Here is a 134,393-nt window from a genome sequence, read left to right on the forward strand (position 1 = left end):
CCATATAAGTAGCCAGAGGGAGACGCGGCAAGCTGAGCAAGGCGCTATCTGCGCCCCTAGGGCAAAAGGTGCCCGAGGCGAGCACGCCGCAAACTGGAGCGCTAGCGCGGAAGCGCGCACATTCAACTCGCCCGGAGACGTCACGGGCTTCATTGAGACTTTCTCGCGATAGGTTAGTGGCTTTCCGGAAGTGATTCCCCGGAAGAAGCGTGGCTGCTTTCCTGCTCCTAACGCGGCGAGCTGATCCGCCGGCACCATGCAGTCGGACGATGTGAGTTCCCTCCTCTTGCTCTGGCGCCCCGGGGGTTTGTGCGGCTTTTCGCTCATTTAGGACTCAGACCTGCATATTCTGCTGGACCGTTTGTCTCCTGTTTCCTCGGATTGCGAGACTTCCAGAGCCCCGATTCTCGAAAGTGGGTTCCCACGCGAGTTTAAAAGGCCCGGGCACCCCAGGCTCAGTCCACCGGATCGGCTTCCGTGGTCTCTGGTGCTTAGCAGTAAAACCCCTTGTGCCAGTTGCCATCTGAACGGCAGTTGTCTCGGGACTTGCAGGGCGGGAGAGATGCGATGTTTAAATTTCATGTTTAAGGAACGCATCCATGAGCGTTATTACTTTTCCTGTGTTAGGCTTTTCTTTATATTTTGCTCTACTGTGTACCCAAATCGTAATTTCGGAAGTAAAACCACGTTTGTCTGTTTACAGGAGTTGTTAAGTACATAGCAGATATCTGACTGGTGTAGGCACTGTGGTACTTGGTTGTTAACAGTTGGACAGAAGACGGGGGAGGGTGTGTGTGTGTGTGTGGGGGGGGTGATCCCTCTGCTCCCAAGAGCCCTTTGGGGATGGAGGATCTATAGACAAGCATTTGCGTGGTAAACGGTACTATGAAAGAGTGATGGAGAAAGAGAGCGGTAAGGAGAGACGGTTACAGATAGACCAGTCGCATTGGACTAAAGACCCAAAAATTGGGAATGGGAGATAGGAACGGAGGAATACAGAAGGCACTAATGGGACTTGTTACTGTAATCAAACGGATGAGAGGGATTTGGTATGCTTGCCCGGGCAAAGTCTCTTGGAATCTTGAAGGAAATGATTCCAGGTCTTTTTAAATGGGAACTGGGGAGAATGTGGTTTTTTTTTAGAAGAGAGTGGAACTGAGAGTTGCATTTGGGTGTGTTTAACCCTAGGATCCTTTTAGAGATGCTAAGTGGGATGCACAGACGAATCGGGTGCCCAGGGAAGAGGTCTGACCAAATGATGTGTGAAAGCCACGAACCAGAACGATAGCCCCACTTCACTAATTGTTTCCTACCCCCACGATACCCCTCTTAAATCCCCAACATGTGTTTTATTCTTTGGCCCTTCGGTTTTTTTTCTCCTTAACTGCCCTAGAGTCTTTCTCAGCTCTTTGGTGCATCTCGAGACCTTTATGCTCTCACACACACCCATCACAGTGCGCTGCTTAAATGTGCTGCCCGCCTCACTAGGTACCATGTTTTAAGGACTACACTCATCCAGCAAACACCTGAGTGTTTGCGATGTCAGGGCTTGGAGATGACAGTGCCATTACTTTAGAATACAGAACACCTTAGTGAGAAGTAGTAAAAGGTAATAAAGTTGTGGAGATTGTGCTATGTATCTAAGTATCTAGTACTGTGCAGATTGGGGACAATGAATAATGAACACCTGTGGAAAAAGTTACAATGTAACTTTGTGATAGGGCTCATTTTGTTAGCACTATACATAAGGGCCTACTAAAAATGCTTTTATGCATGTATGTATTAAGAATTCTGGGAAAATAATCAACTATTTGTTTTGTTTTTTCTTTTCTTTTTTTTTTTTTTTTCGGAGCTGGGGACCGAACCCAGGGCCTTGTGCTTCCTAGGCAAGCGCTCTACCACTGAGCTAAATCCCCAACCCAATAATCAACTATTAATGAACTTCTATTGCTGAGTAACAGGGTATGGTTATTATATCTGCATGTAGTTGGTTTTTTTTGTTTTGTTTTGCTTACAAGAATATATGAATACATGTTATGGTTTAAAGGGAAGGAGTGAGGCCTATTAAAAGATAGCTACTTCTTTTCATTCCCTAAAGACCCTTTCCTCATCCAGGCATGGCGGCAGTGTGCTCTGTCCTGTCCTCCTCATCTTTTGTGTTTATTTTGGTGGTGGTGGTGCTGGAGACTAAAGTGAGGGCTTTGCACCTGCTGGGCAAGGAGTCAGCATGGAGCTGCAGCCCAGAGAGTACAGCCCCTTTCATAGTTAACAGCATCTTTTGGGGCCAGAGCAAAAGGGCTTTCATTTTTGTCTTGCAGGTTATCTGGAATACACTAGGAAACAAACAATTTTGTTCTTACAAAATAAGGTGAGTATATCGAAGTCTAGGCTAAACTGTACTTAGTTGCCCCCTCGGTTGTAAACGTTTTCTTTCCTTGCCTCCTAGAACCAAGACTCAGGGCTTTTGCAGAAATGAATATAGTCTGACAGGTCTGTGCAACCGGTCGTCCTGTCCCCTGGCAAATAGTCAGTATGCTACCATTAAAGAAGAGAAAGGTACGGACCCACACGACAGTTTCTAAAAGGATGTTCCCAGTCTCTGTAAATGATGACAACGCTGTTTAACTCCCCTCAGGGCAGTGCTACCTGTACATGAAGGTCATAGAGCGCGCAGCCTTCCCTCGGCGTCTCTGGGAGCGGGTAAGACTCGGGGACAACTGTAGTGACCATTGGTCAAAAGCAAAAGTGAATGCCACATAGGCCACCTCTATACTTCAAAGCCACCCTCATTGGTCCTGGGACGGACAGGGAGGACCTTGCTTGATTTGCCCTTCCGCTCATGTTTCCCTTTCTGTTCCACAGGTCCGGCTTAATAAAAACTATGAGAAAGCACTGGAACAAATAGATGAAAATTTGATTTACTGGCCCCGCTTTATCCGACACAAATGTAAGCAGAGGTTTACCAAGATAACCCAGTACCTGATTCGGATTAGAAAACTTACACTGAAGCGAAGGTAAGGCTACCTTGTTTTTTTGTTCACAGTCTGTCTGTCACTTTTTCTGGGCCATGTCACAAACCATGCTTCCTCCTAAGTTCAGCTGTGACTAATCTTTGATGGTTTACCAAGAAAAACTTTGGATTAAAGGCGTGTCCAGTGGTCCCGCAGGATTTTAAAACAGAATGTGTGATAATCCTGCCTACCTGGAAATTCCGTGTGGTTCCCTGAGAAAAGCTGAAATTAAAGATTTAAAATGTGATTACCAAGAGTATGAACTACACTCAGTAATTGAAAATAACCTTAATGATGTGAAACCCACAGGCCCAATAGACCGCCTTCTTAAGGAGTATAACGATGAAGGCTTTTATTGAGACTAGAGGGAGTATTAAAGATCACGTGAATCTTTTTCAGAGAATTCATTTTTCTTCATTGAAGCATTGATCTTACTATAGTGAATCGAAAGAAAACAAAAATGATCTTAAAATAACGTGTCAAGGGGGCTAGAGAGATGGCTCGGTGGTTAAGATCACCAGCTGCTCTTCCACAGGTTCTGAGTTCAGTTCCCAACAACTGACACAGATGATGCCTCACAAGCATTTGTAACTGGAATCTGATGCCCTATAAAATAAATAAGTCTTTAAAAAAATGTCAAAGTATCTGACTTTTGGCACAGGGTAAAGACAACATTTCACCCTGCAGTCAGGCTGGCCTGGAACTTAGTATGTAGCTTTCAACTCAGTGATCCCCCTGCCTCACCCTCCATGCTGAATTACTGATGTAAGCTGCTTCCTGGGCTGTATAAGAGAGTGTGTGCCGTCACGCACATGCACACGTACGATCAAACCTAGAGTCTTGCATGTTCCGGGCAAGCGTTGAGTCACTGAGCTGTACTTGGCAGCCTGAGTCCCTAGGAACTTACATGCTATATGGGTACTATATGGAGCTGAGCTGCAAACAATCAATTCTTAACGCCTTTATCGTTAAAATGAACTTGAAATTTCTAATAATATATTTGATTTCTGCTAGGAAGAAACTTGTTCCTTTGAGTAAGAAGGTTGAAAGAAGGGAAAAACGAAGAGAGGTAACATGCTGTTCTGATAGTTATGTGGCTTCTATATTTTTGTGTCAGACGGTTGTTTCTTACATGAGATTCATACTAACGAGTCAGTAATGGGACAGTCGGTCTCTTTGTATCTTCAGTTTTTAAGATTTTCACTGAAGGCTGAAAATAGGTACTCTAGGGTATGTGGGTATGATAAAAAGAATATCTTAGACAACATCTAAAAGTCTTCAAGTCAAAACATTTCATAATTTAGGTTTTCGACATTGTCTGTCTCGTTTACATTACCTTCAGCAGAGTTTAGACAATATTTTTAGCATTAGGGCTATTTTGGTTATATTATTTATAATATTGAAGAGCTTGACTGTCAGACTATTTTTGTTTTTTAAAACAAAAAGCCGGATACACTTTGATCTCTGATTAAGCTGCTCTGAAGTGAACTGTGTGGTTTGGGTCCTAACGGTATGGTGCCTGGTTACTCAAGGCAGTATGCATGAGGAAGATGGCCTGCTCTAGGATTTCCAGTTTTGCCCACAGTCTGTCAGTTCTTCTCACTAATACTTGACAGTTGGGCTGAACTGAGCTCCTTAGTCATCAGCACCTACACTTGGGAGTCAGCTATTCCAGCAAATCCACGTCCATTCATTCTCGGCATTCAATCTTTCTCCCTTTCACCAAACATCTTTGCCCCCTTGTCTGTCCTCTTAAGGACACCTTCAGTAACCACTGGCACTTCTACTCTCACTAATCACGTGGATCTTTGTATCCCAAATTTACTATTTCATTGATGTCCAAGACAGCATTTTGCTATGAGACCTAACCTGGCCTGGGATTACAGGTGTGTCACCACACACAGTTTATGTGACAGGGGACTCCGGTCATTGTGAATTTTTTAGTCTTCACTAATTATGCACCTTTTTAAAATTAGATATTTATTTACATAATCCACCTATTCTTATTCAAGTCCAGCTAGTAAGTTCCCATATTTCCTAACTTTCAAACGTTCTTGCAGACATTTCAGAGTAAATACATTTTTTCCATGTGAATTCAGAGGCGGCCTCCTCTGTCTCTTTGAAATTCTTTTTTAGCCACCTAATGTATTATATAGTGTGTATGCAGTACACACGTGCATAGCGTAGCATGCATGTGGAAATCAGAGGACAGCCTTGGGTGACAGTCCTCAGGTTCCTTCTACTTTTTGTTAGAAAGGAGATCTTTTATTGGCTTGAACTCTGTAGGTCAGGATCTTTTCCACAAGCTTCCAGGAATCTACCTACCACTGCCTCTCCTCCGGCTGCTGGCACGATTATAGGTGTATGCCATCCCGCCTGGTTTTCTACATGTATTCTGGGAGTTCAGACTCACGACCTCATTTTTGCAAGTTAAGCTCCCTCAGCCCCATCTGACATCCTTAAATGTATGTAAGATGTTATGTGTAGTATGTCTATCAAGGGTTTATTAGAAATTCAGAGGGCTGTTGCTAAAGTTGTAAGAATTACTTTGATGTTATGATACATGTATGCAAATTAGAGAAAGGAACTTCTAATTGAAAAGCTCCCAAGAGGCTTTGAGAAAGAAGTGTATCTGGCTAGAAAGGCAAAAGCCTCGCTAGTAGCGTAACTACATCATACCATTATTAAAAATAGATGACTATATGTATATAGGCTGGAAAATGAGCCCTGGTGGAGTGACGGCTTGGTCTTTTCTTACAGGAAAAGGCATTAATAGCCGCCCAGCTGGACAATGCCATTGAGAAGGAATTGCTGGAGAGACTGAAACAAGACACGGTGAGAAGCTAGTGGTGGTGGGACAAGTGTTTTCTTAGGTAATAGTATCTACTAGGAAATAGGGAAAGTGCATTATTTTTAAACATCACAAATAGCCTTCCCACCCCTTTGTCCATGGAATAAAGCAAGTCTGTGTAGGCCAATCTTCCTGATGCGACTTTCCCCCTTGGCCATTATCTGTAGCTGATGTTTCCAAGCCTAATGGTTCTGTATAAAACCATCATAACAGTCATAGGTTTTGGTTTGTTTTCCCCTGTCCTTGCATGGCCTCCAGGGACAGACCTGACTTGGAGCAACAAGGGGATTGAAAAGACAGGTAGAGAGCCGCGGTTAGATGAACTTGGAAGAGAATGAGTCTCTTGGAAGCTCGGCATTTTATCACACAGAGCTGACAACTCAGGGAGGCACGTTAGTGCATACAGCTGAAAAGGGAGTGGCTTATAGGTAAATAAGGAGGCAGGGCTTATGGATATGCTCATCAAAGCAGACAGGTTTAGCTAATCTCAGTAGCAGTATCTCTAGTGGGGATACTTCAGACCCTAAATACTGGGGGAGGCTGAACTATGACACATTTCTGCACAACTTGTCAACATTTGCACTCAAACCAGAGGGTGGCTCTGCCGTTCGGAGGCAGAGGCTTTGCTGTTCAGAGTCTGAGGCTCTGGGTCCTTGGTATAAACAGGCACTCAGCACCTCACACGTTTTGGAACCTCTCCCACTCCCTACAGTTTATACTTTATTTTGAGACCATATCTAAGGATAGCGCAGACTGGCCTCAGATTCACTATGTAGCAAAAGATGAGTTTGAGTTCTTGATCCTCCTGCTTCCAGCTGTGCTGGGTTATCAGTGTCACACGTCAGGGTATATGATACTGGGGTTGGACCTGAGAATTCATATGTGCTGATTTCCACCCCAGTCTCAATGCCTAGAACTTTTGCTTCTGTGTATTTCTCTAATCTTTTAAGAATCTTTAAAATATTTTTTTAAAATGTCACTATTGCTTCTCAGCTTAGATTGTTAATGTCAAAAACGTTCTGTAACTAGTCTGGAAAACTGTCTAGAAATATAGTTCATCACTGTTTCCTACGTGGCCCCTGGTGATAAATAACATGGTGGTAGAGCAGAGGAAGCAGGAAAGTGTGATGCCCAAGCACAGCTGAAGGTGGTCTCTGTGTTCTTCAGTATGGCGACATCTACAACTTCCCCATCCACGCCTTCGACAAGGCCCTGGAGAAACAGGAAGCAGAAAGTGACTCTGAAGATGAAGAAGATGAGGAGGAAGATGAAGAAGAGGTGGGTCTGATTTGCCTTGTTTTGAAACATAGTGGCCTGCAGGACAGCACGTTGTCATTCAGAGGCAACATTATTTCCACTGCCTTTCGTATCTTGTGATGACTAATTTGCTTTAGTAGGACTTAGCCAACAAATTCTGTGTTGACTTCTCATACATCCTTCTTTTTAACTTGTAAGTGTTAACCTTGAGAGTAATAGGTTTTGGTGACTGTGTGTGGACTGATTCACTTCTTTACGGAAAGAGGTAAAACTAGATGTTGACACCAGATCTTCATTGTCTTTTTTTCTAACCCAGTAACTTTCCTTCTAGGATGTGGGGAAAAGAGAGTTTGTAGAAGATGATGAGGTAGAGGAAAGTGACCTGAGTGACTTTGAGGTGAGCTCTGTGGGACAAAGAATGGCTTGTGGCCAGAGCAAGGGGGAGGGATCTGAACACAGGGGCAGATCAAGATGCATGGCTTGTTCTGAACCGGCAGCACCGTGAAGGGCATTAGAGAAGCCTTGCACTTTCCCGGCCTGACCTTCTGTTTCTACATGTAGGATATGGATAAGCTGAACACTGACAGTGAGGAAGATGATGAATCCTCCCGTGAAGAAGAGGCTCATAAGGCCAAACACAAAGGCAAAGCACCCTTGAAAGGACCTTTGCGGAAAAAACGGGCCTATGTGGAAATAGAGTATGAACAGGAGACAGAGCCCATGGCCAAAGCCAAAGCCACATGAGTTCGAGTCCCACCTTTATCCTGCAGTAGTCAACACTTGCGCTGTGCTCTTTTGTGCTCTATTTCCTAAAGTATTTATATTGTTAATATTTACACCGCTTCAGTGGAGCAGAAACCTGGAGTGAGTACGGAAGAGCCACGAGTTGTGAGGAGTATTTTTATAACATGTGCTATGACAGCTTGAGCCCAAGGAGCCGCACTGGCACTGGCTGTAAATATTTCTAAACTACAAGTGCTGAATCCTCTCCTCCCAATTTTTACTTAGAAACATCAGTATTTCAATTTTTTTCTTACGTGGACAAATTGGAGAAGATAAAATTTCAACTTATATTTTAATACAAAAATAGATTTTTTTTAAATGCCCATGAGTCCGTCCATATGAACGGGGTAAGAAGAGCAGTCTTTCCTGCTGGTTAGTCATCTCCAGGGTCCTCGCCGGGAGCCTCTGCAGAGCCCTGCACCTTCCTGATGCAGCTCACCACTGTGCTGTCGTCACAGGACAGGGCGATGTTAGCCAGAAGACCCTGAAACACAAGAGCAACCAGGCGCTGGTTTCCCCACAGCCTTTACTCTTTTATCACATACTGAAAAGGTGAGAGTGCATGGCCTAGGGGAGAGTGCCATCAGACAGCAGTTTCTCAGAACCGGCCCTCGCTTGTAGACGGCTGGCTCGGAAGAACCCCCTCCACTCTAGCCAAGGTGTCAGTTGGACCCTCAGCTGGAAAACTGCCCAAACCAGGGCTGCAGGGCAGTGGCCAAATAAACCGAAAACAGCTGGCCATGCTCTGGCTCTGCATGGATTTCTTCTCGTGCTCCTTTAATTGGAGATTTTCGGATTGTGGTAAAAATGAGAAATTATTCTTTGAATTACATGTAAATACACAAACTATGGTCTTGAGAATTTTGTGGAATATGAAATCAAGAATTTTACTAGTGAAGTATATAGAAAATGGGAGATAGCTCAGTGGGATGAGCATGAGGACCCGAGTTCAATCCCATGTTTAAAACTTAAGTCATCAGTGAAAAGCCTACCACCAGTAATCTCAATACAGGGGAGGAATAAACAAGCAGACCTGTAGGGTTTGCTTGGCCAGCCAAGCCTATGAAGAGTTACATGCCTGTGAAAGATGCTGCTAAGAGGAAAAGTGCAGACTGCCTGAGGAGCGACCCCTACATTATTAGCCTTACCTGTGTAAGCACTCACAAGAATATGAACAAGCTTCTAGGAGTGCCCCTCCCTCCCACCATGGGGACATCTCAATTTACAGCATTCCTCCTTGGTAGTGTATAGCTTCATTATTTCTTAGGGCTGTGTTAGTAGTGGTTTAATTCAGAGTCTAGAACAGAATTTGCTAACGTAGTGGGTGTCATGTCATCTTCAGAACTTAATTTTATAAAGTCTTTGTGGCTTTTGATTGTTTTTATTCTGAATACGAGTGGCATCTGATCCTCTTTTTACTCTGAATGGTTAAATAGCATTGAAAGAGCTCAGCCTTAGCACCAGACCTAGAGAGCACTAAGGCAAGGACCTAAACCCCCCCACCCCCACCCAAGTCATGTCCAGCGTAGTTGGGCACACAAGTAATAAATTACCTAGGACAATAAGGCCAACCGAAAGGGAGTTGCGGATGCCTGCCTTACCTTCACCTGCCCCTGAGAACAGTGGTCCAGGAGAATCAGGCAGTCTGTGGCTTCCTGGAGCACCGCACTCTTAGCAGCCTCAGTTGTGGGGATCGTGTCCCTGGCTATATCACATATCAGTTTCAGGAGAGCCTTCAGTAAGACCACAACTCTGCAGGGAATTCTGGAATTGGGAAGAAAAAATTCATATTCCAAACTGAACGATAGATAAACTTGGACAAAACTTGGTTCAGGCATGGGCAAGCTGAAGTCAAATGATATTTGTATCACCTTGCTGAAAACAAGACCTTCCTGTTAATTCTACCCCACTCTTCCTGCATACACACACTGGGATGTTGAAGAATACTGGAACGATCTGGAAGCAGGAACAGGTCGACCTCTGGCCAGATTTAGAGCAGCCAGGGCTACAGTAAGGCCCTACCAATAACCAACAAAACCAGAAAACCTGTTTTCTGCCGAGGCTTCATTCCCAGCATGAGCTGAGGGTGGGGGAGGGCAAATCTGCTTACCATACCCCCTTGTTTTTAATCAGAGATGAGGAGATACCCTGCAGTCACGGGACTTTAGGCCTGGGCTTAAAGTGATTTGCCTGCAGGTAGTGAGTGGCATGTGCTTATAATCCCAGCAGTTAGGACATGGAAGCAGGAGATCTACAACTTGAGCTTTACTACAGAGCAAAACTTAAGTGTCAATATTAACTCAGTCTTGGGCTCCTTGCTTGCTTTTAAGTCTAGCTTATTCTCTAAGTGCTAATTCTTCTGATGAACATGGACACAGTACATTATCTGACAACTTCATGCCATTAGGTCACAGCTTTAACTTGGTAAATTTTATATAAACTAAACTTTAATGAAAGATGGAAAATAACTGGCTAGAACTGACTAGCAAAAACATTTCCATCCTTCATCTCAGAATTGTCCAGGGTTTCCCTATGGCTTGTGTTTCTCTAACCTTTCATTACAGTCTGCTACATTTACTTCTATGCTCTGCCTTAACCTCCCCACACGTCCTTCTTAGAATCTTTACCCCATGAAGGCCCAATATAAAATTAGCTCCATTCAGTTTTACTTGTACATCTGTTCATTCTCCGAGTACTTATGTAAGAGGTACTGAGTGCTTCAGGGGTACATAGCAGATGTGGTTGTCTATCTTGTAGTTTAGTGGGGGACAAAAACAAGTGAAATGCAACAAGTGACTCCGATTGGCTCTTGGTGCCTGGTCTATTTCTAAGAATATAAGAATACACTCCAAAATGGACTCCAGTTCTCTGTATACTCCAAAATGCTAACCTTTCCATCTCATGCCAGAGAGCTGTTAGGTAACTAGACAGTTGATATCTTACTCCTGACACCTTCAAGCTACATATAGAATGTCTTCTAAAACAGCATATCCTATGTTAGCAGGCTAATCACTGCTCTGACAAATGTTGAATGTCTTGAGGCAACCATTCCTAGTTAGACTGAAGACATAGAAGATAAACACAGTTAAACATGCTTACTGAAGCACTTCTAAGTTGCCTTTTTAGGGAATAGCAGTGATAAGGATCAACCTATACCACTGTAAATACTAGGCGAGTGCTCTCCCATATAACTGTACTATCAGCCCTAATGTGCCGTAAGTGTTTTGGTAGAAATTATAATTGTGCTCTGGAAAGACAGACCACCTGTGTAGCATGTTGAGCATGTAGACCCCAGAGGCTCACATTTGAGTCCCTGGTCCTCAGATGGTGGAACTGTTTGGAGAAGTTTAGGAGGTGTGACACCAGGGGTGAGCACTGAAGTTCTAACTGCCATCCCAGTTCTCTGTTCTCAAGATGTGAGCTCTCAGCTACTGCTCCACAGCCATACCTGCCTGTCTGCTGCCATGAAGGTCAGGGATCGAACCCTCTGAATCCGTAAGCCCAAAACAAACTTTCTTCTGTAAACTGCCTTCATATAATACCTTAACCACTGCAGTAGAAAATGCAGTTTCCCAACTTACACAACCATAAGTTTGTTGTTTTGTGATTTCTTCCTTCCCCACCATGTGTCTGTTTCTCTGTGTGTCTGTCTTTGTCTTTCTTTTCTTGAAACAGGGTCTAGGTACCCCTGGGTGGCCTGAAATTGAACTACTAGCAATGAAAGGGGTTCAAATATAAACATCTGAAGTAGTTGAATATCCTAGAAATGAAAGGGAAAAGGATTCAGATACACTGAATGTCCTGAATACTTTATCTCCACAAGTTCTGAAGAGAACGTTAGCTGATGCACATCCGTCAGCCTGGATGCTATACCTGGGCCAAGTGTACTGCATGACAAGTTTCAGGGTTTCCAGTATCTTCAGCCTGCTTTCATCTTCCGGTTCATCATAAACCTCCAGGTAACCAAGGATAACTTGCTCCAGCCTCTTCAAGTGCCGGGCGGTTAGGATCCCCAACCTACAATAGAGAAGACGCCATGCTGAGCTGTTGAATGTGGGTATAGAGCAGAGCAGAAGCCCGGTCACTCACTTCTTCACAAAGGCCGGCAGGTTCCTGGCGTAAGTCCTACGGAGGAGAAGGCGGTGCTCTGACTCCATGTGCGTGAGGACCAGTTGTAGCACCTCGTGACAGTGTGTAGAGGCTCGAGCGGCTTCTCCCTGCCAGTGCAGCGCTTTCTCTAGGACAGGGAATAAATCTAAGAGACACAGGAGCACAGCCTATGAGAAAAGAATGAAAAGAAACCACAGTTCACTTACATTCACAAAACCCCTGGTTTTGCTTCGATCTCCCCAGGGCACGCCACAGAATCCTGGAAGATAACCATAGCTAACGTACAAGGTACAGAGTACTGCAAAATTTCTCTACACAAACATTTAATAAAAACGTGTACCCCAAGTGGCATGTAGCTTGCTGCACATAGGTAACACCAGGCTGCTCTGTGGCTGCTCAGGGAGGTGGATGTCTGCTTGACATTGAGATCCTTTCAGTCAGGCAGCAGCTTTCAGATGCCCTAACTTCCCAAGGGAAAACAGCTCTAACCTCTTCCTGCTTACATCGTACCACCTTGTGTTCCCACTGAGCCCAGTCAGCAGTAAGTCTCCCTTACCTGAATGAGGCGGTGCTCTGGCATGTACAGGTGATTGAAAAGAGCATGGTACAGGACCTGGGCTCTGTTGTACTGCAGCAGGTCAGCGGCTGGCTGCAAACACACAATTGGGCAGTTAAAAGTTTCCCCAAAGTGGCAAAATGCCCATCATTTTTAAACCACTCTCTATTTCTGCAAAGACTTTAAAAGTTACAAATTTGATAAGAGTCTCCAGTAACATTTTGTACATTTTGCTCTAAAATCTTTTGATTTTTTTTTTTTTACTTGAAGGTCACTAATTCCAGAGGTGTTTTTGCTTTTTTACTTTTCACATTTTAAAATAAAGCATGATCTTGTTTCTTCTATAATTACCCCCCTTTTTTTTATTATATTACCAGCACAATACTATTTCTACCAGGTTTGGAGAGAAAAAAATACATTTGGAGAAAAACTAGAAATAAGTGAATTACGTGACCTAAGATGAGGAGAAAACTACTTATGAAAACAAAAGTCTGCAGCAGAAACATGAGAAATGAGGAGCCGCCGTGGGTGAGTCGGCTGCCCACCAGTGCAGGCTGGAGCTGAGGCACTTACCACATTAATCACAATGTGATGGAGGCACTGGACACCCAGGACCTTATTGTCCGTCTGATAATCATCTGAGATGAGCAAAGATGGGGGAAGTATCTTTTCTAGATGCTGGCTCAGCCAGGGCTGAGTGACTTGTTGGAGAGTCCATGAGAAAACATGTTTGACAGCAGGATTCTTCTTCCAGGTTTCCCTGAAAGGACACACGAAAAGCAAGTGACAGGGAATTAGCAGAAAGAAACAGGTGAAGCTTAACACGTTCTTCTTCCTCCTCTTCTTGTCTTTAACAGATTTTACATACATACATACATACATACATACATACATACTACATACATACATATATATCCTATACAACTCTTGGTTTTTCCAAATACACTTTATGATTTGAATTAAAGTAACTTACATATCTTATACAATATACACTTAGCAGTTGCCCAAACATGGGGTAATACATGCTTATCCCATGAATAGCAGCTACATAAAAGACTTGTGGGGTCAGTGGTCATGTTGGTGGATGACGTGAAATGTGCTGAGAAGGAAGAGAGAATAGTAAAGGTATCATTCCTACAGTGTCACGTAGAGTTTATAAAAGGAGTTTGCACATCTGACTCAACCTCCTTAAAACAGTACCTGTATAATAGGCATATCACCTTTAATTACAAAGAATAAAACAAGATTCATGCTATCTGACCTGGTCCCACTCACAACAATACAAAGAGAACTAAACTGGGCATAGTGTTGCACCCCTGTAATCTGAGGTATATGTATTTGAGGAAGCTGAAGCAGGAGCATCTCTCACAGTTGAGACCAACATAGATTACATAGGAAATACAAAGCCAGCCTATAAAGAAGTATGTCTTAATAAGAAAAAGAAAGGCACTAGTGTAAAAGCCTTTTAACTCCAAGTTTATCTCACCTCATTGTTCTGTAGCCAGAGGATCAGGGACCTAGCTCAGTTGGTAAGGTGTGTGTCTAACATGCAAAGCCCTGGGCTCAGTCCACGCCAGTGCATACACCAGGCAGGCATGGTGAGGCTCTTGCCCGGAAGCCCAGCACTTGGAAGCAGGATCAGAAATTCAGGGCCAACATCCTTGGCCACATGAAACCCTGCCTGAAGAGGCCAGAAGTAAGCACAGCGGTCAAGAGCACTTGCTGTTTCTCCAAAGGATCCATATTTGGGTCCTAGCAACCATGTCAGGCTGTTCTATGAAGTCCAGCTCCAGGGGATCAGACGCCTCTGGCCTCCTCAGGCACTCTCCATGCTGACACACACATACACATAATTACGATTAATAAAAATCCTTTTTAAAAGAGACTGCCTGGGGCAGGTGTGGTGGCACTCGTAGAAATCAGAGGTAGAACCTGTTAGTTCCAGGCCAGCCTGGTCTACATAAAAGTTCCAGGCCAGCCAAGGGTACTCAGTGAGACCCTACCTCAAAAACAAGTAAATAAAATATAGAGAAAATTAAGACCTGGCTCGAAAAAACAAACAAACAAACAAACAAAAAAAAAACCCCAAAGCACTGAAAGCAGCACATACACTAGCTGATAGCAATCTAATTCAATCACTTATTAGAAACTGTTTTCACTATTTTATCCCAAGTATTACTTCCAAATAGAGTAATTTCCTTATCTAATAATTATGAACAAGTTAGAAATCCCTGTATCTAAATTAATGCTGAAAGACTGGGTCCTCCCCAAATACCCATGGGTACTTAGCATAAGATACTTGATTACATATAAATAGGACAGAATTTTCAATTTCCGTAACTATTACTGGCAGGATTTCCAATTTCTCAAGGCAGTTGTTCGGTGGAGAAAATGGAATTTGAAGACTTCAGTTCTAATCTTGAATTTGCTCCTATCTGATTACTTCGTCTCTAGGAAGCCACAACTGCTCTGGTCCTTAAGAAATCCACTATGTCAACACCTCTATCTGCCTGACAATAGTGAAAATGAGGTACTCACTTATTCAAGTGGGGCTTAAGAAGCCCCAAGACCACAGCGAATCTCCCCCGATCATCTTTGTTTTCTCCGCATAGGAATTCTGCCACAGAACTGCACTCAGTAACACGAAACAGTAAAGACAGCACCTCACCAGCAACATGCTGAGATTTCGGACTGGTCCATGGCTGCTTCAATCTGTGTGTGATGGCAAAAATATACGTGGGTCCTGACAAGTGGCGGAGGCCTGTCTTCCATGCAGGGCAGACGGGAGAACTCTTAGCAGTTTCAACCTTCCCCAACAGCTTAAGAAATAGTAACCCAACCTCAGTTGCCTTCTCGGGCACTTCGGGATGTTCTTCGCTTCCATCTGCCTTCTCCTTGGGTGCTGCGAACTTCTCCAGGGCTTTCGCCACCTGTCCCAGGATCTCGGGCATCTCCCGGGGGGATCCACCACCCCCAGTCCCCTCAAATAATTTGTCACATTCGGTGGCTTCTATTAAAGCACCGAGGTCTCTTAGAGCGGCATTTCCTGCGTTGCCTTGTCCTGATGACTCTTGGCGGCTGAGACCGTGCAGAATCTTGGAAAAGGCTTGTTGGAGGGCCGGGGGAGACACCTCTGTAGGCAGGGAGCAGCCGCCCCCCGACTTCTCTTCGGTGCTGCCAAGCTTCATTCCTAGTCTCACCCGATGGGCTGGGCTCTCCGCGGGGTCAGAGACCAAATAGGGGAGGTGTTCGGGGCCGGGAGTACCCCAACGAACAAATCTAAAATCATGCACAGTGAAAAGGCTTACTGTTATGACACAAGGATCGAGTGTCAATCCACTCGGTTAAGTGGGTGTAAGAAGGGGCCTCCTAACATGTGGCGAAATTTGTCTTTCTGGAGACTCAAAAACAAGTTAATTTTAAAGATAACCTACTGAACTGTGACACCAAAAAGGCTCCCGACACCTACAGCTTTTCCCGTACAGCATCCGTACCCAGCAACTTCCGGCCCTGGATAACATTGTTGCCGTAAAGCAAAACTAACTTCCGCCATTGGAGCCGCAACGCTTCTTTTTACGACTCATGGCCAAAAAGCAACAGTCCGTCCGAAAGGGACCGAGTAAAAGGTGGAGCTATGACGAATATATTTGCATAGTTAAGCGTCCGCTCACTAATTTTGATTCTGATTTCATTTGCTAGGGTAGAAACAAGAGAATTTTCGCGAAATCTCAGTAATGTTTAGAGTGTAGTAGATTTCGTGTGCAGAGCCTAGATAGAGCTGTATCATGTTAGTGACCCTCTTCCTAAACTGGTAGGGCTTACTTGATATTTCTCAAGGCAGAGACGCCTACCGATCCTTTCGGTTCATAAAGCGTGATGATTGGGTGTTCATGCCGCGTGCGTGATATGTGCCGCCCATTAAACCTTGTTACGACATGGGCACATTACCCGTCTGACGTGAACTTAGAAGGATCCACAAGTTATGTTTCATATTTAGATTAGATCACCGTCCCGCTTTTAACTTCTGTGTCTGGTTACTGGTGATAGGGTCGCTTAGGTGAGACCAAGGCTTCTACCTCCCTGTAACCATGCTTAAGAATGACAGGGTTTTAGTTCTTACAGATGGCTTTGGTGCATGCATTTCTAAGGAAGGTGATTTTAAGTTATTACTCCATTGTGTATGAATGCTTTGTCCACATGCACATCCGTGTACCCAGTGCTCTCCTGGTCCCCGCGGAAGCCGCAAAAGGGTCTCTAATTCTCTGAACTTGAATTTCTGAAGTTTCTTAGCTATGGTATGCTCTTAACTGAGCCATCCTTCAGCTCTGTGGCATGTACTCAGTGTTACACTATTTCCAACTACTCTACCAGTGATGCCTGTAAGACTTCTTTTCCCAGTGTGACCTCTTGCAAATGGCAATAGCTCAGATCTCAATGTCTTACTGTACTGGGGGAAAAATGTAGATAATAATAGTCCCCATCTCTTAGGACCATTTTTAATGTACATAAACGCTGAGAACAGTATCTGATCAGCATACAGTTCATACAGTGTTAGCTTCCATTGTTATGCAAAAGTACCCGCGTTAATTTACATTCCCTCGTTCCGAAGAAATTTGGTGATTAGAATTCTAACTCAGGACCTCTTTCTTTTGGCTTTCCCCACTCTGACCAATGGGTGGCACTCTGATCAATCACTGTTAACCACTTCCACCGGGAAACCTTCCCTTACAAAAGCAGCTTGAGGCCAGTCAATAAGAGGTTATTGTGTCCGTACTGTGTGGGACGTTTCTTCTCTGGAACATGTGCCTTTTGTGTCCAGTGGCTCCAGACGCCCTCTAGACTTGAGGAATGCTCTGTATTGTTGAGATCTCTTGCTGAGTTTCCCAAAGCCAGAGCCAGCCATGCCTTCACTTCTAGTGCCTGGCACAATTTAGTCAAGGCAACAAATGCGTCCTGAATGCCCATGTCCACACACAGAGGACAGGCTGAATTGACCATGATCCATCCACACAATGCAGCTCCGTAGAGCTGCGTCTGCACAATGAAACTGCAGTGAGGAGAAAAAGAGCAATCTCTGTGTAACACCGTGGAACTCTGGGATACATACATAGGTGGAAAGAGCGGAGGGGAGGTGGGGTAGAAGATGCTCTCTTTCTTGTAAGAAAGAAGGGAGAATAGACAGCAAGATAGATGCATGTCTTTGTGTGTTAACAAAATAGAAATGGAGGGTAGATAACAAATGAATAAAAATATTACATGTCAGGGAATAACAGGATGAAGGGATGGAAGCAAGACCTCCCTACATGTACTTCTATAGTTTTGACTTTGCGATCCCGTGAAACCCTTACATAATTATTTTTGAGAGAAAGTAAATCAGGTGTGATGGCACATGAATGTAATACCAACTTGAGGGAGGCTAAGGCAGGAAGATCCATGCCAGCCTGGGATAAATAGTAATACGTCTCAGTTGGGAGTGTGTTTGCCTAGCATGCAGAAGGCGATGGGCCAGAACCCCCGGCAGCACATGAGATTGGGGGCGGGGTGTAGGCCTGAACTCCTAGCAGTGGTGAGGTCGAGGCAGCAGGATCAGAAGTGCAAGGCTCGTCTGGGTCACATGAGACTCAAAATAAATAAAATAAATAAAGACTGAATAAGTGGATGAATTAGGAAGTCGAATTCACTAGACTGGCCAGAAAGAAAAAGCGCTGAAAATTTTTGGCAAGGATTTGGGGAAACAATACGAAATGCCCATATGGTGTTGCAGGAGGCGTTGTGGCTGCTGGTGCAGGACAGTTTGACAGTTTCTCTGAGAATTAAACAGGGTCAACACAGAGTTGAACAGGATTCAACCATTCTCTTTGTAGATGGACAGCCAAGAGAGTTAAATTCTTGTGCTGATATAAAAACTTCAACATGAGTGGGCACAGCCACAATCTTCTTAGGCAGTGGGATCAGTTCAACAAAAATAGATAAACACTGTAGCTTGCAAGTCGAACATTACGCTGAGGACCACATCAAAGGTTTGGTCCTGGAGTGGTCCTCCCGGGAGATAGTCAAAACTGTGAGCTACGCTGGTTTTGCCTACCGGTCATGTATTGCCGAGACAAATACTTGAGACTATCCTTAAAAAGAGGGAAAGGTGATTTTGGCTCATAGTCTCAGGTGTTCCCTGCCTTTGGGCGAGTGGTGACACAGTAGATCAAGTTGGGGGTGGGAGAGGCAGAAAATGCTGCATCTGAGAAGAACAAGAGTCAGAGACAGACAGAATCACACACACACACACACACACACACACACACACACACACACACACTCACACTCACACACACATGGCGGGAGGCAGAGGGATATGACTTAGGACCTGATTTATAATGTCTCCTTTGAAGGCAGCCCTCTGTTGATGTAAAGTTTCTCTTTTTCTTTACCTACTTTAGGCCTTGTTCTAAAGCTTCTTCTTGTGGTGTCACAAGTAGAGTCGCACGTGGGCCTTTGGGGTTAGAGTTCACATCCCAACAAGCCTATGACGTGAGTGACTGCTCCGAGGTAGAATCCCTGGGGGATGGGCCACAGGCCCAATGCTCTAGAACCTACAAGGCTGTGAAACAAACCCCTTGTCTTCACGTTAACTACCCCAGATAACTTGGTATGCTGACAACAGCTAGCACAGTGAGGGAAATGAGATAGAAATAAACACACGGTGGGGATTTACTTAGCCATCATCAGTGAAAGATCTTGGCTCCTTCTGTGCTGTTTGGTGAGAGTGCTTGGTGCTGGGAATCAAACCCGTGCTGACCTTACCCATGCCGAGCACATACCGAGCTATACCCTCAGCCACAAGTGAGTTTCTGAGGTGTACGACAAAATGGATGAACTTTCAAGACAAAGTAAATAAGCCCATGACACAGGCTCAGGCTATGGGCTTCCACTGATACGAAACACCAATCAAGTCACAACGTGGACCAGTGGTTGCTAGGAGATGGGAGGGGGAAATGGAGGGCGGCGGCTAACAGTTGAGGAGTTTATCTTTTAGGATGCTGAAAATGTCCTGGATGCGGCTAGAATAGTCATTGCCCTATCTTGCAAAAAAAAAAAAAAAAAAAAAAAAAAAAAAAAAAAATTTAGTGAGCTGTACACCCTAAAATGGAATACGATGGTTCGTATATTAAATTTTAGTTTAAAAAGTGGTAAGGGGGGGCTGGAGAGATGGCTCAGCGGTTAAGAGCACTGACTGCTCTTCCAGAGGTCCTGAGTTCGAATCCCAGCAACCACATGGTGGCTCACAACCATCTGTAATGGGATCTGGTGCCCTCTTCTGGCACACAGCCACATATACAGGCAGAATACTGTATACATAATAAATAAATCTTAAAAAAAAAAAAAGTGGTAAGGGCAGTTGAGACATCTTCGTAGGTGTGGAACATGCTGGGACCCATGCAATGGGGGAAAGAGAATCAAGTAGTTATGGTAACAGTATGAGCACAGAGGTAAATAAGTAGCTTGCAGTTCATACAGCAATAACCCAAGAACAAGCTCTTCGGGGGAACATTCTCCCGCCATTTTTTATTCCGGGAATATGTCGCTAAATCGAGTAACCTTGCTAAATGGTGCTTGGACGACGCACAAGGTAATATGGGGCCTCATGTGTAAGACAGTGGTTAAACAATTGGGCAGATTCATGCAAAGGGCAAAGGGCAAAGGTCCAGCCCAGACTGTGAGCACAGGTGGACCTGGAGGGGCAGAGTGGGTAGTGTTGATGTAAGGGAAGGAGGCCTGGGAAGAAGATGGAGACAAACGAGGCGGCCTCACATCTCACAAGTCATGTGTATGGTGAACTTAGGTATTTATCTGAAATACGTAGGAGTGCCGTCTTGTATAGAGGGATTAAATGTTAGGTATTTCCTTTGACAGGCACCAAGGCTACAGTCACTCGCAAGAAAGTGCCACCTAAGCATTCAGCAAGGCTTCACCTCCTTCCAAGAACAAACACAACAAGGCTGGGCAGTGGTGGAACCCATTTGTCATCTCAACCACTGAGAGGCTGGCGAACCACGGTCTGAAGTTCAAGGCCAAGCTCACTCCAGACTGCGTTCTTTCGTCAAACGCGTCTCCAAAATAAATAAATAAATAAATAAATAAATAAATAAATAAATGAATAAATAAATGAATAAATAAATAAATAAATATCTAAAACAAATGCTGAACTCATAAATGATCAGAGAAAATCTTCATAACGAAAAGCAAAGGTGAAAGAAAATCGAAAAGAACAATCTAGTTTCTTTGTTTCACTGAGAACAACCGCAGGGACCGAAGAATGAAATCGTTCCTGCTTTTAAGGCCTCCCCGGTCCAAACTTGGTTTGTAACAGATTTCAGAACACCGTACTGACCGCAGAATGAATCCTGCAGCTTCACTTGCTCTGAGTTACTCATCACTATCCCCAAGTTTAGGCCCCCGGTCTTGTACTGTTTGTGAAAAGGATAATCCATTAGCTTTGCTGTGCGCATAGCCTGACATGGGGGTTAGGATGGTGGCAATGGCTTTTGTTAGGAAATCAGAGGAAATTCACATAGGCTGACAACAGGGACCCTTGACTTGTGTAGACCCTTCAACCTGAGAGAGTTCATCCCACCCAGTTCCCAGCATGCATCCTGTGAAGAGAATACAGTGTAAGCATCTGTAAGCCGTTACCTTCACTCCTTCCTTCGCCTTGTAATGTGTTTCTCAGGCAGGCAAGCAGGATGCTTAAGCTTGCTGTCAGGCTGAAGCTTTTTTTTTTTTTTTTAATTAATCAGAACTGGCACTAGACCCATAGTGAAAACTGCAAGTTTGGGCCAATTCAGGACAAAAGGACCCCACTTCTATGTCAACTGTACATATTAGATCCCACTCTCGTTCCTCTGTTCCCTTAATCTTTGGACTACAAATCCTCTTTGTGAGAGAATTTTTATTTATGTATGTGTGAGTGTTCTGTGTGTATCTGTGATGCATGTCAGAAGAGGGCATCAGATCCCATTACAGAAGGCACCATGTCGTTGCTGGGAATTGAACTCAGGACCTCTGGAAAAGCAGAGGACCCTTTCTGGAAGAAATTCTCAACCACAGCCTGTTCCCACTCTTCAGATCATCCCATCTCTCTTGTAAGTACCCCTAAATCTTATCACCAGGGAGGGGTGCTTGAGTTTTGAGGCTCCACGGGCCAGCTTAGTTTCGGGACTGCTATGTGGTGTCGCTGGTGAAAAAAACCTGGTCTGGTAAGAGGACAAAACAACCCAGGTATCATTTTGCATACGGGACGGTAAACCCTTTAATGTTCTCAATTAGGGTTTCTACTGCTGTGAAGAGACACTGTGACCATGGCAACTGTTAAAAAAGAAAACGTTTATGACTGGCTTACGGTCCAGAGGTTTAGTCCATCATCATCCTGTTGGGAAGCATGGTAGGTAGTACAGAGGCAGGCATGGTGCTGGAGAGATTGCGGACAGTTCTTAGAAGGGCAGCAGGGAGACAGAGAGAGTGACATCGGAATCAGCTTGAGTATTTGAAACCTCAAAGCCCACCCACAGTGACACACTTCCTCCAACAAGGCACGCCTCCCAATAACGGCACCCCCTGAGACTATGGGGGCCAGTTTCATTCAAACCATCACAGACATTAATTGTGAAGATGGCTTTGGGCTCAATCATTTTGAAGAACGTGCTAGTGGGCAGGGGGATATGTTCTGTATATAGTGTATGTGGGGGTACATAGCAAAAACAGCAAATTGGACCCATACTTGTATTCGTGTGGCCCTCTATCTGTCTCTACAGTGCATTGAAATAGGTGAGATATTGCAGGACAAAGGTCTGAGTTCAAAAGGAAAGCTAAGGGTTAAAGTGGCAGGGTCTGGAGCCCCAAGGAAGATGTAGGTAAGAGGGCTTATAGCCCAAAATGATATGATAAGCAGGTAAGATGGACAGAGCTCTGGGCTACTGATGGTTGGCCCACAGGACCATTTGACGCTATTGAGGAAGGTGTACAAGGTACATTATCATAGTTTGCTTTTGAGACAGGTTTTCTCTGTGTAACAGCATTGGCTGCACTGGAACTCGGCTTTAATGACCAGGCAGGCGTCGAACTCACAGAGATTCATCAACTTCTGCCTCCCAGTGCTGGGATTAAAGACACTCGACCCACCATACCCAGATCATCTCCTGCCTGCTAATGCAGTTGATTGTAACAAAGTAAGTAAAGACAGCTTTCAAAATCTCCCTCCCCGTGTTTCCAGAAACACACCGCAGAGCATCCTGTAAATAGAGGGTTAACTAAGAATAACCATCATCACTTTCTGGTCACTATAAGGATCGAAGAGAACTTAAAATAATAAGCAGCATGGGGCAATAATACCCGCCAAGCGATAGTAAAGAACCAAGGTCAATAACAAGATCGGAGTCAACGATGGACAGAAGGAGACTTCCCCCACCCCTACCTTAGTGGACAGTGCATGAACACTGTATGATTATCTCCCTAGATGGGCCAGGATGTCATGCGGAGACTGTATGAGCCTACCATTGTCTCCATCCAGGATAGCCAGAGCTAATCAATCCTTATAGCAATTACCTCAGTGTCTGCTGTGACTCTATAAAGGTTCTAGGCAAGGTATGTCTTCTTCCTTTTTGGAAACTCTAGCCTCTGTTTGGAGTTTCCCTGATTTTCCCTTAATTTCTCATTTTTCCTCAATGCTTCCTATTTTTTTTTCTGGGATTCCCCTTAATAAGTTTTCATTTTGCATACACCCACAGCTTTAATCTTCATTGGTGAAAAAAAATCAAAATAAAACAAAACACACACACACACACACACACACACACACACACACACCCCAAACACAACAACAACAACAACACCCCTCCGAGTCACAATCCCTGGCTGTTCTTTGGTGGCTGTGCGTGCCTGGACCCCTAGATCCTTGGGCGATACAGAACCAGACTGACTGTTCTGCTGTACTCGAAAGCCCTTTATCACTAATCCCCTATATTTCATGTTTGGGAAGTGTGTAGAAGAAGCACATTAGAATCAGCGAAACAAAACCTGGGAAAGAGTGCTGCTAACAAGAAGTGGCTATCAAGCTAACCCAGGGGCCTCCATATTGAAGTCGAGTGAGCTAACTCGGCTTTCTTCATTTCCATGGAAGCCTCATTTCATCTCCCATGAACCTCTCAACCCCAAGGCTCCAGGACCTCTTGGATTCCTCTTGGCCCCAGGCACCATTTTTTATTTTCTGCATCAAATTTTTTTTTTTTTTTAGAGTAAGACGTAGTCTAGCCAAAAGCTTGTCCTTCCAAGAGGGGCAGCTCCTGCCATCTGCTTCGACTGAGTAGCCTACTGGGGTTGTCCTCTCTTTGCATCCTGATTACCAGACATTCCCTTTATTGTACCCAAATGCTCAGTTTCATCATGGACATGATCTCCCTGGTGCTACATTCCTCCCAGCAACTATGTTGTTTCTCTGCTCCACAAAAATGTCTTAAAAAAAAAAAAAAGAACCACAAACTTTCCCACGGAGCACAAGGCTGGTTTTCCACCACTCATTCCCTATGACTAGGGTTCTCTTTAATTAGAGAAAGTTGGCAGCGGGTTATGTCTCACAAATACTTAAAAATTTGCAATGAATTGTTTCGTCTTATTTTTCTAGCCCTATCTCCATGCTAGGCAAGTGATTTTCCACTTAGCCATGCCCACAGCCATAATAATAACTGTTTGATGCCATTTTGAGAGGTATACGTTACTGGTAGAGCTCAAGGTTAGCAGGCAAAAGGAAAATAACCATTTGTCCTATATTGTGTCCAAGAGCTACATTTAGCAGACCGCTTTGCTGGGGACAGAGTACCATGACAGGGACTGCCAGCAGTAGGCCGGGATGGAGACATCTCCATAGTCTGTGGCAGCTCTTTGTGAAAAGCAGTTGTTCCCATTTCTTCAAAGCTTAGCCCTGGACAACACCTGTATAGATTTCATTTGTGCATGACTGCTTTTCAGTTGGCCTTGGTGGGCGTAATTATTCTATTATAACTGACTTCCTTATTTCTTTCTCCTTCTGCTCTGGTGGATTCTGTGAAACTAGATGTTCCTTGATGTTATGATTCTTAAACCTAAAATTGGAAATTGAGGCATAGGGGCACAGCACAGCACAGCCCTAAGGGCCCAGGTGCATGCTGTGTGTTCTCATCTTGGAAACAATGTAATAACTGCACAACAGTAGTTCCAGATTAGTGTTTGACTTGCAAAGAAAATTGGAAGAAATTATTAGAAAATGAATTAGCACGAACATTGGGACCCCAAGAAAGAAAGAAATATATTGAAGTTATGAAATAAGTTTTGCACAACATTTGAGAGTGGTTCCTGAATAAGCAAGTCTAGAAAACATAAAATCTTATACTAGTAAAATAACACTTGGACTCTTAGGATAGTCATTGTGTGCAATGTGCAGATGCAGAAAGTCAGAGGAACTACTGAGTTAAGGGTTAACTTGATTCTTTCTGGCCACTGCCTGGCAGCTTTGCCCATGTCATTTATCATAGAGCTTCACGGGGAAATGCAAGTAGCTGACCTCAGAGCTTTGAGCTCTGAAGTATAATAAGTCAAAAGTTAAAGTTTAAATAGTGATAAGTTTGCAATTATTATTATTTTGGCCACAGGCCTGGGAATAGGGGAAGCCTGAAACTTTGGGGAGCAGTTGTAACTCTTAATTCTTTGTGGGATGTGGTTATTTTTTTTAATTTGATTTGGCAATGGTTATATAATGTCTTTTTTTTTTCTACCTGCTTTTGAAGTATCAATAAAAGACCGGGGCAAGAAAGAAACCTAGGGAACGAGTGTGAGCATGTGTGAGCATGTGTAAGGTGAATGTGGAGGCATGTGTGAGCATGTGCGAGCATGTGAAGAGCAAGTAGAGAGTGAGGTGTGCGTGAGGGGTGTGTGTGTGTGTGTGAGAGAGAGAGAGAGAGAGAGAGAGAGAGAGAGAGAGAGAGAGAGAGGAGCATGTGAAGAGTGAGTGAAGAAGAGGAGGTGTGTGGAGAAGTGTGTGTGAGTGAAAGGAGAGTGCATGTGGTGTGTGTGAGATGTGTGTGAGAGTGAAAGGGAATTGAATAGAGGTGTGTATGAGTGTGGGAGTTTGGAGTGGGGAAAAAGAAAGAGTGTGGGAGTTCAAGGAAAGAAAAGCGCACAGGAGAAAAGCAGAGTGTGCAGGAGAATGCAGAGTGGGTGCGGCCTCAAGCTTCAGGCAAGCGAGTGAGAGAAAGGAGAGAGAAACTTTAAATCTTGAAAAATTGCCTGTCAGTTTGTACCCGAAAAGTAGTCTGTGTGCGTTTATTATGCGCCTTCTAGATATCCCTGCTTCCGGCTGAGAACTCCAATCCTGTTTCGAGGCTGGACCTCCAACACTGCTTGTCCTTATTACTAGTGTAAGCTTTGGGGATCAATGCCAGGCCTCAGACATGCGCCCACTAAGATAAGTCCTCTATCCATCTCTATCATTTCGTATCATTTAATTCATTCCTCTACGTCCCCTTTTTCTGGGTTAGGGTGTAGCTTATGAAAGGTCAATTTGTTATAACTTATCCCATTTTTTTAGCACGTGACTTTAACAGAACCATCCATGGTCATTGCTTAATTTCATTATTTTATTAAGATTATGAAATGGCAATTTTCTAATTTTATGTTCTTTGGTGTTCTTCTCCTGGGAACGAACTGCTCTTTAAGTAGGATGTTGCATCTGCAGCTAGTTAGTTGATCACCCTGAATACAATTTGCACGGGGAAGACAGGAAAAATGCTCGATTCTTTCCCTTGTATTTACCAATGTTTACAGTAATGTGCGTAGTGCCCCAGTGGCCTTCAATCAACACCCAGCATTTGCTCACCGCTCTTCCTGTCAGTCTCATCTGGTCTTAAGGAACTCTGTAGCTGTCATGAGTTTTTCCCAAAAGTTACACTCAGATTGCCCAGACGATTGCCAGTGGGAATCTTTTCATTTTGGCTACTATGTCCCTGTCACGTATCTTGGAATGCTTCCTGGATTTCCAGCAATGGCTAGAATTACATCAGCTATTTCTTTTTTTTTTTTTTTTTAGATTTATTTATTTATTATATATAAGTACACTGTAGCTGTCTTCAGATACACCAGAAGAGGGCATCAGATTTCATTACAGATGGTTGTGATCCACCATATGGTTGCTGGGATTTGAACTCAGGACCTCTGGAGGAGCAGTCGGTGTTCTTAACCACTGAGCCATCTCTCCAGCCCCACATCAGCTATTTCTTAAAACAAGCCCTAGCACTTTCTGAGAGGAATGTTATTTCAAAGCTACAGCTGAATATTGAAATGCCGTTTCTATGAGACCCTCAGTTGATTTCTTTCTTCGGCCTCAGTAGCCATACTTGTGGACACACCTAGAAAATACACTCTTTTTAGAAAGTAAAAAATATGTATGAATCCATATTGACATTTTCACTGTGTGTGTGTGTGTGCATGCATGTATGTGCTTGTGTATGTATGTGTGTATGTTATGTGTCTGTGTATATGTGTATGTGTGTATGTGCATGTGTGCATGCATTTTTGTGTGTATATGTGTATGTATGTGTGCATGCATTTATGTGTGTATATGTGTGTGTATGTGTATGCATTTGTGATATGTGTTTATGTGTATGTTTGTGTGTGATGTGCTAGAAACTACCAGGACCTTGCTAATTGTACTACTAAATTAAAATTATGTTTCCAGGCTTATGAATCTTTATCATGAGACTTCTCTTGAGACAAGGTGTCACGTATCTTAGATGACTTTGAACTTACTGTGGTGTTGAAGATGACCTTGAACTCTTGATCCTCCTGTCTCTACCTCCTAAGTACTGGAACTGCGGGCATGGACCACCTGCAACTGGTCTTTTCAAAGTTACTCGTGTAAGGTATGGTAAGAACAACAGAAATTGAACTGACTGGTTCTAGTTGACATCAGGTTACATTAGTAAACCATGCTTACTTAAGGATTAAGGTGGCAAGACCTTTATTATCTTGTCTGTTTCAATTTACCTGCTGGGAATTTTTTTTTTCCTGATTTCTCCAATCCCGATGTTTCAAAAGATCAATACACAGTTCTGTTCTGTCTGGGTGAGGTACAACTTTAGCATCACTGACTCCATTTTGATACATGTGTTGGAGTTGGGGACCCTGTAGAAGCTTAGGGTCCCCCTCGAAGCCTCTATGACTTGCTCTGTGCTTCACAACTGTGTTTCTCTGGTGAACCCCAAAGAATATAGTCACTCCGGATTGAATTTAGGGCTTCCTCACACACACTAGGCAAGCGTTCTACCACAGAGCTATGACAATTTTCCCCAAACTACTGAAGACTGAATCCAGAGTCTGGTGATTGCCAGCATCTTTCATCAGCTAGTCACCAAACAACATTTGACCTCTGACCTTGCTCCTTAAACTGTCCCCTGTGCTTGTGAGGACAATCTCCTCTCCTTCATCACGGCTGCTCTTACAGCCCTCTGTTCCTGCCTGGTACTGACGGGACAGTTAGTTGCCACTTGGCCTTGCTCTCTCCCCTCACTGCCCAGACTTCCCTCTGAAGTGACTCCATGCGTCTACGTTTTCAGAGCTCGGTGACTACTGCAGTCTTCTAGCCCATCCATATTGCCAGTCTTCATCCATTTTGCAACCAAGTCCTACTGGCATCTCCTTCTGTACACCTCAGAAATGAACTCAGTTATCTCTGAACTGAAATCTCTTCTCCACCAAGCTTCTCATGCCTGCCAAACACTCCCTCTATTTATCAGAAACCAACCTGAGTTTAATTCCTTCCATCCCCACATGCAGCCTATCAGGAAATTCTATTCATTTTTACCTCTAAAATAATATACCTTAAAATCTCTCCTCTTCTCCCTCCTTTTCACCACCCTATCTTCTTTTCCTTCCTCCTCCTCCTTCCCTTCCTCCTTCCCCTCCTTATCTTCCTTCTCCTCCTCATCTTCCTTCTCCTCCCCCTCCTTATCGTCCTTCCCACCACTCCTGCTCCTCCTTCTCCTCCTTTTCTTCTTCCAGTGCTATAGACTGAGTCCAGGACCTCATCATACCGAATGACTCTTCTGCCATTAAGGTACAGCTCAGTCCCCTTTCCCGTTTGCTGCCGTCCTTCTCTCATGTCAAACCCATGTACCTGAACCATTTCAAGAGCCTTCAAATATATTTTTCCCACTCGTGCTCACAATTTCACTTCAGCTAAAAATTCAGACAGTACCATCTTTCTCTTAGAGTCTCATTGCCACACCTGAAACTCATCAGTATGACTGCTCAGAACCCTCGGGTCTTTCCTTGAACCCTCAGGTCTCGTCTTGTACCTTTCTTCTCCTTGCCTATTATGGTGCAGATACCTGGAGTTTGTTCTCCTCCACTCTAAGTCCTGCTTGGCCTCCAAATTCTTAGAGCTGCTTTGCTGCCTGGTCTCTATCTCCTTCCCTTCTTCCATTCTTGGCTGAAATGTTTCCTGCTCAGAACGGCATTGTCCCATCCCAAGCCCAGTTTAGTGGAGAGTCACTGCATAGCTGACCATGGTTGTACATATGGATGTGCACTTTTGCTTAATACCTATGTCTCTCAGGACCCAAGACTTTGGGGGCTAGGCATCATGAAGGTCTTGGTCACTAGGACAATATTTGTATCTAGACGGCTCATAGTTAATAGGTGCTAGCTGGTGAATGCATTTGAAAAATTTGACAGAGTAAGCTTACCCACGTCAAACTTCTCTACAAACGGCATATTCAGTGGATGCCAGCTTTTCCACTGAAGTCGGGAAAATCCTGACACAGCTAGGGTCAGCGAGGCAAACAACGGCTGCGTTCATTCAGATAGCTGTCTCGTTGTTCGTGTGACTGCTTTGTCTTTTCAGACTGGGCCTCGCTGCACGGTCCTGGCTGGCCTGGAACTCATTACGCAGACCAGGTTAGCCTCAAATGTGCAGCCATCCTCCTGTCTCCACCTCCTGACTGCTGGGCTTATACACCCACCTATGCTTTGTGCTTTCTTCCCCCCCCCCATGTGTGGGTGAATGTGTGTTTGTGGCTGTGTGTGCACTTGAGTGCATGCATGTGGAGGCGGATCTCATGAATTTTGCTAGTTTTCTAACTTATCTCCTAAGTATTGGGATTACACAGTATGGTGAGACACCACTCACACACACACAAACACACACACACTGGCATTTACATGGGTGTTGAGGATTGAAATTCTTGTCTTCACACATGTGTGTGTGACAAGTACTTTACCCATGGTGCTACCACCCAGTCCATTGTTAGCAAAATTAGCTCCTAACCGGTAGGGCTTTGAGACTCTCATGTGCATGCCTGCCCATGCTCAACCCGATTCTGGGACGTCTCCTATTACCACCATTTATAACTAAGGAAAGATGTGTCCAGCAGAGCTTAGGACTTGACCTGACTGGGGTGAAGAGGAAATAAAGGACAGACAGACACATGTCTAGAAGAGCTGGGATCAGGTGGGCCTTGCCCACGTCAACTGTACAGGGCCACTCTGGACGTCATTCTCTTCTTACACACTCACTTGGGCATCCCAGACTCCCCACAAGGGAAAATTGAACTTGGAAAGATGGAGGGACTAGCTGAGCATGAGGACACACATTTAAGGTCCACGCTGGATCTGAGGCGAGTTCAAGACTGGACTTGGTCCCGTAAGACACCGTTTCACACATCCATTCTTGAAAATATTTTTTTTTAAGAAAAAAAAAAAAAAAAAAACGAGGAGCTAGACTGGGAGCTCCCACTTAGTTCAAGGGAAGGCTGGCTTTAGACTCATTCTTTGGATTCCAGTTTGAGTTTTGTTTACTCCACTGCATCTCATAACGAGGAGAGAAGAGTATCTGTATTTCCCTCAAACACATCCACATGGCATCACTGATTCTTGGCAGTGGACTCTTTGTTTATAAAATATTGGGAACTCTCGGGTTGGAGAGATGGCTCAGCGGTTAAGAGAACTTGCTGTTCTTCTAGAAGGTCCCAAGTTCAGTTCCTAGCATAAACACACACACACAGACACACATACACACACACACACACACACACACACACACACACACACACACACACCCATAAATGAAATACTTTTTATTTTAAGCTTTACTATTAAAAATAAAATGTTACAAATAAGAAAAAACACACATGGAAATAAGCCAGACCGAGGGACTATACAACTCTATGAACTTCAATACAGTTGGAACAAAAATAAATAAAATACGGAGAACCAGCTGTCTTGTGTTTGCCAGTGAGGCAGAAGGGCTGCCAATTCAAGGTTCGTGTGGACCAAATACAGTGAGATTCTGTCTCTTACAAGCAAACAAAGTTCGTTTCTGCCTTGAGATCCCAGGAAATCAAGAAGAGCCCATGTACCCTAGGTTGTTTTTGCTTCTTGACAACCCCTTGCCCTAGGTGACAGGGAGGGAGGGCTGAGCTACTTATGGCTGGAGTGAAGTCATCACCTGCCTACAGGCGGCCAGCAGAGCGCCTTCTGTGGGAAAGGTTCATCCAAGATGACAGGCCCATGGAGTACACCAGGAGTCATGATGGTGTTTAGTTCTTAAATTCAAAGGCTCAACCTTGCTGGGAAGAGGTGGAGAGAGGGCAGCTGTGAGAAGGGTTCGCCACAGGAAGGGAAGCCGCTCTCCTTCCAAAGTGATAGCTGAGCAAACTAATATGGAACCGTCTGTGCTCTCTTCATGGTGGACACGGTAGCTTTCTTCTGAAAAGAAGAAGAGGGCATCAGATTCCATTATCAATAGTTATAAGCCACCATGTGGTTGCTGGGAATTGCACTCAGAACGTCTTGAAGAGCAATCAGTGATCTTAACCACCGAGCCATCTCTCTAACCCAATCCAAGCAGTCTTTGAATCTCACTTTAAAGAATGCTTTAGGGGCTGGAGAGATGGCTCAGCGGTTAAGAGCACTGTCTGCTCATCCAGAGGTCATGAGTTCAATTCCCAGCAACCACATGGTGGCTCACAACCATCTGTAATGAGATCTGGTGCCCTCTTCTGGTCTGCAGTCACATATGCAGTCAGAATGCTATATATAAAATAAATAAATAAATAAATCTTAAAAAAAAAAAAAAAGAATGCTTTAGGGCTAGGATGTAGGTCAGTGGTACGGTGTTTGCCCAGCATGGCCTCGGTCCTGGCTTTTACTCTCCAGCACTGTGTTTTAAAAATGATGCTTTAGCTGTCAAAAGACTTCACGGAAAATCACTTTAAATAATCAGTAAAACTCCCTGGCCCATGGACGGCCATTATTCAACTCTGTGCGCACAGCTTCCCAACTTGCAAAGCGTATAATCCATTGTCTGGTGGGTCAGCCCCATTTCTCATGTGTCTCAATCTGAATGTGTAAGTTTTGACTCTTATGAGCCAGGGATGGATTTTCTGGGTCTCTGGCTTTGCTGCATCATCAGCATATAATAAGACTCTGCTCCTTGACTGAATGATCAAGTTAGGGATTGCATTTTAAGCATGAGGAAACACAGATATTTTTCCTCTTGTCGGCATTCTTTTCAAAAGGTTGCTCAAAGTGGTGCTTAAAAGATAATTTCAGCTTGCTAAATTTAGGGTGTGGATCAAGTCCAAAGTGAGAATACTCCATTGGTAATTGTGCAAGGAACGCTAATGTGTGCAGGAAGGGAGGGTGTCTTAAAGGCCTAATGATCTCTCCCTCCCTGACACACAACATATAATTTAACAAGATTCAAAGTTAACCAAGTCAGTGACACGCTCTTTATCACCATGACTGAATTTTCGATATAAAATGAGGGGAGTTTTATATATAAAATTTGAATAAAATACATGCTTGGTATGTGCTAAGTCTTGGCCTCAATTCCTAGCACTATAAATAAAATAGAAAAATGATTTCATATTTGAGTTATTCTTTTAAAGGCACCTTTAAGTCAGGGATATTTTCCAAAATCAGCAAGTTATTGAGTTATTTTTGTGGTGCTAGGGGGTCAAGCGCAGGGCACTGGGCATGCCAGGGAAACACCTACAGCTCGTCTTGATTCTCAGCCTCTGTGGTTTTGGTCCAGGATCTCATGATGTAGCTCAGACTGGCCTTAAAATCCTGATCCTCCTGCATGAGTCTCCCAGGATGCTGGCTTTACAAATGTCTCTTACTGATTTGTTTACCTTCGTATTTAAGGTACCACAAGAAGTGTACCATTATCTGTAGTTTGCTTTGAAATGCATTAAAATCATTTTGATGGTGGAAAGATAACGTGATAAAGTAGATGTAGGGAAATGTTCCTGGAATAGATCAAGTGGTTCACTCTACAATCTTTCTGCCATAAAAGGATGAAGGTGGCAGGTACCACACATAGTTGAGCTGGCCTTTACTTTCCAGGAGAACTACAGAGCTGGTGCCAGACATGGCAGCTATGGGACCCAGAGGTGCTCAGCTTTGGACCTGTTATTCAACTCCACACCTTCAATCCTGTCCTCAAACGACAGGTTGGTGGTAGTAGCAAGGTTTTTGTAACTCCATCCCCCAAAATCATCCATGGTTAACAAGCACAGAAAGATGGAGTAGAGGATCAATGGTCCCTGAATGTTTCTGGAAGGGACATGTAGCTTCAAAGTGAAATGTCTCCTACAGGTTCATGTGTTGAACACTTATTCCCCAGCTGGTACTGCTGTTTGTAGAGGTTATAGGACCTTTAGATGGGGGTAGGGGACTCACTGGGTAGATGACGGAACTGGTAGGCGCTGAGCTTTTACAGCATGGACCTGTCTCATATCCGCTTCTTGACTGCCACCATAAGGTAGCCTTTCAGCACCATGCCTTCCCTATCAGGATGGACAACATATCCTCAAACCATGAGGCAGAATAAATCCTTCCTTTGTGAAGTGTCCTGTCAGGCATCTGGTCACAACAACGAGAAAGTGGTAGGAATGCACAGAATGTGCACCCACAACCTCAGGAAGGAAATGGACATGGCTTAAGCAAAGGCAGCTGGCTACAGGCCACCAGTGTCTTGTTCTGTTCTGTTCTTTGGCCTTTATCCCTCCTTGTACAGTCCTTTAGTTTCTTGCTCTCTGCAATGTTTTTTGTTTGTTTAGGAGGCTTTGGAGACAAACACTGGGGCCTTGTCCACATAAGCCCACCCACCACAGGAATTTTAAAGCTATCTCTGGCTTTTGGTTGACATAAAACCCGAGTCAAAAATAACCCAGCAGAGATTTAAATGTTGAAATTAGCAAAGAAAAAGATCCCCTGGCATGTTATAACTACTGCATTTTGGACTTGCGCCCCAACAGAGATTTCTTCTGGCCTCATTGGCTCCTTTATGCTGCATTGTTTCTTTAATGTTCCAGTCACCCCACATGGTATTCATGTCTTTGAGGATATCAGTACTCTCTTGAGACTCAATGTTTATTTACTGAACACTTAGAACTCAGAGCCCTCATTCATGATAACGGCAGCTCATCTGGAGAATTCTACAATAATATGGTATCTTAGTGATGTTAGAGAATAGGCATAGATGAAGAAAAATGGAGAAAAAGAGGAAAAAAAATATGCTTTGTAGGGGGTCATGACTGAGAACACTCAGTAGCCATTTAAAAAAAAAAGTATCTTCCAATGTATCTCCTGGTGCTGATGTCCCCCTAGCTATTCCTCTAGAGAGCACATGATGGTTTCTTGATGATCTGTCAAGAAACAGATCAAAGCACAAAGGTGACATTTGATGTCTCCTGATCAGAAGGGAAATGGGTATGGTTTCTATTTTCTTGAATTGGATCATTTGGAATCTAATGCTTATTAAGTGGGATAATAAATGGCTTAATATGCCCCGTAATTTTGTAAAAACAAAGGTTTTCGTCTCCAGTTAGATTATATTTTCCCCTCTGAACCCGTGCATGAGGCTTTGACTGAAGACTGAGCTTCCAGTGACACAGAAGGATTTAAGTCTGGTGCTCAAAGAGATGAGCAAGGTCATGGAATGGAGGGTCAACATGGATAAGAGACAATCGTGACAAAACTGAGGAATAGACTCTAGTGAAGACATAGGAAGTGTTGGTAGTGTAGAACTATCAGGAAGAAAGGTGACCTCACCCCCTCTCCGGCACCTCTCCTCCCCTCCATAACCCCATAATCCTCACTATGTAGACCAGACCAGGTGGGCCTCAAGTTCAGATCTCCACCTGCCTCTGCCTCCCAGGCGTCAGGATTAAAGTCATGCGTGACCCATTGTGGCACACTTTTAAATCCACCTATCACCCTTATCCCAATCTATCACTGAATTTCAAATTCTGCCTTAGGGGAGCTCTGAACTTCTCAGTTCATCTCCCCATCTTTAAAGGGTGGTTCTATTTAAGGCCTAAGTCATTGTGAAATTAAACACAAAAGACCCCAAATTAAACAAGTAATCGAACAGCAAAGACCATACATAAATCCCAAAACCCTGCCCTGTTCCTAATAACGGCCAGGGTGCAGATCACAGGGCAATAAGGCTTCTGACTTCCCAGGCTGCGCCAGGCTTCATAGCACCCAGTCCTTTGAAAGCCTTCAGCATCGTGCTTTCCAAACTGTGGGGCAAGGAAGGTGACATTGAACATGGATCCACACTTGCCTGGGCTGGGTTAGTTAGCCAACACTTAGTGTTTAATTATGTGAGCATAATTTTTGTTCATTTGAATAGCCATAGGTATATTGTAGCTGCCTGTGGCTATGTAGAATGCAGAGGGGAGAGTAATCAGCTTAGTTCTCAAATGGGTCTTAGGTTTTTGGTTTTCTTTAATTTTATGTATATAAACTTGAGGGTACTTTATCAAGTCCTGTTCTTGGCCTCCACACAGTACTTCCTCCCCCATATCCCAACCTACTGTCTTTCCCCAGCCTTGGTTCATACAGAATGCTCTGCACTCTCTGGTCCCCAACAGTCCGGTTAATCACAGTAAATGTTCACACTACTACTCTAGGATTGGGCATCATGTCCTGGCATACACTCGGACTGCTGCTGACGGCTGAGCAAAAGCCTCTGTTATAGGCATTTGCCTCCCCAAGCAGAGTGCTCACGGCCTTTCCCCAAGGTAAGGACTGGTCTGTCACATGGCCAAACCAGGTAGCAGGTGATCCAAAAGGGCGTAACTAAGTCACAAGACTTTTACTAGTGACGGTGTGAATCGGGGACATAGTGTCTAATTGTGCTTAGCTGCTGCCAATTGAGCTGATCAGCTCGACACTTTCCCTTCTGTGTACTCTGTAATATATACCACTGTAGTTGAATGTAACTGAACGGAGGCACTGGGACTAAGAGGTATTTTCTGCCCGTCATTCTGACCAGGCTAACATTTCCTCGGGATGTTAACACTGATGAACTCTCCTAACAGCAAGGAGAGATGGTGAGGCAGGAGATAATAGTTTGCATATGCTTGGCCCAGGGAGTGGCATGATCAGAATGTGTGGCCTTGTAGAAGTGTGTCACTGTGGGGATCCACTTGGAGACCCTCCTCCTAGCTGCCTGGGGCTATCAGTCTGTTCCTGGCTTCCTTTGGGTGAAGATGTAGAACTCAGTTCCTCCTGCACCATGCCGGCCTGGATGCTGCCATGCTCCAGGACTGAACCTCTGAACCTGTAAGCCAGCACCAATTAAATGTTGTCCTTTACAAAACTTACATTGGTCACGGTGTCTGTTCACAGCAGTAAGACCCTAACTAAGACAAATGCCTATCTAATTACGTTCTCCACAGTGCATCCACCACCAGCAGGAACTGGGGGGTAGGCTGAAATGGCCTGATAAAATACATCTTAATTCCTCAATACTTACAGACTAACAGTGCTAGAAGAGGATGTGATAACCCTGTGGAGAGATCTGTCCATCTATGGCTGGCAACAGCAAGCAGGGTTTATTTAATGTGAAGGTTAGGGGCACCTTCCTGTAGAGGAACCCAGTCCGGTGCCCAATGACACCTTGGTATTGTCCAAGACGCACAGGACAATGGTTGGGTAGGATGGCACCATACCTACTCTTTGGTATCTGGTACTTAATGGATAGCTTTTGCACAGCTGGTATCAATCCACCCAACCATGCTCAGCAAATGGCTTTCCTGAGCTCAGCACCCAAGGTGGGCTGCCTGCTTGACTAGCATTGATCTGTGCTACCAATCAGGGGGCAACCAGGGTCTAGTTACTTTATGCTTAGGAAAGGCGCCCAACACCATCCCATTCTGATTGCACTCCCTGTTGATAACAGCAGGCTCTTGGGAAACTGACCAAGCTAAGCCGGAGGCTGGAAGTAGAGGGCCTGGATGCTCACAGGGTCATACGTTGCTACCCCATGGAATTCTAGATGTGCGTAGGAGGCTAGGATGTGCCAGGGAGGGACTGTCACTAACACAGAATGAGCAAAGAGACAGGACACCAGGGTAGCTACGTGGGCCTCTGAGGTTGCCAGGTCACTGACAACCAACTGCCAGGTAGAAGTCAAGTCAGTTGAGTGACTGCTGCGCTTGAAATCACCAACTTCACAACACTTCTAGAACTTTCAATGACTGATCCTGGCTTCATCACATCTTATTTCACACTGGTGTTCAACAGTAATCCTCCCCCAACCCCCTGCCTATTTCTCATCGCCAGAAACCGATCCCAGGTCCTTGAGTAAGTTAACCAACCACTCTATTGTTGAGATATATGCCCAGGCCTCAGGTTTTCTTAAGCTTCACGTATGGTCTGACTTGGGAAGGCAGGTGAAGAACTCTATTCCCTTCTCCTAGCACAGGCCACAAGCACAAGCCAAGATTTGATTAGAGAAACATGTTATTAAATTTAATTTTCTTTAAATACATAACCTTTTCCCACTCTCAGCCGCCCTGCTCAGGCGAGGAGGAAGGGAACACTCCACCCCCTCCATCCTGCAGGGCCGCATGTGTAAGCCTGAGATGGTGAAGAAGTATAAAAATACTATTTACAGAGAGGAAGCAGACATCCGCATTACTGTACCCTCCCGACCATCCCCATCCCGAGGCCCGTTTTGCTTCTAAAAAAAAAGCCCCTGAAAGTGGACTTGAGGATTAGACCCCTTCCTATAGAGAGGAGTCTCTTCAAAACAAAACCAACCGTGACTAGACGGCTCTGAGATCAACCAGGGCCAGGGAGAGAATGAATAGCACCTCAGATCCTACCAGGGGAGGGTTGGTCCCATCACCCTGTAGTCGGCCAGGACGAGGCTGGCCTTTGTTTCCGACATCTCGTGTAAACATTGACTTTTCCCTTTTTTAGGTCCCTGCCTTCCTTTACTTTACACAGAGCCTTTCATCTTCGTGTCTTGATCTTTCTTTCCTTTCCCCTGGAAACCATCCCATGGAAGGCTCTGGCAGGAGTGAAGGACGTGGGTGGGACAGAGGGGTGACCCTTTCAAGGTCAGAGTTGCTCGTTCTCCAAAGGGAAGTGCCCATGTTCACAGTCACAGAGTTGACTCCTTCCCAGATGAGGCGGGTGGATGGATAGTCAGTCCAGTACCAGGATAGAGTAGTCTACCTGGATGAGGCCATTGGAAATGTATAACAGAGAGAAGCCCTGGGAGGCAGACACTGGACAAGTCTGGTACTGGTCCAGTGGTGATGGTAGAAGGGCAGCTCTGTCATCCCTGCCTATAGGTGAGTGTGAATCTTGTTCCTTGTGTAGCGGAACCCAGGTGCCCGCAAAGTCAGCAGTCTTCTCCAGTATCCGCACGCAAGGAGCGCTTACACCAATTCATCCAGCAGGATCCCAATGCTCTGTGAGGTCTCCGTGGGGCCAGCAATGGGCTTGTTGCACATGGGGCAGACGCAACGCACTTCTAGCCACTTCACCAGACACCTGTGAACAAGAGGGCTGTTATGTCCGAGGGGACACTCCAGATGGCGCCAGCTGTCTCTGAGCCCAGCTGCTTCTGAGAACAAAGTGCCCCTGTGTCTGCCCCAAGCTAACCCCTCTGGTGTGCTAAACGTAGGGCATCACTGTTGAACAGCACTGGGGGGGATGAGAAGGGTCTTGAAGACGCTCCCTAATTCATCCTCCTCAGGGCCACCCATCCCACCCCATCCCACCCCACCCCATCCCCACATACTTGCGGTGAAAGGCATGCTGGCACGGAAGCACACCTAGTTCATCCTTCCCCTTGAAGTCTTCCAGACAAACTGCACAGGTCTGCTGTGGGGGGGAAGGGAGAGGAAGGTCTATGTGAGCTGGGAGTCTGGAGGTGCTCTTCACCTACCCATCCTGAACATCCATCTACCACCTCATTCTCAGACAAGGAAAACAAGCTCCAGGCCCATCTCCTGTGCCAGACCCAAGTTCAGCCATATTTACAACGCTGCGCTGACAGGATAGCAGCCAAGATGGCCTCTTAAACTGAAATCAACCAAATGAAGAAAAGTATACGAGTATCCGCCTCCAGAAGCACTAGCCACGATTCTTTAAACGTTTATTCCACATATGAAAATGTGGGCTGGGGTAAGGGTCAGTGGTAGAGCTTATGTTCGTCATCTGTGAGACGCCGCATTGGATCCTCTGTACCACAATCAAAACGCATTGAAGAGTGTTGTGACGATGTTTGCTGTATACAGGGCCTCCACAGAGGGGGAAACACAATCTCTCTGCTCAATGTCCTGGCTTTATTTTTTGGAGGACAAACTCTCACATAGTCCAAGCAGGTCTCAAACTCACTCTATAACCAAGGCTGCCCTTGAATTTCTCATTTTCCAGCCTCTACCTCCCTAGAGTTGGGACTACAGATTTGTACTCCCACATCCAATTCATTGTTGATAAGATGCCAAGTCTCCCACGATGCTCTGTTTCTTCATGCTCTACCACCATCCCATCTGTCCTGGCATTCAGTTGCTGCCATCTTCTCACAAGCATGACAACTTACATGACCAAACCCCCACATCACTCTGTAGGCATAGATGCAATTGCTTCATGCCACTGGTAACTCCTCGGTATTCAAATTATAATTCTCTGGCTCAGGAGCCTGCTCATGGAGCCCACCCAGTGGAGGCAGGCTTCATTCAAATAAATGCTAGGCTGCTCTCACGTCCTGGATGTGGCTCTCCATGTGTCCAATGCTTAAGAGTTGCCTATGGCTGATGGTTATCAGGTTGTAGAGTACAAACTCAGAACACTTCTATTAACACACAGGTTAATTGACGGTCTCAAAAGTTTTCTCCTTTCTAGCCTACATCATGGGCTAAGGAGGGGGCACAGTAATAAAAATTAAGGCAGTAGGGTAGACGTGATATCTATTCCTGGTTGTCAAGTTGACTCTATCTGGAATTTATAACCCCAAATGACTGGGCTCACCCGAGAGAGATTTTTCCCTCTTTCTTTTGTTGTTTTCATTTGTTTGGTTTTTGTTGTTGTTGTATTTTTTTTTTTTTTTGAGACCGGTTTCTCTGTGTACCCCTGGCTGTCCTCAAACTCACTTTGTAGACCAGGCTGGGCTCTGACTCAGAGATGCACCCGCCTCTGCCTTCTGAGTGCTGGGATGAAAGGCACACACCAGTACCACCCTGCTACAATGAAGTTTTCTTAGACATCTGAAGTAGGAAGAACTACTTCTAATCTGGACCTTTGAGGTGAGAATCTACACCTTTAATCCAGGTTTCCTGAGGGGGGGGGAGACCCACGTTTAATCTGTGTCACAGCCTCTGCTGGCAGCCTACATAGAAGATGTGGAAGAAGGAAGCCCGCTCTTTGCCTGCTTGCACTCACTGACAAGTCTACTCTTTCACCCTCTTTAGAGATTACTTCTTTGGCATTTCAGTATATACTGAAGAACAGCTGAGTCATCTGGCCTTGTGAACTGAACTACTGGGGGTTCTTGGACCTTCTTTTGGTAGACAGCCATTGTTGGACTAGCTGGACCACAGCCTGTAAGAAATTCTAATATATATTCACTCATTTGCATTCTCTCTCTCTCTCTCTCTCTCTCTCTCTCTCTCTCTCTCTCTCTCTCTCTCCTATTCCTTTAAAGAACTCCTGGCTAATACAAATATGTGTTCTTAGTTAGTCATTCTATCCAGACTTGCATCCCTGTTTATGAAACTTCAAGGTGTCAGCCAAATTACTACAGAATGCATAGCATAGGAGTCTTTTGAGCTTATTTTTTGAGGCATAGCATAAAAAAAGAGTAAAATGAGGCCATGTCTATGAGTCTCCTGTTTAGCAATGGTGGGATCTTATTCATTTTCAGACAACCACAAATGGCTCGCTCTCTGGTTAGGAGTGTCTGTGGTTATGGATGGAAGCCTTTGGAGATGAGTTAGGTAACCTCAAAGGCTGGGGGGGAACTGATCAGGAAATGGCCCTGTACTGGCTGGTTTTGTGTCAACTAGACATGATCCAGAGTCAGGAAGGAGCCTCAGTTGAGGAAATGCCTTCATGAGATGCAGCTGTAAGGCTTGTTTTCAATTAGTGATCAATGTGGGAGGGCACAGTCCATTGTGGGTGGTGGATCCCTAGGCTGGTGGTCCTGGGTTCTATAAGAAAGCAGGCCAAGCAAGCCATGAGGAGCAAGCCAGTAAGCAGCACCCCTCCATGGCTTTTGCATCAGCTCCTGCCTCCAGGTTCCTGCCTTGTTTGAGTTCCTGTCCTGACTCCCTTCAGTGCTAAACAATGAGCAATGTGGAAGTGTAAGGTGAATAAACCCTTTCCTCCCCAGATTGCCTTTCTGATCATTGTGCTTTATCACAGCAATAGCCCTAAGACAAGGCCCATTAAAAGAGGGGGTAGAGAGAAAAAAGGGGAGGAAGAATGATATAATTATATTTTAGGTAAAATGAAAAGAACAAAGTTGAGATCCTATGGAACAGGCCTTATTGGGGATGGGGAGTGGAGGGGGAGGGGCAAGCTAGAACCACTACCAGAGATACAAGTCGCTAATCTGTTAGGTCAATGTACACGAGTAAATGGACCTCTTCTTTTCTTAGTCACAGACTAGAGCATGGGTACCAAATAGAAGGGAAGTTAACAGCACACTGCCTATGGCATAAAACCTGCAGCAACCCATATAAGATTCAATACAGCATACTGCCTATGGCATAGAGCCGGTGACTGCACTCACAGACTCTGCACAGCACACTGTCTACGGCAGCACAGAGCCATTCAGTCACACCCTGAACAGATTCTGCAGGATTTCTGTTCCCACTTCCCTTGACCCTTCTGTGTTCCTTTGTTTTCTGCCTGATCTGACTCTGTAGACAAGACCTGCAGGGATGAATTCCTTCGGTTTGGACACAGGTTCGCAGAAGGCAGAGACTAGAGTTTGGAAAAGGTCTGAGTGAATTGCTGGAGAAAGATGCTCTAAGCAGGGTCTTTCCAAACACTATCCCAAGACACTTACCCCATAGAGCTGTAACTTCTTAGCATCACCTTTAAGCACCACCTGAGGAGCAAAGAGAGAATTGATGTGTAAAGGTACCAATCAGAGGCCAGGGAGGATCAGCCAATGATGCGAGTCTCTCCCTCTCTGCCCCTCCCACCCTGCCCTGAAGATGAATGGCAAACCCAATTTGAATAAATGTTAGTGTGGTAGGTCTCTGGGATGCCCAGGAGTGCAGACTATGGGAGCTTGGGCTTGCTCTCCCTATCAGGGCAAACAGTGAAGGAGGAAGTTTTTAATGAAAAGAGATGGTACCTTACCTCCTTGTAGCCGTATCGCTCGCTCTGTGCCTGGTTCCGGAGTTTGCTAGGTGGAGAAAGAAAATAAAGAGGGCAGATTACCAGGGTGTTTTAGGTAAACGGGGCAATGACAGTATGTGAAGTCTGCTGACTGCTTGGACATTTTTCTGGAAGTGAGAAGGGATACTTGTTTCATGGAGACCAATGGGGCATGGCTCGGTTGTATGCAGGCCACCCAAAATTGATAAGGATTAAGGATCTATGACTAGATGTCAGTCATACTCTTGGCTGTTCTCTGAGACGGCATCCTATTATCCGCTTTCTTTGGCCTCTCCCAATAGGTAAATTCCTCCAGGTATCTAAAGAGCATAGATCAACTGTATGCTTACCATGTGCTGAGGGAGTTAGGCTGTTACAAGAGCATAGATCAACTGTATGCTTACCATGTGCTGAGGGAGTTAGGCTGTTACCTGTACAAAGCCACACCCCACAGCCAAAACACAGTGTGTTGTTACTCACAGCAGTGGCATAATAAACAGTTCATTCGGGCTTTGTTATGTGTCCCTTGGAGACTAACATTGTCTTGCTGACAACTCCAACAGGGACAACTCCAGGAGGGAGAAACTTACCATTTTATAGATGAGAAAGACAAACCCCCAAAGAAGTTAAACAATTTGCCCAAACCTTACAAAACTGATGGGTGGCAGGCAGTTCTTGGGTTAAAAGTCAAGTCTATGTGACTATAGATAGAGCTTGCCCTCTTCACCATAGAACATGATCCACATCCCCCCAACCCCCCACCACGCCCTAATAATTAGATTACTGAGCCTTTGACTTTGAGTGACCTATTGTGCAGATGGCTAGAACCATAATTATCCACTGATTCTGTGTCGTCTTACATCTGTGAGGGAAATCTTTATGGTGAATTCTACCCATAGCTTTTTGATCTTGCTATGTAGCCCAGCCTGACTTCAAATCCACAAATTTCATGAAGGATTGTGGGATCATAGGCACGCGCCTAGCTACAGGTTGATATAGGTACCTCCAATATATGGACATAGAATTTTCATCTTTCTGTGGTTTGAATGCTAGGAATTAACCCCAGTGCCACAAGCATGGTATCGTGACCAAGCCAATTTGATTATAAAAAAAAATGGTAGGTAGGTAAAGAACACCCCAGGGTATGTCTGTGATGGCATTTCCAGACACTGTCATCATGAGAGTTTGACCTGGTCTCTTAATGGATTCATGGTACAATGGCATTATGGAAGGTTGTAGTAAGAGCTCTTGCCCTGTCCCCAGCTTTTTCTCTCCCTTCTCTTGTCTAGTAAGAAGTGAGAATGGCTGAAACTCTCCAAACCCACAAATCAAAACAAATATGATAAAAGGAACTAATATACTTCTTCCTGCGTACATGCCTTGCCGCTGAGACACACATCCAGCACTTTCTAACATAAGTCTGAGTGTCCCCTACCTTTACTTACAGGGTAGACAGACTGAAAACTGCATTTGTTCTTCTTTGAGTAAAAATGGAAGTAAAATAATAATAATATCAACATAATAAACAAACTTCTAGTTCATGACCTGACACTCCGGGGCTGGGGTATAGCACTTACTTCCCATGCAGGAACCCTGGGTTTTATCCCCATCACCACAAAAGGGAAAAAACATTTTTGGAACTGGATACAATGGGACAATAGATTTGCCACATGGTCACGATGAAAGGGTTGTTGGTCTTAGTTACAAACACAGAATCCTTCATTTCAGTGGCTGAAGTTCCTGCCTGGGTGAAGAAACAGAGGGCACAACCATGCCTCAGAGGTGGGTCAGGCCAGACAAGATCTGGCTAGCAGCCTCCTCCATCCTTCCTGACAGGAAGTCACGTGGTCTGGCAAGGGTGAACGTTCCTGGAGCCTCTGGGAAAGTCCCAGCCAGGTGGATGCCTGCCAGGGTAGCACTGCCCTGGTCCCCTCCCCTTCTTTACATATGTTTCCTTTCTGCTCGCTCTTGGGACCTGGAGATTCCCAAGTGCCCCTGTCCTTAATGTGCAGAACTCTCTAGTCCCGAAAAAGGTTTTATATGTAAGTGTCCTTTCTCTGCTTCTAAAGGAGATGGGCAGGGAAGGGTATATACAAAGCACCAAATACCTGTGCATGGTTTTCCTTTACAAAAAACAAACAAGGGCTGGAGAGATGGCTCAGTAGTTAGAGCACTGACTGCTGCTCTTCCAGAGGTCCTGAGTTCAATTCCCAGCAACCACATGGTGGCTCACCATCTGTAAAGAGATCTGATGCCCTCTTCTAGTGTGTCTGAAGACAGCTACAGTGTACTCATATATAATAAATAAATAAATCTTTAAAAAAACAAACAAACAACAACTTTCATTTTCTTCCCTATTTATGAGAGGCTAGCCTCAAACTGGCCCTGTAGCCAAGGATGACCTCGACCTGCTCTTCTTTCCCGTCCTCTGAGACGCCAGGATTCTGAGAACTCCCTGCATGCCAGGCACTCAGCTAGAACCCCAGTCCATCTGCACTTCTGAGCTCATTCTGGCCCAGCTCTCTAAGGCTAAAACCTGAATGTCTCTGAGTTACATTCCAACCCCGTCTGGAGGTAGAAGTTTAAGCGGGAGAATGCCACGCATTTTTCCATTGCCTTCACCAACAATGTTGATATACTTGTACTTTGCTTTATGACCACTGGGCCCTCGTGCCCGTTGTCCACTCACCCACTGTTGATGGCAGGCTCCCTTTAATAGAGGGATCCAGAACCCTCACAGCTCCTCCTTTAGCCTGCATGAGTATTTGAGCTCAGGAAGGATTAGGTCATGAGATGGGGCTCGAGGGGTAGCCAAGAAAACGGCAGAAAAGCAGACTCTGGGCTGTTCCAGCTAGGGACGGGAGAGCCAAGAACTCTGGACAGGTGGCTTTCTCAGCTGTTGGCTGAGCAAAGCAACTAAAAATACCACTATTTCAATGTGACCATCGCAAGCCACTGCCAGCAGGCTCTCCCTTCTCTCTCTTCCCTTTTAGAACAAACAATGCAGCCCACTCCTGAAAATAATTGTTCCTTTCCTGTTTGTATTCCACCGGCCCCTCCATCCTGTGTAAGAAGAGGTCAGCTCTGAAGGGAAAGGGGAGAAACAAGGGGCAGCTGGCAGTTGAGGTGTCCTCGGCTCATGAGCTCACCAGGTCAGGAGTGGCAGCCATGAGCCTATTTTGGCTGAGGTGGAAACTGAGAAGCAGCGAGAGGAAGTGGCTTATGTGCGGGTGTCTTTCTATATATAGACACATACACCACATACCAGTGAACCTTTGGAAGCATGAGACCCAGGGGGCAGCCTGTTCTGGACCGGCTAAGGGACACAGGGTTGGGTGAGGGACCAGAATACTGCAGAAAGGACAGATGGCACTGTGCTACACCACAGGGGTGGACAGCTTTTAGCATCATGTGATTGCTACTCTTCCTGTTCTTCTGCTACAACCAAAACAAAACCAATCAGTAACAGTCACAGCCCGTCTTTCCCCTGTAGGTGACTGTGGGTGGCCATAGAGGTCACATGAAAGGTGGAGCTGTCAAGATTAACCCACCTCAGTATGTCCCCGGAGGTATGTGACCTTGAGCAAATCCTTTACTGTCCGGACATGACAGTCTTCATTTATGTAGTTTGATAACCCTTACATTGGAAGGTTTGTCATTGAATTAAGTGACCTAAATAGTTTAGCACAATGGGTGGCACAAAGAAAGCCCTTAGCAAAGGCTAGCCCCAAACCTAAAGTCATGCCTACTTGGGGCAAATCAGGTAACGAACCATCTACTAGGTCAGAGTGTTAGCATCCGGGTTGGTTTGTTTGTGTGTGTGTGTGTGTGTGTGTGTGTGTGTGTGTGTGTGTGTGTGTGTGTGTAAAAAGAAGCCAAACGGAGAAAGTTTTTTTTTTTTAAAGTTTTTTTTTTTTTTTTGGTTCTTTTTTTTCCGGAGCTGGGGACTGAACCCAGGGCCTTGTGGTTCCTAGGCAAGCGCTCTACCACTGAGCTAAATCCCCAACCCGAGAAATACAGTTTTATAAATTTCCAACTATATCCTAAATAAATCTGTGATATTTGAACCTGCATATCTTTACCCTTCAGGAGAATTGAGCTAATTGTTTGATAAAGGATCTGAGGGAAAAGATCAGTAAATACGAATAGTTTAGGGGAAGGAAATTATAGGGATCATAAGAGACTACATTCAGTCCCACTTAGTTAAATGTGAATTTTGTACTACTTATCAGAGGAAAAATAAAGCACTATTTTCTCTGCAGACTCAGGTGGAGAAATTCAAGCCTTAAAGACCTGTTTGAGAAGGTTCTGAAGAGCCCCATTACAGCCATTGGCTGTGGGAGCAACACTTATCTAAGGACACCCAAGTATCTGCCTCCCAGCAGAAGCCATCCTCCAGCAGGTAGTTGGAATAAGGTATCAAGATTCCTTTCTCCGGGGGCCTGGGGATTTAGCTCAGTGGTAGAGCGCTTGCCTAGGAAGCGCAAGGCCCTGGGTTCGGTCCCCAGCTCCGAAAAAAAGAACCAAAAAAAAAAAAAAAAAAAAAAAAAAAAAAAAGATTCCTTTCTCCGGGCTGGAGAAATGGCTCAGATGTTAAAAACACCGAGTGTCTTTCCAGAGGTGCTAAGTTCAATTCCCAGCAACCACATGGTGGTTCACAACCATCTGTGATGAGATCTGGTGCGTCTGACGACAGCTACAGTGTACTCATAAAATAAATAAATAAATCTTTAAGATTCCTTTCCCTTAATGTTCCAAAGGGACATGATTAGACCCCAGTTGCTGCCAATTTAGGCATTTAGTATGCACGTGGCAAGGAAGGGGCCAGCAGGACAGTGTTGGACATGGCCTTTAATTCCAGCACCTGGAAGACAGAGGCAGGTGGATCTCTGCAAGGTCAAGGCCAGCCTGGTCTACAGAGTAAGTTTCAGGACAACCAGGGCTACCTAAAAAGAAGTTTTGATTTATAAACAAAACAAAAACAAAAGACCAAAAACAAAGACTCCAAGAATTAACTTGTTCTATTGGCCAGAGATATACTTTCTCCTATGTACAGGGGCAGACCCATGGGACAGAGAACCAGCAGCACCAACAGAAAACCCCCATGAGATCTCGGATTTAAGTATCAAGCCTGCCCAATACTTTCTCCTCCGTGTATATGTGCACATATGATGCGTGCACATTCACTTTCCTATGTGTATAATAAGCACACAAAGTACATTTGTATCTAGGAGATGGCTACTGACAGCCTTCCTCGGTGGCGCTCTCTCTACCTTGTTCCCTGAGGCAGCTTCTTTCTCTTGAACTCAGCTCGCTGATCTGCTAATCTAGATAGCTAGCTCACCTCAGATATTCAATCAGCTTGACATTCCAAGGTTGGAACTCCCTCAGGCTGCCATGCTCACCACCCAGCATTAACAGGGTTAATCAGGACTTGCTATCCCAAGTCCACTCCTGAGATAGGCACGGTAAACACTGAATCATCTCCCCAGCTTTTTGGTAGGAAAAAAAAAGCCATAAGCTCCTATGCCCTTCACCATGAGGAGACACAGTTCCCAGAGCCTAGCTATCCCTGCCAAGTCCTTCCCTTTGGATTCCTAAAGAACTAAGAATAAGGGTCATCTTTTCCACTCTTAAAAATAAAACCTAGGGCTGGAGAGACAGCTCAGTGGTTAAGACTGCTCTTCCAGAGGTCCTGAGTCCAAATCCCAGCAACCACATGGTGGCTCATAACCATCTGTAATGAGATCCGATGCCCTCTTCTGATGTGTCTGAAGACAGCTACAGTGTACTTATATACATAAAATAAATAAATACATCTTTAAAAAAATAATAAAATCTTACACGACAGAGCAAACAAGGGGTTTTCTAGCACAAGCTTGCTATCAGCAGCATTAGGGGAAGACCAATTTCACAGGAGGGCAAAAGACTGATGTCTACCTACCTATCCCTACCTACCTATCCCTTACTGTGAACAGGAAAGAGGCAAGTGGGAAGGAAGCACAGGGCGGGTGAAAGAGTTCTCGCTTCATCGCTCAGCCAACAGTCATTCTAGACAAGTTCAGAAAAACTGGCTAAGACGTGGGATGCAAGCCAACCACAGAGTGACCTTACGTGCTCTGGAGATAACTTGATAGGTTGATATAGAAACACCAGACCTCAGAGGTCCAGAAGTGGGGGCTAAAGTACATCCTCTGATCAGAGGCTCTGTTGTATGTGGGGGTGTTGAGGCTGATGGGGGGAGGGGTTACCTCCTCGGTTCCCCCTCCCCCACCCCTTACACTCCCAGACCAGGTAGCAAGCAACTGACCTGATGAAGTAGCAGCAGAAGATGAGACTGAGCATAAAGACAAAGATGCCAGTGCCGAAGATGACCATGTAGATGTTGAGGGGAAGGTCCTGGAAACTGATTGGTGGCATTGAGCAGGACTTGTTGGTACTCACCAGCCCCAGGCCACAGAAACACCCTGCAAAGCAAGAGGTAAATAATACTAAAGTTAGACACTTAACCGCCGGGGCCCGTGGCGCATGGGTTAGCAGGACTGTTAGGATCTGGCTTAAGTTTATATCCTGGCACTAACTACAAGCTACGTGGTCCTGAGGGAACCTATCAGATGGACTGTTAGGCAAACTACTTAAATGGATTTGAGAGGTACCCTTGAACGTAGCCGTCCGTGCTAAAATATATTGAGTCCCAACCCACCTCCCCTAAGCTACGTGATCTTCAAGAAGGTATTGTTTGAGGGGCTGGGGATTTAGCTCAGTGGTAGAGCGCTTACCTAGGAAGCGCAAGGCCCTGGGTTCGGTCCCCAGCTCCGAAAAAAAAAGAACCAAAAAAAAAAAAAAAAAAAGAAGGTATTGTTTGCTCTGGAACTCATCTTGTCCTAGGAAAACTAGCAAACCAGAGGGACAGAAATGATAGCTTACGAGACAGGCTTCACAAACTGCAAACAATTGCAAAGGTCATCTGTCACTCCTTCCCCCCCCCCCCCCCCCCCGGAGCTGGGGACCGAACCCAGGACCTTGCGCTTCCTAGGTAAGCGCTCTACCACTGAGCTAAATCCCCAACCCCCATCTGTCACTCCTAACCACCTGTTCCAGGAGACAAGCTGTGCCACAACCAGAATAGAAATTGTTCACTACAAGTCCAGGCCAGCATTCCAGAAGGTAGTGATGGGGACCGGATCCGGTCCGGGAATTTCAGCTTCCTGGAGTCGTCACCTTTCTACCCACAGCCTCAGTCAAGGGTCCTCCCTGTCCTAGAGTAAATCCCCTGAGAACTTGTTAACAGAACCGTGTAGTCTTGGGTCTATACCAGACTTAAAACGAACTGGTTTCATTGTTTAAGATCTGTGGAGATTCCCATGAACATTCCTCTAAGAGGCATTGGCTGGCCCCTAGCGGCCTTCCTTCTCATTGGCCCTCCGGTGTGGCAATCATCTTCTCTTGCCAAAGCTTGGTGTCAAGGGTGCCTGCTCAGAGTCTGGGCAGTAAACCAAAGAAAGTCTTCAGAAAAGGGAACTGATTTTTCTTAGCTGGGCACGATGACATAACATTATAATCGCAGATATCTAGGAATTGTCTACTCTGGAGGCTGGCACGAGAGAATCATGAGTTCCAGGCTAGCATGAATTATGCTGTGATAGCCCTGATGCCCCACCCCCCAAAAAATAACCCAATCAAAGAATCAAATTCCTTAAAGTCATCTCTTTCCCTATAGCCAGGACAGGGTTTCCCCAGACAGCCAGGAATGTATAACCAAGACACTGCTGGAAAGAGAATATGGCCAAAGGCATTAGAAAGCGATTCTTTGACTGTGCTCCCTTGACCGTGCTCCTTTCTAACCACATTCTGCACTCCCAGCCTTTTGACTTACCCAAGACCTGCCAAAACGCAGGGGCTGGGCTCTTTCCTGGCCTGTTGGTTAGGAGCCAGGATTCTACTTGGTAATTACCACAATGGAGTGCGACCACAACTCTGCAGTAGACCCGCTACGAAGGCTGCAATCCGTCCGACGCTGCATTACAGTTCGGACTTGAAGCCTCCCTAGAGCAGGCCTTGGAGGTTGACCCCTCTTTCCTCCGCTTCTTGGACCCCCATGGAATAAAGCTCCATCCATTTTTCCTGCCCGAGAGATGAGCTAGGTTTTTCTATGTTATGTATGATCCTGATTCTGTCAGAGTGACGACAAAACTAAGTGTCCCACATGGTTCCTGTGTCATTCCACTCGGTCCCTTATATCAGGAGATGACCTACACCTTCATCCAAAAAAAATCTAAGACCATGCCCATTTTGCATCCCTGTTTTCACATATTACCTACTCCAGGCTTACTGATGTCATCACCATTTCCAGTTTCTCTAATTATCCCACATGCCTGGCACATCTCCAACTCCACTTACCATGTAATTTCCAAACTCCTGTCTGGTTTCAAGTCTACAAGAGCACGAACCCTGCCTCCCTGCCTCCCTGCCTCCCTGCAATATCCTGCGAGCTTTCTCCAGCGGAGCAAGTCTGAGTAGATCTTGCCCAACTAAGTCCTTGTTTGTCTCCATATTTTTTTGTCTACATAACCTCTGTGCCTGGAATTCCTCTCTTTCTGAAGTCTAGTCTTGGTCTGGGCTGGGGGTTGCCATGGTTTTGCTCAGAATATCTTCTGTTACCCTGTTGTTTCTAGTATCAACTTAATTTGCCTCGTGTTGCACTCTGCATTGATGATTCGATAAGCACCACAGTTGACATTAAGGATAAAGGAACAGAGGAAGAACGGGATGTAGGAAAGACAAACACAGTCACCAGCAACATTCGATGCGATAACAGAAGTGAGCCTATAATTCTGAGAGCAAAGATAGAGCCAAGGGGTGCGTGTATCCTAGGCCTGAGGATACCAACTTGGATTCCTAAAACCTCTGCAGTGCCCCAAGCTAATGTTTGGTCTGTCTACATAGCTAGTCAACACACAAATAACTCCCGGCTTTCTCAAAACAACCTAGCCTCCTTGGCAAGAGTTCCTACTTCAAAGTAGGGAGACTGATGTTTGGGAAAACTGCCCAGAAACTGCCCTCAGCTAATAAATCACCAGTCAGCCAACAGGTATTGTTGTGGGTCTGCTTTATACATTGACCCAGACCATGTGGGGAAAACAGAAAGTGAAAGCGGTTCTTGTTCTGAAGGAATTTTCAATTAGGGGAAATTAAAGAAGCAATTAGCTACTAGATGTTGCTAGGCTCAGTAGGATGGTTCTTGCTTCTGCCTTCCACTGGAGAGGGGTTAGAAGGAATGCCAATCCCATCACCCGACTCCCACTTGTGGATTTGCTCTCTGTGGGCCTTTGGCAGAGCAACTTTCTTCAAAGACTTGCTACAGCATCCTGCATCAGCTAAGGGCCTCAGAGACTCTCTTCCAGAAAAGTGTACCTTCAGGACCAACAGGACCTCCTTCTACTGCCAGTAGCCTCCTTCCTTCGTCCTGCCACAGAAATATCTGATGCTGAAAGAGGGCCAAAATCCTCTCCACATTTACCATGGCTCTTCTGTGTACCTTACATAAGCAGGACCCTGGTATCTACTGGGTCCTAAAGAGCCTCATATTTCTACTCTGTAAAGATAAAACTGTGGTGGCAGCTACTCCTGTGGGGTGTATATACGCTTGCACCCTGTGGGTATTTTGGTTCCAGCCATCCCACATCAGTTTGTCTCCATCTTTTCCCATCTCCTAAAAAGATTTCCCTGGGGGCTCTAGGACTGAGCCAATGAATTTGGTTTTCTATGGAATAAATAAGGAAGCAGTTTCAAGAGTACATGTTCAAGCCTGTGTTGTGTAACAGTTTTCTTCCTCAGAACTTAAGATTTCATCCTGCAGGAAGCTCCTTAAGCAGAAAGGTAAAACAACTCAAAGAGCTTCAGGAAGTCCCTGAAACTTACCAGATTCACTAGGTCCCTCACAGCCAAAGCAAGCAACAGCAACAAAACCTGAGAATCTCTCAGGAAGGAAGCTGAGCTGCAAAGATAACTCTTAAGACCAGACCAGCTAGCTGCCTAGAAGGAGAAACAAGCTGAGCTGCCTAGAAGAGGGTGAGACCAATTGAGGTTTCTAGAGAATACTCTCCAACCTGCTGAGATGCCTGCAGGCTGTGCAATGTTTCCCAGCTTGGGTTTCCCCACTCTTGTGAGCTGTTACCCATGCTGGAGCAAGTCTTGATGATACAGCTATCTGAGTCATTTCTAGTGGGATCCCTGTCTGAGGTGAATAGACATTTCATTTTCCCATGAAACGTTGTGTCACACAAAGGCATGATGTCATAGTAGTTTATATCTATGATCCCCGCTGTCTGAGGGACTCAGGCAGAACTGTGAGTTTTCTTTAGGGCAGCATGGGTGATAATGAAAGCCTGTCTCAAAACAAGAGATCTGCTTTTATTACAGTGTGGTTACCTTTCATTCTATACTCTCAATGGAACAGAATTGAGTTGGATGTTATTATCTTTTTTAATTTCAGAATATTTGTATATAGCATGATGTGTCTCCAGGATACAGCTCAAGTCTAAACATGAAATTCATCCTGTTTCATATACACCCCATTCAGGAAGCCTGAAGATAACTTTACACATTCTAAATATTTACTGAATGAAGCAAAGTTTTCTCTTGTGACATGTTAGACTTCTATAAATGTTGGGCTTTACAGGATTTTATTGTCCGAATTGGACAGTTTTTCCTTAAAACTTTAAGATCAAAGAATGCTCATCCCAGGATATGGGGACCCTAGAGGTCTTTCAAGGGAGCAAAAAAAAAAAAAATGGGGTTACATCCCCTCTGGAAAAGAGCCGGGATATGCTAATCACTTTAATAAGTGCAAGGTAAAGGTTGTAGTGAGGGTCAGTGATGTTTAATAGGAGCAAGCTCTGGGTTCCAACGCCACCGGGATGGGGCAAGACAAAACACTTTCTAAAGGATGCTGCTTAGAAAGGTTGGGGTTACTGACAGCTTAGCCCTGGTTAAATCTCTGGTCCATTGTCTTCGACCTGACACCAGAATGTCTCATCTCAGCTGGCAGGCTGCACGCTGGAATGACGTCAGAGCGGGGCTGGCCAAGACCAGCGGATCTGGGAACTGCTTCTTTCAGCCAAAGGGAATCTTTCCCAGATGCTGGGATACACCGTCAGGCCTCAACCCCCCCATTCCCGCCCCTCCTCTCCATTACCGGCCTATCACACACAGCTTGGTTCATTTTCAGGAAATTAGATCCGACTAGCAAAAGGAGGAAGGAGGGGGGATGGGGGCCACTCATACACATGCGGCCCAAAGCCTGCTTTAAAACAAAAGACTCTTGAAATAATTAGTCCAAGACCTTGCAGAAGTCTACTTAAGAATGAATTTTCCACAAGTAACCAAACTGCCGTGCCAAAAAACCAAAACAACAACAACAAAAAACTATCTGCTTTCCACCTCGCCCAATTCTTCAGGATTCTGGGTACACCTGGGGTAAGGGTGGTTGGGATTAACAACTAAGGCTTACGTGACTGGCTCAGAAAGATCCAACAGGTAGCTTAGACAGGAAATAATCCAGACCCGCTTTCTAACCTGTTAACACCTGAGTTGCCCAAAAGCCTCAGATGAACTAATTTAGCATCATCACGCGGTGGGGTGTGGGAAGCGGCTGGTGGCCGGTGGCTGTGCTTGGAGGTGCCATCACCACCTAGGCTGAAAGCAGACCCTACAGTCTGGCCTCATTGCCAGAAAGCAAAGCCCTTGCCAGGCCAGCCCTGAGCTGGGGGCCCAGCTTTCTGCAAGGCTTTATCTATTCCGTCAAGCGACGCTCTTTAATCCAGCGTCTGGCCCCCAGGAGCCAGTGGAAAGCAACAAAGAGAAAGAAAGTGACCTTGCGCCCTGTCCCGCACGCTGCACTGTATACATACTTAAAATAGCCTGCAAAGTTTCAGAACCGGAACTTGAGCTCCCTCTAGGAGATCCTAGCCGGAGCGCGGATTTAATTCTCCAACCACCACAACAAAGAACAGAGTTTGAGAGCGCACAAAGGCAGGCGAAAGGGTAGAAGAGACGGACCGCCACACAAAGGCCGGGAAGACTCGGCTCACACGCCCCTGGCTTCCCAATCCACTCGCTTCCCAATCCCCCTTTATCCCAACACTGTGAATGGGACCTTTCTAACTAAGCTCTGTGTAGAGCCCCGTAGGGCTCCAGGACATCTTCTGGGCCGTCCCAGACACGGGAAAACTTGGCTCAGGACTAGACTTGCGCGATCCCCGCTCACCTACCGGTCCAGGGACTCACCGTTACACCACTGGAATGGGTGCATCAATGAAGTGAAGGTCGGCTTCTCGGAGCGAACGGAGGCAAGGTTTTGGAATCCGCGGGACTGTGCACGGAGACCGCCGGGATGGAGATGCAACTCCCGGAGGAGTGGAGTCAAGGGCTGCAGAGAGGTCGGTTTGCAAAGCAACAAAGAGGGCAGAGAAGGAAGCAAAGTCTTTCGGAGCGAAGCCCTGCCGAGGGGAATCGCGAAGGGCCCGGGCCGGGAGGGCAGCAGAGAGAGCCGGGATGCCCGGCCGAGAAGGAGCAGCCGGGACACGAAGCCGGGCTTGGGTCCCTCCTCTCCGAGCAGTGCGCGCTGGGATTCCGAAAACTGACACTGTGCGGCTCACACCCCCTCCCAGTGACTGCTCCCTCCCGGGAGCCCGCCCCCTTTTCGTCACCTGCCCTCCGGCCAATGGGATCCTTTCTCCTGCCCCCGAGTATTATTTACAAGCCAGTTTACCCTCAGGACCCGAGAGCTTTTTTGCTGGGTAGACACCTACCCCGCCTTCTAGCCAGACCAGGGGACTCCCTAGTCTACAGAGAAGTGTGAGGGGCCACGCCCGCAGGAGGGTGGAGATCGCCGCCTCCCAGGACCCGGGCGGGGAGGGTTAGGGTGGGGGAAGGACAAGAGGATTAGTGCCACTTTTGTTTTCCGCCTACACATCCGCGCCTGTCTCGAATTTCTATAGCTTTATAGAAGCCTGTCCTGGGGGTTGGTTCCATTGGTCCTTTGCCTTTAGACCTGGTTATGCATGGCGTGGTCCAGACCCACCGCGACAGGAGGGAACTGAGGCCAGAGGGCAAAGCAGAAGAAACCCAAAACTCGGATCTTCAAAGAGCTATTGTTCTCACCTCACTTCAGGACAGAGCCTTCTTTTACAAACAAGAATGTAAGGCCTAAACCTGAAGGCCATCCCTTGCCAGGATTCCAATCTTCTAGGTTGTGATTAAAAGTCAGAAACTGATTTTGTCAGTGCCCGGGGCAGGGGTCTTGCTTCTGTGTTGAAAGAACAGGGGATGAAGAAAGAAAAAAAAAATCTCACTTCTCCGTGTAGCATTAGTTATTTTGCACGACATTGCATAGTTTATTTTATAGGTTTAGTATGTATTTGGTGAGCGGAAAGCTATCTCTACTCAAGAGATCTACCCTCTTCTGCCTTCAGAGTGCTGGGATTAAAGGTTCTGCCACCAAACGCAGCTTGTTTACGTATACTTTTGTTTATCTTTCCACTTAAAAGAAAGAATTATCAAGTGTGTAGAGTATCATTCAAAGTACCCCGGTACAAGGAGCCACAGCCACGTGTGTGAGAAGACCCACAAATAAGCAAGCAAAATGGCCTGCTCTTCCTTTGACAGTATTTATGCCACTATTGATCTGCTGGAACGGAGTTTCTGGCCCCTAAGTAAGCTAATGCATGCGAGTGAATGCTTTGCCATTTCAAAGTACAGTCGTTAAAGTATCAAATATCCCGACCAGCATCTCAGGGCTGCTGGAACAAATGCAGTCTTCATATCTCTGGGGATGGTCAGATAGTCTCCAAATCCAGAAGGCCTTTGGGGACAGCAACTGTGGTGTTTGCACATAAGCTGTACCTCCCTTAACAGCAAGTCGAACCCCCCCTAATATTTGTGTAACTTGACAATATGGAAGGCTCACTGTAGTCCGTCAATTTGGTTGGGTTTGTCATGTACAAATAAAATTTCTGGATTTTTTTTGTTTGTTTGGTTTTGGTTTGACTTTATTTTATTTTATTTTATTTTATTTTATTTTATTTTTTTTGAGACAAGGTTTAGCTATGTAGCCAGGCTAACCTCAAACACAGAGGTTTGACTCCCTCTACCTCCTGAGAGCTGGGATTAAAGGCGGTGACACCACACCACAACCTGGCTGTCTTAATGGGATCACTGCAAAGGGTTTCTAAAGGCCTTCTCCGGATCCTCCTAAGCCCTGCCCCCTTTCAGAGCCCCGCCCCCAATCGCTCAAATGAGAGAAATGTGACATTTACAAACTTGAGCCCAGAGATTTTTTTTTTTTTTTTTTCGGAGCTGGGGACCGAACCCAGGGCCTTGCGCTTCCTAGGCAAGCTCTCTACCACTGAGCTAAATCCCCAACCCCCAGAGATTGTTTTTAAGAAGTGTTCCAGAATACTCAGGCAGGCCTTGAACTCACAGAGATCCACCTACTTCTGATGTGCCTTGTTCCACTAATCCTGCGGTAGTGAAGAGAAATTAGTACTCTGATTTGATACTGGCTTAACTTTTCCTGGGTTTTGGTGCTTGTGGCTCTGTGTACCGTTTGCCTGCCTTCTGAATGCTTGCGTTCCCTGAGTGTTAGTCACCGGCCTGGAAGCTCTCAGTTTTTCTATTTTTCTTTTTTTAACTGAGGGGATGCCATTCATGCCACTGCATGAGAGTTGGAAGTCAGGGGACCACTTGTGGACATCACTTCTCTCCTTTGAACATTTGAGTCCTTGGGCTCAAACTCAGTTTGTGAAGCTTGGCAGCTAGCGAACTCATACTCCCTGAGTCGTCTCAGTGTCTTCTATTTTGACTGACTTTTTTCTCTGTGTCTGTGTGCTCGTGTGACACACACATACACACAGACAGAAAGTGTGCAAGTATCTGTGTGTTCATATGTGTGCATATATATGAAAAATTATGTATATGAGAGGGTGTAGATGTGTGTTTGTATGTGTGTACAAGAGGGGAGAAGAGAAAGAGAGTGTGTGGCTATGTGTGTGTGTGTGAAAGTGAGTTGGTGTTGTGGTAATAATAAAAAAGCGGCTGAATGGGTTCCCAGTGTACCCTGGTGATCTTGCTCTCTCCCTAGTTCTGGGTGGGGAACTAGCACTAATTTATCAGTGGCTCCACGCTGCCCCAATCTACTTTCTGACCTGCTGTCTGAGAGCCATTCCAGCACACCACCCTGTCAGGCCACTCTGCCCTCACTCACAGCTCTCTTGGCTGGCTTCCGTCACTCCAGGCATACACATCCCAATTTTGTGATGGACCCGGTGTATCGGGCCACCATACACTCTCTTGAACTCAATTCAGTCACCACATGAAAGACCACATCACACAATATCCTCTGATCCAACTGATAAGATAGAATTTGCCCATTTAGATAACACAAAACCCTGTACACATTCTTCCCCTAAGAATAGTCATAACAACCTGTAATATGTGTAGAGAGGAATCTTACATCCCCTGACATGTTCTCTCAGCTCCCTCCTCCTCGATCCGGTCTCCTCTGCTTAAAACTTTTCTCCTGCCCATCCTTCCTTCTTGTCCAATGACAGGCTTCATTACCGTGTACCTGCCTTCACCTGCATAATGACATCAACCTATAAGTTGGCACATGCACGTTTGTGTGTTAGGGCTATGTAAACCCAAGTGGGCCTCCAATTCTTTTTTTTTTTTTTTCCGGAGCTGGGGACCGAACCCAGGGCCTTGCACTTCCTAGGTAAGCGCTCTATCACTGAGCTAAGCCCCCAACCCCCCTCCAATTCTTTTTCTGCCGTCACCTCTGGATGGCCTGGAACTTGCTCTGTAAGTCGGGCTGGCCTTGACCTCCCAGAGATCCATCTACTTCTGTCTCCTGAGTTGGGATTAAGACTGGGGCCCACCACATCTATGTAAATTAAACAGTTATAGCACATCTATCATTTGGGTGGGGGGTATTGGTAAGGGGGGGATGTTGTGCATGAGTGGAGGCAGGAAGTGTGTGGAAATTTTCTGATACTTCCTGTCTGTTTTGCTGTGACCTAAAACTTCAAAGGGAAAAAAAAAGTAATTCTGATTGAAAAACAAACTCCTAGTGTGCACAGCGTTTCCTAGAGAGTGGGTGATTGGATTTCTTGTCCAGGTCAGGTGGGGATCTTATTTTCATTATGTCGTGAAAAAGGAAGAGCCTTTGAAGGGGAGGTGACAGGAAGGGACAAATTCCATAGCAACCTATTCCCCTTCAGGCTGAAACGAGCCTGGGTGGGAAAACAAGGAGAAAGCTGGGACATTGGAGGTTCTCCTGCAGACAGCGGATGTAGCTGAGTGGCAAATACCCCAGGTCCAACTCACAAGAACTGTGCTGCAGTGGAGACCACCTGTTCTATAATTTACACTTTTGTTCTTTTCTTTTTCCCACACTGGGTTTCTGTATGGAACTCTGGCTGTCCTAGAACTCACTCTGTAGAGCAAGCTGGCCTCCAGCTCAGAGATCTGTTTGCCTTGGCATCCTGAGTGATAGGATTAAAGCCGTGAACCACACAGCCACCTGGGTTATAATTTATACTTTATGCTTGCCATTTCAAGCTTCCTGCAAGTTCTCCTGAGACAAGTTGCCCCCCTTATCCCTTCAATGTGGCAACGGTTCAGTGCCTTAGATGGGAGTTTGTAATGGAAACGCTTTGGTCTTGGACATTTTCATAGTTTGGTTCCTTAGAAATTGACCTGTGCTCACTCGCCAACCGGCTTCTGACAGAAGTGCCAAGAACAAGTAGTGAAGAAGAGGCAGTCAATAAACGGTGTTGGAAAACGTGCATGCAGAAGGATGAGTCTCTAGCTTTCCTCATCACCAACCCCCAAAGCGACCCAACATGAAGCAAAGATCTAATTATTAAGTCTGAAATCCAAAACTGTGTGTGGTAACTCACACCTTAAATCCAGCCTGGGCTATTGGGTGGGACCCCTGTGGGCAAAACCAAACAAAACCAAACAACAGAACAAAATCCCCACAACACAACGTAACAAAAATCCTAGAACTATAATCCAACTATCGGAAAACAGGGAAATACTCGAAGACATTGGTGGAGGAGGGGGTTACTTTAGATAAAATTCCGAAGAGCACAGAAGGAAAACCACACCTATGGATTAAATCAAACTGGGAAGCTTTCATGTAGCAAAGGATACGATAGATACGATAGATTTGAAAGACAGTTTGGTCAAAATAGTGAGTTCTAGGATGGTCAGGTACTACACTGAAAGACCATTTCCAAACAAAAACAATGAACCTACTAAAACACACACACACACACACACACACAGATACACATACACACCAAAAAAAAAAAAAAAAAAACCTAAATCATCATCGTTAGCAGCAACAACAGCAAGATCGTTTGCCTACAGCCTCTGGGATATAAACCATCCTACTAATGGTCTAATGTCTTACCCAGAACTAAGAGATCCCTGGTCCCTTGATCCTAAAAAGCCGACCTTTCCCAATTTTCTCCTAATGCCAGTCTACCCTTGCTGTTTCTTGCTTTGTGGGTAGAGGTTGGTAGCCTTTGCTGCATACCCGGAGGTTTCGCCTCTGATTTCACAGGCAAATCTCCAAGCAAATTCCCAGTCAGCATCTGGAGCCAACTGGGAGAAAGTGGCTGGCCCTGTGAGATTCTCCGGCACAAAGCTTGGAGAGCAGCCCAGCCGCGTATCGGGGAAGCGGGGAAGCGCGGAGGGTTTCTCAGCTCACAGACCAGCCTGCTGTTTTGCAGACAGCAAGCCAGAAGCCTCCAGCAGGTAACTTTCTCCCTGTCTATAACCGGAGATCCTCCTCGACTGCTAGTGTTTACCCACAGGCTGGGTCAAAGCTAGGTGAGTCCGCAGTCTCAGCCCATTACCTTGAAAAAGTCGGAGTTCCTAATCACAGATGAGACTAATGACTGACCATAACCTGCAGAGGGAGTATCCAGAGGGTAAAGGAAAGCATTAACCTGGAGAGAGAGGGCAGTTTGATTCTAGAACGGCTAAGTCCGGGCAAGGAGGGTCCCACTAGAGGTGTAAGGACATTGACCATCATCGCACGTCAGTCACCCGAGGGCCAGGCAGTTGACCCTTATGCCATAGAGAGATGGAAACCTCCTTTTATTAGAGTTAAAGACAGGTATGTGCCAAGATTTGTCACCTAAGGAATAAGAGGAAGTGACTGGGAGCTGGACACACAGGCAGGGACTCATTCCATTTCTATTCGGTAATACCTACCTGGCACAAAAGCCTCCCAGCTGCCAAGCCACAAGAGGCTCGGTTTGGTTCACACAGGTGAATAATCCCAACCTCAAAACTACCACAGCAGGAGAGAAGCCAGGAGAATGCCAAGGTCAATGACTCCCCACCCCCTTCCCTTTTTCTTTCCGGCTACCTTTTTCTCTTCCCTTTTCAGATGTACGCGGGAGACACGAGGTTTTATTACGGATTCCACCAAAAGTTTGGCCACCGTTTTAAAACATATTTGTAAACATTTTGCTCCCCTCTCAGCTGGCAGCATTTAAAAAAAAAAGAGAGACAGTACAAGAAAACAACCATCTGGAATCAACATTGGTTCACGATCCTTACATATCTGACTGCAAAGATGTACGGTCCCACTCGCTAAAGCATGTGACAGTTCTAATTCGTGGAGATAAACTCCATGGCCGGAAGTTTGTGCCGTCAGATGAGGTAGGGTAATCTGTGGGTAAATACATCTACTCCTTTTCAAGACATTTTTATTATTTTGGGTGTGTGTGTGTGTGTGTGTGTGTGTGTGTGTGTGTGTGTGTAAACATGTATCCACGTGTGGAGGCCATAAAAGAGTACCTCTTGTGAACAACCTGCTTTAAGAGCTGGGAATTGAACCTGGGTCCTTTTCTAAAGCAGCAAGAGATCTTAACTGATGTGCTCTCTCTCTCTCTCTCCAGCTCCAATATCTGTTCTGTTTTCTATTCATGGGACCTGGGATTCAGAAGAAAACAATGTTTCAGCTTATATGCCATGGAGACATTAGCCTCTTGCTTACTTACCCACTTCGATGATGTATGTTTTGAAGAGAGAGGAGATGTGCACAGATGGTAAGTCAGTGATTTTGTTTCCCTTTGTTGGGTCAGGGAGCAAACCCAGGAACAGGCAGGTGAGAGGCAAGTGTGTTAGCAGGAAGCTGCCCCCCATTCCCTGAGCCCTAGTATTTCAAATAGCTTTTCCTGGGAGAACAGGTAAGGTAGCCCACTGTGAGTCAAAGAAACAGTTCCATTTTTGTCTCACACGTGCAGGTTTGGTGTTGGTCTTTTTATCACAAGAGATTGGAGCCCGTGTGTGCTGAGGACACACATTACCACCGAAGTGTATCAGCCTTCACCATTCATTGCCAAACACAAGATTCTGTGCTAAGGATGAGCTTGCAAATAGTGACTGCATCCAGCCCTTTATTTTAGAATAAGAAGAAATAAGTGACAAGGAGGTAAAGGGATACTACTACATAAAAGCCAGATGTGGCGCAGGCAAGATGGCATAGTGGGCAGAGTCCTATGCACATGGGCCTGGTGATCTTAGATATTCAACAGACAACCAACTCCTAAGACACAGACACAGACACAGACACACACACACACACACACACACACACACACACACAGAAACACATACAGAAAGAGACACACACAATCTCTCTCTCTCTCTCTCTCTCTCTCTCTCTCTCTCTCTTTCTGTTTAAAAAACACCATGTATGTTATCCCAATACTTGGCAGGTGAAGGCAAGAAGATCAGGAGTTCCAGGCCATCCTGGTCTATATGAAGTCAATAAAATAGAGTCAGGAGGAAGGAAGAAAAGAAGGGAGGGATGGATGGATGCATGGATGCATGGAGGAATGGAAGGTGGGAGGGTGGAAGAACAAATAAAAAAAACAAAGCCGGGGCTCAAGTGTGAGCATTGTCAGGTGCCTCCAGCATCTATTGCCCCCTCTTCCTTGTATTAAGGAATGGCCCTGAGCTGAAACCACACACACCATTGTCTAGCTCCAGGACATACTCCATGTCATCTTGAAGAGAAAGGTAACCATGGGTGAAAGTTTACACCAGCAGAAGGTAGATGGAAGTAAGGAAAAGGAAAAGGCTGTCCCTTCTCTTTTGGGTTCCTGTCCCTTGGGTTGGAACACAGGTCATGTGACTGGCAAGGATCGATTGCACTAAACAACAACAACAAAAAAGGATATGTGTAAGAAAAAGGGAAAGACTGAGGCCACAGCCGAGGAACAAGGGATCTGTTTCTCCAGACGGCTTCATGAAGCAAGACCACCGCCGTGCCATCTTCTTTGAGATATCTCTGACGCAAAAATGAAACGCGTTGTCTGAGCTCCCTAACAATTCCATGTGTCTGTGCTACGGTGGCTGTATTATTTAGTTATTGCTAAGTAGAAAATGACTCCAAAGTTCAGTGACTTAAAACAAATACTTGAAGCTGGTGAGATGGGTCAGTGAATAAGGGCCCTTGTGGCCAAGCCTGTCATCCTGAATTTGATCCCTGGAACCCTAAGGTAGAAGGAGACTACTGACTGCACTATTTGTCTTCTGACCTCCTGGCCCCATCCACAACACAATAATGACAAAAATAGAGATAGATAGATAGATAGATAGATAGATAGATAGATAGATAGATAGATAAATTTTAAGTGCTGAGCATGGTACCATATGTCTTTAATGGAGGCCATAACTGGATTGTAAGACTCTGCCTCAAAAACTACTGGTTATTGTCTCCTGATTTCCATGGGTCATCATCTGCAGAGCACGCCTCCTTGACAGCCTCAGGATCTCTCAGGAGGTGACAGCCAGCTCGGTGGTCACCACAACAGTCAGCAACAGCCATTCAAGCTCCCTCTCAGGCTGCCGTCCGAGAGACAAGCCTAGCTCCTTACTGTGTGGCCTCTCCACAGGTCTTTATGGCATGGTACTGACTTCCCTAAGAGCAAACCAGAGTGACCAAGAATTAGACTTTTTTTTTTTTTTTTTTTTTTTTAAAGACAGAGGGTTTCTATGTGTGTCCCTGCCTGGCCTTGAACTCAGAGATCCTCCTGCCTCTGCCTCCGGAGTGCTGGGATTGAAGGCGTGCTCCACTCTACCTGGTTTAAAACCTTCTGTTCTGTCGTTGTTGTTTATGAGACAGGCTTCCTCTATGTAGCCCTGGCTCTCCTGGAAGTCATTATGCAACCCAATTTGGCCTTGACCTCACGGAGACCTGTTTGCCTCCCACATCTCGGATTAATCCTGAGCACTGGGATTAAAGTCATGAGCTAAACAGATGACCTTAAGCTGGTAAAGGGGGAGAATGTAGCAGGAGAGCTCTCTGTGGAACAGCCGAGTCTCACATAGCTGTCACGAGCAAAGAGGGGCTTAACTTCTTCAAACTGTTTAACAGAACTGGAAGGCCAGATGTTATGAAACGCTAGTCACTGAATTATAAGGCAATAAATAAAACACCCCGGCTGTTGGACTCCATGCTCCTCCATCTCTGGTTCTTCCCTCCTTCTGTCTTTGCCTGGTGAAGTTTTGTTGTTTTTGCTTTTGTTTGGTTTTTTTTTAAGACGAGGCTTCTCTGTGTAGCCTTGGCTCTCTGGGAACTCATTCTGCAGATCAGCTCTTCCTCCAGAGCGCTGGGATGGAAGAAGTGTGTCCCCAGCGCCCAGCTTGTTCTTATCCTGTGTTTCTGTATCTCCACCTTGCTACTTTCCTACACCTGTTTATTTATTTCCGTTATTACTTTATGTTAGGGATGTTTTGCTTGCACACGTGTGCCTGCATCGTGTGCGTGTCTGGTACCCAAGGAGGTCAGAAGAGGGCATTCGATCCCCTGGGGCTGGAATTACAAATGGTTGGATACAAGGGGGTTCTGAGAAATTGTACCCAGGTCCTCGGGAAGAGCAGCCAATGCTCTTAACAGCCAAGCCATCTCTCCAGCCCCTGGCTTTTGTTTTTGAGCCAAGGTCTCTCCACACAGGACAAGCTGCCTTTAATTCAAGGTCTTTCTATGTCAGCCTTCAAGATACCGGCATCACACACATCCATCGCCACACCTAGCTAGCACTTTTTAAACATATGTAGTCAGTGTCTGTTAGTTTTCTTCCTTGGCACTTTCATGTATGTGTATGATACATTCTGGTTTCTCTCACTCCCACTCTGTGAATGCACCTTTCTCCTTAAAGTCCCTTTGTCACGTGTGTGTCTCTGTGCTAGGTACCTCCTGGTCTACTCAACGGAGCCTTGAGGGCTCACCCTGTGGTGTGTAAGCAAAAACAATGATTGTATCTAACCCAGAACCCACCAGCACCCAGTAGTTAAGCAGAGATGGGTATGGTCCTAGCATTTTGTATCCCTTTTCCTGACTCACTGTCTCTTACGTTCTTCCTGCCCACTCTTCCTCAATGTCCTCTAACCTTAGAGGAGTAGGTACAGGTGCCCCCTTTGGGGGCTAACCACTGAGCTGCCACTTATTCCCAGTACCTTGAGCAGCCATGAGTTCATTGTGAAGCCCACTGAAGACTGGGTGTAGCATTTGTCTGTGGGTGTAAATACAAATATTTCAAGGGCAGATTGGCATCATGTTGCTTTAGCTAAAAAGGTGTGGTAAGTCCCCTCCTCGGGTCTTTCCCAGTCTGGCTTATTTCATTGTGGGGAAGGGGGGTTGGTTTCTAGCTCTATTTATTTTCCAACAAATGTTACACCTTCATTTTTGTTTATGGCCGGAAAAATCCCACTGTGTATATATAGCAGTGCTGTCATTTTTGAGTGTGGGCGATATATGGGGAAAGGTCTTCATAGTGAGTCCAAAGGCTTATATCAGTTTCTTATCAATGCTGTTAAGTTACCACGGTCTTGATAGATTAATCAATACACATGAATTGTTTTACAGCTTCAAGAACCTCGTGTCTGACAAATCTCATTGGACCTGTTTCTAGCAGGGACCCATGGGTGCAGCGCTTGGAGCCCTCCTGAGGCCAGCATAATTGTAAGGTAGCTAGCTACCGATCTTGTTCCAGACGCATCTGCCTCCTTGGGCTCCCAAGCAGCAGTTTACTCTGAGCTGTGCTGTCGGTGGCACCTCCCAGCTGGGATTAGTTACAGGGGTGAAGGATTGGGCAAACATTCCTCCCCTTCCCCAGAGATAGCTAAGTCTCCCGAGGGCAGCTTCAAGGGCTTGAGTCAATACTTCACAGGAGGAGGCTGGACACAAGAGAAGGAGCGGATGACGAAACGGACTGGAGTCAGAGTGTTCCAGAGGGCTGTAGCTCAGTGAGCTGAAGGCACGGGCTGCCGCGTCTAACACCGTTGTCTGAAGTCCGAACATCCAACTGCTCGAGGAGAGGGCAGAGGAAACTGGGTTTTGAACCTGTTTCTGTAGGTAGGAGCCAGATCAGGTGTCACGTAAATGGCTTGGAGGATGGCGCTGTGTGACAGTTAGGTTGTGGGCTCCTCTTGTCCCCTTTGAAACCAGAGAGTTGTAATTTTTAGAAAAGACACGGAGCTCCTTCACGTAACCCCGACATCAGACAGAACCAAGTCAGTAAGAGGGGGTTGCTGACTCATAAACGCCGAGGCAGTTGGTCCGTAGCAAATCTTCCTCTTACATCTGAACACACACACACACACACACACACACACACACACACACACACACACACACACACACACTCATGCAGGCACACGTGCAAGCATGTCAGGAGACCAGATGTGGACTAAAGGTCAAGCATGGCGATATGAGGTGTTGAACGCAAAGACTCCAGAGCGGTAGTTCTCAAGCTCCCTACTGCTGCTACCCTTAATACAGTTCCATAAAATCATTTTCATTGCTACTTTATAACTGTAATTTTGCCAGTGATATGAATAATGATGCAAACTTCTGTGTTTTCTGATGGTCTTAGGTGACCCCCTGTGAAAAAGTCATTTGACTCTAAAGGGGTCGTGCCCCACAAGGTTGAGAAACCCAGAGAGCCTAGCACCAGAGAACCCAGATTTAAACTATAGCTTTTCTGTTTTTCTATTGCGTAACCTTGGGCATACAAGCTCACCTCAGCTTCCCTGTGACCAAACAATGGCACCAGCATTTACTTCACAAGGGTTAGTATCTGTAAACACAGATGTATGCTTCGTCCTTAAGAACTATACTGGTTACTTTTCAAAAGAATATTTATTTATGGGTACGTGTGTGTCTGTATGTGTTCACATGCTGGAGGAGGTTAGAGTGATGTCAGATCTCTTTCATCTAGACTTACATATAATTTACATCTCGACTTACATATAATTGTCAATTGCCTGTTGTAGGTGATGGGAACCAAACTCATGTCATATGCTAGAACAATATATCCTTAACTGCTGAGCCATCTCTCCAGCTCTGCGTTGTTGGTTAGTTTCACCTGCCTATTTGACACAACCTACACTCATCTCAGAAGAGCGTCTTAATAAGGAATTATATGATAATTAGCCAAATTACTTGGAGTAAAAAAAAAACATCAGACAATGAACTCTCAAAAGGGTTTTGGCACAAGCTGAAGTTGAGTTACTAATGGGGAATTATTTAGACTAGATTGGCCTGTGGACAAGTCTGGGGTTGGGGGTGGGGTGGGGTGAGTGTCTTTTCATTGACAGGGAGACCCAGTCCATTATGAGAGGCATCATTCCCTATGCTGGGCCCTGAGCTGTTGAAGAGTAGAGAAAGCTTGGGTTGAGAACTAGAGCAAACAAACAACAATCTATATATTTTTTCCCTCTCTGCTTTTGACAGTGGACATGCTGCTTTAAGTTCCTGTCTTGCCCAGGAAATAGGCTGTGATCTGGAATGGCCAATAGGCATCCTTGTCCCTAATAGTCTCTTGTCAAGATGTTTCATCAAAGCAACAGAAAGAAAACTAGAACATTAGTAACAATATATAATCCATTCTGGAAGATAATCTGGAAATGCACTCTTCAGAAGTGAGAGTCAAATTCTCAAGTTACTCATCGTGAAAAGAAACACAGGTCACAGTCAGACTGAACAAATATGCCGGTGGCCACTGGAACATGTTACTAGTAATATGCAGTTTAGACTTTGAAGAGAGACGACCATTGTATTGCACACTATGCTGCTGGAATCATAGCCACAGTGGGTCCGTCTATGAGCTTGAATTATTTATAGTCATCGTCATCATCATCCTAGTCATAGTCATCATCATCATCACCATCATCATCTGTGCTGATGGGGATTAAATAGAGGCTCTCTTCAAAAAAAAATTTTAGACAAGTGTTCTACCACTTAGCCATATCACCATCCATTATTTTTTAATTACATTTAATTTTTTTGACACTTTTTAAAAATTGATTGTGACAAGTTCTGTGTAGTGATGCCCTGCCTCGATGTCTTAACGCCCCTGACTCCATTCCCCAAGTACAAGGATTACACACGAGTGCCCTACCATACCTGGCGTTGGCTCATGGCGCTAGTAGGGGACCAATCCATTTTGATTAGAATCAGCATTGCTGCTGACGGCTTCTCTCTGTCCCTTTGATAAATGGGTGTCAGAGGAGACCACTTTGAAATCTCAGCAGATGAACCCGCTTTCCCCTCATCTCACAGGTCTCCTGGAGAGGCGGGATCTGGACATTCTGAGGTGAGAATTCTCACAAATAAGGGCGATGCCAGTACTGGAAAGGTCTATGGGGTAAGTGGAAATATGACAGATGCAGAAGGTTGGGAACAAACAGGTCTTGGTCGGAAAGGACCAGGTTAGAAGAGAACCATGTGAGCTAGGTTCAAACCAGAGAACACTCTATTGGTCTCAAGAGATGGAGTAAGTTTAATAAAAGATGGGGCTAGAGCCCATGGCCATTCAGATGCTAAATCTTACCTATGAAATGACCACACTCATCCTGTGGAAGTAACCAGAGCCACTGTCTGTAAACAGTACTTAGAGATGGCGAGTGGATGTGGGATGCTGTGTTGGTTCCCATCAGCCAAGATGTTCAAGCGAGAGCTTGGTACTGCATGGAGAAGGTGAGAGAGACATATGCACCTCTCCAACAGTAGAGGTGCAACCTGTGAAGGTGCCTCCCGGCTTTTGGTGAAGTAAGACACAGAAGTGATGCCAGGACATTAACTGGGACACTAGGACACTAATCATATAGAATTCACTCTGGAAGATAATCTTGGAACATGCTCTTTATTCATATAAACTCTAGAAACCACACTTTTCTGCCGGAAGTGAGAGTCACTTCCAACCTCTACGCTCTGCAGTGGCTACATACTTTCATATACAAGTGACTTGAAAATGTCTAGTTCATACATTTGTGAGAGTCTCTGTGTGTGTGTGAGCCTGTATGGGTGTGTGTGTGTGTGTGTGTGTGTGTGTGTGTGTGTGTGTAGTTGTTGGCATGTTACAGCATGCACCTATCTTGTTGGCCCCCTATCTCCCCCTGTATTTTTTACTATCTCCCCCTCTGTCCCATTTTTTCCATTCTGACAGATATTATCAGAATAAAAGAGAACACAGTTTACTTTTTCGCTACAGTTGCGGTGGCTACCTCGAAGTTGAGATCTTGGTTGTCTACAGTACTAATGTTATATTCCTCTGAGGGGAAATCTGGAAGGATTTGAAGAGAAAGCAACTGTTCCTAAATATTTTGGCGCCTAAAGTAAGACACTTAGGAGTGATCTTGATTTAAGATTAATATTCTGTTTCTTCATTATCCTGAGGGGACAGAGAGACCTATCCTTGGAAGATTAAAAAGTACCATTATGGTACCTCCAAATAGCCGCAGACGTCAAGATTTCGGTCCTCTGCTGCCCCCTTGTGGATAACTTGGAAATAGCAGCTCAAGCTTTCATAATGCTGTGTAAGAATTGGAGGGTTGGGGAGCTAGAGAGTGAGCCTGGGGTTCCCGGAAGAGAGGAGTCAAACTGTTAATGACGCCAAGACGCTTTCTTCTTTTTCACTTCTTTATTTTTACTCCAGACGCATGGTTTTCAGTGAGAATATGACCACCTAAAGACTCCAAGTCATTAGACCCCAAGCAGCTCCGGTAGGGTGTCCTGTCACACACCTCCTCTTCCTGCAGTTGCACAGGGGGGTAGGTTTCTCCCTCTGGATTGGTAACTTTCACACCACACCATCACCAACTGACTGTGTTGTTTTCTGCAACCTGTACAATCTTCCTTCACATCCGTGTTGCTGGGTCCCTGACATCCCCACTGCTCAGGTACTTCAGGGCAGTGGTCGTTTTGTTTGGAAAAGCGAGAGAGGGGGACACTTGAACACAATGAGGGGAAGAGATTCTGAGTCATTTGGGCGTACCCTGCTGGAACGCGGGGATATCCTAATCATCGAGCCATCCTCTACTTAGAGCCCCACTGCTTCCTGGTCAGCAGCCCCCACCGACCACATTGCCCAACCTGGCCCTCCATCCCCATCCACAAAGAGCCACAGCGGTCTTGGGACTCTTCACTCTCCTGCCACTGGGGGAGGATGGGTGGTATGGCCTTTCTACTACCTGCCTCCCAGGTTTTCTCTTCCCAGCTGGGAGTCAGGAAACCACTCAGGGACCTGGCCTGATCCCCTTCAGCTCATGCTTCTAGACCCTGACGCAGCCTACGGTCCAGGGCTAGGAGCTGTCTCAAGAAGCCCCTGTTGGGGATGATGCCTCGGTGGTCCTTGACTTTCTTGATGGCCTCCACGAGGGTGAAGTGGTGGTACAGCATGAGGTAGGCCAGCACCAGGGTGGCAGATCTGCTCACTCCCACCGCACAGTGCACCAGGATCTTCCCTGTGGAGAGGAAAGACAGAGGCATCTGAGAGACTGAGGTGTGGAGGCCTGGGAGAGGCTGGGGAGAAGTCAGCACAGCCCGCTTGGCTGTAAGCCGTGGCATACAGCTAAGGAAGAGTGGTGCAGAAAATGTAGATCCTGGGCTGGTGGGATGGCTCAGTGGGTAAAGGCATTTTCCATACAAGCCTAACAACCTGAGTTTTGTTTTTGTTTTTTTAAAGATTTATTTATTATATATAACTACACTGTTGCTCTCTTCAGACACACCAGAAGAGGGCATCAGATCTCATTACAGATGGTTGTGAGCCACCATGTGGTTGCTGGGATTTGAACTCAGGACCTCTGGAAGAGCAGTCTGTGCTCTTAACCACTGAGCCATCTCACCAGCCCATAACCTGAGTTTCATCCTCAGAACCCATGTAAAAGTAGGAGAGACCTGACTCCACAAAATTGTCCTCTGACTACCGCAGATACAGCATGGCACATATATGTGCAAACACACACACACACACACACACTCCATAGCAGATCATGCATTTAGGGTGAGTGAGATCTTGAGCTGGGTCCCCAGGACTTCACAACAAATAATGAGGGTACCTAGCAAAGTGGAGAGGCCTGGGAAGAGTAGAATGGAGAGGGTATTCTGAAGTCTCTTGCCTTTGCCTCCCCAGTGCTAGGAGACAGTACCCTTGCCTGATAAGTGTTTTATAATCTGAGCCATCCTCTCAGACCTTTCTTAACGCTTCTTTCATTGTTTGGATGATTGTGGTATTTGAGACTGAGTCTTGATACGTTGCTCAGGCTCAGTTCAGGCTTGGGTTCAAACAGGGCTGCTTGCCTTAGTCTCTGGTGCTGTGGTTTGCCCTGAAGTTATCTGTATTTTGATGCTAATTCCACTACCCTAAGGACAGCTGCCCAGTCAAGTACTCAGAACTCAAGTGACTTCACCAGAACCACCTCTCCATTGAATTTGTAAAGTACAGGTGAGGGGCAGGTACAGAATAGAAGGAGGCCTGTCATTGGAGGAGAAGGAAGGATGGGTGGGAGAGAAGTTTGAAGGAAGAGGAGGAGACAGGGCGGGAGAGAGGGGGAGAAGCCATGGCAGGTGATGTTAAGATTCTGCTCTGTGTATTTACAGGTTTTTATTAATGTTCCTAAGGGATGGATGGTACCGGGCTTTGTATGTTTAAGTGGGCAATTATAGCTTATAAATTGGGTCAAAGATTATTGTGTTGTGTGTTCTTTTATGTGAGGGTTTGAGTGTAGGAAAGTGTGCGGCTGGGATGTGTTTCCGCCAAGATATCTGGTGCACTGTGGTGCAGACCTAATGAGGTAAAAGACACCTATACTTTATTTTTATTTTTATTTTTACAACAACGAGTAGCTGGGACCACGGGCCTCATGGCATCACACCCTACTATCTTGCTGTTTCCCCCAACTACTGACTCTATTTTTATCTACATATATAATTGTTTCTTGATATTCCAAGTGGATTCCAGGACAACCTCCCCATTACCCACACACACGGATGCTCAATTCCCACATAGAAAATGATATAATGTTTGTATAAAACCTACACGGCCCTCTCGGTCACCTTTGGCCATCTCTAGATGACTTATGCCCACTGGTAAAATGCAAATTCTCTGTAAATAGGTGTCATGTTATACTGTCTACAGAATAATGATAGAAAATAAAGAAGTCTAAACATTCTGTATGTACTTCTGTCCCCAAATATTTTCAGTCTGTTGTTGGTTGAATCCAGGGATGCAGAACTCAGCAGTACAGGGCGCCAACAGTTTTTCCTGGACAACTAAGAATTTAAGAGCCACATTTAAGGTTAAAAATGACAGGAAAACATGGAAATATTTTTTAAAAAGGAGTATTAAGGTTCCGACACTTGTAACCTCAGCATCTAGAAGCAGCTCACCCTGGATGGATGGCACTAAAGGATGCTCTCATCATTTCTTAACATACTATCTTGAAAAAGAGAGTTGAGAGTATGTTTTTCTTTCCTTGGTGCTAGGTCCTGTGCATTTTGTCTTATCGTTAAACTCTTGCTCCATCCTTGAACCCCTGGGGCTTCTAAACACCACACCCACCCGTTCTTTCCTCTTTCTGCTTCCTCTCCTACCTCCTGGCTGGCTCAGTGCCCGATGGATAAAGTCCGCAGCGGTTTGAAAGTGGACGCTCATGTCAAAGGCTGGCGAGTCGTGGGCTTCAACACCCAGGTAGCGGATGCCCAGTCCCTCGTAGGCCTCGGGGGTGCCTCGCCACCTGCTGTGGGAGGCGTTGAGGACGTGGGTGATGCCCAGGCGACGAAGCTCACGGCGGTTGTTGGCCATGTCCCTGTGTTAAACAGAAGTTAGAAGGGGAGTAGAGAAGCCCCAGGTACCAGGAAACTTGCCTAGGTGCTGCTGTTGGCTGCACAGCTCAGCTGTACTTTGTTAATGCTATGCAGAGAGGAAGATGGCTAGTGACTCAGATCTGGGTGGAAATGGCTGTAATCAAATACTGGGAAGTGGTATTTTCCTTGGTCTGTAGGGTTCTAAAGGGCAGGACTAGGATCAAAGGATTCAAGATTCAGAAAACCTGGTTTCAATTTCACATGAGGAAGTGGGCATTCAGGAGAGAGCTCTAGGTGACCAGAGGCTAGAGCACTTCAAGAAAGTGATTTTTCCTGTCTCCAGGGTGTTCAAACAGGGAGAAGTCCTCAGAGGACCGGCCTGGGGTACCGTGGAGGGAGGTGTGCATCAGGGGCTTTGTTAAGCCTGCTCTACTCAGACTTTGTGCATTTGCTCTGGCTGTAATTTCATGGTAGGGTGTGTCTTTAGCCTCTGCAGCACCCTGGATCCAGTCCCCAGAAACAATAAATGAATTCAGGGTCTGGGGAGATAGCTCGGTGGTTAAGAGAACTAGATAATTTTCCAGAGGTCTTGAGTTCAATTCCTAGCTTCCACAACCATCTATAACATGTAGTCCCACGGAATCCAATGCCTTCCTTTTGTGTGTAGACATACCTGCAAGCAAAAAGTTTCCATATGTGTGTGTGTGTGTGTGTGTGTGTGTGTGTGCGCGCGCGCGCGTGTGTTAATCTGTAAATTATATGGGTCTGACAATCATTCCCCAGACCTCTATTGCTTTATCTTCCCCTAGACACCTAGAACCTCTTCTGTTTGCTTCCTAGTTTCTCTGAGGCCCTTACTTTAATCTATAGTCACCTTCATTCCTCTGGCCTTCTAGCAGCTTAGTGGTTGGTACCCCTCCGGCAAGATGGCAGACATTAGCACAGACACAACATCCAATGAAAACTCCCTGTCTAGAAAGGCCCAACATGAAAACTCCTGGCACTTCTGCTTCTAGCCATACAGGTCATACAGACCTTGATCCTGTCACAACTTTTCCAAGCTCCTATGGCCCAGGGAGAGTGACCTCCTTTTTCACAAAGCTGTGGTGAAGATAGTAAAATATGCATGTGCCAAAAAAAAACCAAAACAAAACAACAACAACAAAAAAAACCCCAACAACAAAAGAAACCTCACATAGTAGAGACAAGAAAGGAATGTTCTGCATTTGATGACTCTCTCTTCATGACCCTTAACTGTGGTGGCTTTGCTTGGTCTCCCTTTCAGCTTTCTGCCTGCCTACTGTTTCTGTTGGAGTGGCTACCTTTCCCTCAAAGCCATGGCACAATAGCTGGAAGCTCAGAACAATGTGCCTGGTCTGTAGCATTGGGGCACAATATGCAATTTTTTCTGAACGAGTAATGGTACTTCCTAAACAGAGTTTCTCTGTCAAGAGTTGAGTATTTTAATAATTCCCTCCAAATCCTCAAACCCTCAAGATTCTACTGTTTGTCTACGTATCTCTTCCCTTTAATCTTCAGCCAGGAATCAATAAGGTAAGTCCGTGTCTGCCTGCCACCCTCCTCTTTTCTCCTTGTATACACATGCACATTCAGGCACCGTCCCGGCCACCCATTACTTACTGGTCTCCGAGGTAGAGGCCTGGCCAGACCTCGTCAGCATGGTTGCAGGCTGTCTTGCCCGTGTAGAGGAGCCTTTCCAACTCAAAGACATTGAGGAAGGGATGGTGAACACTGGGCATCTCCTCCAGGCTCCCTCGGGTACGAACAGGGGACCTTGAGCTGCTTCGGGAGAAGCGGGCCATAAAAGTCATGGAAGCCCACAGCCAGTTACCGGGGCACATCTTCAAGGTGGCGGGATCTGCGGCCAACGCGGAGTGGTTTCAGCAGTGATGGGCTTTGTCACCAGGTGGCTGTTGCTGGAAGCAAAAGGGTGTCAGGCATACCTAGTGAGTCCAGAACAGCCGTTTCCTTCCCTCCGCATAGGTCTGTCTCCTGGGGAGTAGATCCTTAGCTGAGAGAAGGCAAGGCTAGCCCAGGAGCTCAATTGCCTCCGTTCTCAAGCTTCTGTGGGCCCCTCCGCTAAGCTCTGGCTCTGCTGTACAAGGAGGTGGGAGTCACATGTCCTTGTTTACGGGAAGAAGGAGCTAGCTGCCCAGCTGCTGGGCTTCTTCTCCATTGCCCCACCCTGACTGCCAACAAACACAGAAACACACAGACATATACACACTGGATGGGCCGGTGCATCTACACTGCCTGGACACTTGTCAGCCCAAATCTGCGGCTCATCTGCCTGGGGTTATAGGCAGAGAGTCTAGGGAGCACGGACGGGGATGGAAACCACTGTAAAGCCATCCAGAGAGAATCATCAAGACGATCCCAGCAGCTGGGACCGTGAGATATGCCTCCTGGGTGACAGAGAGAGATGAAGCATTTTAACCCATGCCTGCCCTGCCCCACACAGTCTCAAAGATAAGCCTGTCAGGGCGAAGGGTATTGGGAGGTTGGGAGGGTGAGAGCGAGGGACGAGCCAAAGGAATGAGTTTGGGAAAATGCTTGCTGAAAGGGAGAGCTGGTGGACGCTTGAATCTGTGCACACAAGCCCGTGAGTAGGAGGAGCCCCTCCTTTGACTACACCTCATCCCTAGGGAGAGAATTCTGAGTCAAAGCAGGCTTGGAGCTTTGTGTCTGTGTCTGGTGGGGGCGGGGCAGAAGTGGGAAAAGCAAGGGGAGAAAGTGGGGGTGGGGGGGTGGGGACGGGATGGGGGGAATCCTGCAGGTCCAGGGGCCTTTGGGAAGTTCAGAATTGCCACCTTTGTTGCTGTTGCGATCAATCAATTGTTCCTGCACAGTGCCAGGAGCAGCAGCAGCCATGAGGGGCCTAGCAGGCGTGTCTTAGAGTACCTGTGGAGAGCAGGAACTTGGGAAGGTGGGCTCCTGCTTTGAGCCTCACAGCCGGAACAGACTGCCTTTGAGGCTTGCCGTAGGACATTTGGGCAGTGAGACAACTATGGAAGATGGCCATTGCCACTTTCTGCTATGGATATGCACATTAGGTGGGTTAACCTGCAACAACCCTCCTCCCACCTCCCATTCCCTGTGCTGCTGTCAGCCTTAGGGGCCTCAACTTAATGTCCAGCAATAAGGAGCCATCTTGGCCCACGGCCACGCAGTGATCCTATCATACACTCCCAGCCTGGCCTAGCTTTCTCTTCTCTAAGGGTCAGAAGACACCAGTCTCTCAGAACACACCACAAACAGGGGCAGTGGGATCACAGCTAATAAAGGATGAGCCTATAACTCAGGAGTTCGGGGACAGATAGGGTTCCAATGGTTTGTTTAGAAGAAGCCCAAAAATCCAGCACGGCCATCAACATCACTATCACCCCTGAGCACCTACCTCTACTCCTGGGGCTCAAAGACCCACGCTTTCCCCCCGCCCCCAACACCCTCTCTCAGAATAGATTCTGCTGCCTAAGTGATGGTGAAAGGCACAGGGCTGGCAGGAGGGCAGTAGCAGGTAGCCACTGTCCTCAGAACTGTCCTTCCTGGTGTAGAGGAGTCCAGCTCAGACTGGAATACACACCTGGGTCTTTTCCAATCCCATTAACCCGCCACCAGAGGCCCTGGCCGCTGCCCCCCTCCCTCCGTCTGCTGTCGCGGTAGTAACAGGTTCGTGGCTGTCGCCTTAGCCCTGTGCCAACCAGACAGCCTGGCGCAGCGGGGAAGCAGGGCGCAGCAAGGCGCGCGGCGATGCCCCTGTGCTCCTGCCCAGCCCCGACTCCTGTCCCCGTCCCCGCACGTCTCTACCTCCTGGTCGCAAGGGTCTCAGATCCCGAGTTGGCCTGCGGGCTCCCGCAGTCCGGTGCCCATGGCTCCTTCACGGCCCCCGCCGCTGCGCCGCCGCCCCGGCGCGCAGGTGGATCCCAGCTATTTTTAAGCCATGACACGTACATCGAAGCAGGTTCCTTTCGGTGTGCGCGCTGGTGACATCCAGGGACACCGTGTCACGCAGCGGTGGGAGCCGCCACACCGCAGCGACACAGCCCGCCCCTGTTTACAGCCCCGCGCAGGCCCGCAGCCCCGCCTCGCGTGCACGCCAGGGCTTGCTGCCCCGCAGACCAATGGCAAAGCCTTGTTGCAAACCTTTCCAGACAGGGTCTTCACACCGCTCGCTCTTCCCAGACAGAATTAATGAATTACAGACGGCCTGCTCCAGTCTTTTCTACACTCTAGAGAACAATCCTCAGCCACCCTCCCTGTTAATAGCACTTACCACATGCTAGGCACTTCACCTGGCTTAGAGAGTTTCATTTTCATCAGAGATGTGTAAGACAGGCGTCTTCATCTGCATTTTACGAAGGGATGATATTAAAATATAGACAGGCTAAGCCCAAGTCACCAGCTAGGTATTGAAAGGGCTGAGCTTCAGAGGATGGTAGTGAGACCCTGAAGTTCGTGTTATGACTCTTCCAACCGTGCTTCCCATACAAGGGGAGTATGCACCTTGCGTACCTTGCGTATCATTCAGAAAGTCATTTCTGCATTTTCAGCCGTACACTCCCCCCACGCCTTAAGAAATTAATCTTCGTTTATTTCTTATATGCTGTGGTTTAGCGGTATCAGCCATCATCTGCTTCTCTACGGTCAGCGTCAAATCGTTAAGTATTCAGAGTCAAGAGTCAAGGTTGGTGTAGCCTTTCCTAAGTGTCTCTTCCATTGCTTGTCTTTGTTAGGGTTTCTATTGCTGTGATGAAACATTGTGACCAAAAAAAGAAGGCTGGGGATTTAGCTCAGTGGTAGAGCGCTTACCTAGCAAGCGCAAGGCCCTGGGTTCCGTCCCCAGCTCCGAAAAAAAAAAAAAAGAAAAAAAAAAGAAAAGAAAAGTTGGGAAGGAAAGGGTTTATTTGGCTTACACTTGCATATCACTGATCATCATAGAAGGAAGTCAGGACGGAAACGCAAACAGGGCAGGAACCTGGAGGCAGGAGCTGATACAGAGGCCATGGAGGGGTGCTGCTTACTGACTTGCTTCTCACGGCTTGTTCAGCCTGCTTTCTTTTAGAACCCAGGACCACCAGCCCAGGGATGGCTTCACCCATAATAGGCTGGACCTTCCCCCATCAATCATTAAGACAATGCCCTACAGGCTTGTCGACACCCTGATCTTGTGGAGGCATTTTCTCAATTGAGATTCCCTCCTCTCTGATGACTTTAGCCTGTGTCAAGCTGACACAAAACCACCCAGCGCACTGCAGGGAGCGTCCCAGGATGGGGAATCTGAATGACTATGATCAGATGTTGAGAAGCAGGTAGAGTCCAAGCTACCGTCAGGAAGGAAGGAAGCAGACAGGTAAGCAGAGGCAGAGTAGTTAGGATATGAAGGTGGTGTCGACTATGGTTGAGATTGGGAGCTGGGACCACCTGAGCTCTGAGAATAGATGAAGTTGTAGTCTAGGGACCAAGAAGCATCATGAGCCGGCATACGAACTACCCCAGTGTTGATTGTCAGGCACCTCCATAGGCTGCTGCCTGGCCCAGCAGTCAGTTTACCCACTGGCCATTTCTTCTATGAAGAAGCAGACTTCTATTCCAACTTCCCCCACCTCTCCTTGTTCCTTTTGGGCAGGGCACTTTACCTAGAGATGAATTCCTTGTTGTCTGAAATAATTGACCTAAGAAGTCTGAGATTTTTTATTATTAGTGCGAGGAAAACCTTTCAACAGTTACCATGGAAGACGTTGTGAAAGGGCGCTTTGTTTGGCAGAGGGGGGACTAGAAGAAGATCAGGAGTTCAAGGCTAGCCTCAGTCACACTGTGATTTTGACATCATCCCGAGCTACATGAGATCTTGCCTAAAACAAAACAAAACAAAACAAAACAAAACCCAAATGATCTCTGAATCCAGCTCCTGTAGTAGACTATTTGACAGGCATACATGTAACCCAAGCATTCAGTAGGATCAGACTTTTTGGCCTCATGGGAAGTTAGAGGGTAACAGGCAGAAACAATGTTGCAGATAAAGCTGTTCTCACTTTTGTTTCCATTGCTTGTTCTGCTACAGGCTCTTGCTTTGTAGCCTAGGGGGCCCTTGAACCTTAAAGCTTCCAGTCCCATCCTTCTAAGTGGACCACCAGCTCCCTCTGATTCCCCCCACCCCCCCGTTTTCTATTTCTTTGTTTTACAAGATCTCCATTTCAACTATGCATTGCCCTTTTCTCTAAAATATGCTTCAAAGTACATCACGGATAATGTGGGATCTGAGGTTCTAAATCACCAGGGAAGCTCTTCTCGGAATGGCATCTTGGGTCGGTGACTCATGACTTTCATGAGTCAACCCAATGGGTTGATGGTTGTCTAATTAGACAGTCTGTGATGCTCGCAGGTAACACCAAACCATACAAAGAGTGGAGAGGAGAAAGGAAATGGGGTGGGATGGGGGCGTTATCCGAGGAAAGATAATGGAGAAGAAAGACTTAGGGAAGAGAGGCAGGAAAGAGAAAGGGCATGAGTCATCTGACAGTTCCTTGGGCTCCACATGCATCAGCTCATTTCATCCCACCCCATTTTAAGAGTTTAATCCTCTGAACACTCCAGGAGATTGGCATTTACTGTACTAGGGTAACCCATTCACAGATAGTTGGTGCCAGAGCACAGGTTCAAAACCACAACCATCTTAGTCAAAGCTACATTTTGGTTAGACAGAAGAGCCAATTTTTTTGTTGGGGGTGGGGTAATGCTTTTCTGGATCAGCTGTATTCATGAGTTCCTTGGTTCATATATATTTCTATTAAAGGACTTAGTTTTAATGTGCTTAAGCCCCTGTTGTTTGTAGTGGAGCTTATGAATGAGTATATGAACAGAATAGAGGTGAAATTGAGACTATTGAAAAAAAAAGGGGTAGGGGCTTGTGTTGGCTCAGCCAGGAGTGGTGGCTTACACTTGAAAGATGGAATAAGGATGTTTAGGAGTTTGTCACAGTTTGAAAATATGCTTTGCTCAGGGAGTGACACTATTTGGAGGTGTGGCCTTGTTGGAGTAGGTGTACCCCTTGTTGGAATAAGTGTGTCACTGTGGGTGTGGGCTTTAAGACCCTCATCCTAGCTGCCTGGAAGTCAATATTCTGCTAGCAGCCTTCATATGAAGATGTAGAACTCTCAGCTCCTCCTGCACCATGCCTGCCCGGATGCCGCCATGCTCCCGCCTTGATGATGATGGACTGAACCTCCGGCCTGTAAGCCAGCCCCGATTAGATGTTGTCCTTATAAGAGTTGCCTTGGTCATGGTATCTGCTCACAGCAGTAGAACCCTAACTAAGACAGAGTTCAAGATTATTAGTGGCTTACATCATAGTGAGTTGCCTTATGCTAGCCTGGATGAGAAGACCCCATGTTCAAAAATTCCTAGTTCTGGAATAGATAAATTAATAAAGAAAATATTTTTAAAAAGGCCTTGGAATAAATTGATCCTCCTGTCTGCATACTTAATATCATATGTAGGAGAAGTTCAATAAAAGTAGACTGTTACAAAATACACACACACATGCACACACACACACACACACACAGAGAGAGAGAGAGAGAGAGAAGAGAGAGAGTGCACATATAATCAAATATGTTAAATAGCAATTATTGACTACAGGTGAGTCTTAGCATGCACTCGCTAATTGAGCCTCTTAAATGGTATTGAGGAAACCAGTCCTAATCTGTGGTCATAAGTCTACTCCGAAATCCATGAGCTGAATGGGATTTGAGTATGGACTTAATAAATCCAGGGCCATTTTAAATTAAAGTCGGCCTCAAACCACTGTATTAATAGAAAACAAAACACCTAGAATTAACTGTGTCTGGTGGTGTCATGTCATGCTTTCAGCAAAGCTCAAATTTCTCTTAAGAAGTTGGAGTTTTTTTTTTCCTCAAGGGATACAGAACAGGAGTGGATGAAGAGGATGTGAAGGGAATGGAGGCGATGCAGGGCCGAGGGGAGGAAGGGAAAATGTGGTCCGGGATGTAATATATGGAAGGATAAATAAAAAGAAAGAGAAGTTTGAGGTTTTCATTCTCCGGCTCCCAGTCTTTTCCTTTAAGGAGTGGCTGGATCTGAAGGGAGTGGAGGTAGCATTCTCAACCCAGCCCCTCTCCTAGCCACGCCCTCAGAGCACCCAGCCGGAAATGATCCCAGGTTTAAGGAACGCTTTCACTTAAAAGTCGAAGCTGGTTTTGTATTCCCCTCTTCCGTCTTTCTCCGTCCCTCTAGAGCATTCCTCTCCTGTCAGCTGATCTCCATATTGTAGAACACACCTCACCACCGCGGATATTAACTTTGTAAATACACTACTGCAAAAAGCATTCTCCTGAGAGCATGCCTGTGTGAAAAAGAGTCCCATGCCTCTAGTAGAAATCAACCAGGTTTACAGTTTGTAAAACAACAGCGTGAAAGGATACAAAGTAGACTTATCTCAGCATGAAGAAGAAAGACGTGTATAACGAGCATTTTGGAAGATATGGAAAGGAAATGTGTCAAATACAGAGAGAACTAAAAAGTTCAGCCAGAGTGGAGCTACAGAATTAATCTCATCTCTTTCTTTGAGCTACAATCCTCAAAATTCAGTCTACATTTTGTATTCAGTTTTAATTGTGAGTGTTATGAAATTGCTTGAGACTGCCTTATAGCTTCATGTGTAGCGAATTTCAATAAATGAGTCATATAGGCTTGAAAAGAATATGTGTGTATATACATGCATAAAATATAATCGATTTTGGATTCCTATCATATCTCACTTCTATATAAGAATTCAGAATAGAATGAAACTTTTTATTTCTGTTTGGTTGAGTGTTACCGCCAAGAGGTCTTGGCTTTCTCTGCCAATTAAATAATCAAAGGGCAGGAAATATCTCAGACACAGCAAAGTAGCAAGCCATAAGCCAGCAGTTCTCAACTCCTGGGTTGTGACCCCTTTGGGGGTGGAGCAACTTTTCACAGGGGTCGCCTAAGACCATCAGAAACATCAGATCTCTACATTATGATTCACAACAGTAGCGAAATTACAGTTATGAGGTAGCAACAAAGAGAAATACACAGCATAGCAGAAAGGGGATACAGCTATCCTCCACCATGCAGGGCCCAGGGCTTTTAAGTGGTGTTGGTGGTCTGGGCTAGGTCTCCATCTACTCCTTTTGGGTTGTCTAACTTAAAGAGAAGAGTGAAAGCTGATTAGGGGCACAGCTTTAGGTAAACATGTTCGGTACCTCTCTGAATGTAAGGGGGAAACCTAGCATTGGTAGAAAAATGTCGCAGGCCTTTGTCTCAGGTAAGAAAGTTGAAAAAGGTGAACATTTGCCAGTTTTATTATCTGTCTATGGCCCCTTCCCCGCCCCGTCTGTCTAGTTTTTTAGTTCCCTGTTAGAACTGAGTCATATTGGATACATGAAATTCATGTGAGTTATTTATTTTGATAATGGAAGAAATTACAAAGAAGTAACAGCATAGGCCTTTTGATATTAGATTATAAAGGTAGCTGACACTTCATTTTGGGTCTCTTTCTCCCCTTTCTCTAGGGAAAGCTGGCTTTGCTATCAGGATGGTCAAGAAGACCTTTATCAGATCATGTCCAGATGCTTCTTCCAATGACTACAGAACAGCAAAGATGAGATCCTGAACCATCTCCTTCCAGGGAGTTCAGCCACCAAGAGCCTAACCATCCATCCACACAGCTCATTGTCTTAATAAGCATAACATTTCCATTCCAGGAGACTCAACACCGAAAAATGGCAAGGCCCCAAATCATTTTGCTTTTCATGTTAAGAACACATCGAATGATCTGGCAGTGCTTGTCACCAGCAACTTAGAGACACTTGGGATTCATTACTTCAAAATTCCTACCTGGCCATTTTCACAGACTCTTGTCTTGTACCTCAGCTCTCTTGATTGGATCAAGGATGTACACACAGCAACCTATCTTACGTAAAGCTTCCAGTTCAACAAATGTGAATCTTACCTTGTGCTATGGCTAAAGCAAACTTGACCCTCCTTTTCTAACTCAGAGACAAGTTCTAGTCCCAAAACTTTATGTTAACGGATGAGAGAGGAAACATAATTCCACTATGGTGTCAGAGGTAGGGCCGATAAGAAGTGATTATAAGGCCACTAGGGTAGAGCTACCATGACTGGATTCTGGAGTCTTTCTAAAGAAAAGAGAGGGATACAGAAACGGAGACATACATTTTCTAACATGGTACTACTATGCAGCCAGCAGGACATCCTTACCAAAGGATAGCCTGTGACATGGTACTTGAATCTTTTACTTCCAGAATTGTGCACAAAAAGAAATCTTCTTCTTCTTCTTCTTCTTCTTCTTCTTCTTCTTCTTCTTCTTCTTCTTCTTCTTCTTCTTATTATTATTATTATTATTATTATTATTATTATTATTTATTTATTTATTTATTTATTTTTTTTTGGTTCTTTTTTTCGGAGCTGGGGACCGAACCCAGGGCCTTGCGCTTTCTAGGCAAGCGCTCTACCGCTGAGCTAAATCCCCAACCCCAAGAAATCTTATTTTTAAAGATTTATTGGTTTGTGTATATGAGTGATTTATTTGTATATGTGCCTCCATGACAGAAGAGGACATCAGATTTCATTATAGAAGGTTGTGAGCCACCATGTGGTTTCTGGGAATTGAACTCAGTACCTCTCTGGAGGAGCAGCCAGTGCTCTTAACCACTAAAAAAAAAAATCTCTCTAGCACCAAATCATTTTTTTAAATCCTCTGATATTTTATTGTAGCAGTAGAAAGCTGTTGATCAATACATTTAATATTTATGTATGCAATAAATCCAATTTTAGTTTAGTTACAGATTGTGAGATGATATAGCTGAAATTTTACAACCTGATATCTGGTCATCTCAGGGATATCACCAATAAGATTTGGTTAAGAGGAGGAATTCCATCTGACCCAGAATCAGCACTTGCCTGCAGCTACTGGAGGGCTTTAAGGCTGACTGTGGAGTCCCCTACAATGCTGGACACTGACTTCTTGGAACCAAGCTCCCTAAACACACAATTTATGTTTTTCTCCTTTAAGAGAACCTGATCATGTATAGAACTAGATTTTTAAAAGGAATTATTTGTTTCAACAACCCAGGTGGGATGGTTTTTCAATCCCAGTCCCTAAGAAGCACAGGCAGGTGGGCCTCTGTGAGTTTGAGGCTGGCCTGATCTACCCAGTGAGTTCCAGCACAGCAAGGACTGTGTAGAAAGACTAGGTCTTGAAAAACAAAACAAATCTGTGTGTTGTGTGTTGTACGTGTGTGTACGACTGCTTTGACTGCATGTTTGTGTGTTCACTATTTGTGTTCAGTGCCCTGGGTATTAAGTGCATCCTAGAAAGTAAACCTTGATTGTCCACAAGACCAGCAAGTGTTCTTTACCTCTGAGCTGTTGTACTAGTCCCTACAATTAAGACTAAAATTGTTTATTTTATGTGTGTGAGTGTGTTGCTATAAAATTATTAAAAAGAGCTGTCTTTTACCCCCACTAGGTCTGGTACTGCAGTGCCCCAAGATATCTGGTAGATATCTTCATCTCAGTCAGCAAAGCCTCTCACCCGCTTTGCTCTATCCCATATCACACTGCGGAAGGCTTCTCTCTGAGCCTGGCAGCAATCTCTCTACCCATCTAGTTCCCAAGGCAGGCTACCACCATACCAGAAATAAACATCTCAATTCCATGTCAGCCTAGTGTCTTCAGATGCCACATATTCTCTTAAACGTAAATCGCCACATGAAAGAACACACAACACAATAACCTCTGACCCAATTGATAAGATATAGTTGCCCACTTAAACATACCAAGCCCTGTATACCTCCATCCCTTAAGAACATTTGTAACAACCCACAAAGGTACAGAGTGGAATCTTAAGGTCAGCCTCCAAGTTCTCTCGGCAGCTTCCTCTGCCTTCCCATTCCAGTCTCCTCCTCTTCCTAAAAGTTTTCTCCCACCCATCCTCCCTTCTCCATCCTTCCAATAACAGGCCTCGTTCTATCCTATACTGAAGGACCCTAGTTCTTTCTGAAGTGTAAGAGCTATTAAGAGGCATGGCCTGGTAGGTTATGGGGACCCTAGGGGCTTTCGCCAGTTTTACACCCACTGCCTCAGGTTAAGATTAGGCCAAGTACCAGCTTCCCACCTTGGGTCAAGGCTAGGCCAAGTTCCATTCTCCACCCACAGTTCTTGGGAGGAGCAGGGACATTATTGAAAATCTGAAGAATGGGGGCTGGGGATTTAGCTCAGTGGTAGAGCGCTTACCTAGGAAGCGCAAGGCCCTGGGTTCGGTCCCCAGCTCAGAAGGGAAAAAAAAAAAAGAAAATCTGAAGAATGTACTGACATAGTCACCTGACCTTCTGGTCCCAGATAGAGTTTGAATGCACGCCATTTGCTTGCTAGCCAATAGATTCAATGGTCAATATGCTTAGCCAATAAGTTTAAACTGTAACCTTGCTGATGCAACCTATATCCCTAAAAAGTATAAAAACTGCTTGTTATAGCCATTCAGGGGTCACCTTCCAGTCACTTACCATGAGGGACTGATTGAAGGTCAACCCCAGTGTGCTGGAAAATAAACCTCTTGCGTTTGCATCGAACTCCATTCTCACTTGGGAGTGTCTCACTTGGGAGGTCTCCCAGTAGTTAAGACTCACTTCGAGCCTTACAGTACATGCCTTCACCTGTGTAATGACATCATCCCACATGAATGTTTTGCCTTTATGGATGTTTGTGTACAATGTTCATGTCTGGTGTCAGTGGAGGCCAAAAGAGGAAGAGAGAGGAAACATAATTCCACTATGGCATCCAGAGGTAGGGCCTTTGAGAAGTAATTATAAGTCCACCAGGGTAGGCCTACCATGACTGGATTCCCTGGAACCCTGGAAGTGAAATGATGATGACGATGATGATGGTGACAATTGTGAATCAGCATGGAAGGAAGAACAGTCAGAGCTCTTAACCACTGAGTGAGCCTTAGAATTAGACTGTAAAAACAAACCTTATGCTTGTCTGCCACGGGAGAGGTCCTGGGTTCCATGTCCAGCATGTAAAGTGGATAGCCTGACTGAACTTGACTCTGATCTTGTTACACAGCAGCCCTCAGTTTTCATCTTTTGCCCTTTAAATTCTTCATGCAATTCTATGTCCAGAGAACACCTAATCCTACCTTGATTATCTTCCTGTTTGGCAAGGTATCAGAGGAGCACAAGGGTCTAAGAGATAGCCAGATAAAGAATTCTTGTAGGACAGAGGCAAGCCCTTCTAGTGTCAAACTTAAAAGATGTCACCCTTCTTCATAACCTTTCAAAATGTGTGAGCTTCTTCACAATGGGAACTGTGTACATAGCGAGGTATTCCACACTGGATGAATGATCTCAAAGCAGTCCTATTTTAGGTCTTGCTTCTTCCCGGTACCATACAAAGACCCACTGGTATTGCTAATATTCCTTCCCAGGGGAGACATAAGCAATGTCTACCCCTCTTCCTAAGGCTCCAACTACAAACAAAGGTACTCTCCGGTGATAAGACTGCAGAAAAGGGGGTATAACTGGAGCGAGACTCCAGTATTGTTGGGATGGGGTCAGAATAGATGCTCCATGCAGAGACATCTAAGCTAAGCCATCTTATTTCAACACTTTGTCTCTAATACATACCTTTGAACTGATTGATTCCTAGCTGTATTTCTGAGTTCTTAGAAACACATTTTGTTTCTAAGATATATTGATGGCTTTGATTAATAAACTGAGCTCTCCAAACACAAAGTAGCTTCTACAAGGCCACAGGAGGAGCAAATTTCAAGCTACACATGAACTTCAATTCTCTAATCAACCTGCAGTTTGCACAGAAGGTTAAAGGTTCCAGCATTGTTAACACAACGTAAGTGGCATAGCCAAGCACACCATAAAAGTACCTGGCTATTATAGGGAGCTCTATAAAACCCACATGTATTATAGTTAAGAAGTGAGAAACCTTGTCACGGGCAGAGCTGGCCTTGCCAGCCAGAAGGACTGAGTCCCTGTGTCTAAGAGACAAAGTGACATTTGGGACTGTGTGTCCCTGGATTCGAGTGATTCTTTCAACCCCAGTGAGGTTCCTTTACGCCAGACTTCTGTTGCCTCCATAAATTTTTGTTGCAACTCAAATTTGGATGCCTATCTTTTTAGATGGCATAATCTCGAGAAAGATAATTAAAAAAATAAATGACACGGTACTTTGTGGCTGGTCGATATGAAAGTACATAAGACATACATGCGGCAGCTTTGGCACTCAGTGTTATAAGTTGTTCCAAGGGTGCAAAAAAGCACTTAGAAGAAATCCATATTCCAAAGTCTCTTCCTCAAGCCCAAGTTCAAGAAAATAAAAAACAAACACATCTCTTATCTAATTACTTATTTTTAATTTGTGTGTGTCTGTGTGCATAGATGTGGTAGGGATACGGGACAACCTTAGGTGGTGTTCTTCAGGTTAATTTTTGAGATGGGGCCCCTCATTGGCCTTACCAAGTAGGCTAGGTTAGATGGCCAAAGAGCCTCAGGGATCCTCCTGTCTCTGCCTCCCTAGTGCTCCCTGACTGCGATTACAAGTATATGTACGTCATCACATTGGGCCTCTTTCTACTTGCAAGGCAAGCGTTTGACCAAAGAACTACACCCCAGGCTCAACAAAGTCTGCCATGGCCTTGGTTCCCACCCCTGGGACGATGCCAGCAGGCTTGGGCCTCCATGGGTGTCAGTGGCTGCTGTGTGTGGGCTTAAGGCTTGTCTATATAATAATATACATATCTTTATGTTCCTCCTTCAAGGAATATCCTCCATGTTAACATTAGTGACTCCAAGATAATCAGAGACAGTAGGAGTCCAGGAGGGAAGGTCTCAGCAAAATGGTAAACGTTGGGACCTTCAGGATAACCCTTAAGACTGTGGAAAAGAACTCTAAAAAAATTAGTTAGAAAATATACAATTTCTCAACTACACAAAAAAATAAGGCTGCGATGTGAATTTTATAAGGAGCTTCACAGATCTAAAGGAACAGAGGCAGCTGTATTATGAGCCAGCACGTCAGAAAGATGCTAAGGAAAGAAATAAAGAAATGATCACAGGAAATCCCACCTAGCTAAGTTTTTTATGTTTACAAAGGCAAACAGATTCCTGAATTCAGGAGTGGCCTGGGACAGAGCAAGGTTAGGCCTAGGTGTGGCAGAAATGGGTCCCACCCAGGTAGTTTATCTTCTGTGCTTAACAGAGACAGGCTGACCTCTGAATTCTTTTGCAATGCTAAAAAAAAAATGCTCGCTGTTTTCTATGAATGAAAGGACTGGGTCAAGGAATCCCCATTCATAGGATAATCAAAAGTGAACCTGGAGAAAATGACTGGATTGATATGTAAAATAAAGACTGGGTTTATGATCTGCCAGGGAAGAGCTATCCAGGGAATTTTCTAGAACAGCAAGAGAGAACTACTTGGAGAACTGTCTCCAGCAGAAAATGGAAAAAGAGCTGTCTAGAAATCTCCAGACAGAGCAGAACAGAAAGTGAAAGACCCCCGGAGTGGGGAGACCCTCACTCAAGGCCTGGGATGACTCGACCCCCCAAGATCTCACACAAGACTGTCCTTGCTGTAATCACATGAGGTTTATTGATAGGAACCAGTGCACTGGGGTGGCAACTCCTATCCCACGCAGGGGCAGTGGAGTTCGATGACCAGTAGCTGGGAGAAGGGGTATTTAAAGGAAGAAGCCACAACCCAAGCGGGCAGGGATGGTGTCATGTGAAAAATCACAAGAAGTTTCCTGTCTCTCAAGATTGTTTAACTTTATGGTCCGCTAGTTCCTAGGAGAAGCTTTCTGTTATCTTTACTATGTTGGGAATCACATATCTAAGGGCCTTATCTTAAGTCCTTTTATCTAGCTCCTGGGAGAGCAGGCTCAAGAAATGTGACCCTTTACCTACTTACAGGTAAAGAGCAGGGTCTGGAATTTGAGGTATTTAGGGCTTCTTAGGGGTGAGATAGCATTTGTAAACTTCTGACTTTTTGGCTGCATTTTTTATTCTTTCAAAAGCAAGCTGGAAAACTGTCTCGAGCAGAACATGGCTGCAGCTTGAACCCACAATTTGACTTCAAGTTCATTTGTTTTCCCCACTCCCAGACACCCTATCCACCCTGAGAGGTAGGAGTCTCTCAGAACTCCTATCCAAGCAGAGGCTGGTCCTTGGCACACACACATCTTTTATGTATCCCCAAACATCAACCACAAACCAGACAGCCTTTATTTTACTATCATAGCCCTGTACCCTGTGTTCTTCAACTTTCATTTGTCCTGGTCTCTCATCTGTTCCCTTTCCCTCCTGCATGGACAGAAACCCTCAAAGATCAATTGCTCTTAAAATTAAACGGCTCCTTCAATAAGGAAAAGTCCTTATAGTTGACTTTCAGCTCTTATCTCACTCTTAGTGGAGAGCTGGTGTCAAAAGCTTTAAAGAATCTACACAGGATAGAGAAAATTTTACAGAGGGAAAAATGCTTGAAATGTTGTTTCTAATGTGGGAAATTACAACCTATCTTTCCAGTGTCAGGGACACTCATTTTTACTGGAACTGATATTAAAGATCCTTTCAAAGCCTAATACTTAGATACTCAGTGTCTAATATTCAGAAATATTAAATTCAAAGCAGCAAAATTCTTTGAGACTCTAGCTTCTATGACCTATGGTGTTGGTTTTAATAATAAGATAACTACTTCTGTGGCTTACTGACTTAGAGCATGAGTTAATAACTTGCTGGCACTCAGGTCTAGGATTACCACCACCAAGTCTAAACTTTCCTCTTTTATTATGAGAAGACAAGGTTAAATGTTTTACGCGACTCCTGTGAACCAGTCTTTCATCAATAGGTAAGAGTAGTCTTTCTTCTGGATCTTTCTAAACAACAACTGTAAGATTAGAAACCTGTTCTGGAAACCTGTTCTTTTAGAAGTTAAAAATTGCTTAAGTAGCAGCATGAAAGCCTTAGAGCTGTGATGGACAGAACTTTTTTTTTTTTAAGATTTATTTATTATATACAAGTACATTGTAGCTGTCTTCAGACTGTAAGGCTCGAAGTGAGTCTTAACTACCTGGAACCCCCCCCCCCCAAGTGAGACATGAGAACAGAGTTCTATGCAAACAAATGGTTTATTTTCCAGCATGTTGAGGTCAACCTTCAATCAGTCCCTCGTGGCAAGTAATGGATGGCTGTAATAAGCAGTTTTTATACTTTGTAGGGGGACAGGTTACATCAGCAAGATTAAAATCTAAGCTTACTGGCTAAGCATATTGACCTTTGAATCTATTGACTAGCAAGCAAATGACGTGCATTCAAACTCTATCTGGGACCAGAGGGTCAGGTGACAAATTTTCTCCTCTTTTCCTAACTTCCCTCCAGTGGTTAACTGGGATGTTTAACAAGGTAGATTCAGTCTATCCTATGTCCAAAAATAGCACCAGTCACAGTCCAAGTCCAAGAATACAGAGAAAGACAAACAACACACAGTTGTACCCTTGCCACAGGTGCAGAGCAGGACTCACTTTTGATTGGCTCCTGCCAATACTGAAGTCCAAAAACAAAGAGAAAGACAATCAACACACAGACAGCTTGCTCCTCTCATGGGTACAGAAACCAGGTAATCAGGTGACCCGCCAGCTGCTGGTATCCAGTCTACAGATACAGGTGACTGGCCAGCTTATGCTGGTATCAAGTCCACCAGGTTCCAAAAGGAGCAGAGTCCTCTGGACTCCCTCCAGACCAGACCAGATCAGACCAGACCAGACCATAGGCTCTCTAAGCCTTACAGACACTCACGAGCAAACCAAAAGCAAGACAGATAACACAGATACAGACAACTGCAGTACCTGACATTAAGCTCGAGCTGTTCCTCTGACTACCATTCCTTGAAACCTCATAGCGGGGGTCTGGCTTCCCAGCCAACGCACCAAATGTAAGGCTTGAAGTGAGTCTTAACTACCTGGAGATCCCTCAAGTGAGACACAAGAGCATAGTTTGATGCAAGGGAACAGTTTATTTTCCGGCGTGTTGGAGTTGACCTATTTCTACCAGGCCAAACCTCTTAATAGCTCTTATGCTTCAGTAAGAACTAGGGTCCTACAAGACACATCAGAAGAAGGCATCGGATCTCATTACAGATGATTGTAGCCATCTGTGGTTGCTGGGAATTGAACTTAGTACCTCTGGACCTCAGTGATCTTAACTGCTGAGCCATCTCTCCAGCCCTGGACAGGACTCTTAAGTACAGCAAACACATTAGTGCCTCAGTGAAACTGTAAAGGCAGATATGATGGTTAATGCTGATTGTCAGTTTGACAAGAGGCAAGCCCTTGAGCACAGCTGTGAGAGATGGTCTAGATCAGGTTAGACCCTGGGGATGTCTGTGAAGAATTTTATTGAAATGGGAAGACCCACCCTAAATGTGGATTCCACCTTCCTGCTTCAGCCCAGCTATTTGAAAGCTGCATAGGAAACTGTTTTGGTTTTTATTGGCTAACCTTTGAGTCTTCCTGGTGAGTTCATCTACCTTGTTCCTGCTGCCACCACCACCCTCCCCCTCCTTGCTGTCATCTTTTCCTGACATCACAACCCAGACTGCATAGCCTTCCCATGTGGACCGAAGACTGGTGTCCCTCCAGGAACCCCTTAGGCCTTCAGCATCATCTGAAAGATCCTAGCTCGAGTCTCAGGATGGTGTGCCCCAGGAAACACCGATCCCGGACGAGCCCCCAAATGAAAGATCCCCAAAGAGTGACCCTTTCTAAAGTAGCAGGAAATTGCGGACCCCAGACACAGAGAGACCATTTTGGATGTAATAAGCAAAGGTGAGGTTTATTACGGAGATCTATTACGGGGATCTCCGGGTTGACACGTATCCTGCGCAGGAGACAGAGGTGTCGACCCCGAAACTCAAAAGTCAGGGGTTTATATAGGGAAGGCTAGGGGATTTGGCGAGGTTACACACAATGCTAATTTCTGGCGCGGCTATAAGTGATTGGCTCATTCAAACAAGCCAGTGAGATTACAGCACAGCAGAAGAGTACGTGCTTACTGGGGCGTTCAGGGTTTTAGAAGCTAAGGGCGTATCAGGGGTTGAAGGACATCTGGTTAATGTGTGACTCTGAGTAAGCTGGGGGAGGTGCCCTTCTGTATCTTTATGGCCTGTCAGTCTTGGCTGTAGGGCAGGCCCCGCTCTGCCTGGATAGTGTTTAGAAACTTACTTTTAATTTTATATTTTAAACCTTAAATCTGTATAATTTTCATTTCACATCCAGCTTCATATGCTGACAACTACTGGTTCCTATTGGTCATTGTATTTATTGGATTTACGATACAAACAAAGCAAAACAAAACAAAAAGAAAAACAAAAAACCCAAACCAAAAATTAGTGACCATTCCCCTTAACCTGAACATGAACATGCTATGTATATAATCTGTTGCCATGTCCAGAAGAGTTTTGGCCTCTTGCTTTCTTTGCTATGGGAAAGAGATCACTAGATGATTTAAGTCAAGTGCAAGAACAAGTGAGCCTTGACTTTGTTTTAAAATCTCCATCTTGGGGGGGTTGGGGATTTAGCTCAGTGGTAGATTTAGGCCCTGGGTTCGGTCCCCAGCTCCGAAAAAAAGAAAAAAATATCTCCATCTTACTCAGATGGTGGTACAGGGTTTTAATTACAGCACTTGGGAAGCAGAGGCAGAGGCAGAGAGGTGGGGGCGGAGGCAGAGGTGGAGAGCCAAGTCTACACACACACACACACACACACACACACACACACACACACACACACACAAACTGTCTCAAAAAACAAAACAACAAAAGCTCTAGCTCGGGGTTGGGGATTTAGCTCAGTGGTAGAGCGCTTGCCTAGCAAGTACAAGGCCCTGGGTTCGGTCCCCAGCTCCAAAAAAAAGAAAAGGAAAAAAAAAAAAAAAGCTCTAGCTTACCCACTTTCGGAGAATTCTCTAGCTTACTCACTTTCAGAGAATTATGGCTTTCTTTCTTCTCCAAATGCTTTGTCAGAGTTCTGGAAGGTAAAGAAACTCTAGGAGGCAGCTGCCTAGTCAGCTCATGCCCACGAGCTGTGGGAGTCTCCACTGGGAAGAACAAGGGCTTCGACAGACAGTACTACAGCATGCAATGCCTGGGAATTAATGTCCTCTCCTTCTGAAGAGATGCTTTTAAACGGGAAGAATATGACCTCGCATTCCGGCAGACTTCTAGAAAACACTCTTGGAAATGCAAAAGAGATCTGAGAGGCAAATAAAGACAGAAAATCAGATAAGTCAGCTAGGAACACTTGACTGTGTTGCCAAGGTACCGAGAACTGGGCATAGGCCTGGCGGCGGGGGGTGGGGGGTTAAGAAAAAACACATACTCGGGTCATTTGTGTTATGAGAATGCCAAAGCTTTACTGAGGTTCACAGAATATATACCCCAAGTTCACCAGGTGGAAAATTCCAGGAAGCACAGTGGAAAAACAGGTTTATGTCCTCAGGAGAAAAACAGGCACAAAAAACAGGAACTGACTTAACAGTGTTACCTCCCAGGTGTGCCGCCCAGGTGTTACTGCCCAGTCCCAACCAACAGAACGGTCAGGAAGTTCCTTTGTTAGGAACAAAAGGCTTCCACATGCATCAGCAAGGCTCAGCAGTGCGCAAACACTGACAGGGCCCAGGAGAGTCTGACAAACACTGAATTTAGTTTTGTAGACTGTTTAGATTAGCAAAGTGACCTGGGCTTTGATTTAATTTCAATGTACCTGATTTCTATGTAAGAGGTGGACCACAACCATAAACATGTTTCTTCTTACAGTGTTTGTGCTGCCATGTTCAGATGGGTGGTCTCTAGTGTGTTGAGTGTAAAGGCACACAACTCCAGCGTCAGGGGCTGGAGAGATGCCTCAGTGGGGGCTCATGTATGCTAGACAAGTTCTCTACCACTGAGCTGTATCCTCAGTCTCTCCCCTGGTTTTTAAAAAAGGCTTACTTTTGAGCCCTGGAGGTAATGAAATTGCCCACACGGGGCTCAAGCTTATTTTACTTAATCTTGCCTCAGCCACCTGTGTAGTTGGCATTAAATGTCTCTGGCTCTGGGAACTTGATAAATGACTGTGATTGCTCAACTAGCAGCAAAGATCTGGATGTGCCATGACCTGTGTCTTAGTTAGGGTTTTACTGCTGTGAACAGACACCATGACCAAAGCAAGTCTTATAAAGGACAGCATTCAATTGGGGTTGGCTTACAGGTTCAGGGGTTCAGTCCATTATCATCAAGGTGGGAACATGGCAGCATCCAGACAGGCATGGTGCAGGGGGAGCCGGGAGTTCTACATCTCCACCTGAAGGCTGCTAGCGGAATAGTTACTGACTTCCAGGCAGCTAGGATGAGGGTCTTGAAGCCCACACCCACAGTGACACACCTACTCCAACAAGGCCACACCTCCTAATAGAGCCATTCCCTGGGCCAAGCATATTCAAACCATGACAACCTGAATATTATTAATTGTTTGTCCTTAATTCAGGTTAAAAAGAAATCAGATAGGAACAAGAGCCCAAAGCTGCTTTCTTCTCAACTTCCTGTGCATTGACAAGTTTCTCCATGCCACCTACCATCCCCTGTAGGATGACCTCACAACCCAGAGGCTTGTCCACGAAGGTACACTCCCCATAGCTTCATTGTTTATTTTAGGAACTCACCAAAGACCCAGCTACTCTCCAAAGCATCACTTTACAACTTAGCTCTCATCTCCATATTCTTACTTTGCCTTTCCACAAAAACTGCACTATTACGTCATAAAGACCTCTGGATTTTAATCAAGCCCTTACATCCATTCGCTTGAACCAAATTTGAGAGTCTCAGTAAGTCAGGCCCTGACTGCCTTTTTTGGGTACACTGTCAGCCATGTCAGTGTTTGCTCTCACCAGGGTGAGGAATAAACTGAGCATTCTGATTTCATGACTGTTTTATTTTTTTTCTCCTGGTGACATCTGGGAAGCAGAATTCTACAAGAACTAAGTAGAAAGTGTTAAGCCAGGGAAGAGAGAAAGCAGATTTCATAAAAAGAAAAAAAAAGTGGGGGGAAAAAAAAACCTCATAAGCAAAATCAATGTTAAAGGACAATGAGATGAGATCTTTCATGTGCTGATGAAGTAACATAATTGGGAACCCAAATTTCTAAACTCAGGCAAAATGTCATTTACAAGTCAAGGAAAATTATATATTTTTTTTAAAAAAGACACCCAAACACTTCAAAAATTTCTACCAATAGACTCTTCCAAAAAGAACTCCTAAATAAGGAAAAAAAAAACCTGAGAAAACAGAATAAAAAAGCAACAGTATGCAAAAAAAAATTGCTTAAAGATGCTGGGAAATTTAAATAAATATTGAGTGTAAAAATCAGAATAGCAATCACTTTCGTATGTTTTTTAAAAAAAAACAGCTGGCATGCTCAAAGATAGTAGGTTAAAAATAAGCATTTTAATGCTATTTCTTTCCAGAACTCTACAAAAATGAGACTAGATGGAAAAATAATAAAACCTCAGACTCGCCCGATGAACAGTACCAGAAATGCTTTTAATAGTAACAAAACCTGTTGGATACTAAAAAGCAGGAGGCAAGTTGACTTGGACATATTGGCAATTTGATTTTCTCCACAAAACATTCAAAAGACCAGAGAAATGGCAGCCCAAAAGACCCGAGAGTAAGCACGAGGATGAAGGAAGTCAGCTCAAGTTAAGTCCTCCTCCCCTCCTTCTCACATAGCATCTCCTCCAAAGAGGACATCTTGACTCCGGCAAAGCTGGGGATATTTGAGCACCTCGTGTCATTCTAAAAATAGAGTATGTTAGTCAGACTTTCCCACCCTCTGTCCAACTACCTGAATAAACAACTTGGGATGGGAAAGATTCATTCAGGCTTGGTGATTCAGAGACAACAGTTCACAGTTCCTGCTCGCGCTTACTTTCAAATTTTATTTTATTCGGGCTGGAGAGGGGACTTAGCAATTAAGAGTAGCTGCTTCTCTTACGGAAGACCTGGATTTGGTTCATAGCACCGAAAGGCAGCTACCAACCATTGATCGTCTATATCTTCAAAGGATATGACTCACTCTTCTGACTTCTGTGAGCACTGTATGCATATGGTATAGAGACATACGTGCAGACAAAACACCCACACATGTAAAATAAAAATTAAAAATGATGATGATGGTGTGTGTGTGTGTGTGTGTGTGTGTGTGTGTGTGTGTTTAAGATGTACAACTGTGCCACAGTGCTTAAGTGGAGGAGGTCTGTGGTCTCAGTTTTCTCCTTTTACCAGGATCAAACTCACACACAGTCAGGCTTGCTGGCAAGTGCCTTTTTTTATTTTTTTTCCTTTTTTCTTTCTTTTTTTTTTTTTTCCTTTTTTCTTTTTCTTTCTTTTTTTTTTTTCCTTTTTTCTTTTTTTTTTCCGGAGCTGGGGACCGAACCCAGGGTCTTGTGCTCGCTAGGCAAGCGCTAGGCAAGCGCTCTAATGCTGAGCTAAATCCCCAACCCTGGCAAGTGCTTTTACTCAGCCATCTGCCCGGCCCGGCTTGCATCCAAAACAAAAGCAAATTCTCAGGTTTTATCTTTTAAAAATGTTTATTTCGATTTTTTTTTGTGGATGTCTGCATGTATGTTTGTGTGCATGTGTGTGCCTATAGAAGCTAGGCAAGGGATCACCTGGAGCTGGACATACAGGACATCCTGATGGTGAGTGCTGGGAACTGAACTCTGCCCTCTCTGAGAGCAGTAAGTGCTTTTAACCACTGAGCCATCTCTCCAGTTCCTATCCTTGCTTCTAAAAGGTGAGAAATTAAGAGTGCTTAAAAATGAAAAGTCGAGAAATATGATCATGTGGCGAGATAGAGTACTAAATAAATATAGAAAGAACACCTACAATCTGTCACTGCGTCTTCTGCCAGGTGGTGGGAATTGGCAGAAGGTTTCTCTTTTACTCGGTTAAGTGTTGCAGAATCTACTGCGTCTTTAAACTCTGTGCGCTGTGTGCCACTTGTAAGAGTGTTTTATGCTATATGCAAATGTATTACAATAATAAATAATAGTAATAATAATAAAGGATATATTAAGCCTCGTGTATTCTTTTCCTACTAAAAAAGTAGTGCATAGCCTGGTACATCTGGAAGGCCAGCCTCCTTGAAGTCAGAGGCAAAAGGATTATGCACTGGAAGCCAGCTGTGGCTACATAGCAAAACCCCGTATCAAAAACAAAATAGAACAAAAGCAAGAAATGAAAATCCTTGTCATGTTCGGAGAGAGTAAAAATGCCGCTTAAATTTAGACTTTTAACTTTCAAATCAGCAGAGTTTAATGGCGGGAATAAAGAAGGCTAGATAAATTCAGCCAAAGACAGAAGACAGCACATAAATAGAAAAGATAAAATAAGATGGAAAAAAGTATTTTTAAAATGTATTGTATATACCATATAGACATAGACTAAATGTATAACAAACTAAAAAGTCTTTGTAATGGCTGTGTTCCTTCCCAGTGACACTGGGACACTGCACTGTGCCCCGTAAACCTACTGGGATACTTGTAGCCAGGGTTCGTGCAACGCAGGAGGGCATATGGAGACCCTTGCAACTTTGCCATGAATTTGAAATTATTTCAACATAGATAAAAATAAAAGCCTCTGGTGCCCTGAGGCAATGAACCCAATCTGTAGAGCTACATTAAAATCTGGGTGCGACATTCGGATTATTGTTTCTCGTATATCCTTATCAGAACATTTTCACCTTTTAGCAGATATCCCAATGTGATCGATTTATCCTTCTAGATCTATAGGAGATGACAGGAAGTAAGTCAGAAATCTGGAGCAATGGTGTTTAGCATCCTAACAGCCACGGAAGGAGCCGGAGAAGGGAATGACTTAAAAACTAGAAAGGAGACATCTTTAATTCTAAATACCTCAGGATGCCCCGGGCATGACTGTTCTATGGTGTTACAAAGTAACTGAATGCATGGCCTAATGCTGGTGAGTGCATGCATCTATGTAAAGCAAGGGGGACGAGACAAATGTTTTACTGTAGGTCTATGGTTCTGTGCAAAGGGTAAATCTGGCTCCCTTATTCCCAGGAAGGGAAGACAGTTTCTATCACGTTGGGTGGAGTGTATATGGAGAGAGGTAAGTCTGACACCTCACTATGCCCATGAGAAATGTAGACGTAGCTGCCTCTTGCTCCATGCCCTTTGAGTTGAGTTGCTGATGTTTTTGGGGTGTGCTCTGACTTATCTCGGTGGCTAGCAGGACCCCGAGGACACAGTGGCTCATGTTTGAAGTCAGTAGACAGGGCTGGAGAGATGGCTCAGTGGTTAAAAGCACTGACTGCTCTTCCAGAGGTTCTGAGTTCAAATGCCAGCAACCACAGGGTGGCTTAGAACCACCTGTAATGTGGTGTGTCTGAAGACGGCGACAGTGTACTCACATACATGAAATAAATAAATCTTTTTAAAGAAGTTTGAAGTCAGAAGACATGCATTGACTATCTCAGATGCTTTATAGATAATTGAGGGAGCTAGAGGAGACAAGAGGGGAAGGGCTCAGAAGGGACGAGTGTTTTCCACAATGAATGATTGCTACATTCATCAATGAAACAATATCTTAAAGTCCAGCTGGTGTCCAGGGCTTCTTTCTAATCATGGAGTAAAAGAAAGGCTGCATTTTTGGCAAAGGCTCGATAGAGACCAAGAAAGTAGGAGTAAATAAAGGGACACTGAGTTTGTGGGGTGTGTGCGTGCGTGCGTGCGTGCGTGCGTGCGTGCGTGTGTGTGTGTTTCTAGCATCAGCCCTATGTTCTGGCTGTGACAAACCCCTCAGTACATTGAGTCTATCTTCTCCTACAAGAAGATGAACATTCTATCCTGCCTTGACTTCACAGGGCTGTTCTGAGACTCAGAATGTACAGACATGCATCTAGGAGTGCACACTCACACACACATACACATACAAATACATATACACTTATACCACCACACACATGCACATGACACACAGAAACACCACAAATACCACAAACATCCAGCTGCCCTCCCTCTCCCTTGCACACTCACCCCCCACCACACCGTGCATGCACGAGCTTGTCCTTTAACGTGCGATGCAATTAGAGTAGTTATTTTGGAGCTGAGCAATGTGGCTCCGGGAACCTTCTGTCGGATCCTACAGTGTCCCAGAGGGCATGTGTGCTGCCAAAGGATGGCCTTTTGGAGCTAGACACCAGAATGTGATTGCCGGTTCCTTGCCTGAATGCCTCTAAATCTTAATTTGCTCATCTGTATTGTGATGTGATTTTTCTTCTTTTATGAGGAATAAAGATAAGGCATGCAAATCCAGTCGCAGCATCTGTTTCACAGGGAGCTGTGTCACAGCACTGTGTGTAAAGATTTGCATACAAGCTTTCCATGAAAAATTCTATTCATTCATCCCTGTGTGATTTTCCATGCTGTCCTCCCCCCTCCCAGCCCCCTCACTTTCATGCCTATGAAGCAGACAATTTCCCACTGAGCTGGACCGCAGCCCTATGTATACTTTGAGTTTTTGCTCCTCCAAGTTGGCACAAAAGAACCCAGAGAAGTCCTGGATGATTTGAAGATGACCTGGATGCCGTCCACATTTTCTGAAACTAGAGTCGGAATGTATGATGTAAGAAAGGTAGAAGTGTATAACCAGGGGTACTGGGACAGAGCATTTGACGAGAGCTGCCTCAGAAAACTCTCTGCCTTGTAGCATAAATAGATGGGGATAAACAGTGGAAGGCTGGACTGTGGGTTAGGAGTGGGAAATACACTGAGAGGGAATTCACTTTGCAGCCACTGGAGGTTGCTCTGGTTTTTCATATAAGAAGCTGCACAACAGCAGGTTAGCGATATCAGACCCAGAGAAGTCTGTGATGAGGAGGAAGGAGACTGCAGTGTGGTCCTGGCAGGACAGGAATAGGACAGGAAGAGCCTTCTTGGAAAACAAAACTGCTATTTCTGGATGGAGCAGTAGGTGGGATTCTCCTATGACTCCAGAGCTTTCTAGAAGTTCTTTTTCTTTCTAATTAATGAGCATAAAGGAAAGGGGAAGGCCTCTGGGGGAGACCTATCAACCTCACACCGAGGTGCAAATGACTAACACCTGGCCTTCTCCCGAGAACAAACTTTGACTGGGGCAGAGGAAGGAAATGAATCGGTTTCCTCCCGAAAACCTGTTTGTAATTATTCGAATTTCTATTAGAAGAGAAATGTAGAAGATTATGGAGAAAATATATTACTCTTTTCCTATAATCCAAAGATGAACTCTGCCAAATTGGTGAATTTATTTTCTGTTTTACTGGAAGCGTCGAATACATTCCTTTCTGCTCGACGCTGGGAATGCAGAATAAATTCATAAGACAAAATATTTGGAAACAATATTAATTTTTAAACTCTACTCTATCAAATATTTATTGTTAAGACCTTAGTAGATATGCAAAAGTGGCAAGCGAAGGGTACTTCACTGTTTTACCTTCCAGAGTCTATAAATATGCATTTTAAACACTTGCTAAAAATGTGTTTTTGTCCGTTTCAAAACAACTATAACTCATAATCTTCATTATGGAAGAAATAATGGGAAAATACTCTATGTTAAAATACAAAACTTTTGGGAAAGTGTTACCTTAATTAATTGATTTCTCTATATTACACACCTTGATTCTTCATATTTCTTTTTTAAGATCGATTTATCTTTTTTTTTAAACATTTATTTATTTATTATATATAAGTACACTGTAGCTGTCTTCAGACACACCAGAAGAGGTCATCAGATCTCATTATAGATGGTTGTGAGCCACCGTGAGGTTTCTGGGACTTGAACTCAGGACCTCTGGAAGAGCAGTCAGTGCTCTTAACCGCTCAGCCATCTCTCCAGCCCGAGTCTTCACATTTCTGATGATGTAGCTATAGTGGCCTTTGAGTCACCCCTGGTCCTGTAAGTATCCCCTCACCCATGCTCCTGTAAACAAAATCCATTCGTATTTATTTATTTATTTATTTATTTATTTATTGGTTCTTTTTTTTTTTTTTTTCGGAGCTGGGGACCGAACCCAGGGCCTTGTGCTTCCTAGGCAAGCGCTCTACCACTGAGCTAAATCCCCAACCCCTCGTTTTTATTTTTAAGTGACTATTTTGCTTGCATACATGTATGTGCAACACATCTGTGCCGGATGCTAGGAGAGCTAGAAGAAGGCATCAGAATTCCTGGCACTGGAATTCTAAATGATTATCATAGGTTATCACTATGAAGCTGGGTCTGTTGTGATGGTCAGGAAGTGGTCAGGAAGTGCTTGTAACTACAGAACCACCTCTCTAGCCACCATCACACATTGTAAAAATGAAGATTAAGTTTTGATTAAGTCCACAGTGTTTTGCCACTTGCCCCCTAGTTTTGTCTAGGGACCTTTCCATGCCTAGCTTTCTTTCTTTTTTTTTTTTTTTTTTTTTTTCTTTTTTTCGGAGCTGGGGACCGAACCCAGGGCCTTGCGCTTGCTAGGCAAGCGCTCTACGGCTGAGCTAAATCCCCAACCCCCATGCCTAGCTTTCTAGTCTCCAAATACTTTTGAACACAGACCTATTAAACTGTTGCAAATTACTTAGTTGCAAATTACTTTGTTCCCACCAAGTCAAACAGGAGATAAGTAACCAAAGCAAAACCCAAAGTAACAGTTAAAGGAAAATGAAAGGGCAATGTGATCTCAGAATTATTTCATGAGAAGTCTGTACTTTAGTTTGTTGCTAATTTAAATTAGTCTCTGGCTAATGGGCCTAAACCAATGAGAAACTTTTATATTAGCATCCGTCTCATAACTGCTCAAACCTGGGAGCAGATGAATGCTGTGTGCTTCCTGTTCCTCCTCCCGCTCTGTTCCATCCCCGTAGGATCTGGGCTTCCTTTCCTCCTCTGACTTTTCTTGTCAGTCTGTGTGGGTTAACCCAAGCTTGCTTTGAATTCCTCATCTTCCAGTCTTTACCCCTTAAACAGCGCCATACCCTATTGACTTTTCCAATCCTGAAGCATAAGTTTGAGCCCCCCTGTTTCTTCCTTCCCCTCGTCTTATTTGATATGTCACTAGTTACACTACATCTACTCTTCCAGGTCCCCTTTCTTCTCTGACGTCATTGTTGCTTCCTGGGAAAATCCTCTTCATTTTATTATTCTGGTTGTGGAACTAACCACTTTGTACCTGCTTGACAGGCCCTCTAGGGCTGAGCCACACAGGGCTGAGTCTTGTTTTGTTTCCCCCAAAAAACCAATGAAGGGCAGAGATGACTTGGGGTTCCATCTGCTGGAACATGGATGATTTCTGGCAGGCAACATTAAAAACTCAAAACTTGATACTCTTCCAGTTCTATTAAAAACAATGTCATCTCAAAGTATAACGGAGACTTTTATCCGTACCCAAGGGTCCAGGCGCAGAGTTGAATAAGTGAGTTCTAAATCATATCTTAGATTTAGCTCTTTTTCAATATCAGAAAAAGGGAGGTGTCCAGCAAAGTTCCTGTTCTTGTTATTTGACATTAAACCTTAAAACATAGTTTACTTTTGGTGGGGCAATCCATTACTCGGGTGCATTATTTTCCTTTTGTTTCTAAAAGTTGTTTTTTAAAATTTTATTGAACACACACACACACACACACACACACACACACACACATACACACACACAGAAAGAGAGAGACAGACACATTATATATGTGTGTCTTTCCTTTCTGTCTCTCCTTAAAAAACAAATAGGGAGGCTGGACAGATGGCTCATGGCTCAGGGGTTAAGAGCTCTGAGTTTTCTTCCAGAGGTCCTGAGTTCAATTCCCAGTAACCATATGGTGGGTCACAACTATCTATAACAGGATTGTGTATTCACATTAATAAATAAATCTTTAAAATAAAAAAAACCCAAATAGGCATCTAAGTGATAATATGAAAACAGTTTAAAGAGGAGGGACAAGCTGTTAAAAAGCACAATGTTACCCCTTTCTTTTAAATATTTATTTTATATTGTGCATGAGTGTTCTGCCTGACAAAACACCATGGTGTGGCTGGTACCCACAGAAGTCAGAAGAGCTTATTGGATGCCCTGGAATCAGAGTTACAGATGGTTATGAGGCACCAAGTGATTGATGGGAACTGAACTCAGGACTTCTGCAAGAGCAATACGTGCTGTTAACTGTAGCCATCTCTCTAGCTCTTCACACTTTTTCTCTCTCAACCTCATTAGATAGACCCAGTCTTTGAGTTAGGTGTACACATCTGAATGAGAGAGATTTTTAATGGCTAGTGAGGGGAAATTCTGATGGGGCCTTATGATCAAACAAGAAAGGTTGGCTTCAATGAGACACTCTGAAGAGCTCTCTGCTAATGCAAGATCTTAGACACTGGTCAAGGATTACTTATCCTGCAGACTGTGGAGTTGAAAGGATCTGGACTCAAATCCAGGTGTTCTGTTCCTAAACTGCACTTCTCTGAACACTTATGTTTTCTTTTTTTTTTTTCCAGAGCTGGGGACCGAACTCAGGGCCTTGCGCTTGCTAGGCAAGCGCTCTACCACTGAGCTAAATCCCCAACCCCGACACTTATGTTTTAAACTCCATTGCTTTAGCTTCTTCCTGTCCCAAACAGAGGATGGTAAGTGAGACTCTGGGTGTATTAGTGGCCCAGGTGCTTATGAATCTCTCAGAGCAGTAGAGAAAGCCATGAGGTCAGCCCATGGTTTAATTTAAGCATCTACTTGGCGTCTTGTCTGGCAGAATAGATGCAGAATCACCATGGAAACACACTTGTGGGTGTGTCTGTGTGAGAGTGTGCTCCCAGAAAGGTCTAACCGAGGAGGGAAGACTCATTTTGAATCCTATGAGTTGGGTTTCTGAACAGGACTGAAAAAATGGAAAAATAAACAAATACCAGACAACAGAATTTACCTCCGTCTGCTCCCCGACTATGGATGATGGGTGCCTCCCCACTTCCTGCTTTCACTGTCCTTGCCACAATTGACTATATTTTTCATTTTAAAAGAGATTTATTTATTTATTTTATGTATATGCATAAACTTTCGCTGTCTTCAGACACACCAGAAGAGGGCCTCCGATCTCATTACGGATGGCTTGAGCCACCATGTGGTAGCTGGGAATTGAACTCAGGACCTCTGGAAGACCAGTCAGTGCTCTTAACCACTGAGCCATCTCTCCAGCCTATACTGTATCTTTTCTTAATCCAGGAGACAAAAGAAATATTTTCACCTTCAAGTTGGTTTTTTCAGGGATTTTTGTCAGTCCAACGAGGGAATTTGTTAATAAGGTACCATCACAGGGGTAATAAGTGGTCCTTCTGGAGATCCTGGAGGGGAGACAGCTGCCTCAGAGTTGGCAGATTGGAGATGCCACAGAAAGTGTTCAGGATGAAGACTTCTGTGATGAATCCTGAAGGATGAGCAGACATTAGCTTGATGAACGCTGGGGGAGGTGGCAATGGCGCTGAGGCAGAAGACACATTACTTCAAATATATGGGACAACTGCCAACCTCGGGAGACTCAGTCCCGCTGCATGGCTGGAGAGCAGAGTGACAGGTGCCCAACAGGAGAGGCTAAGAGAAACGGGAAAAGAAAGAGCTAGATTGAAGACCACTCACAGTTGATAAAAAGTCAAATGCTCTTCGTGTTGGAGGCAAGCAAGCTCCCTTTCCTCCCTCAGGATGTCCAGGCGCCGCTGCACACCAGGCTGGAAGGATGAAGTGGAGGTCTGCAAGATCCTGGTCAAGCTGGGAGTGAGTATGGGGCTGGGTGGTGGGTGTGGGATTTTCGTGTGATAGCCCTTTTAGACACTCCTCAATGGAACAGCTCTCTTAAATGATTTCTGTTAAAACGGCTTGTGAGCATACACTTTATTCGAAGTGAGCAAAGGCTATACATGAGCCTTGGAGAGTGGGAAGGAGTTTTCAGGGTAAATGTCAATCATTGGCTAGAGTTTAAAGTACTGGGAGTGCCTCATTTGCATGGAGAGGCATCCCCAGAATCCTAGATACTTGCGGGACCTGTGGGAGAAGAACTTGAATTTGTAGGTTTGCCAAGAACATTCCTTAGGAAGAAGATTGGGTATTCAGCTCCTCAGATCAATCAGAGAAGGGGAAATCCTGTTGGAAAAGGGAGTCCTCCATTTTGCACCGAGCTCAGCGGAGCTATCTGGACACAACTGACGACTTGTAGGCTGTATACCTGTTATCACCTTAGTGCAATGAGAAAGACATTCTGCAGTTGTTGGGAGCTCTTTATAGTAAAGTCTCTTCCTCCTCCCCAACCTCCTGCTCCTGCTCCTCCTCCTGCTCCTCTTCCTCCTCCCCCCCCCCCCCCCCCCGACTTTGAGAAAGGGTTTTCTGTGTTCTGTGTAGCCCTGGCTTTCCTGGAACTCTTAACTATAGACCAGTCTGGCTTCGAACTAAGACTTCTGACTGCCTCTTCCTCTCAAGTGCTGAGATTAAAGACGTGCAGTAACACTGCCGAGCCTGGCATAATTGAAGGGTTCTTGAACAAAGACAATTCCTTGCCCCTGGAGGGACACAGGATCAGTGTTGGTGCTCTGTGTTTGCACATTGGTCTGATGTTTCCAGGATGCCATCTTTCCAACAGCTTCCCCCCCCCCCCCTTTCAGTCATTGTCAGCGTGTTTTTGTTGTGGATTTGCATAGTGATGTGTGTGGGCTTGTTGGGCAGGAGTAGGCGTTGATAACAGCTGAGATTACTGTAAACACAGAGGATCAAAAGTAGTTGTTTGTAAAGAAAATTACTTGGCAAAAATACTGGCTGTCAGATTTGATAAAGCTTGGGTAGGGAGAGCATGGTAGAGCATGGTAGATATCCCCTAAGCCTACTGCTCATGGGCGAGAGTGACAGTGGGTGCTGGAGAAGGATGAAAGGGAAGGGTTAAGGCTTTGCCCAGTACACCCTCATAATATACTGCCTGGGATGCAGGAGTACCAAGTTGGTTCTGCATATCTGTGGGCTCCCCACGTCTGAGGTGTGTGCCAATGTCCAAATCGTCTGATTTGAACAGCCGTGGATCAAAACTGTGTGAAAAAAACGCATTTGTGCTAAACCCATGCGGACCTATTTCTGTGTCTTGTTCTCTAAACAATATGGCATAATCACTATTTAGATGGTATTAGCATTGTCTTTGGCTATTGTAAGGAGTCTTGACAAGACTGAAAGTTGTTGGACAGAGAAGAGGAATGTTGTGTTGAGTTATGTCAAATTAAGAAAGACAAGTGACACATGTTTTCTTTCTATGTGAAATTTAGATTCAAAGAAAAAGGACAGGGCTGGTGGGATGGTTCGGATTATAAAACATATGCTGCCCAAGCATGAGATCCGGAAATCACTCTCCAGCGCTCATGTACAAACTGGGCACAGTGGCATGTGCCTGTACTGAAATGCCACAGACTAGGGAACGCTATAAACGACAGAATATATTTTTCCAGTTCCAGACGCTGCGAAGCTCAAGGTCAAGGTGCTGGTGTATTTGTCATCTGGTGAGGGCTAGTTTTTTCCTGGTTTGCTGAGGGTCACTGTGTCGTATCTTCACACAACACAGAGAGCTCTGTTTTCCTTTCTTTCCTTTCTTTTCTTCTCACACAGGCATTAATTCTATTATGGGAATCCTACCCTATTGATCTCATCAAAGCTTAATTAATTTCCGTCCTAGTTTGCCGCTTTCTGTTGCTGTGATAAAACACTGACCAAACCAGCTAAGGAGTAGGGAAAAAGGTTTTTTCTGTGTTAGGATTTCTCTCATAGCCCATCACTGAGGGAAGTCAGGGCAAGAACCCATGGTGGGAACCTGGAGGCAGGAACTGAAACAGGGACCATGGAGGAGCACTGCCAAAAGTTCTAGAACCAGTGAAGTGGAAACTTCCAGTTTCTTTGGAAAGTCAGTTATGCCAAATGATGTTTTACTGAGGCAAGTGAAAGGATGTTTTCCTGGAGCAGACATAGGTGAAAGGATGTTTTGATATAGCAAACACGTGAAAGGATCTGGGATGAAGGAATACAAATATGACCTCATAGACAGTGGGAGAGGAGCACTGAGCATTGGTTTGGTTTGCTCCGCCTCGATATTCATCAATAATGACACGCATGTATTGTTTCACCTTACATTGTTGAGCATTGTTGAGCTCAACTTGTGTTAATGCTTCCACTGAGAGAAACTCACCCGAGAACTGTTCTGGATCCCTTGCCAGTTCCGACCGAGGTCTCACCTCAGCTTGGTTGGTGGGCTTTGCAGCTTCTACAAGATTGAACTGGAGCTGTTGGTCCATGCCTGGTGTCTGCCTGCCTAGAGGACTGGTCCGCAGCGGCTGAGTCGTATTTGGTGTTTGCTACAGGACAGAACAGCTGCCAAAGAAGATTGAGCTCGCCCCAAAGAACTGTTGCTGAACAGGCCCACTTCCTCCATACCCTAATAGCTTTTCTCTTCCACTGGTTCTGCTGGGTGGTGGGCCAGAGGCGAGGTTGAACCCGTATTAAAAGTAGGTTGCAAAGAATGTGTGCCTACAGACCAGTGCCAGGAGACCAGTGTGCTGCAAAGGGGAGTGGGTAATCTTCCTATCTAGAAGCCACAGGACGAGAAGCACCCCAGCTGACTAGGCAGACATGCAGTGAATAGAGATGTCTTGCTCTTAGCTCTTGAGATGCTGGGACTGCTGGCTCCCAGCTAGCTGTTTAATTAAGTGGACACACAGGAAAGGTAGGAAGAGAGCCACCTCCATCGGGTCATGGCTGCCATTAGGCAGCTTATGATAGTGGTGTTGTGAGTGAAGTTTTAGGAAATGGCGCATGAGGTGAACCGGAGGGATGCTCTGGAGGAAGGAAAGCCATTTTGGTCAATGAGGTTTTACACGAGTGAACTTCGTAATTAGAAGCAAATGAAGACGTTATTGACATGGAAAAGAGGGGGAACTTCCTGGCAGGAGGAAATGCCTGACTAAGGGAGGAGAGTATGAAAGAGAATGTTTTCTATAAAGAGAACATTGGGTGGCGAGGTGCTGGGTATGCCTTGGAGGGATATAAATTTGGATTTAATCCAAGCCTCTCTAGAGCTAATGAAGAGGTTTTTGTTTTCTTCTTCTTCTTCTTCTTCTTCTTCTTCTTCTTCTTCTTCTTCTTCTTCTTCTTCTTCTTCTTCTTCTTCTTCTTCTTCTTCTTCTTCTTCTTCTTCCTCCTCCCCCTCCTCCTCCTCCTCCTCCTCTTCCTCCTCTTCCTCTTCTTCTTCTCCTCCCTCTCCCTCTCCCTCTTCTCCTCTTCCTCTCCTCCTCCTCCTTTAGTATATTTTATTGGATATTTTATGTATTTACATTTCATATGTTATTTCCTTTTTCCCCTCTCCCATGCCCCTTTCCCCCTCCCCTACTTCTATGAGGATGCTTCCCCTCCCACCCACCCACTCCCAGCTCACTGCCCTGGTATTCCCCCTACACAGGGGAAATGAGCCTTCACAGAACCAAGGACTTCTCTTCCTATTGATGCCAGACAATACCATCCTCTGCTACATGTGTGGTTGGAGCCATGGGTCCTTCCATGTGTGCTTTTGTCTATGGAAGCTCTGGGTAGTCTGGTTGGTTGATATTGTTGTTCTTCCTATGGGGTCGCAAACCCCTTCAGCTCCTTTAGTCCTTTTTCTAACTCCTCCACTGAAGTCCCCGTGCTCAGTCTGATGGTTAGCTGCAAGCATCCTTATCTGTATCAATAGGGCTCTGGCAGAGCCTCTCAGGAGACATCCATATCAGGATCCTGCCAGCAAGCACTTCTTGACATCAGCAATAGTGACTGGGTTTGGTGGCTGCATATGGGATGGATCCCCAGGTGGAGCAGTTTTAAGTGGGAGTGATGGGGTCAGGTTGAGATTTGAAACTGGAGAGAGCGGTTGATCATTTGGGCGTTAGGTTACATGGAGCAGCTTAAAGGAAGCAGGGAGAGCCTCTACCTGGGAAGGATCCTTGGTAAGTTGTTTTGTAAAAGTGTTCTGGGCCCACAGCACCAAAGGTAGTGGCAGTATCTTCCCCTGAAAAGCACATAGACTGGTAGCGGAATATTTTAACCTTTTAAAAAGGGAGCAACGTGAGATCTTCCAAGTGTATTTCAAACAAGTGCCTTGCAGTCTTGAGATGGAGGGATTGCCACACAGCTGAGCGCCATTAGCTGCCATGGTGATCTTTATAAACATGGGCTTTTTTACGCTTAACGATGCTCTAATATATTCATATAATGGGCCACCTGTTGGAGGAGGGAAGTGTAAGGGACACAGATGTTTAAACATAGCTGGTTAGGTAGGATATATGTTGAGACTGAAAATTTGTGTTAACTGGGTCTCTGTTCTGTTGACGCGAGTGATTTGCCGAACATTTCTGATCAGAAAGAGGAAAATCCGGATAGTTTAACTTGCTTCCTCTCTGCTTAAATGGAATTAAATTCTATTCACATCACAGCATGTATTTGCAGAGAATCATTTGCAAATACCAGCTTGAAATCTCTCTTCTTGTCTATGAAACATGCAGCATTTAATTGTTAAAAGAAGCCATTTATATTTTAGGTAAAATATAACCCTTTATAATAAAGCATATGCACCCTGAGGTATAGGCATTAAAGGTAGGTTTTGCCTAGGTTTACTGACTGAATGGGCTAGGGTTGACCCCATATATTTTGACAAAAATTCTTAGTTCAAATGGTATGTTATATGACTTTAGAATTTATCTCAAACAAAAAATATTTTTTATACATACACAGGACATTAAAATATAATGTTTTGATAAAATGGATAATTATATTTATATAGTAAATAGGTATCAACAGTCAACAGAAATCTAAAACCAGCTCCCAGCTCTGGGATTGAGAAACAGCCGAGTGACTTCCTTCAGGAAGGGGGAAGGCCATAGTGACCCATGTGCAACACACATGGTAGTGACCCATGGCTTCATGTTGCAGAGGGCAATAGGGACATAAGCTGGATAGCCTGTGGAAGGAGGGAACCCAGTGGCTATTAGGGTAGGGCTTCAGTCAGTAGGACTCTTGTCTTCTGCAGCAGAATAACTGCCCCTAATATATAACTTATTAAATGCGAAGAAGTTAAACTGTGCCTAAATAATATTTCAATGTTAAAATAATTAAATTTTTTTTGTTGGGGGGAGCAGGATATTTCACTATGTAACCCTAGTTGTAAAAGAGACAGAGTTAGGGGTCAATCTAAGGCCAGTGGGAAAAATTCCACCACAAACCTCCGAGCACAAGGGTCCCTCCTTTCCAGGAAGTAAAAAAAGCTGGTTTAGTTCCTGAAACAGCTACAAGCCAAATTATCACACAAAGCTACCTGTATCTCCCGACTGACCCCTCCCTTGGAAAGTCCTGAACAGTACACTAAGTCGATCTGAAAGTTGTTTTGCTCCACCAAATGCCTAGTTATCTAATACCCTGCCTAGTTACCATTGTGCAAATTCTGCCCCAGTTGTTTGAATTTTGCCCCAATTGTTTGCAAGGTTCACAATCCCCTGTTAAAATCTGCTCCCCTTGCAGGGGTCTCCCCCTTGAAGTGGGGTGGCCCCAACATGTTGCCTGCTTTTGCATTGATCACCGCCTCTGTGAGTCTCATTTCAGGAGGTCCTGGAAGAGGCTCAATTCGTACCTCACAGCTGGTCTGGAACTTACTATGCAGACTGGGCTAGCCTCATACTCAAAGACCTCTGCTTCCCTCTGTCTTCTGGATGTTGGGATTAAAGCATGCCTACCAATTTTCACAAGAAAGCTTATGGAATTCCATTTACTTGCGGAGCTGTTGGGAATGAAGTCTCATTCATCCCAGGGACTAAGTCCTCCACCGCTGCGATACATCCTCAGCTCTGGGGTTCCACATTATTATTTAAGGGAACAAAGGCCATAGGACATTGTGGTCTTGGGGAGGAGCTAAATCCAGAAGTTAGATAGAATCAATAACCTTTATGTTGCCTCATAACGCCTTGCATTACGCTACACTTTTTGAGAGTAGACTGGTATCAAGCTCACTAGTAGCCGTGGCTAGCTTGGACTTCCTGACCCTTCAGCTAAGACTCCTCGTAGGATTACAGACCTACACCACCATGCTGGGCTTCCTTAGACCATCATCTGTAGGTGTTGTGGTAGATGTGAAGACAGATGCGTCAGGAGATAACCTGAAAGGGGGTTCTCAAACTCTTGCTGCAGGATCTTGGTGGTGGATTCAGTTGAAGGCTCTTCATCGTAAAAGGAGACTTAGATTGCATCGTTTTGATAAAACAGCACTAGGGCAACTTATAGGGCATTTGCTCAGGTTTTCAGTTTTAGAGGGATCACAGCCCATCATTGCAGCGAACTGTGGCACGTGGCGGTAGGAACTCACATGAGATTCTGCTTCAGCCACGGCAGAACCATGGCCTCCGGAGATGCTGGGAAAAGTCTTAGTGTGGGAAAGGATCTGTATTTGTCTTCTATATTGAGGGAGAGATTGGAGTGTTGTAGTTTATTATCTTTAATGGAGTACAAAGCTCCTCATAGCATCCTCACTCCCTTCCACCTTCCCTGAATAGCTGGGCCTTTATGGGTAAGAGATGAGTAAGAACGAGGGGTTGGGAAGAGGTAGGGGGTGGGTGGGTGGCAGATAGGAGAAGGGCAGGATTTTTAAAGCAAATGAAAAGAATTAAGAGGATGGGAAAGAGCAAGAGAGAGGAGAGGGCTACAGGAAAGGTTCATCATGTCTGCAGGAACAATGAGAATTTACCTTAGCAAAGGGCAGGGAGGCATCAGCTGATACCTAACATTGTCTGACTGTGAAAGGAGTAACCTTTCTAGGGAGCAAGGGATTTGACACGGGGAAGAGTAGGCAAGCCACTGCTCTTTGCAGGCTCAGACAGAATGTCACTTTTTATTAAAATAAGAAAGGTCGAAAGAGGCAGGTGTTGAAAGTGGGCAGTGTTCTAGTGGAGTCACTTGTGGGGTTCCAAGGAAGAGGTGTTTTCTCCGTGGTGGCTGCTAAAGCCTTTGCGACTGCCACGGGGTGAGGTCTGGCTGTGTATCACTCTGTGAGCTGAGTGCTCTGTACCAGATTGCTCAGGATGCATCACTGGCGACATCGCTTTTAAGTTTAATGGACACAGACAGCACTAAACCTATTTGGGTGTGAAGGTGCTCAGGTAAATTATGAATATGGATGATGGATTTAACATGATGAGGGATCCACAGGGTGTGATTGTCTCTGTAGAATTCTGGGTAGTGTGGTGTGATCAGTGGTCAAGGATGCCAGCTCCCAGTATGATGTACTGACGGGGATGTACGTCATAGTTTCTCCTTTGTTAGCAATTAAAGCTCACTACTTGCTGTCTAGTTTGCTTTCTAATAACTCTGTGGTGAACATCACGACCAAGAGCAAATTGGGGACAAAGGAATATATTTCTGCTTACAGTTTACAGTCCACCATGAAGGAAAGTCCGAGCAGGGACCTGGAGGCAGGAACTGAAGTAGAGGCCATGGAGGGGTGCTGCTTACTGGCTTACTCTCCAGTATCCTGTTCAGTTATCTTTCTTGTACTTCTTACGACCGCCTGCCCAGGTCCATCAATCATTAATCAAGAAAGTACCTCCCAGTCTTGGCTCCAGGCTAATCTGATGGAGAGATTTTCTTTGCTGAGATTCCCTGTTTCTAGATGACCCTAGTCTATATCAACCCGACAAAAATTAACCAGCACATTTGGAGTTTTTTTTCCAAGACAAATTGCTGTGATGCTGAGTCTCTTACTACTCCCTGATTATTTGATTATTCCTACAATCAAGCAGGATTTATTAGTGGTTTCTAATGTTGACTCTGTGGATTTGGTCATTTCCTGCTATCGTTGAATCTTAAGTATCCTCCATAGGCACATATACTAAAATCTTGGTCTCCAGGGTGGTGGTATTATTGAGCGCTCTTAGAACATTCAATACTGAGGGCTTTATGGAAGGACTTTTGGTCATATAGTGAGTGCCACTGAAGGAGGTAGCCGACCTCCAGCATTCTCTGTATGTATGTTATATGTGTGTATGCCCATGTACATGGCAGGCAGTGGTCCATGTTGGATGTTTTCCTTTCCAACTTGTTTAAACAATATTTCTACATTTATTTACCTACTAGTGTGTGTATTTGCATGGGAGTCATGGTGAGTCATGTGGGGGTCAGAGGGCTGCTTATGAGAGTTGATTTTCTCCTCCCACCATGAGGCAGGATGAGATTTGTCAGTGTTAACCACTTAATCATCTTTCTGGCTCTTCAGCTCATTGCTCGAGGTGGAATTCCTCACTGGATCTGGAGTTCACCAACTGAGCAGATTTCCTGGACATTGAGCCCTTAGAGATCCTCCTGTCTCTGCCTGCCAAATGCTGGGGTTAGGGCTGTACACTAGTAAGCATGGCTTTTTAATGTGCATGGGGATCCCAAGTCATGTCCTCTAGCATTCACTAAGCTACCTCTCCAGCCCATAGTACTTCTTCCTCTGTTTTTTATGTTGACCACACGCTCACAAAACGACGAATCATTTTTCTGCAGGCCTAACTGATTATGGGCTGAAACCTTAAAACTGTAAGCCAAAACAATGCTTTTCCCTTTACAGATTGGTTTTTGTAACACTTTGTATAGTGAATGTCCTCAAAGGCTCATAGTTACCAGTAAAGCAGTGTTCAGAAGTGAAACATTTGGAAGGTTTCATGAGAGCTTTAAGTTTAGCAGGGGATCAATCCACTAATGAATTCACATTCTAATGGCATCATTGGTGTGAGAGTAACTTTTGTTTGCCTGATGTAATTATTGTCTTGGAGGCTTACTGCTGGTTTAGCTCACTCTTTGAAGTTCTTTCTGAACTCTGACTGGCTGGTACAACTCAGCTGTTCTAACTCAAACTTCTCTCCAACCTGATTCAATACAGCTTCTCTCTCCTTCTCACTGAATTGTTCTACTTAGCCTCAAACTAACTCTGGCAATTTGTTCTAAGATTCTGGCTCCTTATTCTCTGGCTTCAACTGCGTCTGCTGACCTGCACTGAACTCACAAAACTCCACTGCACTGACTCCCAACTGACTCAACTCCTAATTAACCCTTGCTAACTTTTTTTGTTCTTAAAAAGCTTCTCTTGAGAGTTGGGAGTGGACTTTAGACCCTCCTCCTCCTTCTAGCTGCCTAGGAGAGAGTGTTGTCCTGAGAGCCTTCAGATGAAGATGTAGCTCTCTCAGCTCCTCCTGCACCATGCCTGCCTGGATGCTGCCATGTTCCCGCCTTGATTGATAATGGGCTGAACCTCTGAACCTGTAAGCCAGCCCCAATTAAATGTTGTCCTTTATAAGAGTTGCCTTGGTCCCGGTGTCTGTTCACAGCAGTAAAACCCTAAGACACAAGCTCACTAAAGCATCCCTATATCTGTCTCACGATGTGACCTAATTGAGAAACCATCATTGCCAATGCAATTAGATGTGGTCATGCTGGAGCAGGGCCCTAACATCATATTATTTGTACTCGTGTTTAGAGGTAATGTTTCGGGCACAGACATGTGCATAAGAAGAATGTCATGTGAACATCTAGAGGTCACCTACAAGCCCAGAAGTGATGTCCAGATGACACTGCCCTAGGTCCTTCTGAGGTACAAACTATCCTCTAAGACTTCTATCCCCTGGGTCTATGAGATAGTTTTTCTGCGGTTGAAACTGCTCTGGATGTAGTACTTTGTCATGGCAGTCCTGGCAAATAGAAAGTGACCACTCTAAGGAGAGAGATAATAGATACATGGACATTGCAAAGGTAATTAAAGGTCTAGAGTTTGCAAAGCCTCCTTCTTCTTTGCCATGGACTGTTGGCTTTCGAGTGTTCCCTGACTCATGCTGTTTTAACTACATCTTCGTCCCAAACATCCTAGCGTATCGCATTCAGAATTATTCAGAGTCATTATATTACATGTCATTTAACAAAATGTGTTATTTATCCAAGCTAATTTTTTTCTTATCCAGGATTGCTAACTTTGAATCTGAAACCCGTGACTTGAGTTGGACAGTGGAATATGGGGTGGCTATAACACACGTGTAACATGCAGAAACTCTGAATGCCTTGGCTGTAAGTGTGGTCACCTTGTTGGCATACATCTATGAGCACCTCTGGACATATGGGTCCCTACATAAGGCTAGTGAAGCCCAGCTCAGCAGAATCGAAGACAACATGGGTTAAAAATAGTAGCGGTTCACTTATTATTACAATATAATAGTATGTGATGGAGTGTCAGATTCTGTGGTAGGCATTTTCATGGGTGGAACTTCCACATCTCTATCCATACTGAGGAAATGAAATTAGAGAGCTTAAATAAGCTTTAGTTTTCCTTGGACTAGAAGTAATGGAGCCGGAAAATGAACTCAGATTATATTGACTCTAAAAATCAGTGTTCTTTCCTGAATCAGGATGCCATACATCACCTGTCATTTCTGTTCTTCTGCCGATAGCTGAGGAATCTCCTCCGTGTTCCTCTAGCTTTATTAAGAGTGGGCCCTCTGATGCCTAGCTGATGTCCAGAGCTGGAGTGCACTTCTGTGGGAGTGGGATCCAGCCTCCTCAGGGTGTCCTTCTACTGGTTCTCAATCAAGCTTGCCTCCCATGTTTCTTTCAAACCTCCCCTTTCTTCTCATATCTTCTGCCTGTCATCTTCAGTCTCAGCCAGTTCACCATCTGGGAGTTTACTTTAGAGTGAATCTTAAAGCAGACCAGGTATGAGAATCACCTAGAGGACAGTTCCGTTAAACACACTGCTGAGCTTTATTAATCTCAGCATACCTGGGATGGTGCCATGGACCAACTTTTGAGTGAGTTCTGTGGCACAGCAGATGTCTTGGCCATAGGGAGTGGCATTGTTAGGAGGCGTAGCCTTTATTGAAGGCGGCGTGGCTTTGTTGGAGGACGCCTGCTGCTGCCTTGGCTTTAAGGCTCCTATGTTCAGGCTGTGTCCAGTGCAGAAGAGAGCCCCTTCCTAGCTTTCTGTAGAGTTGAATCTCCCACTGGTTGCCTTTGGATCAAGATGTAGAACTCTCAGCTTCTCCAGCACCATGTCTGTCTGCACACTATCATGCTTCCCACTATGAGGATAATGGACTGAACCTCTGAAACTGTAAGGCAGCCCCAATTAAATGTCCTTTGTAAGAGTTGCCTTGCTCACGGTGTCATTTCACAGGAATGGAAACCCTAAGACAGCAGATGATGCTCTTCCAGGGCCAGCACTTGGAGGTCCTGCTTCAGGAAGAATGACACCTATGGAAAGGCAATATCTGCTCAGATTTGTCTTGGCTACTCTTGCATTTCATCTTTCCACACTGACATCTTTCTTCCTGCAAGAGTAAGAACTACCTTTGATACTGCTTTTGACTGGGGTCTCAATTCTGTTTACCCCTGCAGAGGTGCTCAAATCATTCCCCCCACGCCATTTCAATCTGTTTCTCCTTTATCGGACTTTCCTTCTGAGTATGCACATGGACTCTAAGTCTTTTCCAGTTTGTATGCACTATAATGAACAACCCTCTCCTGAACTAACCATTCCTTGATAGCACACCTTCAGGAGGGTTCTTGGACACTTAACAACCATTTCTTGAGTGTCTGAGTCAAATACTAATGTGACTACTGGTGTGAAGGAATTTGCAGTTGGAACTGAGGTGGCTAGTCAACCTGAATTTAACACAAGGAGATTATATTGGATTGTCTGACTAGCTCGTCGCAATCAATCAAGCCCTTAAAAAAAATAAGACAACAGAAATGAATCACAGAGGCCAGGGAGATCTGAAAAGATTCAACCTGGGCTCAGGATATAACTTCATGGTAGAATATTTACCTTTTGTGTGTGAAATTATGGGTTTGATCCCCAGCACTGAAAAAATAAAACAACTAATGTGCTACTCTGGGTCTTGAAAGCCCCGGGGTTGGTATGTATCTTCTAGATGCTCAAAACAGTCCCCAGATGGGGATTTGCGCTCAATAACCACTTAGAGCAGAATTCAGCAAATAGCTGGGCAGACAGGATTCTTCCACAGAGTGTCTAGATGACAGTCCAGAAAGCCTGAAGCAGCCGCTTGATTTCTGAGCTACATGGACCATCCAACACGGCCATCCTAGGCCTGCAGTTTGTAGTAATTTGTTGTGTGAGCAACAGCGAGGCACTAGCCTGTTTCCTCCTGCCCGGTGACTCTTGCTGGTTATTTTGAGCTTTTCCCTTTATTGCTATTGGAAACTACTAGGATTACAGCTATATCTCTTGTCTTAGTCAACATTTTATTGCTGGGAAGAGACACCATGACCCTGGCCACTCTTATAAAGGAAAACATTTAATAGGGCCTGGCCTACAGGTCGGGGGCTTAGTTCTACTATCATCATGGCAGGAAGCCTGGCACCATGGAGGCACACATGGTGCTGGAGAGGTTGCTGAGAGTCCTCCTTCACCTGGATCCACAGGCAGCAGGAAAGGAAAGTGAGACACTGGGCCTGGCTTGGGTTTCTGAAACACCATAGTTCTTCCCCGTGGTAGGAAAGGAAAGAACCATATGAAAGGAGTCCATGTTCAGCTTCTCATGTGGAAATGGAAGGGCAACAAATTCTCCCTGCATTAGTGATCTTTAGTTGTCATTGCTATATGTCAAAGCAGCACACATCAGGTGGCCCCTGCAAACCTCTTCTGAGACTTGATCTCATATCCTCATAACTGTCGTGTCTCAACATATCTTCTCTAGTTGAACCCACAGATCCTGGTTTGTTTTGACAACAGAAACTCCCCATATACTCCAAGCAGGCCTGGAACTCGTGATTCTGCGTCCTCCTTGCCCTGAGCAAGTAGCTGTTGATGTAGGCATTACTACGTCACCACACTGTTGTCATTCTTTCTCCTACCTTCACCATCACTTATCTTTTTTTTGCTTTGGTGAATGGCATCGCCATCCACCCTGTATTATTTAAGATTAGAATTATTATACCTCAAATGACAAGTTCAAATGTATTTTCTACTCTCACATAAATGAAAACCAGACAAAACAACAACAACAACAGGAAACCGGGTGGGGGACTTCCTAGTTACCAAGCATGTAGACTTCTACCATTTTGCGATGCTACTGTCATGCACAGTGTCTGTCTTCAGGGTCACCTCATGGTCTAAGACAGCTGCCAAGGATTCTGCTACTGTTCTGAATTCAGGCAGCGGGACTGAGGACATGGCACAGGTCATCTGGGGCTGCCTGGGATAGGAACATTACTGGAAGATGTTTTTATTCTGTTACTAAGGAAGAGGGCGGGAGGAAGCGAGGATGGACAATACATTACTGATCGATCTGCAGTTGCTACAACCACCACTTCTCCCACCCATGGTACCCAAGTCAGGCCCCTGAGATCATCTTCAGTCCTATACCCTTGCTCCTCACATCTTTCTCCTTTTCATTCAGATTCCCCCACTGGGCTGTGACATATAAAGATATTTAAACATTCACGGAGATGTCGCAATATGTCGTGGTCCCACATACTTTACATGTATTTTCTCATTTTAGACTCAATACAACTCTTGATGGGTACTGCTTTGTTTTTCTCATTGTCAGGGTCCTGGTCATTAAACCCAGGGATTTGTGTACGCTAGGTAAGCCCTGGAGCACTGAACTAGACCCCATCCTAAAGGTACTGTTATTAAAGCCACGTGCCAAATTATAAGATCAAATATTAGGAATTTGAGAAAGTGGCTCAGCGTTCAGCCAGGGGGCAGAGCACTGTGGTTTGAAGAGATGTTTCCGGTAGACTCGGCTACTGACAGCTTGCTTGCCAGCTAATAGGCTTTTGGGAAGTGTTTGGTGCCTGACAGCTCTGACCTAATCCATGGGTTACTCATATGGTAGATTCATAGCATTACGGGAAGGTGGTAATGTAGGAGTTGGGTTCTAGCTGGTGGATGTGGGTGACTAGGGAGTGTTCTTCAAGGCTGTATCTTGCCCTGACTCTTCCCTGTATTTCTTTTCTGCTTTTTGTCTGCTGGGACACAAACCACTCCACCATGCCTTCCCTGCCATGGTGGGTAGAACCCCTTTAATCCATGGTCCGAAATAAGCCTTTCCTCCCTCCATGTTTTATATAAGGTGTTTTGATTACAGTGATACAAAATGTAACTACTATAGACCCTGTACTTGTGCCTCTTGTCACCTTCTGTAGGGATAATCTCTTGTGTACTGTGTGGAAAGATGAGGTGATTAATACAAATCTGGTGGCCAATAAGCTAAGGCAGGATTAGAAGGTGGAACATCCAGCAGAGAGAGAGAGAGATAGAGATAGAGATAGAGAGAGAGAGAGAGAGAGAGAGAGAGAAATACAGAGAGAGACACATACAAGGAGAGACAGAGAGAAACACATAGAAAGAGAAACAGAAAGAAACACAGAAAGACAGACACAGAGAGACAGACATGGAGAGAGAGAGACAGATAAGAGAGACACGGAGAGAGACAGAGACAAAGACACAGAGAGACACAGAGACACAGAGGGAGACACACAGAGAGAGGGAGACACACACACAGAGGGAGACACACACACAGAGGGAGACACACACAGAGGCAGGGAGACACACACACAGGGGCAGAGACAGAGAAAGGGAGACAGAGATGGAGAGGGAGAGGGAGAGACTGAGAGAAACTCTGGGAAATAGCGAGGCAGAAGGATTCCCTGCCTGGATGCTGAGGAAGAGGAAATAGGTCACATGAAACTGAGGAGCCGTAACTAGCCATGTGGCAGACCTTGAATAGTATCAGTGAGTTAATATACGTTACAATCTAGTCAGGGAACAAACAGCTTATGGCCTAGGCATTTATTCATAAATAATAAGCTCTGAGTCATTATTCGGGAACCGGAGCACGGGTGGAAAAGCCTGCGGTTATAACCTTCATATAGAAAGATACTTAGAATGGACAGAAAGGGATTAGAGGATTCCATTCCTAAACTCTGCTCACTTTCAGACATGGCTTCCTCAAGGCCAACTCTTCAGTGAGTGATCTTTAAGTGATCTTTCTCAATTGCAAATCTGGTCTTGCTTTTTCTTTGATTCACAACTTCAATGGTACTCTGTATCATCCAGAATACATCTGAAGCCTCTGACTGCTCTGTACCCCCAAGCCCTTGAGCCCTTGATGGTTTCTTAGAAACAAGCGCTACTGAAATCACACGCCCCTGCATGTTCCCAGCATGCAGTGCGGTGTCTCCAGGTTGCAGTGCTACAGTTCCCTCTGCCTGGCAGGAGCTCTCTGTTCCCCCACCCGCTTCATCTGGACTCAGTTCTTACATTACTTCTTCCAAGAAATGTTTCACAACTTCTTCACTCAGGGTAGACTCATTTCTCTCCCTCTGTGCTCCATTGGCAACCTGAATAGACTTCTAAACTAAATAGCAGTAAGCACTCGGCTCAGTAATCGGTCTCTCTGCCTGTTTTCCTTAGTAGCCCCGAGCTCCTGGAGGAAATGGACCAAGTCTTAATTGTCTTTGCATGTGTCCAAGACTGAACAGAATGTCTGGCTCTTAGAATGTTTCTTGAGTTAGCGTTGCATGTCCAGAATCAAGGGAAATTCTGGTGTCAATTTTGTTATGATGAAATTACAGTTGTAAGAACGTTTCCAAAATGTTAAGAAATGTAGGAATTGAACATAAAGTCAAGTCTTTGTCGTAAGATCAATATGCCCATATGTCTCTGGGGTACTTGGGGGGAAGGGAGACGGCTTAATTTTACAAGTCCTGTAAAGATAAAGTAGGGTAAAGTGGAACGTGTCGCTTTAATCTTTTCAACATAGAAGAAAACCAACCTCTAGTCCCACCTCATTTCTTCCTCTCTTTCCTTTCTGTTTTTCCTTTTCCTTCTAAGATGGATACCGTGATGGCAGAATGGAGAGATTCATACACAACGAGGGGAATTGGACCTCTGGAAGAACAGTCAGTGCTCTTAACCACTGAGCCATCTCACTAGCCTCCCAACTTCTTTTGAATCGTACACGTTGTTTTCATTTGATCCTTGAGTGACGTTTCTTTGGACCAACCTCAGCCTTTCACACAGTGCCGAGCACAGCGTTTATTCATTCGAGAAGTATCCACGGAGCCCCCTGGTTTCTTTATTGTTTTCAAAGGTCCTGCAGAAAGAAATAGCTCCAGGATGGACAGGACAGATAAGTTCCAGTGTGAGACTGCAGCTGCTGACCCGGGCCATCCAGACTAGCTTCAGCCATCTGCTTGGCTACCTCTTGATTGGCTGGACACAGAAGGGAATGGAAACCAATCAAGACCGATGACCTTTAGCGGAAGGAAATAATTTGCAGGCAGCTGCCAGGACCCGGAGACCTCAGGAAGAGGAGCAGATTCACCAAGCTTTTTATGTTAGATTCACATCAAACTCCTTAACGTCAGTAAGAAAGACATTGAGCCTGTCTTTGTTGTGAGGCTAATGAGGCCTTTGCTGGCTGCACTAAATTTCTCTCGTTGATTTCCCGCTTTGCCTTTTCTGTTTTCCTGTTCATTTTGTGTCCCTCTTGCCAATAGCGCTTTTCCCTAATTTCAAACAAGGGAGGGAGGAGAGGAAAGTGAGAGAGCTTATATTATAGACCAAGAAAAACTTTAAAACGGATTGTTAGCCTTCCTCTGTAGTGATATAATTTGATTCTTCCAAATTCAAGTCCAAGGAAACTCTGTTCTGGATTGATTGGCTGTGAGGGGTCGGGGAAGGAGAGACCCTCAGTCTGTGGATCAGCACTGATGCCAGAGGAGGGCTTACTCCTTCCTTCTTGCTGTACATTTTTAATCTAGGTGAAGTATGTTTGAATGGAAGGTTGTTAAGGCTTCTAATTGGTACATTCTTTCTTTCCCCTCCTTCTCCCTCTCCTTCTTCCCTTTCCCCCTCCTTCTTCCCTCTCTCCCTCTTCTCCCCCTCTCCCTCTCCCTTCCTCCTCCCTTCACCTCCCCTTCCCTCCCTCTCCCCCTCCCCTTCTTACTGGGGCTGTCATAGAACTTTGAGATTTGAGAAGTTCAAGCTAGGTCCAGTGACACACTCTCTTCCTGACACTTACAGATCCAGACGTAGAACTCTCAGCTTTTTCTCCAGTCCCAATCCTGCCTGCACACTGCCATGCTTCCTGTCAGGGCTAACCTCTGACCTGTAAGCCAGCCCCAGTTAAATGCTTTCCTTTATAAGAGTTGCCATGCCTCTTCACAGCAATAGACCCTTGACTAAGACAGAGACTATAACTTTCTTTTCTTATTGTGTCTGACATAGGATTTAGGTAATGCTGATTTAAATTCTTTTTTAGTTTGGTTGACTTATTTTTTTTTTTTTTTTTTTTTTTTTTTGTTCCCAAATGTTTGGTGTAATTTAACAGTGGTAACATCTGACTTAGGTTTTTGCATTATAGGTTTCTGGTTCTAGGTATATTGAGTTCTAGGTAATTTGAGACTTCCTTTTTCTTCATGGGGTAGCCACGCATCTAGTCATCAAGTCTCTTGGCATTGACAATTCTTTTTTACTTTAGACTACAATTCTTACGTGACTCTTTGGTTCTTCCCAAAAGCTGACAGAATATTTTTCTTCTTTTCTTTACAATATTTATTTTTGCCTCACTAATTGGAAGGAAATGTGGGTCAATCAGATTCACAGTCAGAGTGTATTTTGAGTGAAGACCTGCATAAAAAGTAAGACCATGTCTGTGAAGGACACATGGCAGGCTATTTTATGATTTTAGAACGGAGAGGGCAAACTGGGGATTTATTGTCAATAAAGACTATTATGGGCAGAGTGTGAAAACTGAGGAAAAAAAGATGGGAAAAGATATTTACAATATCTAAAATCTACAATGGAATATTTTCAATAATATACAAACTTACAAGTGAATATCAGAAATACCAATAAAGAGAATGGGGAGAGAAAAATGCAGTTTGTAGGGTGTTGAGTTTTTAAGGCCAGCAAGTATAGGAACAGACATTTGTATCAGAGACACATGGTACAGGAGAGATGGCTGAGTCGTTAAAAGCTCTCTCTGGCTGCTCTTCCAGAAGACATGGATCCAATCCTCGGCACCCATACTGTGGCTCTCAGCTGTTTGCAACTCTAGACCCCAAGGAACTGACGGCCTCTCCTGGAATCCTTGGGTACCAGGTACACATGTGGTACTCAAATATACATGCAGACAAAACACTCATGCACATAAAATACATTTTAAAAAATCACTATTATGCTCGCATTGTTAGAAAAGTGGAAAGCAGAGAGTTCAAGCATTAATGGTTATTTAGAAGTCAAATACCAGCTCTTATAGACAGGAACTCTTACTTAGTAAAGCATGCAAGAAGTAGTTGGTGAAGTCATATATTTACTCTGGGACCTAGCAAGCTTGTATGAGAGTACATATATGCTCAACTTTTAAGTCCATTAAAGGACATGCATGAGGTTATGCTGGAAGCCAAGCCTGCTTATACACCCTTTGTCTCAGGAATGTTTCAGGAATGTCAAGCCCACTTACACCCTCTGAGAAACCTGAGAAGCCAGTTATCTGTTCTTATCAGCACACCTGCAACTTGTGGTTTGTGGCCGCAGGAACCGAAAGAACAATGGGAGGGTGGTGACGGGTAGTGAAATTAGTCTTGGAACCAGCGTTGCCTTCCCGCTTGCTTGTCTTTATAAGCCACTGCCCAGAAATAAAGTTTGAGAGTTTGATCAGACCATAGACTTGTTCTCCTTCTTTGCCCCTCCTGTCCCCCATTCTTTTGCCCCCTCCCAGGTCTCCGCTGAACCCCTGCAGGTTGGGCAAGGATATTTGAACTATATTGTTTAGGGAGATGGGCTATTAATTGATGTCCAGTCAGAAAAGAGCAAATTTCAATACAAATTTGAACAGGGAAAAAAATGTATGTAAAGATGATCAGTTATAACAGGGCACTAGAGAAATGTACTTTTGGTGACTGGAAATCGAGGACGTGGAAGAATATGGGTGCAGCAGTTGTCGTCTGAGATAGAGAAGCCATGGGCAAGCCCTTCCATTCCCAGGTCCCATGTCCTAGCTATTTTGGAAAGGGGCTCTGTGGAAGACAAGTCCCTTTGGATCATGTAAGTGTCTCCTGCTAAAAATCCACATGCTAGCTGGAGGGATAGGGCAATATGTCCATCAGGATGCGTCTCCATGGATACACTACCACAGGACTGCGTGAAGGACGGATGTTAGAGACATCTTGTGGGCAGTCCCCGCTTTTGTGCCCATCAGGAACCAGGAACTGGGAACCCGTGAGCGTCACTGCTGCAAAGCTCCCCAGTTTGAACAGAGTAGTCTCAGGAAAGCTGTGATCATTGACTGTTACCGGATGCGGTGGGGTAGCTGTCTGTTCTGAAGCCTAACTTAACCAAAGCAGAGCTAAGGAAGAGAGACGCCTTCTTCCTCATCTCCTTTCCACCCCACTCTAGAATGTTAACGTATCAACCCGTAAAACAAAAACACTTAAAAGGGCCCAGATTTATTTTTATAGAGAAGACAGCACAAGATAAATTTGGAGCTGAAGGGCAAAATACTGATAGTTGAACAGCTCGGGAGTTGAAGGTAATTCGAGTGTGTGTTACAGTAACAACGGGTTGGTTAAATGCCGAAGATGTCCAAGTCTTCCGAAGCAAAGGCTACACAGATGTGACGGATTTAAAGCATTATGTATCGATACAGATAGGATTTTAAATGATGTGTTGGGTGAAGAAGGGCAGAATCACAATGAACACTTGGGCCTGGCACTGTTTTGTAAACACACGTGCACATATTGTTAGCAATTTCTCTAGGCTCCGCCCAACAGTTACCTAGCAACAGCTTGGGTAGCCACAGATGCTAGCCAATGTGGGTTATAAGAAGGATTGCTTTGGGGGTTGGGGATTTAGATCAGTGGTAGAGCGCTTGCCTAGGAAGCACAAGGCCCTGGGTTCGGTCCCCAGCTCCGGAAAAAAAGAATTAAAAAAAAAAAAAAAAGGATTGCTTTGCAATCCCCCTTCACACACACACACCACACCACACCACACACAACCATTTCCTGGCTGGCCTCTTTCCCTCTTCCTCTTTTCCTTGGGCACACCTTGGCCAGCCTGCTGAGGTTTTCCCTCTCAGTGCATCATAAAAATACAACACACATTTCTTGCTTTAACACACGAACACAAGGGTGGTTCTTGTCTTTGGGGATGGAAGGTTGACAAGTTTTGGATGATAGAGGATGTCAGCTAGCAATACAAAGTCTGTAAGGCCACAGTAACTGACCTTGTCACAAGGTTGGTGGCTAAAGCAAGTGTCTGTGATAAAAATAACTTTCCTGAACAGCTTCGTTTACTATAGAAGTATCTTAATAAATGTCATATCCTGCAATAGACACTATCAAATTAGAACTCGATCCTTGGGTCTATGAAAATAAATCTTTTGATATCACAGGAAAGTGGTTTGCCAGTCCTGGTAAACATTCTTAGACAGAATCACAGCTTTATACTGACAACAGATAGAGCAAGTGCCCATTTCACTTAAATGTTATGGCGAGTTGCGCGTGAAGGTTCACTAAGCTCTCCATCAGTGAGAACAAGATGGATTGTCTCAGGGAACACTCTGTCTTGTCCAGTTCTTTAGCAGTAGCCCTCCATCCTCTTCTGGGGCTTCCATTCCATTTGCTAATTAGCTCTTGTAGCCATCCAGTTCAGTTTGCTTTCCAGTGATACCATGGGCTTCTCTGAAGGAACAGGGTTGTTCCTGAGACAGGACTTCCCTGGAGGGCCAATGACTCGGGATTGTGACCTGCAGTCCTGGAACTTTACATTTCTGCTGGCTGCGGGGCTGAGGAAGGATATTACGGCACCAAATCTGATGGCTTCGCCTACAGACTTTTTGTCAGTTTTCTTCCTCACATGAAATACTCATAAACAGTATATAGCACACATTGAAATAGATCCCCGCCCTCCCTGTACCCACCGGAGTACCAAAGAGGTTGCTCTAGGGTTGTTAGCGGTTACTCTCATGCCCACACTTTGGGCTGAACATCAACAGTGGTTTAAATAGGTATGGACCCCATAGACTCATGTATTTGATGCTTTGATCATGGGAAGTGGCACTAGTAGGAGATATGCCCTCGATGGAGTAGGTGTGACCTTGTTGGAGGCAGTAGGTCACCGTTGGGGACAGGCTTTGAGATCTCCAATGCTCAGTCGCTGCCCAGTGTGGTACCCAGTGTCCTGCTGCCTTCGGATCAAGATGTAGAACTCTTAGCTCCTTCAGCGCCATGTCTGCCTGGACGCTGCCGTGCCTCTCACCATGATGATAATGGACTGAACCTCTGAACCTGTAAGCCAGCCCCAATTAAATGTTGCCTTGGTCATGATGTCTCTTCACAGCAGTGGGAATGGCACCTAAGACATGTTTCTATTCATACAGCTTTGCCTTTTGGGTTGGTGCTTTTGAGGTGGGGTCTTACTGTGAAGTCTAGGTGTTACTGATGTGCAGTCTAGTATTGCTGGTGTATACCTCAGTGTCACTGGTGTATAGTCTATGTGTGGCTGGGGTTGCTGAGGAAAACCGAATCTCCTTCTGGGTTCTTAATCTCATTACGAAACAGGTTAAAAAACGGACTTGGACAGAGGCTTAGGAATAACTGAATTCATTCATGAGAAAACCACCAGTGTAGAGAAACTGACAAATCTGGCAGCCATCAGGAGGGGAGTTGGATAAAAAGCCATGGTTTTTACTTTGGGCCTGGAGGTCTGGGTAATAGGGAGAAAGGTCAGAGTGTCGAGGAAGCATGCCCAGGCTTTAGGCTACCACCCACAGGGAGAGATCTTAAAACAGAGACAGGACAGATCACTTCTGGCTGGGCCATGGATCTGAAATGAGAGAATGCTTGATTCAGGCTCTTGTGTCCCAGGGCAAAGGATTGGACCAGGGATGCATGAATAGAAATAGAAACAGAGACAGCTTACTAATAAAGGAAAAACATTCCTAAAGATGAGAGTGAGCTAGTAAGCTAAGGAAGGATTGCCCAAGCTCCAGGCCATGAGATAGACATCCATTCATTAATGGCTCTGAACGTATAACCAGCCTTATACATCCACAAGTTCCCCTTGTGTTTGTTTTGCATGCTCTGTTCTTCAATGAGGCCAGTAAGAAAGAGTTTCTAGTCTTCCTCTGTAAACTGTCTTCTTTCATACGCTAATATTAAAGATTTATTTACTACATTTATTATGTAGAAGTACACTGTAGCTGTCTTCAGACACCAGAAGAGGGCATCAGATCTCATTACAGATGGTTATGAGCCACCATGTGGTTGCTGGGATTTGAACTCAGGACCTCTGGAAGAGCAGTCAGTGCTCTTAACCGCTGAGCCATCTCTCCAGCCCCCCATATGCTAATATTAATGTTTGGGTCTCCGATTTCCGTTCAGTCACACGGGCTGGTCTCAGGCTTGGGGTCTTCTTTCTCGTGTCTCGGCCTTAAGTACTGGCATCGCAGATGTGTGCCGCCTTGCACGGCTGTCTTGAGCGGTTCTGTACGTAAAAGATATGCATGCTCAGAGCATGCCATTTTATTTATTTACCACATAACAAACCTTTTATGAGTCTTGTCGTTATATATTCCAAGTTGGTGAGCAAACGGGAGTCTGTCTGCCAGGGGATGTTATTAAGGGATAATGTGTCTGTCAGCTTAGGGACGTAGATTCTGAATTACTTATATGATTTTGATAGGAAATTTCATTTTTGGATCTCTGATGGAGATGCAGGGAAATATCACCTAAGAACAGCTCCAGTTACCTGGCTTTCTACTACACTTTGGATTTCTTTTTCTATATGAGTTGCTTCGGCTGGATCGAATGGCTTCCAAACAGGACCATGATGATATATAGGGCCAGTCTCCTCTCAACAAAGAACCTCTGAGGAAAGGTTATAGAACATTAACCCAGGGTGATGAAAGTGCTCTCCTGATGTGTTATGCCATGACTAAGCTAAGTAGGTCCTAAAGTCCATCTTCTGGTTACCTGAACTCCCCTGTGTGTGAAGTCACTGCAGAAAGGACCCATGATCTGTCACTGCTTCAACTCTGGGCCCTTCTTTTCCCTGCTTCCATTTTCTTAGTGCCTAGAGGGGATTCAGTTTTGCACTTATAGGAAGAAGGCTTCTCTGTCCTTGTAAGAGTCTTTGTGTATGTAGTGGGGTGTGTGTGTGTGTGTGTGTGTGTGTGTGTGTGTGTAGGAGCTCCTAACACACAGGAAAGAGCAGAGAACTACCCTCTGTATGATTTAAGAGCTGGCTCTGAAGGTGTTCTCTTATCTGATCATTTAATGAGATTCCCTACCGGCTTTGTTAATATTCAAGATACTTACAATTTTGCGAGTTAGTCATGCTTGTAATTGAGTTATGGCTGACAGAGGCCTCTGTCAACAAGCAAGTCTTTGAGAGTTGTTCCTATATTAAATCATTAGTCATGTAACATGATGTCCAGTCCGGACAATTTGCCATAAACAATTTGCTGCTATTTAAGAGAAGAAAGTTAGGGTAGGAAGACTTCGGGTATGTGGTGGGTGGTAGTCAAGGAGGAGCCAGGACTTCCCGAGTCTGGAAGGTAGCAGGTCTTCAGTCTGTTTCAGGAAGTGTCTCAGAGGGATACTCAGGACAATTAAGACTTGTAAAAAGGGTTGGATATGGAAAGGAAGAGAAAAGGGAAACAAACCTGTAGAAGGTGATCTGAATGCTAAAATTTCCTGATATTCAACTGTCCTATAAAACAAACAAAGACAACAACCAAAACCTTAATTGTGCTTAATTGAGTGTGTATCATTCTGGGTACAAGAGGATCTGGACTTCTATATGTATTTAACTGAGTACTTTTTATATCTTCTTAAAAAAATCTCCATGTCAATATGCCATGTGTGTATGTGTATGTGTGTGAATGTGTGTATATGTGTATATGTATATGTGCATGTATGTGCATATGTGTATGTATGTGCATATGTGTATGTATGTGCATATGTGTGTATGTATGTTTGTGCATGTGTCTGTATATGTGTGTATGTGCATGTGTGTGCATATGTGTGTATGTGTATATGTGCATGTGTGTATATGTATATATGTGTATATGTATATGTGTATACATGTATGTGCACATGTGTGTATGTGTGTATGTGTACGTATGTGTATACATGTGTATGAATGTGCATGTGTCTTCATATGTGTGTATGTATATGTACATGTGTGCATATGTGTGCATGTGGATATGTGCATGTGTATATATAGTGTATATGTATATGTGCATGTATATATGTGTGTATGTGTGCATGTAGGTGTATGTTCATGTGCATATGTGTATATGTGTGTATGTACATGTACATATATGTGTGTATCTGTGTATGTATATGTATATGTGTACGCGTGCATGTCTGTGTCTGCACATACATGTGCACACATTTGAGAGGTGAGAAGTGACATACACGCATTTGTGTTCCCAGAAGAAAAAGGATTTGTTACTCATTAATTCATGCTCCCATGGATGGGCTGCCTTATAAAATCAGATACTGGAAGTAGTGACTGACTTCTGAGTAATTCATCTTAAGTGGATGAAATGAAAGACAACCACAAGCCAAGTTACTTCTCTGTTGATTATCTTGACTGCCTTCTTGACAGGATTTGGTGTCATTTAGGAGACAGCCCTCTGGGACCATCTGGAGGGTGTTTCTGGGTTTTAACTTCATTGGGAAGGCCTACCCTGAAATTCTTGTTCCATTCCATTTAGGTCACACCCCAAATGAGAAGAAACAAGGAGAAGGAAAACAAAGAAAATGGATGCAGGACCAGAATTCCTGCCTCTTTCCTGGCTGGGTCACTATGACAACTGCCTTACCCTTCTATCACTAAATCTTTTCATCCTGATAGACTGTGTCCATTTTCAAACTGCGTACTGGCTAATTTTATGTTAATTGATGATAGCTAGAGTCATCTGAAAGGAGGGAGCCTCAGTAGAGAAAACGCCTCTGTGAGATCAGGCTATGCGCAAGCCTGTGGACATTTCTTTTACTAGTGACGAATCATTGTGATTGATTGGGCAGGCTCAGCTCATTGTGGGTGGGGCTATCCCTTGGATGGTGGTCCTGTGTTCTATAAGAAAGCAGGCTGAGCAAACGTGAGGTGTCAGCCAGTAAAAGCACCCCTCTGTGGCCTCTGCATCAGCTCCTACACCCAGGTTCCTGCTTACGTTCCTGCCCTGACTTCCTTCAGAGATGGACTATGATGTGGAAGTGTAAGCCGAATAAACCCTTCCCTTCCCAAGTTGCTTTTGGTCATGGTGTCCCATCACAGCAATAGGAACCCTAGCTAAGACAGTAATGGGTACCAGCATAATGCAGTTTTGCTGGGCCAGACCTGAGTATGTTTTGGGGAGGATTGTGGAAGGACTTTGGAACTTACAGTGAGGAAAACCAGTGAGTGTTGAGAGCTCAGTGGATTGTTTTGTCAGAGCTTGGAAGAAAAGAATGTTGAAAGCAATGTGGATGATGGAGGCCTGACTTTCGAAGTTTCAGAGGGAAGTTTAAAGAGTCTCTGGGGGCCGTTTGTTATTTTTGAATTAAGGGTTGGTCATTCTGGTCAGCTGGGGCTGAAGGGTCAGCTGTGATTAACAAGAATCCAGCCCCATTGAAGTGAAGCCTTTGCTTTACTGGGACAATTGATGCTGGCCAGGTGGAGCTAAGAAATGAGCAGTGACGAAGAAGAGACTAGCATCGCTGAGGTGAAGCCTCCTGGGAAGTGATTCCTCAGAGCCAGCAGATAGAAACCTTTCCAGAGGATGTCAAGGCTGAACCTGGCTCAGGCAGTATGTAAGAGTCACCTAGAAGGTATAGTGGCACTGGTTTTGAAGGCATGGAGATGTCACGAAAGCAGCCAGGTCTCCACATCAGCTCCTGTGTCCAGGTTCCTGCCCTGACTTCCTCCAATAATGGCCTAGGGTGTGGAAGTGTAAGCCAAATAAACCCTTTCCTCCCCACATTGCTTTTGGTCATAGTGTTTCACTGCAGCAATAGGAACCCTGACAGAGACAAACAGCGAGCCAAACAAGCCCTCCCTTCCTTAAGTCGCTTTTATTACATATTTTGACAAAGCAAGAACAAAAGTAACTTATGTACCACATACGTGGGTAAGAGAGAGAAATTGTTAGTAACAAGCTAAGTTTAGTGAAACAAACACTGAGTTTAGCTAGATAGAAGAGGGACTTACTACAACAATGCACAGCGCTTTTAGGATAATAGATCTATTTATCCAAACAGGGCAGCACCGATTTGCCAAGGCAATTGATTTAAAAAAAAAAAAAAAAAAAAAAAAAAAATCCTTTGCCTCAGAGAGATGCGATTCCGCGTTCGCTCAGCAGGCGGCGCTGTTACCACCGTAATCTCGCTCAGCCACGGTTGGCTGCGTCTGTGTGGTGAGTGCCAAGGCAGACAAGCTTGTTTGTATTACCGGAGTCTGTTGCTTTTCAGAATTTCATTAAGGAGAGAAAGGCTATCCTTACCGCTATTACAATCACTTTACGTTTCCAATGTGCCTCTAGGACCGGCGAAGACCACAGCACTGTCGAAGTGCCTGAGTGGCTTTTTTTTTTGAAAACAGAAGCAGGGATTTGCTGAGTTCTTGCCGGCAGTGAGATAAATCTTCTAATTGTATTTACAGATGAAGATTCGTAGCAAATCTTGGCGAGAGACGCTCTGGAAATATTTGTTATGTTGGCCGTATCTGCACTGTTTGTTTTCAGATGAAGTTATTATTTTATGTATTTTATTGTGTCTGTTCTTTCTTATCTGTTGAAAATGACTTATTAGATGATCAATATGTATATATACACGTATATATATATATGTATATATATACATATATATATATCATGTTTCTAGTTAGGCACAGAGCATATAAATCCTTGAACTGTGAGGTCCGTGAGAGTAGCCATTGGATCTTAATTTTTTTAAGATTGGTCTCCATCCTGATAGAAAATTTGGTGAAATAAAGACGTTGAGTTCTTCCTGCTGCCAGCCGTTTTGGCGAGATGGGAATTGCATTCCTCCGAGTGTTAGGCATATTATTCTTGAAAAGCTGATAGAAAGCAACCTTCATATATTTGAAATGTCTTATTTTCTCATTATGCAAATTGTGCATGATCCTGCTTATTGGGGGGGGAGAGGATGTGTGTCTCCAGAGTCATCAGATTCATAGAAACAGAGAGCAGAATGGTGACCAGCAGGGCTTAGGGGACAGGGACTGGAAAACTGTCTACGGAGTAGGGTTTCTGTTTTGCTTTCTCAATAGATTCTGGAGAAATCTCACAAATCTGCCTATGGTTGGCATCCTGAAGGCTCAGGCTGACCTCACTTGTGGTTCAACGCAGTGGGCATAGACTGAAGGACAATACGCATGTCAGCGGATGAGAATCAGGTCCCGCAACTACCGTGTAGGTGCTCTGAGGTCTTCCGGGGGTAGGCTCCATCCCATAATCTCCGGACACCTAGAAGGATGATGTTCTCCTCACAGCTCCTCCTAAATTACCAGGCTCTGCCTTTGCAGCTGAGATGCAGTGCCAACTTCCCTTAGACCCCGGAAGCCACTGTTTGGACTCCTTCCACCCAGCTCCTCAGGGAATATCTTTTTCTATACGCAGAAGGAGTAGCCCGGAAGGTCCATACCAGAATTCTGCACCAGCTTCTCCTGCCCATTCCACCTGTTCTTTTTCTCAATTCTCTTGACCCAGATGCTGTCCGTCCTCTCTGCAGGCTTCTTGTCCTTCTGGATGGGTCCTTCTTAGCTTGGCCTTCTTGAGCCTCCTGCTGGCCCAGGAAAGACCTGAGTTTGGTATCCTCTATCCTAGAGAAGGCCTGTGCCAGCCTCCTCCTCCTCTGCTTGCCCACTCCAGCACTGTGTTGAAGCTGTGGTTACTCCAGTGAAACAGTAAGTGGCGGTGTGGCCAATGCTGTCTCTGTTCTGTGCTGCACAGCCTGCCTTTGTCACTTCCAGCGAGCTCTTCAAGTCTGTGACCAGAGAACATGCTGGAATGGCTAGTTTGAATCAAACTTTGATCATTCCCTTCTGTATCTGCTTTTTTACCTTCAGGCAAAAATAAACTTTAAGCAAGAATGAAGATCTTGGCTTCTGTGAAACCCTCTTGCCCTCTGGACTCTTCTTTCCTCTGAGGGGCCCGTTACCCACCTAAGCAGATGGACTACTCATCTTAGAACGTGAAACAAATAACTCTCTCCCTTCACCTCAACACCCTCAAACAAAATAAGAAAACAATACCCCCAAGCAATAAACCACCTCCACACCCCTACCTGTTCCCCCCAACCCCAACAAATAACTAAGAAAGAAACTTGGCTAAGAGAAACAGAGACACATTCATTATGTGACTCAAACATGTAATAAATACAGTTTGACACACTTAAATCATATTCGTTGAGCCAGTATGAAAAGTGATATGTTTGCTTATATTTTCAATTATGTTCCTAACAAGTATAATGTGTGTGTGTGTGTGTGTGTGTGTGTGTGTGTGTGTGTGTGTGTGAGTGTGTGATGGAGTTGTCAGGAAAGAGTGGATTTTGAGGTTTCAGAAGTTCACACCACCATGTCCAGTGTCAATTCCCTCTCAGCCTGTGGACCAGGATGTTACTCTCGGTTAATGCTCTGGCGCATGTATACTGCCATGCATGATAATGGACTGAACCTCTGAAACTGTGAGCCAACCCCCAATTAAATGCTCCCTTTCATAAGAGTTGTCTTGGTCATGGTGTCCCTTCACAGCAGTAGAACTATTGCTTAGGCAACAACAAACTAAATGCTATGACCACGGCAAACTAACACTTAAGAATGCTAATGGCCTCATTACAATATTTGATCTGAGCTATTAATGCTTGACATCTAACACATTAAACAAAATAAGCTTTCTGTCAGAGTAGTCCCTCGGAGCTTCGAGAGGCTAGAGAGTAGAGCCACGAGCAGGGAATGAGCCGGAAAGGACAGTAGTGTTTACTTATAACAGAGACATTTGGTTCTTTAACCCCCATATATAAATGAACCCAAATTAGCATCAAGGGGTGAGCCCTTATTATGAGCTTGGAGATTTTGTAGTTGAGAGCCTAGCCTTTGTTAAGGGCTGAGCCTTTACTCCAGCCAAAGTTTGGACTGTTTGAATAGTCAAGTTTCTTCCCTCTTTCCTATTATTTCGTTCACTCCACCACCCAGACGTAGAACTGTGGCTGCTAACAACTGGGGATACCCTTGCCTCCTGTCCTTATGCTTACTTTCTTATACAGTGGAGATCAGATTTGGTGTGGTTTATGTCTAACATGCCTCCTAAACGCTCATGGGTTATAGCTGGATCCCCACTGGGGTCCTCTGGGAGACAGTGGAACCAGTAAGAGGTGGCCTTGTAGGAAGAGTTTAGGAGAGAGAAGCTGCTGCTCAAGGGGATGTCACAGTACTGGGAGCCCTTTTTCTTTTGTTAGGCTCTGTCTGAGAGCCAAATGACTTGTCACATGTTTCTGCGATTAGATGTTGTCTTGCCTTGGACTTGGAAGCAATCATTGCGCCATGGACTGAAGCCTTCGTGACCAAACCTTCTCTCCCATTTATGTATCAAGAGTATTTTGAGGAAGGTTGACTAATATAATATTGCACATGTAAATTTGCATACCAGCCTTTAACTGAAAGTCGCATGTAGATATTTGCTTATGTTTTA

At 44.9% G+C, this 134,393-nt stretch overlaps 4 protein-coding genes, 1 long non-coding RNA gene and 1 other non-coding gene across 9 annotated transcripts; 3 read left to right on the plus strand and 3 right to left on the minus strand.

The window, feature by feature from the left end:
* The first annotated feature begins 211 nt into the window (after positions 1 to 211).
* Positions 212 to 8,643, plus strand: Mak16 (MAK16 homolog). Its single transcript, NM_001014002.1, has 10 exons — positions 212 to 271; positions 2,319 to 2,368; positions 2,447 to 2,556; positions 2,636 to 2,700; positions 2,863 to 3,014; positions 4,026 to 4,080; positions 5,772 to 5,846; positions 7,030 to 7,140; positions 7,451 to 7,516; positions 7,681 to 8,643. Exons 1-10 carry the CDS (start codon positions 257 to 259, stop codon positions 7,861 to 7,863), a joined length of 882 nt encoding a protein of 293 aa, NP_001014024.1. The 5' UTR covers positions 212 to 256; the 3' UTR covers positions 7,864 to 8,643.
* Tti2 (TELO2 interacting protein 2) lies at positions 8,176 to 17,336 on the minus strand. Of its 2 annotated transcripts, XM_039094394.2 has the most exons (8): positions 15,409 to 17,336; positions 15,107 to 15,280; positions 13,142 to 13,328; positions 12,569 to 12,661; positions 11,992 to 12,179; positions 11,776 to 11,919; positions 9,504 to 9,666; positions 8,176 to 8,386 (listed from the first exon to the last, which is right to left on the minus strand). In XM_039094394.2, exons 1-8 carry the CDS (start codon positions 15,450 to 15,452, stop codon positions 8,276 to 8,278), a joined length of 1,104 nt encoding a protein of 367 aa, XP_038950322.1. In that variant the 5' UTR covers positions 15,453 to 17,336; the 3' UTR covers positions 8,176 to 8,275. The 2 variants fall into 2 exon arrangements, with proteins under 2 accessions (XP_038950322.1, NP_001013905.1); NM_001013883.1 differs by having other exon boundaries at positions 8,178 to 8,386; positions 15,107 to 16,043.
* Snord13 (small nucleolar RNA, C/D box 13) lies at positions 16,422 to 16,526 on the plus strand. Its single transcript, XR_005495186.1, has one exon. It is a non-coding gene; the product is annotated as a small nucleolar RNA U13 (small nucleolar RNA).
* A 20,054-nt stretch (positions 17,337 to 37,390) lies between the features above and the next one.
* Positions 37,391 to 54,934, minus strand: Rnf122 (ring finger protein 122). 2 transcript variants are annotated; one of them, NM_001399271.1, is made up of 6 exons: positions 54,578 to 54,934; positions 48,600 to 48,756; positions 42,272 to 42,317; positions 41,973 to 42,014; positions 38,700 to 38,782; positions 37,391 to 38,449 (listed from the first exon to the last, which is right to left on the minus strand). In NM_001399271.1, the coding sequence occupies exons 1-6, from the start codon at positions 54,600 to 54,602 to the stop codon at positions 38,335 to 38,337; spliced, it is 468 nt and encodes a 155-aa protein (NP_001386200.1). In that variant the 5' UTR covers positions 54,603 to 54,934; the 3' UTR covers positions 37,391 to 38,334. The 2 variants fall into 2 exon arrangements, with proteins under 2 accessions (NP_001386200.1, NP_001386201.1); NM_001399272.1 differs by lacking the exon at positions 54,578 to 54,934 and adding an exon at positions 51,704 to 51,830.
* A 7,113-nt stretch (positions 54,935 to 62,047) lies between these two features.
* LOC134482403 (uncharacterized) lies at positions 62,048 to 69,923 on the plus strand. The gene is made up of 2 exons (XR_010058443.1): positions 62,048 to 65,735; positions 67,116 to 69,923. It is a non-coding gene; the product is annotated as an uncharacterized LOC134482403 (long non-coding RNA).
* On the minus strand, positions 69,285 to 77,128 carry Dusp26 (dual specificity phosphatase 26). 2 transcript variants are annotated; one of them, XM_006253232.5, is made up of 4 exons: positions 76,765 to 77,128; positions 74,112 to 74,407; positions 72,258 to 72,472; positions 69,285 to 70,126 (listed from the first exon to the last, which is right to left on the minus strand). In XM_006253232.5, the coding sequence occupies exons 2-4, from the start codon at positions 74,330 to 74,332 to the stop codon at positions 69,927 to 69,929; spliced, it is 636 nt and encodes a 211-aa protein (XP_006253294.1). In that variant the 5' UTR covers positions 74,333 to 74,407; positions 76,765 to 77,128; the 3' UTR covers positions 69,285 to 69,926. The 2 variants fall into 2 exon arrangements, with proteins under 2 accessions (XP_006253294.1, NP_001012352.1); NM_001012352.1 differs by lacking the exon at positions 76,765 to 77,128 and adding an exon at positions 76,299 to 76,556 and having other exon boundaries at positions 69,292 to 70,126.
* Positions 77,129 to 134,393: the final 57,265 nt, after the last annotated feature.

The sequence above is a fragment of the Rattus norvegicus genome, chromosome 16 (assembly GCF_036323735.1).
Source record: "Rattus norvegicus strain BN/NHsdMcwi chromosome 16, GRCr8, whole genome shotgun sequence".
NCBI classification, from domain to species: Eukaryota; Metazoa; Chordata; class Mammalia; order Rodentia; family Muridae; genus Rattus; species Rattus norvegicus.

Coding starts and splice junctions, on each gene's coding strand:
- Tti2 (NM_001013883.1), bottom strand. CDS start 15,756: ATGAAGCTTGGCAGCACCGAAGAGAAGTCGGGGGGCGGCTGCTCCCTG. Junction 11,920..11,991: donor CTGCCGGCCTTTGTGAAGAA/GTGAGTGACCGG, acceptor TCTCTATTGTAG/GTTGGGGATCCTAACCGCCC. Junction 8,387..9,503: donor GTTCTCAGGGGCAGGTGAAG/GTAAGGCAGGCA, acceptor CTTGTGTTTCAG/GGTCTTCTGGCTAACATCGC.
- Mak16 (NM_001014002.1), top strand. Junction 2,369..2,446: donor TTTTGTTCTTACAAAATAAG/GTGAGTATATCG, acceptor CTTGCCTCCTAG/AACCAAGACTCAGGGCTTTT. Junction 5,847..7,029: donor AGAGACTGAAACAAGACACG/GTGAGAAGCTAG, acceptor TGTGTTCTTCAG/TATGGCGACATCTACAACTT.
- Dusp26 (XM_006253232.5), bottom strand. CDS start 74,332: ATGTGCCCCGGTAACTGGCTGTGGGCTTCCATGACTTTTATGGCCCGC. Junction 72,473..74,111: donor GGCCTCTACCTCGGAGACCA/GTAAGTAATGGG, acceptor TGTTTAACACAG/GGACATGGCCAACAACCGCC. Junction 70,127..72,257: donor GGCACTGAGCCAGCCAGGAG/GTAGGAGAGGAA, acceptor TCCTCTCCACAG/GGAAGATCCTGGTGCACTGT.
- Rnf122 (NM_001399272.1), bottom strand. CDS start 51,812: ATGGTAAATGTGGAGAGGATTTTGGCCCTCTTTCAGCATCAGATATTT. Junction 42,318..48,599: donor TTCTGCTGCTACTTCATCAG/GTCAGTTGCTTG, acceptor TTCTCCACCTAG/CAAACTCCGGAACCAGGCAC. Junction 42,015..42,271: donor AGCGATACGGCTACAAGGAG/GTAAGGTACCAT, acceptor TTTGCTCCTCAG/GTGGTGCTTAAAGGTGATGC.